The following is a 115,917-nucleotide window of genomic DNA, read 5'->3' as shown; positions in this document are numbered from 1 at the left end:
ATCTTTTAATAATGACGATCTTGACAAATATCTAAATTGAAGGTCAACCTTATGAACTTCTGCTAAATAAAAAAACAAAAGACAACTTCTCATACTTAATTTGACTGAGATTGAGATTGAGATTGAGGCAAGTTGAAAACTACTTTTCGAGTTTTGTAGGGTCAACTGAGTTGACATTGGTAACTCACTGTCACTCTCAGTTTCAAAAGAAAAAGACTTATCTCTCGTGTTATCTCACTGTCACACGAAAATTCGTATAAATATTCCGAATCTACCAATTCGTATAAATACCTCTCCGAACTCGTCTGTTACCTTGTTCAACACTCAAAACCTATGAGTCTTTTTCCTCTTTGAGCAATACACACAACCAATGTATCGTTTTCCTCTTTTTCCTCTTCTGGGCAGCATTGTAATGTAGTCAAGTTTCATTCTTTTACTTTTTGGTTTCTGGGAATTGTTTCAAACCTTCAATCTTTTTTTTTGTTCTTCTATGGATTTCAAGTTTCGTGCTGTCTACAACAGTTCACAACCACCGCCGTACCCTCCTTCCTCCGTCTTTCACGAGCGGTTACTGGAAGGTGAGAATCGGCAACCCATTTGCATGTTTCTGCAGAAAAAAGCAAACTTTTTGACTGTTTTTTTTCAGGGGCCGGTGGTTTTCCGATGATGAGTGCGGAAGAGGTGGAGAAGAAGCGGATATGTGAGGAGATGGCGCGGGCTCGGGCTCGCCGGCGGAAGTTGGAGGAGGAGTTGAGGAGGGAGCTGGTGTTTGAGAGAGAGATGGGAATCCCAGTTCATATGAGTTTGGAACCACCACCAAGGCCACAAACTCCTATTATGGACCATGCTGAAATCAAACAGAACACTAACCAAAATCAACTGCAGGTCAGTTTCTACTAGTACTTTCTAGTGTCATGTTTGTTAGGTTTTCATTTTTCTTTTCTGTTTCTTTATTACTGTTGCCTATTTGTCTTATTGAGTGCTTCCATGATGGTTGTATTATGTGGTCCCTAAGCTTCTGCTATGGTAGGAGGTCTTTCTAACTCATGTTTTTCTTGTTCTTATTTGGGGAAGGGTTGAAAAGTTAGAACATGAATGACTTCTGTATGATTGGGTTTTCCTTTAACTTAGTGCGGATCCCGGTTTGAGTCAACATGTCAAAATCTCACTTATGTGTTGGGATGTTTGACGCAAACCGAAAGCCAACACTTCATTGTCATGGGTATGCCCATTTAGCATCAATTGCTATGGGAATGGGACTTTCCCATTAAGCAGCAAGCTCTAAGCTCAATGATACTAAATGATGGAGAATTTATACGATTCAGAGTAGAAGAATCGGGGAAATAGCGGATCATCTTTTTTCCCGATTCTTCTACTATGAATCGTATTAGGAATGCACTTCGTGCTCCATGGATACCAAATGATGGGGAATTGATACGATTCAGAGTAGAAGAATCAGGGAAACAATGGATCGTCTTTTTCCCTGATTCTTCTACTCTGAATCGTAATCAGGAATGCACTTCATGCTCCATGGATTCTTCAAGAACAAGTTGGATCTAGCACTTTGAATCTTCAAAAACAAATAAGAAGGTGGAATTGTGGAAGAGGAGATGATGGAGATGGTAGAATATGCACCACAACCTCAAGGAAGAGAGGATTGATAAGCCTCTAGGTTATGAAGAGTCACAAGAATCCTAGTGTTCTTGATAATCTTCATGTGAATTCTCTAGAGAGAAACTTTGGAGGGAACACTCTACCTCACAAATCAAATTTCAATGATGACTTAAATGTTTAAATACAGGGGGAAACTATTTGCAATGCAGGATTTTCTTTCTCCCCCCATTAGCCCTTACGAAATTAATTTCCCAAAATCCAATCATTTGCAGATTTTAATTTCCCAAAACACATGGACGGCGTGGGGAGATAAAATGGTGGCCTGGTGGGGAAAACAGTGCTGTCCTAAATGCTGTTGGTAGAAACTCCGGTTTGAAAAGTTAAAACATGAATGTATACATAAGGAAAAAATGACTTATAGATGATTAGATTTTCCTTTAATTTAGCGCGGAGCCCTGTTTGAATCTCTCAAAATCTTACTTATCCGTTAATGTGTTGGGATGTTTGATGCAAATAGGAAACGAAACACTTCATTGCCATCAATATGCCCATTTAGCAGCAATTGCTATGGGGACGGCCTTTCCCATTTAATGGTTTTTTATGAGTAAGTTTAAATGCAGGGGGAAAAACAATTTGCAACGAAGGTTTTTCTCCCGCACTACCCGGCATTCTTTCAAAAACTAATTTCCATTTCAAAAATTAATTTCCAAAACTATCATTTCTGAAAATTAATTTCCCAAAACACATGTGCTGGTCAGGGAAAAACCGTGGTGCAAATAGCGATGGCATAAATGCAGTTGGTAAAAGCCCGACCCCTTTTTTGTTTGAAGTTGCACTTTTCCCACGCTAAAAGTGATTTTATGTTTGGTTTTATGGTTACAAGGGCTATTGGCTCCGTTTTTGTCGGCATCGAAGGCCATTATATGCGCGTATTTTCCAATTGATATATCGAACCTTTTGGACTTAAGCCCGTCCAAATGGTGGGCAACGCGGTTCCAGAAGGATATATAATTGATTAGGCAGTGTATAAGTCAATACTTAGGTTTCTCGTTATTTATTTTTACAATTGATTTTGCAAATCCTACCTATGATGGATATCATAAATTATGGACTTTAACAACTAGATATCACAATACTATTCTACCAAAATTAGTTTCTTATAATTATTCACTACTGTTAGGATTCAAAATAGACACAGATGGAAGGTCTATTCTATGAGGAAGAAACCTCCTGCGCAAGAAGAAGGGGCGCAGCCTGCGATGGCTGGATTGGGTGAGGCAAGGCCTGCGCCTGGGCCTACCCTTGGGTCGGTTGATATTGGGCTTGGGTTTGGTCCTACTTGACTCTATTAGTTTATTGCTTGGGTGTATCTGTTTTTATTATTTCAGTTAGGCCTGTTTGGGTTAGTCTTATTTGGTTATTAGAGTTGGACTAGTATAAATAAGAGCATTCTCATAAGGTTAAGATTTGTGATTTTATGATTGAAGTGTGTTGAGGGTTTATGCTTGGAAGAAGGTTTCCTTCTTGGTTATTTTCAGAATTAATTTCAGTTATCTTGATCTTATTCTTTCCTAATCTCGTCTCTTCTTTTCTCTGAAGTTAGTTATTCTCATCTCAGGAGCGAGTGAATCTGCGGCTGAACCCTAAATCGAACCTTGCAATTGAGGATACGGCGCAACCTCGTATCATAGACCCTGCTGAAATCAAACCAACTAATAACCAAGTAGAAGTTATCCCGCTGGTCAGTTTCTAGTGTTATGTCTGTTCACCTTTCATATTTTTTCTTGTTTATTTATTATCTTTGCCAAATTTGTCTTGTTAAGTGCTTCCGTGCTGGTTCTATTCATAGTTATCGATCGCACGCGATAGCGCCGTCGCGGACCCCTGCCACGATGGGATCGCGGTCGTGAAATTCCGCTATTCGCGGCCCCAATAGCGGCCTTCCCTTGTATGGGATTTCATTTTTGGGGGTCATCCACGACAGGCCGCGATCCGCGATTGACTACTATAGCTCTATTATGTGCTCCCTGATCAGAGGTCTTTCTGACTCAATTTTTTTTTGGGGGTGGGGGGAGAGGTGAAATGTTAAAGCATGATCATGGCTTATAATAAATCACTTTACTTTGAATTCAATTTTACCATAATCAGTTTTTCTGAAATAAATTTCACGCACAATCAATTCTGATAACATTGATGCAATTACACACTTAGTTATTCTCATTTCAGGAGCGAGTGAATCTGCGATGGAACCCCAAATCGAGCCTGGATGCTATTGAGGATATTCCACAACCTCGTATAATGAACCCTTCTGAAATCAAACCAACTAATAACTCAGATCAAGTTATCCCGCTGGTCAGTTTCTAGTGTTTTGTTTGTTAACCTTTCATATTTTTCGTTGTTTCTTTATTATCTTTCCCAAATTTGTCTTGTTAAGTGCTTCCGTGCTGGTTCTATTATGTGTTCGATCCCTGAGCTTCTGCTTCGGTTGGAGGTCTTTCTAACTCTTCTTTTAGGGGGGAGGGGTCAATTCCGATAATGCTGCTCAATGACACACTTAGTTATTCTTGTTTCAGGAGCGAGTGAATCAGCAGTTGAACCCCAAATTGAACCAGGTTGCAATTGAGGATATGCCACAACCTGGTATTATGGACCCTGCTGAAATCAAACCGGCTAGTCTCCAAGATGAACGTATCATGCGGGTCAGTTTCTCGTGTTGTTTGTTAACCCTTCATTTTTTTCCTGTTTCTTTATTAACTTTGCCAAATTTTTCTTGTTAAGTGCTTCTATACTGGTTGAGCTTTTGCCATGGTCGGAGGTCGTTCTAACTCATAATTTTTTTTCGGGGGGGGGGGGGGGGTGGGGGGGTGGGGGGAGAGGTGAAAAGCTAAAATATGAATGTGACTTATATGATAAATCAATTTACTTTTAATTCACTTCTACTATGATCAATTTTACGGAAATAAATTTCACGCACAATCAATTCTGATAATGTTGATGCAATTACACACTTAGTTAGTTATTCTTGTTTCAGGAGCGAGTGCATCTGCGGTTGGATCCGAAATCAAACCTGGTTCCAATTGAGGACATGCCACAACCTCGTTTTATGGACCCTGCTGAGATCAACCAATATGAAGTTATTCCGCCGGTCAGTTTCTAGTGTTATGTTAACCTTTCAAATTTTGTACCCTGTTTCTTTATTATCTGTTCCAAACTTGTCTTGTTAAGTCGCTTCTGTGCTGGTTCTATTATGTGTTTCCTGAGCTTCTGCCACGGTTGAGGTCTTTCTAACTTTTTTTTTGGGGGGGGTGTAGGGGGTGAAAAGTTAAAGCATGAATGTGACTTATAATAAATCAATTTACTTTTAATATAATCAATTTTACTGAAATAAATTTCACACACAATTCCAATAGGCACATTTTGCAGCAATTGCTGTGCGGAGGGGCCCAGCTAAAAGGGATTTCTATTGGTAAAAAATGCTCTGACTTGTCAATTAGTTATGACTTGAATGTGTATGCAAAAAATGACTTATTTAAGGAACCGAAGCAAAGTCTGTTTGTTGTTTTTATGTTTTCAAATTTTCTTTGATTAAGTTGCTTATACATTTTCTTCAAGCTTACCTTACTATAACTTCACTGGCAAGAAACAATGTTGTGTGATTTTTATATGTATATCTTTGGCCTTTGAGCATATGATAATTTGTTTGTATCAAACTGCAGGCTAAGCCAGATACTGATCTCTATGATGCAAAGCTAAAATATGAATGTGACTTATATGATAAATCAGTTTACTTTTAATTCACTTCTACTATGATCAATTTTACGGAAATAAATTTCACGCACAATCAATTCCGATAATGTTGATGCAATTACACACTTAGTTAGTTATTCTTGTTTCAGGAGCGAGTGCATCTGCGGTTGGATCCGAAATCAAACCTGGTTCCAATTGAGGACATGCCACAACCTCGTTTTATGGACCCTGCTGAGATCAACCAAGATGAAGTTATTCCGCCGGTCAGTTTCTAGTGTTATGTTAACCTTTCAAATTTTGTACCCTGTTTCTTTATTATCTGTTCCAAACTTGTCTTGTTAAGTCGCTTCTGTGCTGGTTCTATTATGTGTTTCCTGAGCTTCTGCCACGGTTGAGGTCTTTCTAACTTTTTTTTGGGGGGGTGTAGGGGGTGAAAAGTTAAAGCATGAATGTGACTTATAATAAATCAATTTACTTTTAATATAATCAATTTTACTGAAATAAATTTCACACACAATTCCAATAGGCACATTTTGCAGCAATTGCTGTGCGGAGGGGCCCAGCTAAAAGGGATTTCTATTGGTAAAAAATGCTCTGACTTGTCAATTAGTTATGACTTGAATGTGTATGCAAAAAATGACTTATTTAAGGAACCGAAGCAAAGTCTGTTTGTTGTTTTTATGTTTTCAAATTTTCTTTGATTAAGTTGCTTATACATTTTCTTCAAGCTTACCTTACTATAACTTCACTGGCAAGAAACAATGCTGTGTGATTTTTATATGTATATCTTATTGGCCTTTGAGCATATGATAATTTGTTTGTATCAAACTGCAGGCTAAGCCAGATACTGATCTCTATGATGCAAAGCGAAAAGCCGAGGCACCTGCTGTTAATGATTCCCAAATTTGTTTGATTCAAAAACCCAAGAAGGAGTGGGCATGCATGCTATGTAGAGTCACTGCTTCCGATGAGAACAGTTTGAATGTGCACCTAAATGGTAAGAAGCACAAGGCCAAGGAAGCTGCACTGGAAGCTGAGAAGATTATCAAGAGCTCATTTTCATTACTGTCACCAACGAAGAATGTGAAGTCGACTGAAACTATCAACACCACAACTTCAGGGTTGAATGCAAAAGCAGATATCAAGACACATCAAGCCTTGGGAGGGGAAGACTCGACTCAGCAAAATAACCTAGATGAAGTTATCGTGCAGGTTTCTACTGCTACTGTTATGTTTGTTAACCCTTCATTGTTTTTTTTTTCTTTCTGTTTCTTTATTATTTTTGCCAAAAGTGTTTCCATGCTGATGGTTTATGTGGCCCCCTGACTGTGTGTCTTTATCTGAGGTCTTCCTAACTTCTGTGTTTCTTTGCTTGTGGGGTGGGTGTTAAAAGTTAAAACATGATGGCATCTGTGAATAAAAAGACTTATTGCCATTGGTAGGCACATTTTGCAGCAATTACTGTGGGGATGGGTTCTTCATTTTAATGGCTTTTTTTAGGAAAAAGTCCAACACCCCCTTCTCTTATGCACTTCTTCCCTGGTAAAAGGGATTTCTATTGGTAAAAAATGCTGGCATTGTCAATTAGTTATGACTTGAATGTGTATGTGAAAAAATGACTTATTTAAGTAACCTAAGCAAAGTTTGTTTGTTGTTTTTATGCGGTCAAATTTTCTTTGATTAAGTTGCTTATCCTATTTGTTTGTCTAGCCATATACATTTTCTTCAAGCTTGCCTTACTATAACTTCACTGGCAAGAAACAATGTTGTGTGATTTCTATATGTATATCTTATTGGCCTTTGAGCATATGATAATTTGTTTGTATCAAACTGCAGGCTAAGCCAGACACTGATCTTTATGATGCAAAGCAAAAAGCCGAGGCACCTGCTGTTAATGATTCCCAAATTTTTTTGATTCAAAAACCCAAGAAGGAGTGGGGATGCATGCTATGTGGAGTCACTGCCTCCGATGAGAACAGTTTGAATGTGCACCTAAATGGTAAGAAGCACAAGGCCAAGGAAGCTGCACTGGAAGCTGAGAAGATTGTCAAGAGCACATTTTCATTACTGTCACCAACGAAGAATGTGAAGTCGACTGAAACTATCAACACCACAACTTCAGGGTTGAATGCAAAAGCAGATATCAAGACACATCAAGCCTTGGGAGGGAAAGACATGACACAGCAAAATAACCTAGATGAAGTTATCGTGCTGGTCAGTTTCTGCTGTTATGTTTGTTAACCCTTCATTGTTTTTTTTCCTGTTTCTTTATTACTTTTGCCGAAAAAAATTCCACGCTGATGGTTTATGTGGCCCCCTGACCGTGTGCCTTTATCTGAGGTCTTCCTAACTTCCCTGTTGCTTTGCTTGTGGGGTGGGTGTTAAAAGTTAAAACATGATGGCATCTGTGAAAAAAAAGACGTATTGCCATTGGTAGGCACATTTTGCAGCAATTACTGTGGCGATGAGTTCTACATTTTAATGGCTTTTTTTAGGAAAAGGTCCAACACCCCCTTTTCTTATGCACGTTTTCCCTGCTAAAAGGGATTTCTATTGGTAAAAAATTCTCTGACATTGTCAATTAGTTATGACTTGAATGTGTATGTGAAAAAATTACTTATTTAAGTAACCTGAGCAAAGTCTGTTTATTGTTTTAATGCTGTCAAATTTTCTTTCATTATGTTTCTAATCCTATTTGTTTGGCTAGCCGGTCTACATTTTCTTCAAGCTTGCCTTACTGTAACTTCACTGGAAATGAAACAATGTTGGGTGATTACTATATGTGTGTTATTGGCCTTTGAGCATATGATAATTTGTTTGAGTATCAAACTGCAGGCTAAGCCAGACACTGATCTTTATGATGCAAAGCGAAAAGCCGAAGCACCTGCTGTTAATGATTCCCAAATTTGTTTGATTAAAAAACCCAAGAAGGAGTGGGGATGCATGCTATGTGGAGTCACTGCCTTCGATGAGAACAGTTTGAATGTGCATCTAAATGGTAAGAAGCACAAGGCCAAGGAAGCTGCACTGGAAGCTGAGAAGATTGTCAAGAGCACATTTTCATTACTGTCACCACCGAAGAATTTGAAGTCGACTGATACTATCATCACCACAACTTCAGGGTTGAATGCAAAAGAAGATATCAAGACACATAAAGCCTCAGGAGAGGATGACATGACTCAGCAAAATAACCTAGATGAAGTTATCGTGCAGGTCCGTTTCTACTGTTATGTTTGTTAATCCTTCATTGTTTTTTTTTCTGTTTGTTTATTACTTTTGCCAAAAGTGTTTCCATGCTGATGGTTTATGTGGCCCATTGACCGTGTGTCTTTATCTGAGGTCTTCCTAACTTCTGTGTTTCTTTGCTTGTGGTGTGGGTCTTAAAAGTTAAAACATGATGGCATCTGTGAAAAAAATACTTATTGCCATTGGTAGGTGTTAGAAGTCCCACATTGGCTAGAGATGGTAGGTGGGTCTGTGCATTTATCCACGCTTCAAGCCCAAAGGGCTCTTACATGAGGGGGCGTGTTAGAATATAATATAAAACCATTCATGTGGCCCTTACCCAATAATTTAAGCTTTTGGTATAAGTGGTTAGCAATTACTGTGGGGATGTCATTTTAATGGCTTTTTTTAGGAAAAAGTCCAACACCCCCTTTCTCTTATGCACTTATTCCCATCTAAAAGGGATTTCTATTGGTAAAAGATGCTGACATTGTCAATTAGTTATACTTGAATGTGTATGCAAAAAGATGACTTATTTAAGTAACCTAAGCAAAGTCTGTTTGTTGTTTTTATGCAGTCAAATTTTCTTTGATTAAGTTGCTTATCCTATTTTTTTGTCTAGCCATATACATTTTCTTCAAGCTTGCCTTACTGTAACTTCACTGGCAATGAAACAATGTTGTGTGATTTATATATGTATATCTTATTGGCCTTTGAGCATATGATAATCTGTTAGTATCAATCTGCAGGTTAAGCCAGACACCGATCTTTATGATGCAAAGCGAAAAGCCGAAGCACCTGCTGTTAATGATTCCCAAATTTATTTGATTAAAAAACCCAAGAAGGAGTGGGGATGCATGCTATGTGGAGTCACTGCCTTCGATGAGAATAGTTTGAATGTGCACCTAAATGGTAAGAAGCACAAGGCCAAGGAAGCTGCACTGGAAGCTGAGAAGATTGTCAAGAGCACATTTTCATTACTGTCACCAACGAAGAATTTGAAGTCGACTGATACTATCATCACCACAACTTCAGGGTTGAATGCAAAAGAAGATATCAAGACACATCAAGCCTTGGGAGGGGAAGACATGACTCAGCAAAATAACCTAAATGAAGTTATCGTGCAGGTCAGTTTCTACTGTTATGTTTGTTAACCCTTCATTGATTTTTTTTTTTCTGTTTCTTTATTATTTTTGCCAAAAGTGTTTCCATGCTGATGGTTTATGTGGCCCCTTGACCGTGTGTCTTTATCTGAGGTCTTCCTAACTTCCGTGTTTCTTTGCTTGTGGGGTGGGTGTTAAAAGTTAAAACATGATGGCATCTTTGAATAAAAAGACTTATTGCCATTGGTAGGCACATTTTGCAGCAATTACTGTGGGGATGGGTTCTTCATTTTAATGACTTTTTTTAGGAAAAATTCCAACACCCCCTTCTCTTAGGCACTTCTTCCCTGGTAAAAGGGATTTCTATTGGTAAAAAATGCTGACATTGTCAATTAGTTATGACTTGAATGTGTATGTGAAAAAATGACTTATTTAAGTAACCTAAGCAAAGTCTGTTTGTTGTTTTTATGCGGTCAAATTTTCTTTGATTAAGTTGCTTATCCTATTTGTTTGGCTAGCCATATACATTTTCTTCAAGCTTGACTTTCTATAACTTCACAGGCAATGAAACAATGTTGGGTGATTACTATATGTATATCTTATTGGCCTTTGAGCATATGATAATTTGTTTGAGTATCAAACTGCAGGCTAAGCCAGACACTGATCTTTATGATGCAAAGCGAAAAGCCGAGGCTCCTGCTGTTAATGATTCCCAATTTGGTTTGATTAAAAAACCCAAGGAGTGGGGATGCATGCTATGTGGAGTCACTGCCCCCGATGAGAACAGTTTAAATTTGCACCTAAATGGTAAGAAGCACAAGACCAAGGAAGCTGCACTGGAAGCTGAGAAGATTGTCATGAGCACATTTTCATTACTGTCACTAACGAAGAATTTGAAGTCGACTGATACTATCATCACCACAACTTCAGGGTTGAATGCAAAAGAAGATATCAAGACACATCAAGCCTTGGGAGGGGAAGACATGACTCAGCAAAATGTTGATTCAAGTGCAGCTGAAGCTAACAAAGAGGAGCAGGTAGTACAGAAAAGCCAAAACATTGGTGTTTCTGAGATCAATGAAGTAACAACTGAGGAAGCTGATAAAACAAACGCGTTCGTAGGGAGGGAGATGAAGTTCTGGGGATGCAAGCTATGTGGAGTCACTGCCACCGATGCGAGCAGTTTGAATGCGCACCTGTTTGGTAGGAAGCACAAGGCCAGGGAAGCTGCACTGGGAGCTGAGAAGACCGTTAGGAGCACCACTTCATCACTGTCAGCGATGAAGAATGTCAAGTCAACTGAAACTATCATTAATACAACTTCAGGGTTGGATGCAAAAGCCTGGGGAGGGGAAGACGAGTCTCAGAAAAATGTTGATTCAAGTGCAGTGGATGCTAACAAAGAGGAGCAGGTAGTTCAGAAAAGCCAAAACATTGGTGTTTCTGAGATCAATGAAGTAACAACTGAAGAAGCTGGGAAAACAAACGCGTTGGTGGGGAGGAAGAGGGAGTTATGGTGTGACATTTGTGGAATTAGTGCTACCTCTCAACTTCAGATGGAAGACCACAAAAAAGGGAGCAAACATCGTAGACGAATGGAGCTCACATCCTATGCAGATAAATTTTTATGATCAGAATAAGTCCATCCAGTTGCTGGTTCAAGAGAAAGATAGAGCGAGTGAAGGACTATGAGCACATGCTAGGTGCTGCAAATACTGGACTTTAAAGAATTCTTCGATTGTGATACATTATTATCATATGTAGTATGTTGGCTCACCCCAACTTCATATGTCCTTGTTTGTTTAATTTAGTCCTCAGTGACTCTACCTTAGGAATGGTTTGGTTTCATTTCCATTGCACATGCTCATTACTCTCATGTGCATGCAAATGAGTGGGAACATAGGAACATGAGAATTGAAGTGGCGTTATTATTTTCTTATTTGAACTAAACTAAAGTTTCTGTTTTTTAGTTCCAATGACTGTCAAATCATGATTTATAGTATATTACTATATTATGATGTTGTTTGGTCTTATTTTGGAGAGAAAAGCTTTGTATTTTCCCCCTTTTGTTTACTTGTAACATTTTCTCAAGTTCAAGCAAGCAAAAGGATACTTCCTTAGGGGGGGAAAAGGAAGCAACAATCGATCTACTCTTCTAATTAATTTTCTTGCAAAGCTTGAAAGCCAGGTTCTCTCTATTGTTTGGTATTTGGATGTTAACATCAAGGAACTAGAAATAAACACACGTTATTGCACACTGGCATGAGAAGCCAGAAGTGACTAACCGAAAACTTGTCAGTAGAAAGTAGAAACTACAATTGGACAGGTTGGTATATGGAAAAAGGTTTAATCATCAAATTAGTCATTGTCTTTGTGTCGTCGTCTGAGGTAGGTTCCTGACCGGAAAAATTTGTGGAAAAGGTCCTCATGAATGGAAAACGTGTGGAGCAAGTCCTCGTCGGAGTCCGGAGCTCCGGCGAGTGATGAAATGACATGATGACTGGATAAATGATTATGACATGGCATTAAAAAAAAATTTTTTTTTTACAGATTGTATAATTAACATAATTAAACATATTTCTAATTCTAACCCAAATCTAATTAACAAATTTTAATTCTCCCCACACTAATCCTAATTCCCCCCAAATTACCCCAATTCCAAATTGCATCAACTCAGAAATTAGGGTTCATTTGTTCTTCCTATTCTTTTCCTTCCCAATCTATTTCTTCAAATCCAAACGGACCAACCAAACCCGCGTGTTACAAAGAAGCCGCAGAATTCCTCATCTCACAAGCTAGAATCTTAACCCTGAGCTTCAATAACTAAATCTGAGCTTCATTGAACCAAAGTTGAACCAAAGTTGAGCTTCATCTTCCAAAAGTTCCAGCTTTCATTAACCAAATCTGAGCCTTCATTGAACCAAAGTTCATGAGCTTCATTGTACCAATCGTGGTTGGTGGCGTAGGAGGGGCGAGATGCCGGACCCGTTGAACGGAGGGTCCTCCACGACAAGCTTAGAGGAAATAGGATCCGAGGATAACCTGTTCTCCATAAACCGTTGCCAGTGAGAGAAAGAGAGATCCTGGAGATAGAAAGGGACGAGATCGGGAAAGCCCAGATGGATGAAGAAAGGGACGAAATATGTGTGGATTTGATTTCTGTGATTTAATTTTTTGGGTTTGATTTGGGGATTTCTGGTGGTGGAGGCAGCTCAAGGGTGAGACTTTGGCTATGTTTGACATGTCATTTTAGCTAGCTTATAGCTTATTTGACTAGCTTAAAACTTATTTGACTAGCTTTCTTCAAAAGTGTTTGGTGAAGGAGCTTATTTCAGTAGCTTAAAGCTTTAAACTATAAGCTATCTCAGGTAGCTTATAGCTTAAAGCTTATAGCTTATTAAATTTATTCTCATTTTTATCCTTATTATTTTATTAAAATTCCACCATTACCCTTATATATTAATAAAAGCACCAAACATATTTTCCCTTCACACTTACGTATGCAGTTCTCGTCACCATTCCCGCCACACCGTTGTGCACCACATGTATTAAAAATATTATACTAAGATGATAAATAACTTGAGTTAATAAAAATATATAAAGTGATAATAATTTTAATATTAATATCATATATATATTAATGTGAAAATAAAGTAATGTTAAATACAAAAATAATTATACAAGTATGTCATTTTATGTCTTTTTACAATTTCAGCTTGTCTAACAGCTAGTTTTACCAAACACTTTTATTTCAATCACATAGCTTTTCAGCTTTCAGCTAGCTTATCAGCTTTCAGCTATCAGCTAGCTTATAAGCTTTCAGCTAGCTTTTCAGCTTTCAGCTAGCTTATCAACTAAACATGCCAAACATAGCATTTCTAAGGTTTAGATTCTGTGGTGATGGTGGCTCAGGGGTGGGACCTCTGGTAGTGAAAGAACATCTTTAATGAGAACACATATACCTAGAACTAGAACTGAGATAATACACTTTGGGTTGCACAGCGATTATTTTTCCTTTTGTTATCTTGATTAATTGGAGTGTTTGATTTTTATGAGGAATTTTTGGGTCTTCACTTCACGTTGGGTTGTTTACTTTTGGGATAGCTGTTTACACTTCTGGGTGGCCAGGAAGTTTGAGGCAGAGGATGAGGTTTGAAGATGGAGGAGAAGATGAAGTTTGGTGGAGAAGATGAAGTTTGGTAGGATGAGGTTCCGTATTGAATATGTTTAATTATGTGATCTGTAAATTATTATTTTTTAATTACTTTTTAAAAGTCATGTCATCATCAATTATCCAGTCATCATGTCACTTCATCACTCGCCGGTGCTCCGGGCTCCGGCGAGGACTTGCTCCACACGTTTTTCATTCATGAGGACCTTTTCCACAAATTTTTCCGATCAGGGACCTACCTCAGACGGCGACACAAAGACAGAGACTAATATGAGGATTAAGCCTATGGAAAAATTACTCACAAATCAAATCACAATCAATAGTTTTTTAATATCAAATATGGATTCAGGAATATTACCTGTAAAAATATGTGAATATGAATGTGAGTTTAGAATTTTAGATAATATAGTGCCCAAACATCTAACCACACTTTAAAATTCTTTATTTTATTAATTTTATAGTCAACTTATTGTTTTTGTTTTTGGAACGGTAGGAAATTTAATGGCTTGAGAGAGCTAAAGCTTACATCTAACCAAATTATTTCTACCTTACCTTGACTTGTATATTTTTGGTTTCACATGATCTAAATAAATTTCAAATATGTGGCGATGAAGACACAAAGCACACGATGAACGCTTTTGAGCAACAATCTTTCATGGCAATGTTGAAGTTGTACGTTGACATTGATCATGTGCATGAATATTGAGAGTGATTTTTAAGCTAATCTTTAATCACTGCTTATTCCTCCTTCCCCTGCAGTGATTGCATCTCTAATTTCATGCTAAATAGTAATTAATGTTCAATCAAAACTCAAAAGTAGTGATACAAACAGTTTATATGCCCTAATGTAGGAACTTACTGCTTTAAATTATATTGTTTATTCTTTTCTATTGGTGTAGCAAGTAGCAACCCCATTTTAGAATTCTTCTTCGCACTATAGATATACCTATTAGGAACACTCAAAATGAATAGATTAATTTCTTTTGATTAGGATGTTTGGTTTTTGGCAGAGGTGTGTTAACCTATGTTTTTTTTTAAATTGATTAATGTATTCTCACAGTTGATAGTTGTGAGACTAAACCCTCACAACACGTTCATCGCATCAAGGAGTAAGAGGCTAACCAATGAATTTATTTTATTCTCAAGAGTTGGGATTCAAACTCTTAACCACTTGTGTACAGAACAAATTTCATGTTAACCTATGTTTGAAAGCAAGCATGCTGTTCAAATGGCTAAAGCAGCATGCAATAGAAGTTAATCAATCATTATTTGGTGAAACCAACAATTTTATCTATGAAATTTAAATTCAAGCGGGTGTCTTTACATTAAATCCATAAATAAACATTGACATCCATTACTCTCTATCTAACCTGTTGTCAGTTGTCACCTTGTTGGTCACGTTATTCACTAGTTTCTTGGCAACTACTTCATAGTAGAACTACAACAAGGACCTTTATTCTGGTCAAGTAGATTATTCTCTCTACCTAGATTTCCTCCAAATGGCAGTCATATTAACACATAAATACAATAGAGTAATGATTGGTCATCACGGAGAATCTTATGTTATGCAATTTAAATATTGAGTAGGACCAATGCAGAGTTACTAGGTGGAAGTGGAACTAATGTATAGACATCATAGACAAAGCAACCAACCCCAGCACCAAGCCTTCAAAACTGGCCACAAAGAGGAACAAAACCTAAGGATCTAAACAAGTACAAAAAGATTCTGAATACATAATTGATTTTGAGGAAAAATAAGTTGATAGAAACATGCTATCAACCATAGAATCCAAATCCAATTTTGGACTAACTTGTGCAAAAGATAAATCAAGAAATACATGATTTCTGGTTATAAATTTTCCATTTCATCTAAAACATATATTGAGCATATCTATAAGGTATATTTTATCTTTACAAGATGAAACATAAAACTAGAATGGTTTTGGTGAACGAAGTACACTGCTAAAAGTCAAGGCAGATTCAGATTGACTACACATTTCAAAGTGGCAAACAAGGAGTTCAGCCTACTGTACTAGGATCAAACCCTCAATGCCACCTGGTCTTGCCATGAAATCTTTCTTTTCACTGCCCTACTTGGTCCATCCCCAATGTTCCTACAAACTGATAGCTTCACATCATTGAGTTGCTCTTCACTCACAACTCTTAGTGCACTTCTCTTTGGTTCCTCAATCCACAACGGCTCAGTGTTTCCCTGTAATTCCTCCTCTTCTCTCTGCACAGTAACAAAACAGATGGGAAGTATAAGTATACTAGAACCAAACATAAACAAGGACTCAACATGTAAACACGGCATGTGCAATTAATTACCGAAATCTGGTTCAGGTCGAAAAACGGAGCACTACTCTTTGTGGTTTGACTGGTTTCCTTCCCACTGTGAATCCTATCATGATTCAAGTCAAGCACAGGAGCAGAATTGTGAAAGGAAGCATCTTTTTTACTAGAATTCCTAGCATTTTGGTTTAAATCAAACACATGGCCAGACTTTTGCAATGTGTTTTCAACCCCACCATTGGAACTCCTTTCTTTTGGAGGATTCATATTAGAAGCAATGCGAGGGGGTCGCAAAGTAGATTCCTTCCTGTTGTAATTCCTTCCCTTTGGGATAGTTGGCGCTTGGATTTTGATCTTTTGCGGCTTTAGAACTTGTTGCTTTGGCTGAGGCTTGGGTAGAGGATGCTTTAGTAAGTATTGGTAACGTTGCCTCAAAAAACTGCAGTTCAAGAGAGATTGTGCTCAGCGTAAGTGCTACGGATAATAAATTAAATGAAGCTACTCACGTAAGCTTCTCAACATAATTGATTTCGGCATTCGAATCAATTCTAGAAGGATTTACAAACACATGAAAATTTAAAACCATTAGTATTCAGGGAAAGGACATTACCGAACGTCAGCAGAAAGTGTCAGCTTCTTCTGCTTGATAGCTGGCAATTTCCTTCTCATGGCCTCAGTTTCCTGAACATTACAAAATATAATGAGAAAAATTCTTCAAAAATCTCATGGATGAGATTGGCAAGATCTATTACAACAATTCAAACAAAACTAGCATGAAAGAAAATATAAAAGAGAAAACAACCTAATTTATAATCATAGACAAAACTAAACTAAGTGAACCCCGAGTCCCAACACAAAAGGAGACTAATTAAAAAATGGTCACCACTTAATTCCTAGGTTCAGGTTCTAGCTTATTTGAATCAGTTTTTTTCTCCTTGGAATCAATTCAGACACCCAGAAGCCCCTCACAAAATTTCTCCCAGAATTAGTTTTGGGTTTACAATCAAGTTCCAAACATGTATAAGTCTAAATTCATACTGAAAATATGATATCCAGCAAAATATACAACCCAAGAGGCTGAGATTAAAAACTATGTAATGGCTCCAAAAGCTTTGGAAAATGTAAAACAACATAAGAACACTCAGAAGGGCACAGACAGCTATGTGACTATTGTGTCATATGTATCACAATCAAACACTCCAAAATTTTATAGGAGGTAACCTAACAGAAGAAATTCTCAATAAAATCAAGAGATACAAAATAACACAAGGATCAACATGAAAACACACCATCCCATCAGATCAGAAAACAAAGATTCAATCAAAACAAACGACAATCATCCTAAATCAAAATCAACCAAAAGCCACAAAGACATCAAAGGAAGAAAAAAAACCAGATCCAGCGAAACCCACAAAGAAAAGTATCAATCTTTAAGAACTAGGGCAAGGCGTTACCCTATGCAGATCTTCATAGTCCTGCAAGAGACTCTGGTGCCTCAACATCGCCCTTCGATCCATAAACAGATCAGAAGGAGACTCCATGGAAACAACAACACCTTTCATCTTCTTCATCAGATCAAGGAAGAACACAAGAACCAACTACAAAAGGTGAAAAAGCAGATAGAGAGGAAGAAGAAAGAAGAAGAAGAAGAAGGTGGGGTGGAAGAGAAAACGTGAGAGAGAAAGAGAAAGAGAGAAAAAGGGTGTGTGTGAATGAATGAAGGGGTAAGAAAGAAGGTTCTTTGTGTTTTCTTTTCTGTGTGAAACTCTAACTCTGACCGAAGAGAAAGAAAGAAAGAAACCCAAAAAGCCCACATAACTCGGTGAAAAATTGGAAGACCAGTGATGAAGATTTGGATTTTTTGGGGTCTTGCAGAAGGGCAAATCGGTGAACATGGTTTCATGAGAGAGAGAGTTGTGAGGTGAGGTGAGGTGAGGTGGGTTTGGTTGGAGGACATTTCAACACATCTTCTTTTCTTCTTTCTTTCTTTTTTGTTTTTGTTTCTTCAAACATAAATTTTGGTCCAGCTGGGCCATTGATGAGAGAGAAAGAAAGAGGTTGTTGTTGTTTGTGTTCCATTTTCCTTCTTCTTTCATTGGATTTGCCATTTCCTGTGTAGAGAGAGAAAGAATGGGTCAGAGGGATATACATATACATAGAAAGAGAAAGATATTGTATTGAATTTCAAGGTAGATAGATAGATAGGTTAGGGGCTGGAAAAAAAAAAATAAAGGTAAAGGTTTCTGCTGCTATTCTATAGCAGTTGTTCTTTGGTTGCAACCTTATTTTTAGGCTTTGGAGGGTGGGTGGATTGAGTGTTTTGGACTTTGTTTGGGGTCATGCTCTTTGATGATGCCATGGTGGCCATTATGATGATGAATGATACACAGTTCACACTTTATTATATGCAAGGGGTCAATTGGTGATGAATTACCTGTATGCCCTTGTCATTGTTTGATGTGTGTGGTGCTTCTTTTTCTGCTTTTCACCCCATTGTCCTAGCTGGGTGGAGAAAGAAAACCAATATGACCTTTTCATGATGAAATTGAAGCAGGTAAAGTAAAGAACAAAATTTCCCATTTGACATTGCTTTTTGTGGAAAAGGACTCCTATAAAAATCCTCTTGCTATTAGTACTTCATAAAAAAAACTAATAAAAAATGCATTTAATATCTTGAAAAATATTTTATTTTGTAGTACTAATAAGTAGAAAGAAATTTATTTAATGTTTCCTCTATTTTCATGAATGGAATTGGAAAGAAGCCACCAAGACCTACTTTCAGGACTTTTATGTATGAACCTACCCAATAGTAGCCACTACTGCTCATTGAAAGCTCCACCACCACTACCCTTCACTTTTTGTTGTTAGCTTGGCGCAATACCACAGCCACAGATTTTAAGGTCTCTCCTAGCTATTTGTTGATTTCATTTCAACTAAAATGTTAAACAGTTTTTTTCTTTTGTTCCAAGAGGAAAAGTAGGAGACAGTAAATTTATTTGCATGTACTAATTTTTAATTTTACTAGCCATTCACTTTGCTGTTAAATATGCAGATTAATGACTCTCTCAGCCTCATGTGTGGGGAGTATCCACAAGCATGGTAAGAATTAAAAACAAATAACATATCACAGAGAAGTCACCTAAAGCAAGATTCTGCTGTGTGACCAGAGAGTGCTGCAGGCAGTGAAGGTAAAGTTGCTGGTGCCTGTTGATGTTGGAGTTTGTTTTCTAGCGTTTGCTACCACTTGTTGTCGGTGACTCTCTCTCTCTCTCTGTGTACGTGTGAGCATGTCAGAATGAGTAGCGCGTACCCGGTCCACTCTTTTTTCTTTGTCAACCCGGTCCACTTTTTTTCTTTGTCAATCGGTCCACTCTTCTTTTTTCTTTTTGCCGCTTTTGTGCTAATCTGGGCTTGGACCTCTCTTTTTTTTCTATTATCCTTCAAATTTGAAAAAAAAAAATTAGGGGTGTCAAAGCGGGTATGACTCACCAGGCCTACCTGCTAACCCATTAAAGTTGGGCAAGATCAGGTAGACAATTGCGACTCACGAACCCACCAACTCGGTTCCATAACCCGCTAATCCGCACGGGCTTCCGTCAAGCCAACTTACTTTACTTTTTTATAAACGTATTTTAAATGTATTATACATGGATTTTGTCTGGCTAACTCATGGACTGACCCGCCGGGTCTAGCTCCTCTAAAGTGAGTGGGGGTCAAGTAATCACTATTAATATTATGGGTGCCCATTATGGTGGACCTTTATTATATTGGTCCACCGGTGTACCATTGGTTTAATACCATTAGATCTAAGATTCCTATAATATTCTTTAAATGAATGGTTAAGATTGAATCAACAATAGAAGGATAAAACTGTAAATCAACCCCCTCCTTCAACAGATTTGTAGATCTACCTCTTTCTTTGCACCATTTGCTTCACCTTTCACACAGTTCTCTCACGCCTGGCCTTTCCCCCTTTCTTCTTTTCCACCTTTTTCTATTATTCTTCCACTGGGTCGATGCGCCTTCGAAGCTTGCTGGGTTGGGTTTCCATAAAACACAGCAGATCAAAGCGGATCTTGCTACCTCCGAAGCAGATCTAAGCTTATTGGGTTGCCATCGATCGAAGAACCAACCTTGGTTGTTGGGAAGAGAGAGTGGAGGGAGAGGGGGTTGGGTTTAGCGTTGATCTTACAGGGTTTGGCTTCCTCTTTCTCTCAATATCCCTCCTTCTCATTCCACAAATTTAACACTGCAAATATGATGTTGGTGTTACACTTTCAATGTTGTTCTTCACCCACCCCTTACCAATGAAAAGAAAAAAGTGAAATTAAAAAACACAAAATGTAAAATTAAATTGTATAAAGTAGAAAAAAAAAATACCAGTAGAAGATAAGAACGAAAATGAATGGCATTCCTGAAATTTCGGTGGGAAAATGGGAAATCAGAGTTTTGATTTTTTTTTTAGAGCAAAGGGGGAAAAGGAGAAAGATATAAAAGTTTTGATTCTTTTTCCACATTTGGTTGATTCATGCTGTGTCTTTGGTGTTTTTACTCTTTTAAAATTCTAACCATTTTTCATCTCTTTTCAATTTTTTTGTTTTGATGACTTCTTATTCAGTCATTATGATGATGGGGCAAGAAAGATGGGTATGGATGAATATGCAAGGCTTCTAAAGCTGAAGTCTGAATATTCAAAGCTAAACAAGCTAATACATGATTTATTGAATATTGATCCTGCAAGACCAGAGGTTTTTGTAGCTTTATCTGATTTATGGGAAAGGAAGGCTTTCTTGCAACTTCAAAAAAAAAAACGAGAGGAAAATCATAATTGAAAGGGCGAGGGAGGTTGAAGAAAGTGGAAGAGAGAAGGAGAGAGGAAGGTGCAGATTTAGATTGGTCTGGGAAGCAGGGAGAGAGTGTGAAGGAGAAGAATAGAAAGAGATAAAGCCTAAAATAACCCTTGTGCAAAGTCTGTAATGCCCCTGGTCCACCGGTGGACCAAAATGAAAACAGTCCACCCTAGTGGGCACCAAAATTATGAATATTTGGTTCAAAAAACATTATGAATATTTATTTTTCTCTTTAGTCTTTAGGAGTCAAATCCCTCAAGTAAACCCACTATTAAGCGAGACAAGTTGATTTTTCCAACCCGCATTCTCTGATGGGCCAACCCGCCCGATTCCTTTATGCGGGTTGAGTGACAAAACCCTACTATACATATACCATGCACCTGAGTACACGGGATCAAAACAAAGAAACTTGAGCTAAATTATTCTTGTCGAGAATCAATTTATTTGCAGCATCCTAGGTTCGAACCCTCATCTTCTCTCTGATAAACTAGACAGTAGACAGTTACTTACAACACAGCACACAACACACAACATGGCTTGTCCTCCGTGCCCGTTAGAACCTGCTATGCTTTTGGGTTCCCCCTCTTTTCCAAACGCCATTGCTTGGTCCGATGACAACCTCATCGCCGTCGCCTCCGGCCACCTTGTTACCATCCTGGTAGTAATTCTCTCCCTTCAACACAAATCAAATCAAACACACTTTTCACTTTGTTTTTTTCACTCTAACAAGGTTTTTGTTGTTTTTCAGAGACCAGACTTGCCTAATGGACCACGCGGCCTGATCAAAATCTCCCCACGCGAGCCCCTTCTAGTAGGGTTTGTCGAAAGAAAAGGTATTCAAAACTGAAATCACATTACTGTTTTGCTTCAATTGCTTTAAAGTAACTCTATGATCATGTGCATGCATGTGTTCTGTTTGAAATTTTAATGATTCATTCACTGAGTATTTATTCATAGACAAAGCCAAATGCTGCTGCTGCTGATACTAAATAACAGAATAGAGAAAACAACTGAAACTAATTAACTGTTTGTGAATGTGTATTCATTCACTGAGTATTAATGTTCTTTTTTCTACAAAATTACATGTATTTAGTTATAAATTAGTTTGATTTGAAAATCTTGAAATCTTACATTGTCAATTAGAATGATAAGAGTGCTTAAAAATGAGATAAACATGTATACAATATTATATATAAAAGGCATGAAAATATTTATTGATTTTTTTAACACACGGTGCAAATGGAAAAAAAATTTACTCAGCGACGCCCGCAAACCCGTATTGTCTGCATCCGCAACCGCAATTTAAAACCCTGCTCACTACTAACTGCCATCAGAATTCATGCCACTATCATGTAGTAATAAGCAACATTTATGAGTCCTGTGTTCATGATTAAATTATGTATGTTATAACTTTTAATGTCAAATGGGAGTTTGAGATTTTTCACTTGTTGGAACTGAGTTGAGCACAGATATACTCTCTGGATGCCTCCTGTCCACATCTTTATATCGGGATGATAAGCCTGTTGTCCAGTCAATATCATGGTCTCCACTTGGAATGGCTGCAAATTCAGGGTATGAGTTTTTCCTTTCTTGATTCAGTTCATTTGATGGTTTTTTAAGCCCCTTAAGAGTCTGGAAGCTCAATCTATTCCTAGAAGTTAACAGAGTCGTAGTTTTTTCTGGTATATGTTAAACTTCAAGCACTATTCCGGTTGGGTAATTTGTTTTCTTTTTCCAAAGTAGTGGATCTATGTTCTGGTTCCATAGTATTGTAGATAAAATTCACTGGAGTGCTGTGAAGTCATAGTTTGTTCATTCATGAGAAGTTAATGTTATTACTTTTTATGTATTAGGTGCCTGATAGCTGTTTGCACAAGCGAAGGACATGTGAAGGTTTACCGTCCGCCTTTTTGTGATTTTTGTGCTGAATGGATTGAGGTATGTGTAATAGAAGTGGTTAATCCTGCAGAATTGGATTTGATGGAATCCGTTATGTTTCTGCTCGAAAACAGACATGATGTTGAAATTGTAAAGAGGGCTATTAGAGTATGGAGTACTATAAGTATAATGTATAGTATACATGAATGTACTGGATCATAGCCTAAGCCATTTCTGTTATTATGTTAGAACTAGTTACAGTTACGCTTGACACCTCCTGCCTCACGTAGCATTCTCTATCTCTGTCTCCCTCTCTCTCACTCCCTCTATATATTAGAGCATGTAACTGTTCTGATTCAATTCAATGCAATCAGTTTCTACTTTCTCTCAATCTAATGGGGGCCATATTGTTTCAGTTTCAAAACAAAAAACGTAATTCAGAACTGGTGTAATTTGTAGCATCTGTGGAGTAAAAGAAAGGCAGTGTAGAAAAACATGTAAAAAAGAATGTCATTTTAAAAGTATTTCCCATTTATGGATTTGTTCAATATATTATAATGAAATGAAGAGTTTTTAATATTGCATGTGTACCTTGTTTCAACTATAATATGCTATTCTTTTCTTCAGGTTTTGGATATAACTGAAATGCTGTATGAATATTTTCAATGTACGGAGTTTCGAGGTACAGGGATTCATTCATTGGATCTTTCCGAAGTAAGTTATCTAATTCATCCATGTTCTTGATTGTTTTTTCCTTTTATAATTCTCCTTGGGGGTGAATTAGTATGGGAAAGATCATGCTCAGGATCCATTTGCTCTTTCCTTATTTATCAACTTCTGGCTCATCTGTTGGATGTCAGGAGAAAAGATATGATACACTACTAACCTGCAAAGTGCAAGCAACTGTCTTAAACAAGGGATATATATATAAAGTGTTATGAACTAGTGTTATGTTACTTACATGTAACTAATCTTATATGTATACCATATGTATACCAGCATCTGAATATGTATTGATTATTGTGCTAAAGTTTTGTCTCTTCCTTATAACAAGTAACTTTTGCCTCTGTTTTGTTCTATGTACAATCATTTATTGTATCTAAAGGTTTCAAGAATAGACTTATGTTGCCATCAAATAGGAGTGAGCATGGAAATTCTTTTTTTACCCCCTGAATAGATATGGAAGGATATAGATAAATGTGATGTAGTTTTTCTTATGTGTGTGTGAGACACTGCGCGTGTGTGTACTGTCATGAACCAATTATCCCAAAAGTTTAGGTTATTTGATGAAGACACATGAATGGTTTTAAACTGTATTTCTTACACACACACATCTACATAAAGTCAACAAAAACCCTTTGTTGTTTGTTTCTTATCTATAAAGTAACTACTTTACTTGGTGTAAAATATGTTTAAGAGGAGTGCTAGCAACACACTCACACACACACACTCCCTATGATTGGTCTATTTACAAAATAGTCAACATATTTCTTTCACTTATTAAAATTATGTGTTGACTTCCAATCACGTTGAAGTGTGTTGGGAGTGTGTTGCTAGCATTTCTCATATGTTTAATTATGGTTAAGCTCTACTTGTACGTGAAACATTTCTGTAGAATTTTCATCCTAATATCACTATTATTTGTGTTTTTTAATTTCTAGGTTCCTAACATAAGACCATGTCTGTTGAGAAATACGTCAGATCAAACAGATTTGACATCTAAACCTAATGGTAAAATGTCAAAGGAAATGCCTGAGAGCCAAATGCTGCCACTGATAAGTGCTGGTCAATATGCATCTCGTAGTGCAATGCTATGTGCGCTTGTTGTATCGTGGTCTCCCTTGCTGCGTACAGCATCCGAAATTTATCCCATTGCTAATACTCCTGCTTCTGTCAGTCTACTTGCTGTTGGGTCGAAGTTTGGCACCATTTCTTTATGGAGATTTTACGAACCAGATTGCTATACTATTGAGGACAGAAAAGCCCCAACTACTGGAAAGTTTGTTGGCCTTCTTCAGGCACACAACTCATTGGTCACATCAATAAGTTGGTTGTTGTTTGCTTTTGATTCTTCAAGTCCTCAAATTATATTAGTTTCTGGAAGCTCTGATGGGAGGTGAGTTAAATATTGTAATTAAATTGTGTTACATTGTACTCTGATTTCGTTATATCTTATTAAGCTACCATACGCAGTTCTGGAGTTATGCACCTTGCTTTGTTGTTTGAGCTTTATCTATATCATTGTAATGACAAGGGGAATGCTCTCAATAAGTTTCTGAGCGATGCTTTATCAGGGTTTAGAAGAGATATGGTTTCTCTCGCGATTTTTAAAAAATTTCATCAGTTTCTTGAGGAATATTTGGGGATTCAAGTTTGAGGAAGTTTTGTTAATGTACTCAGTGGACAGCACATAAAATTTTTTGAAGTTTTGAATGTCCAAGATGAAAATGAACTATAGGTTGCTGAGTATTTTTAATTAGGATAAAGTATTTATAGGGATTCAGGGATTCTGCTAATTATAAGTTTGTTGCTCTGAAACTTATAAGGATTGATCCTCAATTCTCTCATACTCCTGATTGGATTAACTTCGTATGATATTACTATTTACACATACTATCTGAGCTAAGCTGAAATATGTGTGCTTTTCAGTGTGAAGGTATGGTTAGGTGAAAATGACAAATTACTGAAGTCATCAGAAGTTGATCAAGCTTCATTCTTGTTATTGAAGGAGGTAATTCCTACTTATTTTCTGCATCTCTTTTTATTTATATATCTTTTTTGTGAATAATTTCTTCACGCAACTTTCAATTTCTAATTAGGTTATAACTGTCAATGCTATCCCAGTTTCTGTACTTTCAGTAACTGTGCATGCTCAGTACCCTTCCAAGATGCTTTTAGCCATAGGAAAAGGTTCTGGTTCGTTTGAAATATGGCTATGCGACGTATCTTCTCGGGTATTTGATAAGCTTGGCTCATATGATTCACATGATTGCATTGTAAGTTTATTCCCTCCCTTTTTTTGGATTAGCTGGCTTGCGGCATTTCTCTTTTGATTTCTGCATGTTTTACTTCCTTCAGATTACAGGTTTAGCCTGGGCATTTGGTGGAAGATTTCTGTACACCTGTAGCCAGGTTACTTTCTTTTCCATTTATAATTTGGCCGACTGTCTATCCATGTACCATTAAAATTTTAATTATGTGGACATATATTCTATTATCCATAGTTCCATACCAAGTTTCTTCATCAGTTGTATCTTATTTTATATGTTCCACCAGTTCCATTCTCTATTTCCACTTCCTACTTAATCAAACATGATTGGTTAATTTTTTTATCATGAATTATGGCTGGGTCCCTGCAGTTCCATTCTTGCTAGCAATAGCATGTTCGCAGTTCAGAGTGTCTTGATCTTTCTCATCTATAATGTTATAGTGAACTGATCTTTTTAAAACGATTTACAAAATTACTGTTTCCTCCTCTGAAGCTGAAGAGCGAAAGGAAATTAAATAAGTATTTAAGCTTCCTAAAATAGATGAATTTTCTTAATATTCTAAAACATGAAATTCTGAGGTGCCTTCTGGGTTTCAACTGTCTGATTTTCATTATGCAACAAAACTTTGTTATCCAGTATAAATTCTGTTTTTCTCAAGATTTTTAAAGCAAGGTTAGCTTATTAAAATAATCCTCGCTTGAAAGAAATGAAATATTTTCTCAATTGTATCATTTATACTCATTTACAAAGAGAGATACAAGCTATAGAAAAGGGAATTGATCTATCCTATGAATAGTGTAATATCAAAATTGATTTACATGATCAGAAATAAAATATGAAATGATGACACATGATAAAAAATAAAGTAGATAACAATAGTATTCACAACAACATCAAACACCTAAAATTGTAGTGCTTCTGATGTGTATTTAAATAGATGTATTCATGATTGATGAACGTTTGCTCCTATGTTGGAAGGATAACTTATTGCGTAGCTGGATTTTGCGCGAGAGTCGTTTAGATGAAGTATCCACCCATTCTGATTTGCCTCGTAGTAATGATTCAATCCGCGTATGTTACTACTATCCTTCGTGACTTCTATCTTGTTTTCAGTTTCATCTTTGTTTTTCTTACTAAATCAAATATGCATTATTTCCTTGCAGCCATCAAGAGATGCATTTGATTCATGTTTTGGTGTAGCTGTGTCCCATGGAAATCTTGTCATTGCAACTGTATGATATTTTACTTTCATTTCAATCTGCATTCAAGTATTGATCCTCATATGTTATGCCCCTTTTGTTTAATACACCAAAATTGAAGTGTTTTACTGAATCCAAATAGAGTCTTTGCCCACTTCGAAAAAGCAAATGGTCTTGACCTCTTGGCTTTCTGAAAACATCAAAAGAAACTATTGCACAATCCTTCATCAGAGTCAGAGATACCTTAATTCCTTGTCAATTTCATATTAAAATTTTAATTAAAAGAATCTTAGTATACTTGAATTTGAGTCTCTGTTGTCTTTAATCTGTTGAGTGAATCACAAATATTTATTCTCTACACTAACTTCCTATATCATCATTGCTTGTTTATTGCAGGTTCATTGCTTTGATGTTGAGAAATTAAATCGAATGTATGAAGGAAGGTATAAACATGATTTTCAAGTGACAATTTTTTCCCCTTCCTTTATGGGTTAAGATGTATTTTTTGGGGCAGGGAGGAGTTCAATGATAAATGTATATCAACCCAGATACCTTTTGGAAATATAATACATAATATAAAAAATTGAACTCATATCACTCCAGAACACTGTGTCATCGTTTCATTCATGTATTCAAATCCTATCTAGTGGGGAAATACTTGGTTGTTATTGTCACTTCTGGCCAAAGTAGCAAGAGAATGCCCAATTGTAGAAATCATGTATATTTACAATGGTTATGCTATTATATCTTGAAGGTTTAGACCAGAAACTATGCTCCTTAGCTAATATTTTACTTTCCTTTTATCCCTTAACTCTTACAAACTAGAGATTTCATGAAATAAAAAATTGACAAATGTGGAAATTTGACATTTTTCTTCAACTTTGGTCAGGATTCTGAAGGCAGCTATTGAATACTTTTGGATTGGTGGGCTACATGTGGATGTTTGGTTGAAATCTCCCTTCTCTTGCTACATTGAAAAAAGTTCCAGTTTTCTCGAGAAAAATTTAACTTATTGGGGGGCCAATATCATATGGTCTTTAAACCGATATCAATGTCTTGATAAGCCTCTAGTTCTTTGGGATATAATTGCAGCATTGTTGGGTTTCAAGGATAACAAGCCAAAATATGTAGAGAATTTACTGATTACGTGGCTCTCATTATCATTTCTTGGATCTCATGTGGACCTTCCTCTTGAAACTGTTTTATCACGTGTCTCTTCAAGCCTGTCAAACGTTCCTTCTCGACTGCTACACTTGCTCAATATAATATGTAGACGGGTGGTGTTAGCAGAGCTGGAAGCTGATCAAATAACTGGAATAAATAGCAAAATTCGAAACTTGGAAGGGGCATGCCCTGCCACTGAAAAGAAAATTACTACGTGGATAGAAATTCTTTTAAGCAGCGAAAGAGAGCTCCGAGAAAGGCTTGTGGGTTTAAGTTTTTCCGCTTTCCAAAATGGCTTGTCCTCCCCCCCTGAAGCAACTCCTTCCCAACCTGGCTGTTGGTATCCTGTTGGACTAGCACAGATGGAAAAATGGATTGCTTTAGATCAGGAACATGTACGAGAGCAGGTGAAATTCATTGCATCAAACGTTACTCATGAGAAAAGGTACTGCTCGCATGTATGTGTATATTTTAGATGATGTTCCTTTTTCCTATCGTGTTACTTTATAGTTATTTTATAGCTTTGTTTATGCACAAACTTCCTTGTCCTAGAATTGAGGCTAACCAGATGACAGATGTCAATCTGAGTAATATATATTTTCCGAAAAAGGGCGGAGAACCACTATCTGATTGTGGTGGAAACTGTACATGCTGCAATTCTTTTTTCCTTGTTTGTATAACTTGATGGAGAGACAGAGTATACTCAAAATGGAACAATAGCACAGTAGAAGATTACCAATATTTGTATCATGAAACAAAACGATGTCCTTTTTTAAAGCCATATTACTCATCAACCAGTATAGTGCTGCTCCTTCCCATTCATATTAAGGATAGCTCAAGTGGTAAGAGCTGGGGACATAAGGGTTGGGTGGGGTGAAGGGTCCCGGGTTTGAACCCGGATGAGGGATTAATTTACTAACATTTCTAACAACTAACATTTGCCTATCAAAAAAACATATACAGCAGTTTCTTTCTGTTTTAGTTACATATATTACCTGAACAATGAATACTCTGCCTTCCTTTTTTTCTGCTTATAATGAACAAAATTGTGGGTCCAGTCCAAGACTTAAAATATGCTAATTGCAATGTTGTGTATTTCTGCTAATAGCAGGTTTGTGACCTGTGGATACTCAGCAGTCGAGCCATGCAGTTATTGTTCAGCATCTGTTCTATTTGAGTCCCCCGAGTTTGGTTTTTGTCAAGGTGAAAATTGCAGCAGTGGCAATGTTAAACGTCACAGGTTATTGAGATGTTCTGTTTCCATGGAGATTTGCCCTAGTGCTCCCCTATGGTTTTGTGTATGTTGCCACAGGTTTGCATTTAGAGTGGCACCTGAACCACTTTTTAGAATGTCTTCATTTTGTCTAGATCTAGAGTCTTCAACTAAATCTTCCTCTCTAGTATCGTCAAGACCATTATGTCCCTTTTGTGGGATACTGCAACAAAGAAAACAGCCAGACTTTCTACTCTCTCCGGCACCTGTGTAAGAATATTTAGTAATTTGTTGTACTATAATGTAATTTTAAGAGGTTCTGATGCTTCTATGAATGGCTTCATCCTTCATGTATTTTAGTTTTTCCTCATCATATATGTTGTTCTATTTGTTACTGTTGTATGATAATAATTCTGATGAACTTGTACATGGTCTGGTTAGCATGCGTAAATTGTAATTACCGGCTAAAATTTACTGGTAAGCTAATTTTAATATAGAAGAAAACTGTTTGTCAATGAACCCGCTTGGATACTGGTAAAGAAGCTCTCTTTGGAGCTTATTCAATAGCATAATCTCCTCTTCAATTAAAAGTAGTGCTTGGATAATGAGCTTTTAACTTCTAAAATAGCTTGGAAGAGGGTTTATTTAGAAGTAAATTAATCTCAACATCTTTTATTTTTAGCTTTTTGGGGCCGCTTGTGCTGAAATATCATATTGACAAAGATGCCACCATAAAATTTTTGCAATTATCATCAATGTCCCATTTGCATCTCAATGGAACACAAGCAGATTGGAAAAGAAAGGGCTCTTCCTAATCCAGCACCATAAGCCCTAGTGTTGAACATAACTTTAGCATGTGAGGTCTCATGAGTCATGACTGATTGGATGTGTGTGGCTTCATTTGTTAGTTATAGTTTTAAAACCTCACTTTTTCAAATATTGAAGAAAATAACAAAGTGTATGGTAAAGCATGCTTGAGACTTTCCTTGCTTGATCATTGATCTCCATTTGAGTTTAAAAGTGTATGATAAGTATGAAAAAAAAATCTGCTTACTATTATTACTAATGGAATATGAGCTCCTCTATTACTTTTGGTCATGTTCAAGAACTTTTGAAGTGATGGATGAACCAACTTAACTGATAATTAACACATCCAGAGACTTTTGAAGGTATTCCTGTCATTCATAGATGACGATGCCTCTTCCAAAGGCGAATTTAAGGGTTCACTGATTATTCATCATCTAAGCGGCTACTCAAAATCCTCATGTCAATTATATCATAAAGTTTGACACTATGTTTCTTTGCGAAGAGTTAGAGAAGAGAGAGAGAGCTAACCATCCTTTTTAGTGGGAGAGAGAAGAAGCCGCAAAGGTTGCTCAACACATTTTTGCGTCTCTCCAAAATGAGAAAAGATGAAACTAACTGTGTTTTGTTTCTTTTTTTTGGCCAATTTTATCAATATATCGGTGGTTTGGAATTGCTAAAAATGTGTCTTCGAGCCGCTAGTAAATTTTTATAATTGTTCTTGTATGCAAAAAATAAATTTATCTCTTGTCTCTATATTTTCTTTTACTATCATATCAAATAACTTGAAAAATTCACTTTATTTCACACCTCTTTAACTCAACTCCTCTTCTTTCTTCTATCTTTCTTTTCTAAACCAAACAAAATATAAAGAATGACAGTCATTTGCTACTACATAAAATTTAGCAAATTAACTCCATTTATCATCTCTTTGTCTTACTCATTTTTTTCTTCTCTTTGTCTTTTCTAAACCAAACAAAGAATCTAAACCGGTCCTTCTCCGAGGCCGGTCCAGTGGCTACCTGATTTGTTGAATGGTGTGGTGTTGAATGTTGACGAAAGTATGAGAGGGAGTCCTAGCAGAGGTGGTTTTAGGGGCTGTTTCAAAGATAGTCCGAGCAAGTGGATGAGAGGTTTCTTTAGGGCTCTTCATGTCTCAAATATTCTTCATCTGGATATGCTTGATATTTTTCATGGCCTATCTCTAGCTTGGGATCGTGGTTTTGGAGTGGTGGATTGCCAACCTAACCCTTAGATGTTATTTCGCATGTGAAATATGCTGCTTCCCCTCGACATGCCTACGCCTCCCTCTTTCGAGATATTAAGGAGCTATTGGGCCGTGCTTGGAATGTGATGCTTCACCACACTTTGAGAGAAGACAACGCTTGTGCATATTTCCTGGCTAAACATGAAGCATTGCAAAATGAAGCCCTCGTGAGCCGTGGCTATTGATAACCCGCTTGAGGGAATCAACTTTCTGTTGTTGGTATCTGCGTTGGGCATCACCACCTTAAGGTTGTAGTCTGGACCCACCGTTTTTTTTAATGAAATCTACCTATCAATAGTTTATCTCCTTACGCATCTAGCCCAGGGTTTAATCCTAGAGTGATGTATATGAAAAAACATTTGTTGGAAGGCTTAACTGCACTTTTCGTCCCCCACGTTTACCTATTGTGCGATAATGGTCCCCAACAAAAATCATTAGCATAACGCGTCCCCAACGTTTAGCGCGTTTTGCACTTTTGGTCTTCCGTCCATTTCCATCCAAATTTTAACGGAATATTCCGTAAAAAATTTAATCATAAAATAAAATAAAATTTATCCATATACATTCATCACCTTCATATGAAAAATCCAGAAACATATATGAATCTTTATCTTCTTCATCACCGTGTTCATCATATTTTTTTTAACCAAGAAAAATAAACCATCTTCCTTACATTCTTTATGTTCTTCAACAAACAATTAAATCATATGAAAATCAGGATCAACCCCTCTCCCCAAACTTGGGAAATCTACCCACAAATATAATTAATCCTTTTCAAAACAATAACTAACCCACAAAATAAAAACTTATGCAATCTGGAAGATGGTTTTAACAAATTAGAGGGCGTAACTTGCAACAAAGCAGAGGGGCAATGTATCTATTTCCCCAAATTTGCCTGCCTCAAAAGGCTATCAAAGCTACAGAGGCTGAGAAAACAGCCCCTGGTGCCTTTTACTGTAAACGCTTGCTTAATGCCACAGGAGTAGTTGTGGTTCCTGGTTCTGGTTTCTAGATGAATAAATTTGTTGTCAATTCAACTAGTTGAATGTTGAATGCATGACCTGAAAGGATTTAAGTTTCTCAAAAAAAATAAAACCCCCAAAATGAAGAAAATCAAAAGAACAGATCAACTAACTCAAGAACATATCAGAAAAAATGAACTAAAACAACCCAAACCTCTACAATCGAAGCCCTTCCCTCCCCTCCACCATAGAACCCAGCCACCGATTTCCACCATGCTTCTACAGCCCATAAGAACCCACATCAGCCTCAGAGCCACCAAATCAGAAGAAGCCAGATCGGCCTCAGAGAAAAAGAACCCAGGTCGGCCTTAGTGCCACCATGCATAAGAACCCAGAACCTAGATCGGCCTCAGATCCACCATGCATAAGAAGAAGAAAGATAACAAGACCAGAAGACGAAGGGCGACAGTTTTGGAGCCTGGAACAAAGGGAGCGCGCCCTGGAGAGAGGAGGAGCGAGGTGTGTCGATGTGGGTTTTCGATCGGGCAAGGGCGGCGGATTATCTCATGTCTCTTGATCGATTGTGATATTTTTTTGGTACATCGGAAAGATAAATTGCATCCGTTAGGAATCGTTTCCTATACCTCTCCCTACCCAACCCATATGTCCCCAACTCCTACCACTTGAGGTATCCTACTAGGATTATCGACTGCGATATTGATATTGAAAGAAACTAAAAAGAAAAAAGAAAAAAGATATTGAAAGAAACAATACAATTGGTCCGTTCTATGAGTAATCTGCAATGAGGTTATGTTAACACCGCAATCCCAAGTCTTCAGTCTTCAATCTTTCATTCATTGTCTTTTCTTTGTCCAACACTTCGAAGTAAACAAAAAATCTTCATTATCTAACACCGCTTTCTCACTTCACCCCCAAAAATCCATCATCTCCTCCTTCGATCTCGAAACCCAAATTCGCGTGGAAGCCAATGGCGTCCACTGTTTCTCTCACTGGTCAATTATCAAACATCCACGGAGCAAGTGAAAGGAAAAAGCTTAGCCTTTTATCAACTTCTCTCTGTAAGTCTCCACCCCAGATTTAATTTTCATCTGGATTGCTTCTGAATTCATTGAAGTTTGAAACTTTATCTACTTTAGCATGTCATGTGGGAATTTGCCTTGGTTGAGTGTGATTCTCCAATTTCACAGGCATAGAATGAAATGCTTGTTTTTTTTTGGGTTGTTGTATTGAATTGTTGGTTTGGTGTATCCATAGGTCTATTTCTTATGTTTCTAAACCAGAAGAGTTTCACTTTGATTCTAGGTTTGACCAAATAAGTTTACTTTTCATGCTCCAGTAGCCACCACTATTAAAAAAAAGTATGAGACAAGTGCATGTTTAGAAACCCTTCTACAATTGATTCTAGAGTCAGAATCAATTATTGGGGGAGTAGTTTTTGGGTTTAAGAATTGGTAGAAGCTGATCTAAACATGCTAAAAATTACATGAGGTGAATATGATATATGCGTTTGATTGTCAACTTTAACTCATCATCACTAAATTGTAATAATTGGTTATGCTATCTAGGTAAACTAAACTCCAGTGCGAATGTAGTTGACATGAGGCCTTTATCCCAGCGTGGACATAAAAAAGTAGGGCGTGATCGATGTTTCCGAGTTTATGCCCTTTTTGGAGGAAAAAAGGAAAATAATGACGGTGATTCTAAGGTTTGTCAAGTTAACCTTCTTCTGGTTTCCATGTCACATGTGAAAAGACACAGGATTGCAAAATCTATTTTGTATCCATATTTCATATCTGTTTAGTGTTTACATATTCCATCCAATAAAGATTTTTGTACACTCAATGGGTGTAGACCACTAGAGAGATAGGAAGAGAAGAGAGAGATAGGTTTCAAAATTGCAATATTTAATATTGTTCCAAAAGACTTCTTTCCTGTATGCATCCTAGAGATTAATACATAGAAGCATTAGCAAAAACTTCATACTGTGTCACACTTACAACAACCCCTGTTTGAGAGTATTTCTGATGTGAAACATAGTCAGGACCTATAATTGTGGTATTGGTCCATGACAGATCTTCACTATGTGATATGCTGAAGTGAAAATGCTGCCATTGATGATGTGCCTCTTTGAGTTGGTATTTTAATTGATTGAAATATGTTATTTTTGTCATTCGTGAATTTTAACTCCTGGGTTTATTTCTATCTTCGGTATTTTCTCTGCTGCCAAAACATCTGATATGGGTTATTGATCTGGAACCTCAGGATATCAGCCTATCTATACTGAACCTATTTAATGATTGATCTTATCTGTTTGTTAAATTTGGTAATCAGCAAGTTGCATTCCCGAAATTTTAAACCATTCCATAAGTACAGAACTTTAAAAACTTAATAGAATTTTTAGATTTAACCAGACAGCTACTTAAAACCTTTCTTGGACAAAAAACTTAATATGTGTGCATACATGAAGTTTTAATCTTTAACTTCTACAATCTCTTAAACTTGTTAGGGAGTATTATGTTGTGTGTTTCTGATGTGACTTATAGTAGTATTCATAATTGATGGGTTTGTGCTATTGTGGATTGATTATAGACAGGAATGCTTGGAAACATGCAAAATCTTTACGAGACCGTGAAGAAGGCGCAGATGGTTGTCCAAGTTGAAGCAGTGCGAGTACAGAAAGAACTTGCTGCGTATAATTTTCTCACCAAACAATTATAGCTTTTCCTGTTCTTCCCAGTTGTACGAGTTATTAACTAGAGTTATTTGTCATTATTCTATTATGCAGAGCAGAGTTTGATGGTTACTGCGAGGATGAGTTAATTAAGGTATGATATTTGCTTGCTCTCGCATGCTCGGTGGTAGAAACCCTTACATGCTTTTGTTAGCAGATTTGTGAACTGGGACTTTATCTGCCCTTCAATTTTACTTTTGAATGTTGAAAGAACAGATTTCCATGTCCATCATCTTATGAACATATTATACTTTGTTAGATGGATGTGGCTCCTGTTGAGTGAGGGAATCACTTTAGAGGGTAAAGTAAGCGATCAGATCACAACAGTTGATTTAGAAATCAATTGTAGAGATTTAAGGAACATGATGATTTGTTATACAAGTGCAAGTATATGATCAAAATTACAACAGTTGATTTCTTAATCAATGGTCATGTCTTACTCTACTGTCTAAAGTGACTCTCACTTTAGAGGAGTCAATTCCTTGTTAGATGCTGTGTGACATTGAACAATTTGATGGTTGAGTTTTGTTTTACAGACGCTTGATAACTTCTTTCTTGTTCTACCTTTATCATCATCATGATGCGTTCTACATAATAGATACTTACAAGATAACCTAGAATAGGAGTTTTGATTTTATTTGTTAATTGTCTTTGATGAAGTTTATTTTTTACTTTGTTAGGTAACACTATCTGGGAATCAGCAACCTATAAGAACAATAATTACTGAGGCTGCTATGGAATTGGGACCAGAAGTGAGTGAGCAACTTAAGTGATTTTAAAACTCAATATACTTTTTTCTGTCAGATTATATCCACAGCATGCTGCATACATGATGACAATATGATGAAATAAGAGTAGATGTTCAAATGTGTAAAGATCCTATTTGTAAATTCTTTGTTATTTGCTGCATACATAAATAATTATCAAAAAAAAAATTAGGCTGAGAGACCCAAATTTAGAATGTGGATATGATTATTCTCTTGAATGAAAACATAACACAGGTTACACCTGTCTCAACTAGCAGCTGACTTGCCTAGTTCATGAAATTAATTACTCCATAAATTGTAGGAAATAGGAATGTTTATGAATGACAGATACGTTTCAATGTACCTAGGATGCTTTTGGGTAAACAGCTTAATTACATGCTTATGACAATAAGCACATGAGTTAATCTGTGCAACCTATGAAAATAAGCTCCAAATCATAAGCTATTTACATAAGTTCATCCAATCACTTACATAAGCGCTCATGCTATAAGCCTATAAGATAAACTCAAATAAGCTTTTCCAAACAGGACCTTAGAGTTAGGTGGAATAGCTAATAATGGTTACTTTAAATATGCTTTTTAATGTCCTTGATAAATTACAATCTATTACTAAACATCTTTTGGGTTGCAGAAACTTTCACTTTTAGTCACTGAGGCATACAAGGATGCACATCAGAAGAGTGTCCAGGTAAAAGTATTGCTTTTTCAAGAGAAAGAATGAAAATTTATATGCCCTTTTGGTTATTGATTTGGGAAAACATGTTCTTTCTTTTTTTTTCCAGGCCATGAAGGAAAGAATGAGTGGTCTTGCGCAGAGCTTGGGTATGCCGCCAGGGCTCGGTGAAGGGCTAAAATGATGACAATGAGCTGAACCTCAATTTTGCATCCGAATAACATGTCAGAAATGCTTTTATGTCCTTATGCTGTGATTTTGAATTTGTAATATTTTAATTCAGTTTATGACTTTATGTACCATCTAAACTGCCACTTCTTTTGTCCTTGCCCTGTTAATTTTATCTCAATTCGGCTGAGTTCGGATGAATTTTGGAAGAAAAATTGAGTTTAGTACTCAAATATTTAGCTCGTCTGAATGGGAGGTACCACACAGCAAGTGTAACTGCACCAACGTAATTTATCAAAAATTGAGTTTAGCACTCCAATATTTAGCCCGTCTCAATATTTTTTGCTACTTATTTTCCATTTGACCTTTTGTATTTTAATCCATGGCAATGATTAAAATACAAATTAATTTGATATCATGCACTTTTTTGTGTGTTTAAAATTTAGTTCAACCAACTGAATTAGTGTAGTGTTTCAGCATTTCATTTCGTAAGCCAGTGATATTCAGAGTTTAGATCTCATTTGAATTGAAAAAAGCTATTTAGTCGGTCCTTATATCTAAATACGCTCACTGTGAAGCGATGACTTCTTAGTGTAGGTAGTGGTTTGATGTTGATACTTGATATACTCACTAACGTGGTTTTATATATCTTAAGGACACACTTTGTGAGCAGGAAGTTATGATAATGTTATCATATCCTACTGTAATTTATTATTTGTTGCGCCATAATGATATGATTTCACAATCATATCTCTTATCGTATTCTTTCCATACTAGTGTTTTTTTAATCCGTGCGTTGCACGGGGAATATGTTTATTGTATTTGATACGTCGATCATATTTTAAGTTATAAAAAAATTTAAGATACTAAAAATGTAAGAAAAATCATAATGAAGCAGATGATAAACACATATTAATCATGAAAAAAAAAGAATGTGTCTATTATATTTGATACATCGATCAATATTTTAAATTATAAAAAAATTAACATACTAAAAATGTAAGAACAATTATAATAAAGCAGATGATAAATACATATTAATCATGGGAAAAAAAGAATGTGATAGTAGCACAAATTAGGGTTGTGAAAGATAAATCATAAAATATGACATCATTTTGTTTATTTGAAGTCATAAAATAGCAATATATCAGACTTTGTACAAAATTTACGAACCTTAAACGGACAAAAATAATTTTGCATAGATTTCAAATTAGCTATCATAGATTTGTTTTGGCAATAAATTTTAGGTGCAGAAATTTCTCCTCTCCATTTATAACTGAATGCATTCGGTTGGTATCCCATTTGATTTTATTTGAAATTTAACATAATATCAATCAATTAGTTTAGAATATAATGATTGTTTAAAAAAATATAATGATACTTTTTATATAAAACAAAATCTCACGTTACATATACATAAAGAAATCTCTAAAGTTGAAAAGAAGATTTTAATATTTTATGAAAAAGTTTCTCATATTTAAAATTTTTAAATTAGCCAACATAGATTGTTTTGGTAATAAATTTTTGGTGCAGAAATTTCTCCTCTCTATTTATAACTGAATGCATTCGGTTGGTATCTCATTTGATTTTATTTGTAATTTAACACAATATCAATCAATTAGTTTATAGTATAATGATTATTTAAAAAAAAATATAATGATACTTTTTATATAAAACAATATGTCACGTTACATATGCATAAAAAATCTCTAAAGTTAAAAAGAAGATTTTAAAATTTTCAGTGTAACACGTGTCAAAATAGGAGAAGGATTTACTTATACATAGGTGGCAACACCTTGAAACATCATTACAACAAACATTGATCTTTGCATGCTCTTTTTTGCCACCATTTATCAAGAAGTGTGGTCCTTTAGAGATGTATAGTAGCCACCAACTGTATTTAGAATAACACATTTTATACTATTCTTGGTGTAGAACTCATGCTCCATTTCTTGCAAATCCATCACATATCATCAATCATCGTCATGCTTCTTTGGTAGTTGGGAGCATCAATGTCTTTCTTTTACTCTACATCATTGGGAATGATCTTAAATTGTGCAAGATGATGCATCTGTTATAGAAAAAAAATACAAAACCAAATTGCAAACCAAGCAAGAGCTTACATTACACATGTGAGATGGACAAAACAGATTGAGAGGAACAATGAAATAATGTTTAGGTAGTGGAAAACAATTGAATTACCAAAAAAAAAGGTGAGCAGCAGACATGCAAGTCCATAAAACCCGGATAAGAGTTAATAATCTTTTTATACTAAGCAATCAGAATGTGTGAAGGCTATAATAAATTTCTTCCCTTACAGATTGGGATGAGAAGTGATGTCCATAGAGCTCAGCAAAGTCCCTATCCTCATTATATGAACTAAGAACTATTCATTCTGCCACCAATCTTATATCCTAACCCCATTCCACATCAGATCAAGAATTGCAGTAAAAAAATGGAGACGAAAAGGAGAATGAACCACATGCTGGAAAAGTTACTTATTTGATCAGATTCATAATTCTAAGATACAAAATCAACACAAATCAGTAGCTATAAATTTATCAGCAAGAAATGAGATAGCAAGAGCAAAGGCCATAAATTGGTGAATGAAAATAAGGAAATTTTATATGATTCATTCTCCTTACCCACATTCCCTTTCCATTCAGCTCATTAACTGCGTTAAGGCTTGCTTCCCACTAAGCAAAAGTTCAAGTATCAGTTATGAAGCCAAACTAAATGTAACTTATGAGTTATAAAGATGCAGCTATGAGTACAACTAATACCCATGGATGTGATAGGTATAAGGATGCAGTTCTCGGATCATAACCCCAAACATTCTTGAGCCAAATAAGAAACTGCCTGAAAATCAAATAGAATCAGACCTTTAGTTAAGCAAATTTAGAATTTTAACCCATGTACTAATTGAAAAAAAAGATTCCACTATTGAGATAGTGAAGCAAAATAAAAGAGACTATAGCTATGTCTAAAAGCGATTTACAATTGACAACAAAAAAAGCTATTAATTAATAAGAAAAATAGCAAATCTGGAATTGAAAACAATCATATGAATAAGTATCTTACCTAAATCTCATTTCTTTAACTGGGTCAAATTTGTTGGACGTCCCTTCTTCTGAAAGAGTTTCTCTGCCTTCATGATGCAGACATTGTAGATGAAGTTTTGGCAGCCAAAACTGAAAGACAATGATGCAATTAAATAAACTTGCAATGGGAAGGATAAAAGCATGTAAGTCTGCTATCAATTGGCCGATTAAGTACATTCAGAATAAGGGTTGCATAAGAGGTAGCATCACAACATTAGTTTATTTAAGAGATATGGAAGCATCACAGAAACCACCAACAAATACTAAAGCATATATGAAATTAAACAAAACAATCACAAAATAGGGAACAATGAACAAATTAAGAGAAAATTAAAGGCCATGGCTTTTAGGAATTGAATCAACACTACCAAATATAGTGCTCACTAATTAGGTCAATCAAATTCAACAACAAAAAATAACCTTTAGGAAGCGAAGCATAAACATTTATGTCAAACACTTACACAATTATCAACTTACACAATTATCAGCACCACATAAAGCAAGTTGCATACTCGAGTAATTTTCCTCATTTTTCCTCCATTCCAACCGGTTCACAGTAGAGACATGTAGGGGAGGAGATGATTGATGCAATATTAGTAAGGAGCAATTTACGTAAATCTTAGATAATTAAGGCAAATATTTTAAGATTTTAATATTTTATGAAAAAATTTCTCAGATTTAAAATTAAATTTAAAAAATTGGTTTCAAGATTTGTTATGGAAATAAATTTTAGGTGAAGAAAAAGTTTATTTTTAGAGTATTAATTAAATTTTATTTTTTATTTTTATTTAATTTTCGAATATTTATTTAATTAAGGATTTTATGAGTTTTTATTGTGATTTGGTAGTTTTTATTAATTAATTTTTAATGTATTTTTATTGAATTTTTAGTTTTTAAATATTTTAAAATTTTTAAATTTTATGAAAAAAAAATTCAGATATTAATAATCTATTTAAATTATGATGAAATAAATTTAGTAAGAAGTAATCTAGGTAAATCTTAGATAATTAGGACAAATCTTTTAAATCAAATCTAAAATTTAAAAAGGTACTAAATAAAGATAGATAAAAACTACAAAAAGCTAGCAAATCACAATAAAAACTCATAAAATCTTGAATTAATTAAAAATCTGAAAATTCAATAAAAATACCATAAAAATTAATTAATACTCTAAAAATAAATAATAAGATAAATTAAAATAAAATCATGAAATAAACAACCTAAATCCTAATCAAATCTAAAATCTAAAAAGGCACTAAATAAATATAGATAAAAACTATTAAAATATAGCAAATCATAAAAAAACTCATAAAATCTTGAATTAATTAAAAATCCGAAAATTCAATAAAAATAGGCTTAATTGCACTTTTGGTCCCTCAACTATGACCTTCCTGCGAAAATCATCCCTAAACTTCAAAATTAGCAAAACTCGTCCCTCAACTATACACACAGTTGCACTTTTGGTCTTCCGTTAGCATTCCGTCATAAATCTAACAGATTGCTGATGTGGTATTATTTAATAATATTTTAATTGAAAAATATTAATAACCCAGCCACCAAGCTCCTCCCTTTCCCATGGCCGCAAGCTTCACCATCTCATCACTGTCATTTTGGTTCGCCACGCAGATCTGGTTCAGGAGGTGGCGGAGGGTATAACCCAGAGCAGAACCAAGATGGAGAAGATGGGTTAAACCCTGCGTTAAATCATTAATATCTAATCCTCCTCCATGTTCATCTCCAATGAATCAACAACACAAATTATGGAATTTAAACAAGGTCAGAGTAAGGAAGGGAAAACAGTGTTGTACTTGGTCTTTGAGTACATGGATACCAATCTCAAGAAATTCATTCGCACTTTTCGTCAAACTGGACAAAATGTCCCACCCAAAACCGTCAAAAGCTTGATGTGCCAACTTTGTAAGGGCGTTGCTTTCTGCCATGGCCATGGAATCTTGCACAGGGACTTGAAGCCTCACAATCTCTTGATGGATCGAAAAACTAAAATGCTTAAAATAGCCTCCGAAAACCCAGATTTGGTAGGAGGAAGAAGGATTTGTTTGGTGGTGGTTGAGGGTGGTGTCGTGGTGGTTCGATTATGGCAGATCTAGTGGTGGTGGTGGTGAGAGAGAATAAAAACCTAGGAAATCAAAGAGCAGAACAGAGAAGAAGATAAAACAGAGAGCAGACTCTCAATCTGGTGGTGTCACGGTGGTTCTTGATCTGCTCGATCCCTCAGTCCCGGTTCTCGATCTGGTGGTGTCACGGTGGGGACAATCTGGTTGCATCTAGGTTCGGTGAGGGGAGCTCCGATTGAGGTAGTGGCGCCTTGGAAGGGTTTGATGGGTTTGGATGCATTTGAGTTAGGGATTTGAAAGGTTGAAGGAGGAAAGGTGTGACCTTCAAAGCATTTGGGATCAGAATGAAAAAGATGGAGGAGGACTGTGTTGATGGTGAAGACGGTGGAGACTTGATGGTGAACACGGTGGAGACTTGAAGCATAATAATAATAATAATAATAATAATAATAATAATAACCAACTTGTCAAACCCTGCTGTTATTTAATTAAAAAAACTTTTTTTTCAGTTAAAATAAAATTAATTAAGAAAGGCCATGTCATCATTTTCAGTTAGATTTCTGACGGAATGCTAACGGAAGACCAAAAGTGCAACTGTGTGTATAGTTGAGGGACGAGTTTTGCTAATTTTGAAGTTTAGGGACGATTTTTGCAGGAAGGCCATAGTTGGGGGACCAAAAGTGCAATTAAGCCATAAAAATACCATAAAAATTAATTAATACTCTAAAAATAAATCAAAAATAAATTAAGATAAAATCAAGAAATAAACAACCTAAATCCTAATCAAATCTAAAATTTAAAAATTTATTTTTTTTATGCGAATTAACCTGAGAATGACACGTGGAATTTTTTTAATGAGAATTAACGTGAGAATGACACGTCACTAAGAATTAACGTGAGAATGATACGTCACTAAATCAGCCTGATAGAAGTTCTTATTTTCTAATATATATTGATTGATTGATATTGATGTGTATAAGTTATCCTCAGGGGATGAGTTAACTTATGGTGACACAATGATATGGTAGCGGTTTTCTATCTATTATAATACTTAATCTCAAATGCAATTATTTCAATATTTTTTTATATAATTTATAATATGTTTATAAGTTCATTTATAAACATGTAAAAAATTTAATTTAATAGAGTACTACTTTTTAAAAAAAAATTAATTTTAAAAAATACAAATGAAAATTTGATGCATTTGTTAGTGTTTATATTATATCATATTATTATTTTGTCTTATCTCAAACACACGATAAGATATGAGTTTATCATCATCTTATCTTGCCCTTACCTAATTCTCTCATATCTCCACTCTTATCATATATTGACCACAAGTACTAAATAGAGAAACTAAAATTTGTCACATTAAATTCAACATAAATCCACACACACTCCATTAACGTTTTCCAAAATAAAACACACACTCCATTAACAAAAGAAAAAAAAATCGTGTTTTACTTATTTAGGTGTCAACATCAGATTGGCGCCAAGTTGTAGAAACCGTGGGTAATTTCGGTTAAACCGTTTCAACTCGCAGGACTAGCCACCGCCGGATTGGGGTCCACTAAGTCAACGACGGCGCACGCGGCATACGAATCTAGCACATGCCACCGTCTTCTTCTTCATCTTCTGATATCCACCATCACCCAAACCAAACCAAACAAACAAACCTAACATTTAACCCCAAATTCAAATTCCAATTCCAATTTCAATTTCAAAATTCACAGAACCTTCACTCCAATCTGAAACTCAACCATGTTAGAGCAGTTGCTGATTTTCACAAGAGGAGGATTGATCCTATGGAGTTGGGGAAACGCGTTGAAGGGATCACCGATCGACACGTTGATCCGATCCTGTCTTCTCGAGGAGCGATCCGGTGCGGCATCGTACACGCATGACTCCTACTCCCTCAAATGGACCTTCCACAATGATCTCGGCCTCGTCTTCGTCGCCGTCTACCAGCGCATTCTCCACCTCTTGTACGTCGACGACTTGCTCGCCGCCGTCAAGCGCGAATTCTCGCTGATCCACGATCCCAGCAAGAAAACGCTCTACCCAGATTTTGATGAGACTTTCCGGCAGCTCAAGATCGAAGCCGAGGCTCGCGCCGAGGATCTGAAGAAATCGTCGAATGCCGTTACCGCAATTGGCGGCAACAGGAAGCAGCAAGCCGCGAACAAGGCTGGGCACGACGGGAAGAAGGGCGGTGGTGGTGAATTGAAGAATGACGGTGAGGGGAAAAAGGGGCGTAAACTGGAGAATGGTGATTCTGTTGTTGTTGCTAACGATTCTAACATGAGGAAAAGTAGTGTGAATGGTAAAGAGAATGAGAGTTCCAATGTTGGGGCTTTTGATGTAAATAAGCTACAGAAACTTAGGTCAAAAGGTGGGGATGTGAAGAAGAAGAAGATAACAGATAGTGTTGTTTCCAAGGTAGAGCCAAAGAAGGTGGTTAAGAAAAACAGGGTTTGGGATGAGTCAACCCCGGAAACCAAGCTGGATTTTACGGATCAAGTTGGTGGGGGTGATGATGATGGGGATAGGAAAGTTGATTATTTGGCTAAGGAGCAAGGGGAGAGTATGATGGATAAAGAAGAGGTTCTTAGTAGTGATAGTGAGGAGGATGATGATGATGATGTTGATGTTGGGAAGAAGAGCAAGCCTGATGCTAAAAAGAAGGGTTGGTTTTCCTCCATGTTTCAGAGGTATGATTCCTGAACTGGTGAAGTTAGTCTTTATATCTAGAATGTGGTTGCATTGCTTAGATTTATGTTATGTTATGTTATGTAGTTTACCTTATAGTATGGAATTGATGCAGTGGTGCTTGAAGTCCTGTAAAATGATACAAAGCTGTACATTGAGATTGAATGTTCTACTTACTTTGTATGTTACGACTCTGTTGGTTGTTTCATTGTTTCCGTTCCATGAGATACCTTGACAATTGGATTGTTCTTATGAAGATTTGCTGCAGTCTGGTGATCGTAATAAAAATCATGGAATGGAGACTTCCATCCAAATTGGAGGGGAAGAAAAAGTGTCGTACTGGATGGAATGAGATAGAATTATGTCTTATTTCATTCCATCCTATTTTAAACAATCCAACAATGAAACATTTAAGGATTTCATTTATTCCATTCCTTTCTATAAGCCCAAACATAATCTTAAGTCCCCGTTTTCTAAAATCTAGAGATGATGTCTTGTTTCCATTTTCCTTTTGCTGGTATCTGCTGTGGTAAAGCTTAATTGTTGTGTTGTTTAGATGCAAATAACCATACACCTGCTACTTGAACTGCCTAATTCTAGAACTTTACTTTGATAACATAGCTTTCTTCTTTGTTTCATTTTTCATCTTTTCACTGAATTACTAATAAGAACACATCCTTGTACTCAGTATTGCTGGGAAGGCCAATTTGGAGAAGTCAGACTTGGAGCCAGCTTTGAAAGCTCTGAAGGATAGGCTCATGACTAAGAATGTGGTATGTATTTATCCTTAACAGCATCTAAATGGTTATCCATCAGCTACTTTTTGCTCTTATTTAGCTGGCTAACATTGTTTACATTTTGTGTCACTTGCAGGCTGAGGAAATAGCTGAGAAACTATGTGAGTCAGTGGCAGCAAGTCTTGAAGGAAAAAAACTGGCTTCATTTACAAGGATATCTTCAACAGTGCATGTTTGTCTCTACTTTTTGCCCTATTGACATTTGATGCTGGCTTTTTCTGTATATAAAGACTTTTGTATAGGGATCTCATGATTAAAAAAATCAATGCAGGCAGCAATGGAAGAAGCTCTTGTTCGTATTTTAACTCCTAGGCGTTCTATTGACATTTTGAGGGACATTCATGCAGCCAAAGAGCATAGGAAACCATATGTTGTTGTATTTGTTGGAGTTAATGGAGTTGGAAAATCCACTAATCTAGCCAAGGTGAAGGGAAATCATATTGCTTTTCCTATTTATTTAAGATTCCATCTGTTGGGTTGCCTTTTAACTGGAAGGAGGTATTCTATTTTGTGTGACTGTGTAGGTTGCTTACTGGCTTCAACAACACAATGTTAGTGTCATGATGGCTGCTTGTGATACATTTCGATCAGGAGCTGTTGAGCAGCTACGGACACATGCACGAAGACTTCAGGTTCATATTGATTTTACTGCTTAAAGCTTTGCACATAAATTCTTGCTTCACATCATTATCAGTTACTGGAAGCATATATCTTATATTTTCCCTTTTCAGATCCCTATCTTTGAGAAGGGCTATGAAAAGGATCCTGCGCTTGTGGCAAAAGAAGCAATTCAGGAAGCTTCACGCAATGGTTCAGATGTTGTTCTAGTTGATACAGCTGGTCGTATGCAGGTAATTATTGCAGTTATTGCTCTAGTCAAGAGTTTAATGAGTTTATGAGTGTATATATACTTGGTGACTCCTTTTATACAATATTAGTTTTCTAGTCTTAGCTGTTGGGGTAGTGATTCCGTACAATGAACCTTTTATTCAATATAACAGTTTTCTAGTCTTAGCTGTTAGGGTAAATAAATCCATACTGTGAACCTTGCATTTATTTTATGTATACCGGAATAGAGGATCATTTCTCATAGTAGATTGGTTGAATTTATTTGTTTATATTTGAATTTGGAAACTATTGATCTTGCTCGATGCATTTAGTCTGACATGTCACTGCTTGTTTTCAGGATAATGAACCATTGATGAGAGCACTGTCAAAGCTGATCTATCTTAACAATCCTGACCTGGTCTTATTTGTTGGAGAAGCACTGGTTGGTAATGATGCAGTTGATCAGCTTTCAAAGTTCAATCAGGTTCGGTTCTGTATATTTAATATTTTTGTCCAAAACAATTTTCCTTTTTGTTTTTTTGGTTGGATCCACAATCTTGCTTTTGTTTCTGTTTTTCTTATATACAGTTATTGAACCCTTCTGTTTCATTGCAGAAACTAGCCGACCTCTCAACATCTCTCACACCCAGATTGATAGATGGGATCTTGCTCACAAAGTTTGACACCATAGATGATAAGGTACGCAATTGCAAGCTCTAAAATTTCAAGTAAAACTTTGGCTGGGCATTTTGGTTTTCTTGATGAATATTTATGGTCTGCAAATGTTTCCTTTTATCAGGTTGGAGCTGCACTTTCAATGGTTTACATATCTGGAGCTCCAGTCATGTTTGTGGGTTGCGGACAGTCCTACACTGACCTCAAGAAACTCAACGTCAAGTCGATAGTGAAAACCCTCCTTAAATGAGGGAACATAGCATGTTTGGATTAGCTTCTCTTTTCTCATGATCAATTATTGAAGTGAGAAGCTACTCCTGGAAGTTTCTTCTGAGAATTGATTTTGATTTCAGAATCAATTGGAGAAGAATTTCCAAACATGCACATAGTGAAAATCCTTCTTATATTTGTCTTGCTTGCTAGGGGTTTTCACCTGCTACCTCTCATGAATGTTTGTGTGACAATTTGACTTGCTTATCCCTGTTGATCCCATTACTCTGTTGGCCAAACTATGTGACTTTGGGTTTGTCTTTGGAGGCAAATTTGGTTTGTTTATATTGTTTAGGCAAAATTATAATTCTATTTAGTAGTATAAGTTAATAGATATCTGTAAGCATGGTCGACAGTTTTACAAAATGAAAAACACAAGATCTATCATTACCTTTGCAGAGAAATGTTGGCAAATAGAAGTAATATGATATTTTTCTACGGTTAGATATGGAGATATGCGTTTCTCATCTTCATAACAAGATATACCTTCGGTTAACAAACGCTTATAATGGTACTATCAATCAAAGACCCAATAAGAATTGAATGTCCGGTCTCACTTTATTAATAATAATAACATGTGACACACAATTCAAAGTGCGTTCACCCTCAAAAAGTGATTGTTAGGCTTCTCACCACATAAGCAAATTTGTTATAAGTCATGTTTGATTTCAAAATCACTTCCAACAAGAAGTTATGGTATGTCGCTTTTGAACAAATATCCCCAAGTGTTTATGTATCAGTGCAACCAAATAAACACCCAGGCTGTATTTGAATACTCATTGCACATGTTCCATGACTTCCACATGTAGAAGAAAATATCTGCCTTTCCAAACCTTAGAACGTCAATATAAACACGTGCCAAATCCGAAACCTTTACATCAAAATCATTCCGACCGTAAAAAAAAAACATTTGCAATATAAATTAATAATTTATTTTAGGGTTAGTGGCTAGTAAGTCCCTGATTTTGTAACTGAGTTTGATTTTAGTCACTCGACGAAAAAATGACATTTAATGACCGTCATTTTTATAATTATTGGTTGTTTTTTACCGCTGCTAAACTTCACTTTTCCGCTGAATGACTAAACTCAAACTCGCTTATAAAATTAGGGACTAATTTGACCATTAACTCTTTCTTTTATTAATATAGTTCCTTACATTATTGTTCACGTTGGGAATAAAGAGACCAAACTAATAACCCTAAAGAAAATTCCAAACACAATCTGGCATATTTTGTCATGAACATTTACAAAGGCCTTCAAGGGCATTTAAAGGTGAGTCTGCGTAACACTAATCTAATTATCTCCCCCTTCACATAACTAACAAATGTCTTGATTTAGAGAATGTGGGGAACAAACTAAAATATTTCTTAAACCTTAAGGGCCTGTTTGGTGGTGAGTATAGGATATGATAGGATATGATATGTGAGCAGGATAGCAACATGATATGATAAGAGCAGGATAGACTCTTATCATATCCTGTGTTTGAGGTGCACATGATTAGGACAGGATATGATAAGGAAAAATGTTATATTTGAATAAAAGAATACATTAAAAAATTGATCATTCTATTAAATTTAATTTTTTTACATTTTCATGAATGAGTCTATATTTTAAAATAACTAAAATTAATTTAAATTTTATTAATTAGCCTATTTTATTGTTTTGAAGATAGCCTATATTTTAAATAAAATTATGCTACTAACCAATTGATTTTCACTTAGTTGTGACATGTGATAATTAACAATAAAAATTAACTAAATTAAGAATATTATTATTTAAAAAGTAATTTATATTTAAATTATAAATTATTATATAGGTAGATAAATAGTTTTAAATAATAGGAGATGAAAATAGAAAATTAGTCTATTACTATTAAAAAGTAATATTTGTAATCAATTGGTTTTCACTTAGTTGTAACACGTGATAAATAATAAAAATTAACTAAATAAAAAATATTATTATTTCAAAAATACTTTATTTTTAAATTATTATTAATTTTTAAATTATAGGAGATGAAAAATATAAAATTAGTCTATTACTATTAATACATCAATATTTGTAGTCTATTTTACTATTTATGAATAATAATTTTATTTATTTGTATTTTATTTAAATTAATATTTTTATATTTATTAATGAATATTATTTTAAATTATATCACATTAAAATAATTTAATTTGGAGTTAGGATACTGAAAGAAAATATATAACTGGTATCCTATCCTGTTCTATCCTAGCTCCCCCCTCAGGATAACTTTTACACATGATGGACATGATAGGATAGGAGACAGGATAGCGTTATCATATCTTGCTGGTGCAACAAACAACAGATAACAACATTATATGATTACTATCCTGTCCTATCCTATCCTGTCATGTGCACCAAACGGGCCCTAAAAGTTCAAAACAACTACAATAAGTGGAAATCATCAATCCTTAAAGGTCGCCCGAAACGTCAGGTCGCCAAAGACCACCCTTAATGAGATTGACTGCAAAGGGATGTCACCTCAAATTAATCTAACTCAAATCTTCCCCCACATCTACCCGTAATGAAGCCCAACCAGGCGACCATCGATCCAAGTAGCCTATTCCAGTCCATTTATGAAAGTGATTAATGCATTTCGTTAATGATCAACATAAAAACAAAATCTATAATCAGATTAGAGGGGATTTACTAGTAAGTATAAAAATAGACTTGTACAAGTAGTATTTCCCTACATATAAGGGTTAGTTAACCATTTTAAAATTTTCCCTTTAGTCTTAGAACGGCAAAATCAACGTTAATTATTCTTACTGTACATTATTAAAACTAAAAGTAAGCTCAAAAGTTCAATTGTTTTGACCTAGATGTGTCGCCCTCCACTAGCTGCCTCTACTTTGGAACGAAAAAACCCTTCAACCCCTCAAAAAATGAACAGGTATTTAATATAATAAATAAATAAAAGTTCCTTCAGAATAACCAATTAATGTGCCTTTTACATTTTTCTTACATGAATAGATAAAATTTAATATGCTCTTTCATATGAGATCTCATATTATGTAAAAAATTTAAATTACATAATCCTTAAAGATAACGAAAAGGTGAATTTTGGTGTTGGCCAGAACATTGCCAAGTGGCTTTAATACATATACATATACATACATATTGTTACTGAAATTCTATATATTCAGCTAAGTGTTGTGTTGTGTTCAGACAACCATTGCTTTGATTGCTTCTTCTTCTTCTTCTCTAAGACACTCATTGCTATTGAAACAAACAAAACAAGCATATCTCAATGGGTTCTTTAACTAGAGGCTTTTCAATGTTCATGATCATGTTCTCAATGTGGCTGCTGCTACTTTCCTTCTCCCAAGCTCTAGAGTTTGTGGTTGGAGGCAATGACAACTCATGGAAGGTTCCGGTTCGTTCACAAGATTCACTCAGCCAGTGGGCTCAGAGTAACCGATTCAGCATCGGTGATTCACTCAGTAATGATTTCCCACATCATTCTTCATTTTTCTAATTTTCTTTACTCTGTTTTCTTATGTGAAAATATCTTATTTGCTTTTATTTTATCTCATTCTTATGTTATTCTGTTCTTCACATACAAAATATAGCAGAGTTTTTTTTTGGTACATAAAAAAAACACATTCTTTCAACATATTATTTTTAGTGGAATTTAATTTATATGTGCTCATTGTGTAATTACATAGTCATTCAATTATATCTCTGGCATGTATTCTAATTTGAGTAATTGTTGTTTACTAGTGAACACTTAAATTCTTCTCTGAAAGATATAACATATAGACAGGTTAATTAATTTGTCAAAATACCTTTAAAAATTCTTGAATGTGAGAATTGTCAACTATATTAGTCTTCCTTTTGGTCAACTAATGTTCAATGATTTTTGAAGTAATGAAGTACCAACTTTATGATTCTTCACGATTGATATATTCAAAGACTTTTGAAGGTATTTACTTTTTTAGAGATAAAGGTGTCTGACATTGTATCTTTCGATAACGAATATGAGGATTCACTATTTTTTCTACAGATATTATTATTGTCCATTTCTTTAGTTGAAATTCATTTCCATTTCACTAAAATGTTAGTAATATACATTAAATTAAAACTGAGACCCACATAATGTAAACAACTCTACTTGAATATCAACCTAAATAAATTAGAGTTTATAGGAAGTGATTATGTTAGATTGCTATCATTAATTTCTCTTAGAAACATTAAAAAAAAACTCATGTTCTAACTTATAGTCTTGTACCACCTTGGATTAAGTTCTTAATGAAACTCCTTTTCTAATTTCTACTACTATTTGTACTCCGTTCAAATATGAATTGGTTAATGATTGCTTGTGTTTTGCAGTTTTTACATACGACAACGAAACAGAATCGGTGCACGTAGTGAATGAGGAGGACTATTTAAAGTGCAAGGTAGAGGGGGAAGACCATGAGGTATACTTGGAAGGGTATAACAAGGTGGTGTTTAACAGATCAGGATCACATCTCTTTATCAGTGGAAAAGATGATCACTGCAAGATGGGGTTGAAGCTTGCAGTGGTTGTCATGTCTCACAGACACCACACAGAAATATTGTCTAGTAACTCGGATCCGTCATCACTTTCACCATCACCTTCGCCGGCTCCTTCATCTTCATCTTCACCTACACCTTCACCTTCACCTGCAAGTAATGGTGTTGCTAGCATTTCAGGCAGTGGATTCATCATGTGGATGGGAGTTGCATTGGTGATGTTGTTCTTCTTATAGATACATGTTTTCTTCATAATCAATTCTGGCACCATGAGCTACTTACTCCCCAAAAGTTGGTTTTCATTTGAGTCTTTGTTACTATATGCTGTATTTGTGTGGTTACCAGGGAAAGTGCTTTTGTTTTTATTTCGCTTCATTTATGTCTTCTTTTGATGGGAAAGGGGTCTTGATTTTGCCCTTGAACTTGAAATCATATTTGGATTTGGGTGTATTATTTCGCATTAATTAAGTACCTATATCTATATGCATATTTTGTTCTGCACATGCAGACAGATGGATCTAATCCAGACTTTTTTGTAGTCTTCTTTGATTAAGATATATTAATTTTTTCAAGTTCAGCTATATAGAAGGAGGACTTACATGGGAAAAAGTCACGGAAGTTAGTTGGATTGTAGATATACCAAGATCAAATTTAGCTCAGATAGGCAATTTCAGAGAAAACCTAAATCAAGTTCTGATTTCATATAGATAGAAGAATATAGATACATGATTATATACATGGTTGATTCTCTAATTTCATATGTAGACACCAAATTAGTTAAGGCAATGTTGCCAAAAAGATTAAGAAATTAACAAGGGAACAATTAATGAACATGTTCATGTTCACAATTACAGAGAGAACATGAATCATTATCTTCTAAAGCAAACCTTCTTTGCAACAAGTTATATGTTGTGTGCATTCGTCCAACGTAAGCTCTTCATTCTTCAACAAAACACTGAAGCTTAAGGCGATGCCATATTAGATCAAAGAATCTCTAAAAACGGGCTATATCCACACTTCAAAAGTTATGCTGCAAAGTCACACAAGTTGAATACACTGAAAATCCAACTGAGACATAAGGTTTTCAGCACCATTTTTCATTAACATCTTGTTTGAGCACATTTGGATTCATAACTTGCAGCCAAGAGTCAAGGAGTGGTCTTTCTCATTCAAATAGTTCCCTTATCCATACCAAATACATCTCTCTATTCACCATTTTCTCACTTTCTCACCTCGCTCACCATATTTTCTTTTTGTTCAGAAATACTAGCAAACTGCCTACGAAATTGTTTACACGACACTTCCTCCAAACCTACGAGTCCAACCAAAACTGTCTCCTAACTTCACTTTCAATCTATTAGACAAGTTTTATATTAAAATCAATTAACCCCACTAAAAGCAATTGATGTCCTCCCACTCTCCCAGTATCACTCCACCACAAAGACCCTTTTTTAAAAAACCTCCTTACAATATAAAACTATATCAGTGTACCTCAAGCCTAAAATCTTTCCCCATAACCTCCATGTGGTTTACCAAGCAAGGCATTAATAAATTTCTCCAAATATCTAAGGCCTAGCCGTCCCTCTTCTTCTTCCCTACAAACAACATCCCCCAACTAACGCATGTTATCTTCTCATTTTGCTCCTCAACTTCCCCTAGCTCCCCCCTAAAAGTTCTCTTTGAATACAATGCAACTTCAGCTATCACATAGGATGAACTTTATAGAAAAAAGAAAAATAATAGTAAATAAGAGAATATCAATTTGGTCAAAGCACATGTAAAGTCTAAACGTGGAGTACTTAAAAATCCCTTAGTGTGTTTTGATGATAACAATGCACAAGTCCTATAAACAAGTACTTAGCATGGTGTTTTGAAATTTTAGGAATAAATCCCTAAGCACTACGAAGTCTATGGGAATAAGCAACTTCATCCTACCTAAGTAATGAAGATTTAGTCTTACATTGAAGAGCACTTCGTCTCATATTATATGTGAATATTTCATCTAAATGACATTCTGTCTGACTCAATCATGCACATCGTCCAAGGTTTATTTTTCTTACCATATACAACTCAAGACTTAGATAAAGTACAAGTCCTAGATTGATGGTGACCTCTATCATGGGATCTGAAAATAGGCTTTTGTCTTATTCACTTATGTTGGATGAAGAGCTTACTCATCTAGGTCAACTATAGACATTGCACAAAAATGGAAAGTCTCGTACAACACTTTCTAGAATGTTACACTTTGTACCTCCATTTTTGGCAAAGATCAAGCTAGAGCTGCATAGTGAAGATCTCATATATAGTACACAGGCGGCATAAAGCATTTGAAGCTTGAAGACCAAGAAGAGAAGACTTAACCCTAACTCTCCAATAGTCAAATTTTAACACGGAACTACATAAAAGGGTCTTGAAAAAAGTTTAAAGACTAGTTATTAAATTCTATTATTGCACATTATCTAGGAGTTTTTCATTTGCTCAAGTCTTTCACACTTTCATCTGTATTATTCTTTGTGTGTACTTCGAGATTAAACACTTAGGGAGAGCTCAAAGTAGACACTCACCTTACATTTGTAAAGGTCGTTGACCCTACTTGTAAAAAAAGAAATCTTTGAGAATACTTATAAAAAGAAAAAGTCTTGTAGAATGTTTGTTTGAGTTCATGAATAATCTTGGTAGAAGACCAAGAACTGTGCGTATCCCAAACATATAGGGTGGAACCAAGATAAAATCTTTGTTGCCTCTCTCATCTCATTGTTTTTTTTGGCTAAAAAACATTTTTGGCCCCTGATGTTTCAAGTTTGTGCAAATTCTGCCTCTACTCTATTTTTGTCGACGTTTCTACCCCTCATATTTTCAAACAGTGCACCATCTACCCCTCCGTCAGTCAGGCTTTTTCAGGAGAGGTTCCTGAGTGGATTGGAGAAATGAAGAGGAGTATATGAAGTTGATGATGATCAAGGAAATGATATAAATTAAATTTGCTTGATGTATATATCAATTATGTATGTAACTGAACTGGTTAAGTGCATGTTTTGCTGCTTACAGGTGTTGAGTATGAATCTCTCATGCCCCTTTTTCCAATTTCACTTATAATTTTCACGTGGCAGGTCAAAAAAATATTTAAAAAAAAAACTAAATCAGCTCATTCCGTTAGTTTTTTAACGTTTGACTGACGGAGGGGTAGACGGTGTACTGTTTGAAAACATGAGGGATATAAATATCGACAAAAATAGAGTAAGGGCAAAATTTGCACAAACTTAAAACATCAAGGGTCAAAAGTGCTTTTTATTTTTTTATTTTTTGAAAAGTCTCTCATCTGGACCCCCTCAGGGCCTCATCTCATTGTTATTTACTCATTTGTTATATTTCCGCTGCAACCCACATATAGAAGCTTTTATAGAAAAGATTTGAAAGAGAGTTTAAATTATTCGATTCAATTTGCAGAAAAAATTGAACAAAATTGAACGCTCCTTCTTATGTTACTTTTTGTTTTATTTTCAGCGGACTCAACTATTGAAGGAAAGATTTTGTCTGTCCCATTATTCACCATATTTAATAGAAGCTCTCATGTTACCAAAGAAAGGGAAGATATACCGAGTAATGATATATACACACCTCATTTTTTAAACACTTCATTTTCACTTTTTTTTATTTCTATCTCTCTTATCTTATCATCTATCACATCTCATATTTTCTCTCTCTTACTTTTTCTTTTCTTCCTATCTCACACCATTTCACCTCTCTACCTCAAAAGAGAGGTGTGGATAAAACATTACTCAAGATATACCCATAATCGTACAGTGAATAATCGTACAGTGAACTGAGTGAAGTAATGTTGCAAACATGTTACGCACTGCAAACATATCAAGCACTTCACTGTTTACCCACACCTCCTAATCTTGAATCCCGATCGATGTCAACTCAAAATTCCCAAGTAGACACTTAGCCACCGACACACTCTTCACAAATCATACTACATAATAGCTTATAATCTTGCTAGTTTATTCATAGAAATATTTATTTTAGTATAATTTAACTCATCAGCGTATAAGTTTACTAGTCTCTTTAGGAATAAGTTTGTTGGTAGATGCAAAAATCTTATTATGAACCAGACCCTAAAGTAGACAATTTTTTTTCAAAAAAAAAAAAAAGACTATTAGATTAAACTAGACTTTGAGAAATTCTAGATCACTAGAAAAAAAACCTATGACAAACTTAGACATTAAAATTATTAATTATTAAATAGGTTATAGATCAGACTTATTTACTAGTCTATAGCTCAACTCAACGGCTCAACCTATACGCCCACTATGTCAGCTTTATTTCGTGGAGTTATGATATATACACACCTCTTCACTTCTTTTCCACCTCCATTCTATTTATTTCTCTATTCTTTATCAATTAAATCACATATCACATCTTTACTTTATCTCTCATTTCTTCCTATCTCTTTCTTCTTTCACCTCTCCACACCTCAAAAGTGAGGTGTGAAGATATAATTATCCCTATTTTGTGTGTTAAGCAAACTCATTCCATTACAGTAGTACTAATAAATAAATTGATTGGAACCTGTAAATGTAATTGTCTCATCATGTATGTACAGTGACTTATTACTTTTTGATAAAAGAAAAAAAGATAATTGTTTCAATTTTCAACGTTATTTTTGTGATTTATAAGGATCAGGAATCCATCCTCTGCGTTGCGTTGCGTTGCGTTGCGTTGTTTCTCAGTCCGTGTCTGGTCTTAGCTGTTGCGCAAGTTGTCGTGCCGTGCTACTACAAACATGATCATGGACTTCGTGATTACGACACCGTATCTTGGAGACTGAGTTTTCCACCATCAATGACTTCTTCTTCTTCTTCTTCTTCTTCCTCTTCCGGTCTTCTTCTTCTTCACAACATCAACATCACCGCCTCTTTCTCTGCAAGGTCCCTCCCTTCCTTTTCATTTCATTGCTTCATTCAATCTTACTGTAATCGCTGAAATTTTTTCACTTTAACTCCACCGACACTTAACCCTTTTTTGTTTGGGGGAGAAATTTTAGGTGGGTCAATCTTCATGCTTGGTTAATTAGCACAAAACCCTTTATTTTGCTTTTCTTAGTCTAGTAGTTGATTACTGATAACTGGGTATATCGTGTTTTAAGGAAGGGGATATATTTTTTTTTTAGTATTATGTCATGTTGGTGGTGAGAGGGGGAGAGTTGGCAAAAGATGGAATATTTAGAGAATGGTGTTGCCAAACGGAAAGGGCCAGTTCAACTTAGAGTATTATTGGCTTTTGATTTTACAAACAATATCGAGATATTTTAGCAGTTTGGATTCCAAGATGAAAAAGAAGGAAGGTAATATAAGTAAAAAGTGGCAGCTTTAGGTTCATTTTGCGGGTACAATCAATCTATATTTGAAAGTATATATATATATATATATATATTCTATGTTTGGGTTTTAACACATGAAAAAATGTTAGCAGGAGCTTAAGTTTCTATATCTGTTTGATGGGGAAAAAATATTCTAGTAAGTAGTAATCCAAGCACGAAGAATGGGGTATTATTAATATCATTGTTCAGTCAGTGTATTGAACTTTGATCGGTTTGTCTGCAGGTTGTGCATATGTAGTCAACTGTTGATAGATGTTTGACAGCGGTCACAAATCAGAATACATGGGTGGCCAGAGGGAAACTTTTTTGAGGTATCCATTATATTTTCATTGCAAGGTTACAGTAGAGATATGAAGGGGAAGAGAGTAGTGGTAGTAACATTTGTTTTGATGTTCTTAGATCAGATTTTATTAGATAATGGATTTAAGTTATTGCAATTTCTAAAATTCCCTTTCAACTTCGGAATAAATTCAAGTTATTGTGAAGATATCTTGTGTTAATATGGTATGACCTTTTTTCAGAGGAAAGTGATATGTTTCTCTGCCATCTGTTCATTTATTTCTAGGTTGGATGACTTTGATCCTAGACTGTCTGCATCTTCTAATGCTGGAGTTATGAAATCTGGATTTGGTATTGATAAGTTAAGCCATGGTGGTCATGGAAGCAGCCCAACCTCTAGGTCTTTTAAAAGAGGAATGAGAAAGGGATCTGAAGGACTGAAGTCACTTGGTCGGTCACTTGGATTGGGGGTATCTAGGGCGGTGTTCCCGGAAGATCTTAAAGTGTCAGAAAAGAAGATATTTGATCCTCAAGACAAATTCTTGCTCTTATTGAACAAGTTTTTTGTTGTCTCATGCATTTTATCTGTGTCTGTGGATCCACTGTTTTTTTATCTCCCTGTTATCAATGATCGATTACACTGTCTTGGAATAGACCGAAAGTTGGCAACGATAGTTACCACCTTAAGGACAGTCATTGATGCTTTCTATCTTATACACATGGCTCTCCAATTCCGAACTGCTTATATTGCTCCGTCATCTCGTGTCTTTGGGCGGGGTGAGCTTGTGATAGATTCAGGACAGATAGCCAGGCGATACTTGCAGCGGTATTTCATCATTGATTTCCTGTCTGTGGTGCCGATACCTCAGGTTGAAAAGATTGTTGTCATCTTGAACCAATCTCCTCTTGTTTATGCTGCATTTAGAATTTTTTGATCTGTTTGAATTAACCGTATGTACAGCTCTGTTATCTTTCATTTTGGAATGCCATAAACTAATAACTTAGCTGCTATCCACTCATTGTTTCTTTTTGTGTTTGAGTCAAGAGTTAATTTGTGGATTCAACTAGTGGATGCTTGTTGGAAGTTTTTTTGTTTGTGTTTTTTATTGGGGGGAGGGGGGATAAAGGAAGATATCCTGTATATAGCAAAGCCGTGAAGAAATAGGCAAACACTGTCATCAATAAATAAATAAAAACTCTGCAATCCTGTTACAAATCTGATTTCTCTGGTTTGAAATTATTAAAGATGGGGATTCTCCAATAAATCTGTATAATTTTTTTTACGGATGTTTTTAACCTTTCTGATTTGCTACTTCTCTTCTCTTTTTCTTATCAAGTTCTCATGTTTTTAGATCCATTCTATTTGTTTGTAAGATATGCTATGTTCTATGGGATTCAAGTATAAATGTTAGTTTTTGGTGTGGATATGCCAAACACTTATTTTGGCAGAGGGAGCAGAAGTATTCAACCTGTTAATTCCATGTTGACTTCGAGTATATATAATATTTCTACTTCTGATATTCTATGGAAATTAGCAACTGCTTACGGCACATTCATTACAAATCCAAAGCACTTCTTTGTGAATGCTGAGTGGACAGAGTTCAACAGTTATTTGTATTTGTCCAGAGCTGACCTTTTCACAACTGCAACTTTTAGGAGTGTGTTATTATAAGACAACTTTTAATTTAACATTTGTTTGCCCTTTTCCATTCTTATTCTCAGATTGTGGTTTGGAGATTTCTTCAGACGTCAAAAAGTTCAGACGTACTAGCAACAAAGCGGGCCTTGTTTTTCGTTATCTTGCTTCAATATGTTCCTAGATTTCTTCGAATGGTACCATTGACTTCAGAACTTAAGAGAACAGCCGGTGTCTTTGCTGAAACTGCATGGGCAGGTGCAGCATATTATTTGCTGTTGTACATGCTTGCTAGTCATGTAAGTTTTTTTTTTGTTCTGATGTTTAATCTTGGTACTTCCATGTTCTATTTGAGGCTTTGAGCTTTATGGTGCATCAACTTTGCCAATAATTTATTGTGTCATTTCCCATCAATTATTATTTGCAGATAGTTGGTGCTTTTTGGTACTTGTTAGCTATTGAGCGCAATGACTCATGCTGGCAGAAAGCTTGCAGTGAGAATGGGTGCAACCAAAACTTCCTGTATTGTGGCAGTGAGCATGCAGACGGTTATACTGCCTGGCAGAATAGAAGTGAAGCTATTCTTAAGTCAAAGTGCTCTGCAGATGTTGATCCTCCACCTTTTGATTATGGAATTTTTGAACAAGCCCTGTCATCTGGTATAATTTCATCTAAAAAGTTCGTCTCCAAATACTGTTACTGTTTATGGTGGGGGCTCCAAAATTTGAGGTAATTAATTTTGTTTCCTTTGGACATTTTCGTCCTGCATTCTGTATTTCTGTAACAGCAATTAGAAAGATTGGAACATATATGTTCTGTCTGAATTCTGATAAAAGTATGTGCCTTGCAGGATTGATTATATTATTTCGATGTAGTTGCTTGTGAAGATAATGTATTGAATTTAAGCAAATTAGTTAGAAAAAAATGTGGGTCGTAGTTGTATGAGTAATGCACTGGGTAACTTGAACTCTATTAAGGTTGCAGCTCTTGGATGTTCTTTATAGGTTATATTAGTGTTATGTGCCTGTAGTAAAACTTACATAATTGGATCAACATGTTTTACAGCTTGGCAGATTTTTTTATGTGTTCGAAGTGGATTTGAAGTATAGTGGAAAAAAATCTGAATGTGTCTAAACCATTGTGAGAAATTATACGTTGTGGCTTGTAGTGACTAGCAATAGTTGGGCATTATGATACTCAGGGGCGGACCCACATTAGGCTGAGGGGGTTCAGATGAACCCCCTGAAAAAAGAGAAAACTCCACATACCCCCCTGTAATATTATTTTTTTGAACCCCCTGAAAATTTCAATTTGCACCAAAGACCCTTTCTCTCTCACTAACACACACACTTCTTACTCGGGCCCTCATCCTCTTGCTCTCGCTAGGTCAAGCGCACACACACACCAGCCACCACCACGGCACCACGCCGCTCAGCCACCAGTGCACCATCGGCCACCACCACAGCACCACCAGTGGATTACCAGTCCAGTGAGTCCACCACGCACCCTTGATTTTTGGTGAGTACCCATTTGCCATTTTCCCCAAATTTCCCCAAATTTGGAATCCGTTGTTTGATTCTCATAGCACAATTAGTTTCATCAAGCTTTTCTCATGTCATGATCTGTACCTCTATCTGAATTCCTCCCCCTGCTTTGGACATGGTTCATGGACGTTGTTGTGCTGTTTGCTTTGGCTTTGGGGTAGCGCTACAGTAGCATTTCAGCCCAGCCGTGAATTGGGGTTTGTTTCTTTTCCTCTGGTAGCAAGGATCCTGGCTCGTTAATACTCTCCTGCTGTAGCTACAAGTGTCTGCTTTTGCTCCTTGCCCGCAACTGCTATGTTCCTTTTCTTTTTCTTTTTTTTGAGTTTGTAGTAGTTGTAGTTGTCTGTAGTAGCTTTTTTCTCTTTTCTCTACTGTTCTGTGTTTGCTTTTCTATGCAAGGGGCCTCTTGAAATTTATTGGCCTTTTGCTTTGATTGTATCTTTCTCTTTTGTTGAAATAAACTCAGCTTTCTAAAAAAAACTAGTGAATTAGAAGTTTCATCAATTTGTTTGATTTTGATTTGGTGTTAAGATCAGAGGGAAATTGCAATTTCTGTTTTGTGCTTAGTGTTCACTTTCAATGGGAAATTGTTAAATAACTTGTGCTTAGTGTTCACTTTCAATTTCATAATTGGGGCTCTAAAAGCTAAAGTTCTCTCTGAAACTTAGGCTCTCCTACTCTTGATATTGGCCTTGTTTCGCTGCTGATGTACCTCAGAGGATTGCTAGAGACATGATTTTGATAGCAGCTAGTTGGATCAATTCTGATTACAAGGTTATTGGGTTTTGTAGTGACATAGGAAGTTAAAGGCTGGTAGGCTCATAAGTAGGCGTTCCTAAGCCTTGCATTTTCCTGTCTGTTCTTGCCTTTGTCTTTGTACTGTGTCCCTTGGACCTCTCTTTTCTTTTTCTTGTTCATGTTCCTTGTAATTACCACAGGTTGAGGTATCCCTAGTACCTCTATAGTACAAATTTGCTTACCAAAAAAAAAAAACTTTCAATTTCATTTGAAAAATGTGAACCCCCTGACCCCGGGGTCCTGGATCCGCCACTGATGATACTATATCCTCTTTGATTAGTATTGACCACCCTACATTAAACAACACTTTCTGGTCATTACCAGTTAATTATTTAATTTGATGTTAGTCAGATCAGGCTTCCACTGCCTCTCCAAATCATATGTTCAGATAAGATTATGGGGCTGCTCCTTTGGAGCTGAATACTAACTTGTTGCTTTGTTCTGTTAGGCAAGCCCTAATATTAATTTCTAAAGGTAGGTTACTAATCTTATCATTAATTGAATATAAGTAATGGGTCTAATTTGTTTAAGGACATCTATTAGTTTACTTTGGGGGTGGAGTTTGACATCTAGAGTATGTTTTTCTTCCTTTGAATCTTAAAGTTCAATATTTTCAAAGTTTAATATTGCACTGATTGTACCAAATGTAGTTTTATCTCAGAACTCCTTATTAAGGTGATAAGTAATAAGTCACGTCCTACATTTTTGTGCATGCTTCAATATTTGTTCTAAAGGTTGACCTTATTTTGTCTGATAAATTAGCATGGACCAGATTCATGATATGTATGATATTAACATATAATTGATAGCATATATGGTTAGCGTTAGCCACCTTCCTGTTACGAAGGTATGCAGTAGAAAGAGTTGCAAGGTTACTAAGGGAAGTCTACTGGCTGCGGAGGCTGAAAAGTGTGAGAAGAGCAGAGGGTGGTGTAAGCTATTTGCAGTTCTGCACACATGGCTAGGGAGGTGGGGGGTCCTTGGTGTTAGTTAGTGTATGAATTAATGAATGAGAGGAGGAGGGTAAGAGAGGTTTTGGAAGAATTTGAGTAGAAAATGGGGTGGAAGGTTTGCAAGGCACTCAAAGAACCTGTGGCATTGGTAGGTAACCCCCTCCTTTGTTAGTTAGTTACATAGTTAGTAGAATAGTTAGTTCGCTAGTTAGTTAGACTGAGTTAGTGAGTGAGTAGAGGCTATAAATTGGAGGGAGGGGGAATACGTAGGGTATCTGGATTGTAATCAAGGTCATTTGAGGAGAGTGCTGGTCTCTCGAATATCAATAACCATTGTAGTTCCATTGCTATTGCTGAATAATATCAGTTTATGTTCTTCTTCTATATGAATTCCTATAGGAATTTCTATGTTCTGGTTTTATATGATCTGTAATATTTCTTTTTGATGCTGATATCAGTTTAAGATCACTTCAGAGGAAACTTCTGGTTTTGTGAAATATTCCAGTTTCTATCAAATAGAATGTATTTTTTTTGGAGAGTTTGCTTCTTAATAGTTGGGATTTCAGCTAAACTATGTCCTATACATGTTTAAGATTTAGTCTGGATTCCGGAAGAAATAACTTATAGAGTATTCATCTGCCAATTCCTTTTTTTTGACTTTGCTGCAGTACACTTGGTCAGGGGCTTCAAACTAGCACCTACCCTTGGGAGGTTATCTTTTCAATAACACTAGCTATATTTGGCCTCATCCTTTTTGCACTTCTAATTGGCAACATGCAGGTACACTTCAAATTATTGAGCTTAAAACATTGTGAAATTAAGTTTGCTGGAAGTCTTGTTATTCTATTTGTCCAGAACATGTTGCAGTATCCATGGGCTTGTATTCGTTTGGGTCAAATGTGCTGGATACTTGAATAGTTGAAATACCCAATATTGATTTTCATGCTTATCAGCAATATATGATGATTTAAATAGATCGGAGTATTGCAATCATAGTGAGATTAAATGATTTTGAAGTGTTGTAATGGAGCTAGTCTTTTGATAGTAATCTAGTTACTATCTATTTTGTAAGGGTAGCAGTAGGTGGCATATTATCTTATTGGTGAAGATGAATGCTATTATTAATGCTAAATTTTCTTAGTATCTTTTCAGAACTGATAAACTCCATAATAGTATTCATGTCGAGAACCTGTATAGCATGGACCCACTATTATGCTGCTTTTGTCATCTACCAATTTTATTTCTTCCAACTTTTCTTTTCATTTTGGCTCATATCATATATTTCAAGATATTTTAATTTTTGAATCTTATATTATATGATGTTGTATGTTATATAAGTTTTTGTATGCGTTTGTGTGTGCATGTCCAGATTAGGATCCTCTCATGTGCAAATTCTCTCATGTTCCCTCATGTTGAAAGTTTGTGTGTATCTCTCTCTTCATAAACATTTGAAGGGTCCCAACTCCCACCTATACCTATTTAATGCATACATGTGAAGAAAGAAATATACACTAAGTTTCAACATGGGGAACATGAGAGGATCCTGATCCGTGTGTGTCCACAAATGTTTGTCATTGATACTGATGTTTCCATATCTTCCCATGATTACAGACATATCTTCAATCTCTTACCATTAGGCTCGAGGAAATGAGAGTCAAAAGGCGTGACTCGGAACAGTGGATGCATCATCGCTTACTCCCACCAGAGCTTAGAGAGCGTGTGAGACGATATGATCAATATAAGTGGTTGGCAACACGTGGTGTAGATGAAGACTGTTTAGTTCAGAGTCTACCAAAGGATCTTCGAAGAGATATTAAGCGTCATCTGTGTTTGGCTTTAGTGAGGAGGGTACGTTGTAAAGCACTTAATGCGTCTTTGTTTTCTTGTTTGATAGGAGGCCTATATGGATTCAGCTCGAAGCTCAATTTTCCACTTCTCATGTGTATGAGCTATCCATCACATACACAAACATACTCTTAAAAATTAGTGAAACACCAAGGCCCTCTATACTAAAAGGAGATAAGAAGAGGACCTAAAAATTATACATTAAAAGAATTAACATGTGATGACATTATATCAATTCCATATATGTGGTTTACCACTAAATATCACATCAAGTTATGTTTATTTGGTCCTTTTGCACGGTTATAATATTTGGTCCTTTGTCGATTTCACTGATTCTTGACGGTTGCTTTTCTAATTCCTGTGAACACTAATTATAGGTGCCTCTCCATGAGATATTTCAGACTTGATCTCTCTTGTAGGTTAACTTAGCAAATTGGTGTTTGAGCATCTGAATCTATTAATTCATCAATTGCTTTCAATTGATTTGTAGGTTCCGTTGTTTGAGAGCATGGATGAGAGACTGCTTGATGCCATATGTGAGAGACTTAAACCAAGTTTATTTACAGAGCATACTTACATTGTCCGGGAAGGAGATCCTGTTGATGAGATGCTTTTCATCATACGTGGTCGCCTTGAGAGTGTTACCACAGATGGTGGGAGGAGCGGATTCTTCAACCGTGGTTTTCTAAAAGAAGCTGATTTCTGTGGGGAGGAGCTTTTAACTTGGGCCCTGGACCCCAGATCTGGTTCTAATCTCCCAACTTCTACTCGAACAGTAAAGGCATTAACAGAGGTTGAGGCTTTTGCCTTAACTGCAGATGAGTTAAAATTTGTTGCGAGTCAGTTTAGGCGCCTTCACAGTAGACAGGTTCAACACACTTTCCGCTTTTACTCGCAACAATGGAGAACTTGGGCTGCGTGCTTTATCCAAGCTGCATGGCGTCGATATTGTAAAAAGAAAATTCTGAAGCTTCGTCAAAAGGAAGAAGCTGATGAGTCAGAAGGAACTCATGACAATGCTAGTGGCATTTCCTCCAGCCTGGGTGCGACCTTGTTAGCCTCAAAGTTTGCGGCACGCACACTTCGTGGTGTGCATCGCAATCGACTTGCTAAAACGGCAAGGGAGTTAGTAAAACTACAAAAACCCCCCGAGCCTGACTTTACAGCAGATGATGCTGACTAACATTTTCATGTGTAAACTACTCTCTTGAAATGCTTGTTTTCATTGTTTATTATGACTGAACTTGAAGATAGGTTGAAAGAAGTGTATTATACAATTATTCTGGTTGCAGTTTCCAGGATTTCAAGAGTTGTAATGACTCTGCTTCTCTTTCATTGTAAATTATAGTATTGTATTTGTATACTTAGACCAACTGACAGTCATATTAGGCTTGCAACTGATGGCATGTTTTCAATTTTATTATTGAAGTTATTGATTGGAAGAATCGAAGTCGGTCTTATTTGTCGACCAATGTGAGATTTACCAACTTCTTTTTCCTCAAAACAATTCTGACACACAAGATAAGCTTTTCTCTACCAAATAATGAGACTCCTCAAGGACACTGAGGGGGAGAGTGATATTAATAAGGGAAACAAGCGTGAATAAAAAGAGGACAAAATTCTGCTTCTTGTAAAATACATTTGATGCTGTGAACAAAAAATCAGAACTGCAAAACAACCTATACTTAGGAGACTAAATTTCTGGTTAAGCTTAAAACTGGAATCATGGGAGTAACTTAAAATTGACAAGGCTCAGTCAACTTTCACTGAGGAATATATCAGCCTTGTGAACCAGAAGCATGCATAGAAACCAATTGTACCAGTCAACACAAAGAAAGCATAAGAAAGAAGCAGCATGTATCCAAAATACAGGACCCCAGACACTGGCTTTGTGATCTCAAGTTTTGTAAAGAAGTAATAACCAGCATAGAGGAAAAGGTAAAGTGCAGAGGAACCTGAAGTCAGATATGACCTCCACCACCAAAGGTAGTCTTCACTGCACAGCTGGAAGTAGCAGAGAACAACGCTGATCTCAGCACAAGTGATAATGAGGATGATGAACACGATGAACAGAAAACCGAATAAATAATAGAATTGATGCAACCAGATTGATGTGAGAATGAAGAAAAGCTCAATAAAAACTGCACCAAATGGGAGAATGCCTCCTATCAGAATAGAGCAGACTGAGTTCATGTACCAAGCCTGCTCTGGGATCTGCCTAGCTATCTTGTTTGTCTTCACAGGATCCTCAATTGTTGGTTTTTTGAACCCGAGAAGTCCACCAACAAAAACCAGTGGAACTGAGATGCCAAACCACAAGAAAACAAGAGCAAACATGGTTCCAAATGGCACAGCCCCAGAAGATCTTTGACCCCAAATAAGAGCATTGAGCATAAAGAACACTGCAAAGGCTGTGGAAGGAAACATAAAAGCTGTTTTGAGACTGATTCTCTTCCATTCTGTTCCCTTAAACATCTTATAAAGCCTTGCTGAAGCATATCCAGCAAATAGTCCCATGAAAACCCAGAGCAAGAGCATTGCTGTCATCATTCCGCCTCTATTTGCCGGTGACAGGAATCCGAATGCAGCAAAGATCATGGTGACTAGAATCATTCCGAAAAACTGAACACCTGTTCCGACATATACGCAGAACAAGTCTGAGTTTGATGGAGGCCTAAAAACATCACCATGGACAAGCTTCCACCCTGTCTCTTCCTGTGCTTCTTCTTGTGTCTCTAGTTGATTGTACTGGGAGATATCGCGGTAAAGTGTCCTCAACATTATCATAGCCACCATGCCAGAAAGGAAAAGTACAATCATCAAAGAATTGACAATTGAAAACCAGTGAATCTGGTCATCAGGGGTTAGAAGATAGGTGTCCCAGCGATATGCCCACTTCACATCACTGGCCTACAAGGTGAAAATATCAGACAGTTATGAAAGAAATCAATGAAAAAAGCACAAAATCCAACTCTTATAGCATGTTTGGATCAACTTCTCTTTTCTCAGAATCAAAGCTACTCACATTAGTTGATTCTGGGTTTAGAATCGTTCCAAACATGCACTACTTTTGGTAACTAACCTCAAACTCTACATCATAGGTAAAAATGATTTCCTTCTCGTCTTCAACCTCTTGAGGAGATTCAGAGCTGGTGACTAGTTTTTTTGCATGGGGATCACAAGTAGTTAAACGGGTCTTCTCATCCCATTCACCTTCATATTCATGCTTTACACTGAATTCATAGAAGTAATTTCAATTATTAAACCATGAAATTGGAAATTCACAGCACAAAATGGCTTATACAATCAGGTGGAAAAGAATAACACAACCTGAATGGATGAACCTCGAATCCGACAATCCTTGACACCTCTGTCACTGGGTCTCTATGATACTTGACCACAAATGTCAAGTGATTGTGAATGAAATACTTTTGGTCTTTGTTCTGCCAACATTTGAATACAAAAGGTAAAAATCAATTCAAAACAGTGATTCATCCTATAAAGTAATGGTTCGCGCTAATATTGAAACTCCGAAGCTACTCATAAAAGTTTCTTCCGAGAATTGATTCTGGCATAATAAATTGTAGAAGGATTTCAAAACATGCGCAGTCACAAGCTTGTAGTTGTACTTACTCCAGAATACTGTCCTTTAAGACCAACAAGGAATCCATGCAGATACATCATGGAAGATTCTTGATCCGGCCTTCTTATAGGAACAACCAAAGGAAGATTGTCTAAAATCCTGCAGAAGTGCAAGGACACAATAAAACATATTTCAATGACATAATAGACACGGATTATAATTTCTCTCATGTTTTCTCTTGTTAAAATTTCTTGTTTATCTCTCTTCACATGTATGCATTAATTATGTGTATGTGGAAGTGGAACACCCTTTAAAAGTTCATAAAAAGAGAGATGGACACAAAAATCTCAACATGAGGGAAGATGAAAGAATTTTCACATGAGAGGATCTAAATCCAATAGGCAAAAAGTTGTATAAAACAAGACTTAAAGGCCATGATGCCTCACATCATCACTCTATACTCATCATTGATCTTTTCCTTGAACTCTTTGGCTGTTTTTGCAGTAAGAGTTATACGGCAAACAACATTGCACATCTGAGGTTCTCTCATTTTAAACTGCAAGAATAGGATTGTTTCAACATGTTAGTAACTAAACATGCTAAACCGAATGTATCAAGTGCTTGTGTGAAACTTGTGTAAGTAGTTTTTCAGTGTCAGAATTGATTCTGAGAAAAAATAAGTTTATGGAAACATGCTAGAAGTTGCCAAAAAATTAAACCAACCACAAAAGGAGAGTTCTCAATGCGGTCACCCCGGAGAACTTCCCCTAGATTTTCTGCACCGTCGACAATGCGATTTGGCTGACAATAAGGCAGTGAATAGTATGAGTAGGGAAGCTGTGTTTTTGTGGAAGTCAATTTGTTCACCTTCACTCTCAATGGATCCCCCTATCACAAATAAACACAAGATATAATATATAAATGTTAAGATTATCACCTATTCACCCGTTCATTGATTGAATATGGTGAATAAGAATGGCTTAAGAACGTAGAACATGCCTAAGAAATGGAAAAAAAAAATTGGTACTAGCATAGATAGAATGCAAGACATATATAGTTATGCAGAGGAAAACATGGGTTTTAACTCCCTCCATTGCTTTGCATTGCATAATGCAATCAGAATCATGGGATTTTCTCATTACTAATAATTAACTCACCTTAATATCACTCATATAAATCGGATCATATTACAGGGAATTTAAACTTTTCATACCCTCAGTAAATGAAAATGATCCAAAAGGTAAAAAGAAGAAGGATCAAGTAAACATATATAGACACACACGCATACACAAAATCACTAGTATCCTTATTGTGAAAGAGAAAACCATAAAACCATCACTGATCTGATCCGTGATTCAATGAGAAAAGGGATGACATTGAAATGGACGTTGAAAACAACACATTTTGAAGGAACACAAGAAATGAAATGAATGAATTACCTTCTGGAAATCCTCAGGTGCAACACCAGGGAGGTAAAAACAAGTAGCATGATGGGCAGTAAGAAGAATACATATACACAAAAAGATCCATGGTTCACGAACGAGAACCCCTCTCGCCATTGTTTTCCAAACAACACACAAACACTCTCCACTCCCTCTGTTTTTCTTCCCCTGTTTTTGCTCTGGTGTGAAGTTGTTTTATGACTCTGTTCATCAAAATACAAATTTTATTTTCATAAGAAGCTGTTGAGATAAAAAATAAAATGTGAGGATTTGCGTGACATTTGGATGATGATTTGAGGCATTCTTTGCCGTATAATCCATGAATGACTGATCAGATCACGTAGTTTTAACGTTGATTTCACAATTGTCTTTTCTCTAGTTTTTTTTTAATGTCGTTTGTCATTATATTGTATGAGATAACATAATTATCTACTAGGCGTCAAATTGGACACTTGTATCCTTTTTTATTGGCGTTAATCAAGGTATCTCCATAATCGATAGTAATGAGACTAATCCTTCACCTCACTGTTACTGTTAGTCACTAAGCGGTAGAAACCTGATTAATGAGTTCCTTCGCGCACTAAACAATAGTCATATTCATTGCATTAGTTGAATTTGTTTTTTTCACTTTAAAAAAAATGATTTTTTCATTTACCTGAGGTCATGGTAATTATTTTAAAAGAAATTATAAGTAATATTTTTTTGGATCCTTCATTTCCATACGCCATGTTAGTGCAAACACACCCCATCAATTTTAAGGACGAAGTTGCATCAGTTACTTCAATCGATGAATAATCATATAACAATCTTTGGCGCCATATAATCTTTTGTGACAATACTCAAATGTCACAAATATCATAACATTCTTAAATCAAATTTAGAAGAGCATTTGAGAAAGAAACACTAGGGACGACAAAAGTTTACAAGCAAAGGAAGTCTGTTTCAACACGTGATCCTCAGTTGTGGAGGCAGCATTCAGCTAACAGATTTGCCTGGTATGATGTGACCACATTTCTCTGAAGCACAAGCATACTTCAATAGCCGCCGTCTCCACCGCCACCGTTGCAGTATTACTACAAACCCCAAATATAACTGCAGAAGACATTCATGATGGATGATACAGCTCAAAGAGGAATAAACCCAGATATGGCAAGAAATAGAAATTTAGCTATCCTCTTGCACGGGTGATTCTAGCATTCTTACGGTCCGAGGAAGCATGAACTCAGCAAATATAGGAAAATGAGATGATGGATAAAAACCATCAATGTTATCATTCACCACTTCACATGAAACCGGAATCAGAGATCTCCCTCTGAAAAAGATCCAATCAATATGAAGATCCTGCGTTTGGCGATCCCAGCAGAGGCAGAGGGCTCTAAAGATCAACTTGAGGTACTCAAGGGTTCCTTGTTTTTCACCTAACAGCACGAGATAACACTCAGTAATCAAAACAGTAATATCATGCTCAGAATAACAGAGTAGAAGCACCAAAAATAGTACCCTTGAACCCATGATAAGTGCGGATTAGTGAAACATTTTTCCGCACACGAGAACTAGGCCATGCATCCCGCATATCTCCAACAACACCATGCTCTCTGCACTCAATCAGAGTAAACACACAAGTTACACTACTCTTGTAGTCTCATCACAGAATCCAACTTAATGAATAACAAAATATGTTCACCACGCACTACGGAAAATATGAATGTGAAAAATTCTATAATTGAGAACAACTAATAATTGGAAAGGTATGTAGTAAGAAACTACCTCGATCTTCCGAGAAGAAAGCGTCCAGTAGTTGATTCCTTTTGTGTGTTGAATCCTCCACAGTACACAACTGGCAGGCTAGGAGGTAAGGATGCAATGTGTTGCCATGTGAGTAAAGCACTTCTTCTACGGGCACGAGGACTGAATTCATCCATGTTTGTATTTACTATCTGAAACGAGAATCCTGGTAGCTCAACTCCTTTAAGTTGAAATGTGTGGACATCATGTCAAAGAAAAATGATTTTAAAGGTTGTGCAGCAAAGGTAAAAAAAAAACAGTTCGTAAACGATTGAAGCTATAATTTCTTTTCTAAATCATAAGGATATAGCCCATGTTGCAATGCAAGGAACTTCAGAACCCCATGACATGCTTCCAGGTACAGAGGGAGACTCGGACAACCAAAAGGTTCCACCTTCCAGAAGCTCTACCTTCATTAAAGTAAAATAAAAAATAAAAAATAAAAAATAAAAAACTGTGAACCACTTTGTTCTCCTACAGTCCTACTAGTTAAATAAGAAATTATAACAGATAATTCTGAAATAACCTCATACCTTTTCCTTATCATAGAATATAGTGCAATGCTCGTCAGAACTATCTTGTGGCCCTTTTCGAGATATGCCGAACTGATCATAACCTAGTATTTATTTTTATCAAAGTAGAAGAATCCGTTTAGAAATGGAGTAATATCAAGCACAAAAAGGGTTAAACTGAAATTGCTTGACAATAGTCCACTTATTTTAAGAGAGAAAAAAGTATTAAAGTGAAGTATTCACGATATCTCATGGGAACATGGGCTGGTGCCTCCTGCAAGTCCATGAAAACAGCACCCTTTCTAGTAACAAGATAGAAACTGACATCTTTACATAATATAGAACACTTTTTTTACATTGAGCAACAAGCGCTGCCACTGATTTTTTAAATTTAATAAAAAGACATTTTCTATGAGCACTTTATACTTCTATACAAAAAACTATCTGAGTTGTATTTGATCTTGCAAGCTCACCTAAACAAACAATATTTTCATGTGGTGGGAAGACAAGGATCACAGGTATCATTCTAGTAAAGAGCATTTGTTTTCCTCATTATAGCTAGTTTCTAGTTGCCATAAGGAGCTTATAAGTACAAATTGTAGAATTGGTGCTTGAAGACGTAGTTTCATGATAACGTTAAGGTCCGTCATAGACAAGACGTATGGTCTAGTCCTTTATCCTTAAAAGAATGGTTAATTCAATGCGAGTCAAGGTGGCCTAATAATGAATCTAAGTAGGCTCTGATACCATATTGGTAATTTGGACAAAGCCTAACTGAACCAGACTCACAGTTCCTCCGGAAAAAAATTAATAAAGTCAATCTAGTCTAGAGCTAGCCTTGGGTGTGAGGGGGGTGTTAAGGTGCCATATTTGACTATAGGCCAAATAAGTACTCATAAAGAGTTGGGAAGTCCTCACCTGTGAACTAGATTTTTAGAGTTAAGTTAGGCCTGGCCCAAATTCTCAAGATGGTAACAAAGCCTATCCTAGATTCGTTATTGGACTGCCCATGATTTTGAGAGTCAACCTAACCGATGGTTATTCCAAAAAAGAACAATTAATGAGGTCAATCTAGCATGTGACTATTCCACGAGAATTCAATGAAAGTGAATCTAGCCTCGAAGGTATCCATAGCAGGTGTAAAGGGCATTCGCGACAATATCGCGTCAGCAATTCTAGCTTGAGATGTCTGGCCTGAGCAATCCTCACCTTTATTTGGCTTTTGGGATAGAGCTACCTGACCCAAATTTCTATGAGTGTTGTCATATCTTGCTTAGGACTCCAAGTATCACTTTTTTAGCACTTTTAAAGTCAGCCTTGAACATCAATTCATATGTTCGTCAACAAAGGAAGCCAGTAATTTGAGCTAAAACTTTTCAACATGAGCATAAAACAAGCTAATTAAAGTGACTAAATAATGAAGAAAGCATAGTTACTAGAGATAAATGGTATCATTTCCCAAAACAAATACATAGGCATGCTTGCTCAAACCACTCCAACACAACTATTGGCCGAACAAACTGACATTTAAGATATTTTGATCGTTTTGTAATAAGTGAAATCTCAATAAAGTCCATAAAACTTCTTTTCAAGTTCCTTTTGTATATAAATTTGACAGCAGGGAGAGAATCTGCCTATTTATACTCTAGTTTCTCATTCTAGTTAGAATATTATTTTGCCTAACCTTCTTGACATTATTGAATGAACTACACACTCTTTACATAAGAACATATACATAGCGAGTATTAGTATTACTAAATATTTGAGCCGACCTTAACTCTAAAGTACTATGTGAAAATAAAAAGCACCTTCTAGACATATTTCTCTTCATAACCAATACCGTATGATATAAATCCTTTACCAAGGCCATGACTATGGCTTGCGGCACATACATTATCGAATAAGTTACAAATATGCTTGTGACCAACCAAACATGTAATGAATTTGAGAACTATAAACCAATCCTTTCTGAACCTAGAACCACATACTCAAAAAAATTGTTACCTGGCAAACCCTGCTGGAGAAAATCCAATTGAGCTTTGACTCCTGAATCCAGATGCAAATCAAAACAGTGTAAAGGATAAATAAAAGTGAATCAGAACAATCAATGAACAAGCTGGTAAAATGCCATCAATTTTTGTAAGGAAAAAACAGAAGCACCCAGATCAAACAATCCAAGGTGAGAGAACAAGAGAAGGGAAGGGTGGACAAGCAAGCTAAGAACACCATGATAGACAAGCAAAGCAAAAATCTTCAAATCAAACAATCAACACCCCACACCCCAAAAAAACGCATGTAAACAAAACAAGCAATCGCTTATTGAAAGCCAGCTTCACCAAATAGGATCCAGAATGATCCATCAAAACCCCAATCCCAAAAAAAAGCTAGCAAAGCAATCATTTTAGCAACCCCAGATGAAAATTAAGATCCACAAAGGAACACAGGCATTGGAGGAGCATCCAGAGAAATATAATACACGAAGAAGAAAAAGTGAAAACCTTGTTGGGTACAGAGGATGAAGGGAGAGTAACTGGTAATAACGCTAATACAAATGTCCCTTCTCTTCTCCCACGAATTAGGACTATCTGGTGGCTGATCATCATGGAGATTGAAAGTCATCACAGTCAAAGACACACTCATTTTCTTCAACCTGTAACAATCTCTCTATTTTCCCTTCTTCTTGTTCTCTCTACTACTTCATATCGATTCAAATGAATAAAATGAATGCTTCAGAAAACAACAAAACTGGAACAGGGTGGAATCTATCTCCCTTTGAATCCAATGCCAGACAGCTCAATAAAGGGTTTTTTTTTTCTTCTTTTTTCTTGTAGGTTGGTGTGAAAATCTGAAAGGAGAGAGAGAGAGAGAGAGAGAGAGAGAGAGAGAGGTTTGTGTTGTGTTTGGTGTCTGAACTGAAGTTAGCAAAGTCCAAGGTTAGCTAGCTCATGCTGATGCTCCATTAAAAAAAGCTCCATTCTATGAACTATGATGACAATTAAAATTAAGGAATCTAGTGTCTAGTGTCCTAGGGATTGACTGTGGTAAAAAAGTTTGGTGATTTGAATTAGGTCATTCAAACTTCACCATGATTGTTAGATTAAAAATTAATTAATACTAGTACTAGGTCCTTGTCAAAACAATATAATTAAGGATAAAATTTAGATGTTTTTTTGGGGGTGGTTTATGCTGTTAAGCAATAAAAAGCTCAACTACCATCAACTTTATTTGTGATAATTTCACTTTAACACAAAAATTGTGATAATTTCTCAACAACTCTTTTTTAATAATTCGTGTTATATTCTAATTGAATAACAGTAAAAACTGCACATGTTGAATTGTACTAATTAAGTATATGTAAATGCGCTTATCTAAAAAAAAAGTATATGTAAATGCAGTCGCATTAAATATTTAGTATGAGGAGTTAATTGTCATACTAGACTCAAACATAATTGTTTGAATGGAAGTCATATTTCGAGTAATACTTATTCTTATCATCTTATGTAACAAATTTGAATATTTAGTCTTAGGTTAGATTAATTCTTAAGGTGTCCATTAGGGTGGGCAAGTTTCAAACTGGTCCACCCATGGACCAGAGGGTAACTTTGTCTTTTCCCTTTCCCTTTACCATTTCCTCTTCCTGGCAGCCTATTTGTTCCTCCTCCCTGTACCTTTTCTCAATCGAAAAGCTCCACCACGACATCCTCATCATCCTCCTCCGGTTCAATTACTTCTGCGGCGGAGGGTGAACCGTGGTCGTTTCCGGGGGAGTCTGACGAGGCGACTGTGAAGTGCAGCGACGGGGAAGCGCCGAGGAGGTTGACGACGACGGTGTGCTGCGAGGATCGTCCCGGTCTGAACCGGGACCTGACGCAGGCCATCATTGTCTCTTCATGAATCACCTGCCACCAAATCTGCTGCTGGCGCCGTCATTCGCCATCATCGCTTCCATGACCGAGATCTAGGGTTTCACACCGCAGGCAGGAACAACCGGTCACATGGCGGCTGAGGCAGGTCCTCAGGGAAACCAACCTCGTCTTCGGCGATTTTCCCGGCGAGTACCGTGTCGGTGATTGAACCGTTTGTGCCGTTCAAGGACGTTCACAGCTCGGAGAAGATGAACCTGTTCGTGAGCAAGCTGAGCCTTAGGGATTGACTGTTGTAAAAAAAAAGCTCATGCTGATGCTCCATTAAAAAAAGCTCCAATCTATGAACTATGATGACAATAAAAATTAAGGAGTCTAGTGTCCTAGGGATTGACTGCTGTCAAAAAGTTTGGTGATTTGAATTAGGTCATTCAAACTTCACCATGATTGTTGGATTAAAAATTAATTAATACTAAATCCTTGTCAAGACAATTTAATTAAGGATTAAATTTAGATTTTTTTGGGGGTGGTTTCTACTGTTGAGCAATAAAAAGCTCAACTACCATCAACTTTATTTGTGATAATTTCTCTTTCAAAAAAAATTGTGATAATTTCTCGACAACTCTTTTTTAATAATGCGTGTTATATTCTAATAAAATAACAGTAAAAATTGCACATGTTGAATTGTAATAATTAAGTATATGTGAATGCAGCTGCATTGAATACTTGGTATGATGAGTTTTGACCGCTCTTAATTGTCATACTAGACTCAAACATAATTGTTTGAATGGAAGTCGTATTTGGAGTAATCACTTATTCTTATCTAACCAATTTGAATATTTAGTCTTAGGTTGAATTAATTCTTAATATATTGTTTTTGTTGTGATGTTTTATTGTTTGTTTATTAGTTTTAACATTCAAATACTATTTTTTTTGTCTTGACCAAAGTATCCCCACAGCCGACAGCCGTGAGACTAATCATTCGCCCCGCAATCAGCGCACGAAGCGGTACATTCAAATACTATTTTGACTATTAGATAGATACTCTGTTATCCAAAAAAAAAAAAAAGGATAGATACTCTGGCCCAAAGTTTGGTGTAGCGTTATTAATATCTCTTATTTTGGCTTGAACTGTTTGCAACCTTGCGGGACTTGAAAATACTTCAACTATTTATGCGTTGGCAACTAATCTCGTAATATTTTTTTTATGAAATTTCTTAAACAATGAAAGGAAATATACAAAGTTAAATGCTTAATATAAATTAAATAAATGAACATAGATAAGACTAGTGGTTTTTATTTAAATCAATAAGGTAAGTGGTTAAAATAAAGAAATACTCACAAAAACTAAGATAAAACTCCAACTTTGTTTTTACATTCAAGAATGTTGATTCTATCTCTTCACCGTAGAACCATTAAATGAAAAATGAAGGTTCTCTCTAGCTCTAGAAGAAGCCTTACTTCAATATTCTAACATATTTACAAATTTAACAAAAATTAACTTGGATAAAACACAGATTCCTTCTTGAAAGCTGTTGGATCTGTGATGATGACTTGCATAGATTTGGAAAGGGCTTCAGCATTATCTTTCAAGTCTGTGTTACAACCCCATACACGAACAAGTAGCCTTCTACATTTGGGAGATGAGGGTTTCAAATACGTCTTGTACCACTCTACAACATCATTCTTGCTTATGTTCCTCAATTCTTCTGCTTTCTTCTTTGACACATCAAAAATGTACCTTTTATCAAGAATCTGATTCCACAATCTATTGCTTTCATATGTGAGTGAAGGATCTTTCTCCAGCAGCTTTGCCATTAATCCACTTTTGTAATTCTCAAAGGAATCGTCATCAAGGCCATCCAACAATTCTTCCAGGCCATTTATGAAGTTATCAATTCTACCTTGTAAGTAAACTGGGTTGTACTCAGATGATTGAATGTGGAAACAAAATCCAAGAACACGGATTGTTACTCGTGAACTGCAATCAACAACATAACCAAGCTGCTCCTTTGTCCTCAGCTGATTAAAAAGTGGCTCCTTCACAATTTCCTCAACAAGATCAATCAAAGCTTTCAACTTCATTGACCTCATACCAAAATCTTGTTCAATTTGAAAATAGAGCTCAACCGCAGAGTTTTTGTCGAACTTGTTCTTCACACCAACATCTCTAACTAAATTGGCACTGGAGGGGAGGCAAACTATACGTCTAGCATGCCTCAACTTAATGAGGGGTGGATTAATATTTAGTGGAAAGTTTATCTTAAAGATATTGGATATGTTAATTGCTTCATCTTCTGATAGATTTCCATGACACAAGCCCTCAATGTATAACTGTGAGCGAAGCTCAGGGATAAATGCATTGAGATCGTCAAGAAACAAATCATTTAGACAATGCAACTTGTCATCAGCATCATAAAAGCTCTCGCACAAAATTTGCAATCTCAAATATGATGAATGGCTTAGAGGCTTCATGTTGGTATTCTTTAAAGCTCTCTTCATCACGTCTTCTTTTATTACTTTATATCTATCTTCAGTTGGCATAAAAGATCTAGTCACTGACAAAATTTTAGATAAGAGAACAGGAAGCTTCTCATTGAAACCAGAGACCTTCAGCTCAAGCATGTGATCACCAACATAAGAGATACGAGTTTCTAACTTGGCAACACTAGCCTGGTATATGATTTCATTCAACTCATCTTTAAGAAGGTGAATGAATAATTCAGACAATACACAACTCTTCACATTATCATATCTACTACCCTTCAAGTTAATTTGGAAATATGTATTAGAACGAGGAACTTTGAAAGTACTGTCCGGCTTGTACCAGAATTTTATCAATGCTTCATCAACTATACATCTAGGAGAAGTCAAATTTGCAGAATCATCCTCACCAGCTCGTATAGAAAAGTCACTTGGAATAAACTCATTCTTGGATGGAAGATGGAATGAGGCATCAATTTCTGGAGGGTTTCTCCATAACTTCATCAAATTTTGAGAAATATCTTCCTCAACATAACGTGAACCAAACCAAGTTTCATATTTGAAATCTTGTGATGATTTAAGAAACTTTGACACAACGTCAACCCTCATGTTTTCAGGAATGAAGAAACCAAGAACTTGTTGGAGCAACTGCTCATCCCATGTCTCATACATATAGTCACCATAAATGACATGCTCTGGTAGATACAAGAGCAAATTTTCTGCAAGCTCAGCAGCATAATCATCTTGAGGCTGCTCTTCTGCAAATCTGAATTTCATGTTTCCCATATTCTGAAGTTCCTTAAATATCCATTCTTGTGGAGAAACTTGACGCAACAACTTAAGGTATTGATAGACAAAGCCAATAATATCATACATCTTTTCTATACCAGAGTCAGTTAGGCATATGGATATGACAAACACATAGGCTATACTTGACCAATACATGCCATCATTCCCAATACCAGCAAATAGAGATGTAGCCCACCCTCTAGCTCTGAGAAAGAAAATCAAGCTTCCCCTGCCCTCATTCCTAAGGAGATAAGCTAAATAATCATCTGGTTTCTCTAGATAGTCTTGGTCTAAAGAAGGCAGGGTCCATGCTAAGGAAAGGATATTAATATCTTTGACGGCTTCTAGCCGATAAACTTTACCAGATTTCCACATAGGACCTTCCACAATGAACTCTGGGTTTACCTGAGGACCATTCTTGACAGTAGAAAACAGTTCCACAACCCAGCTCTCAAGCACATTCAGGGACTCTCCACCAATAACAACAAGCTTCATTAATCCAGCATGGTAATAATCCTCATAGAATTTCAATAATTTCTCCCGCAAATTAGTAATACTACCATTCTCCATTGCATCAACCAGGCTCTTTTTGTTCCCACAAGAGAATTTATTTAAAGGATGATTAAGTGCGGATGTATGACGCTGAAGTTGTTGAAGACGGCAGTGATCATATTGTAAAACCTTGTTAAATTCTGAATCTACTGCAAGTACTTCCCGCTCCATGGCCTCTATTTTTACAAGGGGTGAAATAAAGAACTGAGAAAATCTTCTCAAGGCACCCTTGAGATACTCTCGCTTCACTTCAAACTTGTAGCAAGTATGTTCAGCTTCTGTATGCCCATTTGATGAGCCACCATGCTTGGACAAATAGCTATCATACTCATTTTCATCTGGAAATTCTTCACTCCCCATGAAGAGCATGTGTTCTAAAAAATGTGCTAGTCCTTGTGCTTCATTCGGGTCAGAGAAGCTGCCAACTCCTACACACATAGCTGCTGCAGCCTTTTTGGTCTGAGTCTGAGCAGCAGCATCCTTGGCCTTGGCCCCTTCTTTTCCTTCAACTTCTACTTCACTTCCCTCTTCTTCTTCATTGTCTGTTGGAACAGGCTTGGGAGGGCCTTCTGGGTAAATCTCAGGATCATGAACGAGCAAAGCTTGAAGGCCGTTATGGAGTTGGATGAAGCGGTATAGACGACGGTCGTTTGGTGACTTGACAACCACGTCATCAGAAGAGAAAGTGATGGTTGGGGAACTCGGCATTCCCATAAGGCTAGCAGCAAGGGGTTTCTCTTTTTTTGCTTCCAGAGTGTAGTGTGGCTTTTGATTCCGGTGTGAGGGAAAGGAGGATATGATAATGAATAATAAAGATTGGTGTGCATTCAAAGAGTGTAGACTAAGAGATAGGAAGAGAATAGATAAACATGATAAGTGTAATATATGATGTGATCAGAAAGAAAAAGATAAAGAGAAAAAAGGTGTTCCAAAAGTGTCAAGTACTGTTTGACGGTTTATGATCAGTGCTGATAAAAATTGTACAAGGAAAAAAAGAGAGGATATGATAATATTATATTATTATAATATTTATAATTTGAATAGATTAATACTAATCGTCTTCTTAAATTGTTGTTGCATTTAGATAATATTTCAATCCTATCCTAGCATATCATTAAATTCCTTAGTTCCGTTTTAATACCAAAATTTCTGTTTTCAGTTAGTTCTATTATTATCAAATACCTTTTTGAAATAGTTACTCGATCAAAATTTTAAATGGGCAATCTATCCAATACCCATCTAAAAGTGAAGAGGTGTCATATTTTTTAATTTCATTTATCATGTTTTCTCCATAACAAACTTTTTTTTTTTGCTTTCATTTATCATGTTTTCTCTATAACAAACTTTTTAAAATTTACAAGATAATCTTTGTATGCTAAAAGATGAGCTATTGAATTAGGATATTTTTTATATAATGAAAAAAAAATTAATTTGAAACTCAAGATTAATATTTCAATTCCCACCAATAATTTTGAAAAAAACGAAATATTTAAAAACTATAAAAGAAAGATAATAAATTCAGTAATTCAAGTTGGAAAAACAATTTTACTTGTAATCCTTTTTTAAATATATCAAATATTTTATCTGGAAACTAAACGAGCTGAATTATGATCAAAACCAGAAAGACAAGACAAAAAGTCTTTTGTATTAAAAAAAGTTTGAATACACTTGATTATGCCTTAGCATTCCACCTTTTTCATCCTCCCTGCAAATAATTTATTGATATAACCAACAACCAGTCAACCACTTTGAACCAGAAAAACCACAAAGATGAATTTATCTCATTCTCTCATCTTTGTGCTTCATTCACACGATGTAACAATATTAAGAAGCATTTTTCAAAACCCATTCCACTAAAGTAGCAATGCCAAATCCTGTTCCTGATCGCTTCTTGTCATTCCACACAGGACCAGCCATGTCAATATGCATCCATTGAACCTTTTCATCAACAAACTGAAAAACCAAAATTGTTTTACAAACCCCAAACATGCATGCAAGTGCAACAGGATCTAGAGTACAAAATATAAAGCACAAAATCTCCATATTTACTAAGCAGCTATTTTTTCCTCCGCTATGTTTCTTTAAACTTAAACATGATTTGTATCCTGGTTTAGAACATACCTGCTTTAAGAAAAGAGCAGCAATAATAGCACCACCTTGTCTACCACCAGTGTTCACCATATCAGCTACTCCAGATTTCATGGTTTCCCAGTAACTTTCCTCTAATGGCAGCCTCCATAGTTTCTCCCCACTTGCTTCAGAAGCTTCAAGAACTTCTTTAGCCAGGTCATCACTGGGTGTAAACACACCTTCAAAGCAACAGTTAGCAACAGTAATCAGAAGAATTTTAACAGTGATATCTTTCAGTTCCAGCCTCTACCAGATCTTAGCTCCTCTCTTTCCCTCAAAAAATACAAATTTTAAATGCTATCAGAGCCAACTAAAATATCGAGCCATTATCTGATTCTCACAAGGAAATACTGTTTATATGGTCATCAAAAAGATCAAAGCTATGATATAATAGTATTTCGTTTATAAATTACCTGCAATTGAGGGGCCAAGAGCAACTACACAAGCCCCAGTTAAGGTAGCCAAGTCAACAATCTGTATAATGGTAAATCAACCCATTAGCTTTAATCTAAAACCATACCATAGACCCGACAAACAAGTTTTAAGCTTCCTCAGATTGATGCTAAAAAACCAAAATGAATGGACTATAGATTAGACAGTTGTAAATACTAAAAGCCCAAACTCAGCACTTATTCCACAAGTCTTTGTATGCAGAACTGAATCTGTCAATCATATCTAGATCTGTTATGACTTATGGGGAAAACACAGGGATAGAACAATGCAAATGCATAGCTGTATACCTTTTCCACACCTTGGTTACATGCATACACCAGAGCATCAGCCAGGGTAAGTCTACCCTCAGCATCAGTGTTGTTAACCTGCACAAGAAGTTAAGCCAACATCAAACCCTTGGCACGTGATATCAAATGCAAATACTCAACCAAAACAATGTCAAGTGCTACGCTGCCTACGCATGTTCTATTATATAGATCACATAAAGGTGAGAACTTAAAATTCACAGATTTTCAGTTGCATATATACATGAATTTATTAGCACAAGATAAAGCTATGATAGATTTACAGTACTGATACGCTGAAAATGATAATCCGAGTTACATCCCAAGACAACATAAATGATAACAGGGAAACTTTCTGTGGATACAAGTATACAAGAATACAACTGATGAATTTCTTTCAAACGTTCAAATAAAATATTACAAGAAACACCAATTACAATTTCATTACATAACATTGGACCTTATATTTTCTTCTTTCTTCAAAATGCAAAGATAGCAAAGGGTTGAAACAAAAACAAATTCTTTCAGGACTTTGTCAATACCACGTACAATAAGTTACATTTAATGTACAATTAAAAAATAAAAAAACCAATAAACCTCACCTCTATAGTCTTTCCATTTGAAGCTGTGACAACGTCTCCAGGCCTCATACCTGTTCCACTTATCATATTCTCACAAGCTGCAACTATAAAATGAACCTGCACATGCATAACTTTTTTAACTCGGCATAAGATGCATTTTTTTTTATTAGACCACAAAACTACACAATATTCAACAATAACTCTAAACAAATCATTCCAGTGGAAAGTTGCCACCAGAAGAGTTAAACGAAAATTCATATTCAATACATAGATAAATCCATGAATTGCCACATCCTACCCATCGCCAAATATCCCTAAGCAAAGTCTTGATGTTAACTATAATACTGAAAGGACAAAGATACTATGTCCAAGGATACAAAAATCGTGATGAATTATGCAAAGGGGAAAAATTCATGACCAGTGATATAAATGACTGACCTCCACCCCAAGAGGTTTGATTTGACCAAGAGCTTTAGCTGCGCCTAAAACAGCGGCTGAACCACCCATATCAAATTTCATGAGTTCAATTGAACAGCCAGGTCCAGTCTTGATGTTGTAGCCTCCACTATATGCGGATAACATAATAAAAAAAAGAAGTAAGAACAAAAATATACTGTTATATCAAAACATCAAAAGAAAAAGAAAATTCTGAACTACTAAATTTTCAAGAGTTAAAACTACATGTAATTTGAATGACATGATTGCTAATTGCCAATGCATGTGGAGATAAGACAATGAAGCAATCTACTTAGTATCTAATACGAAAGATATATCTATCAGTAATGACATCAACATTAAATTCATAACAAACAAAGCTAGAGTGCCAGAACCAACACCATGGTTAATACAGCATGGAAAATCAAATTTCAGATTGATCAATCTTACTGAGTTTTATATAAAATAATTTAATAAAAAAAGACAGTCTGATTAATTACCTATCGAAAGTCAAACCTTTCCCAACTAAAGCCAACTTGACATTTACAGGTCCAGTTGGAGGTTTGTAACGCAGATGTATAAAATGAGGAGGATTTGCTGAGGCTGCAGCAACACCAAGATAGGACCCCATTTTCAACTCCTTGCATTGCTCAGCATTTAAAATTGTAGCAGTGAAAACATCACTATAGGAAGAAGCAACCTTAGATGCCTCTTCAGCCAACCCCCCTGAGGTAAACAAATCATCAAGTACAAATCAATTTTCAGAAAAGCATATATAAGGCAAACTGAAATTCGTCAAGTGCCTACCCAACAACTGCAAGGTAGGAACAATATATCATATACAAATACAATTCAAAGTGTCATATGAACCTGGTGTGAGAACATTAGCAGGAGAATTCACAAGCTCCCTTCCAAAAATTATTCCAGAAGAAACATATCCTGCGTACTTAAGCTTCTTCTCCAATTCAGGTCCAGTTCCTAGACCAATAATGTCAACGGATCTAAGTGCTAGTTTCTTTGATTCTGACTTGTATCTATTATCTTCAAAGAATCCCAGCATAAGTCCTAGCACAATTCAAGCCGCAGCGTCAAGTTTAACCACAAAAATCACAAGCTCACACACATATACATGCATATACCAGACAATTATAATTTATCAAATCTATACCAGACGCAATTGCATAAGCACTGCTAAGCTTTGATTCTGCAGAAAGCCCATCAGACGAGGCAAGAACAACAGCAACACTGCTAGCTTGAGAAGACTTAGCAGCCGCGACAACAGCCTCACCAAGACCCTTAAAAGGTGCTGTAGAGGATCCAAGACCAATCAAGCTAACCCTCTTTGCTCCAAGTCCTGTAACTCTAAGCACCGTCGATTGGCCAGTTTTGCCAGAGAAATCCTCTTCAGCAGAAGCTTCAGCCAACAATCCACCCAGCTTAGAGTCAATCTTGTTCAGAATCACATTCTCAAACCTCAACTTTCCATCTCTAACCAAGTCTTTCTCCGCAACACCCACTGCCAGTATGTCCCCTTTCCATTCCGTGACATCAACATCCTTGGGAGTAAAAGAGATCTTCCAGGAATTTCCACAAACACAAAATAGGCAATATCAGCATCACACCAATAAACACAGACACAGTAAGACAGTAACACATTTCAAATCCAATCACGCATAGCAATGAAATCAACCATTGAAAACAACAAAGGGATCAAAATTGAACACATATAAGCATTGATCAAAACATGGGTATGCATGTAAGATTGATTTAGGATTTAGAATTTAGAATTCAGAATGAAGAGTTTTTGTTAGAGTTTGACCTTGTGGGTTTCGACGTTAGCGGGTTGGGTGAGGCCGAGGGTGACCCCGGTGAAAGCGCGAGTCATGAGCTCCGTCGGAGAGGAAATGGAAATGCGGCGAAGTGATGAGTGTTGTGAGAAACAGAGGAGACGAAGAGATTGAGGAAGAAGAAACAGTGATGGTCGCCATTTCGGTGTGGGAGGGTGTATCGTATTTATAGTGAACCTTCTCATCGGTTCATCCAAAAATGTTCAATGTGTATTGGCATGAATCACGTCTTGATTCGTGCGCTTCTTTTTTTTTTTTTTTTCTTTTTTTCCTTTCAGTTCAATTTTTTATGTGGGTTCGGCTAGTAAATGCATTTAATATATCAACTGACTTTATTTTAGTCATAAAAATAATAGTAGTAGTAGTTAGATGACATAATTAAAATATTATATTATTAAAATATTTATTTAATATAAAAATAATATAGTAGTTATTTGACTTAAAATATTATTTTTTACAAGGTATATGACTTATATGTATTTAATGTGTAAAATTTTATGGAAATATAAAATTCAGCAATAGTACTAGTTTTATATATTAACTTGATCCTTCTTAATAAATATAGATTTCGACATATTCTTAATAGAATTTATATTGAATAAATATTTTAAATATAAAATTCAATGAAGATAATAAGTAATATTTAACGTTATATTTAAGATTTATAATATTGAATCATTTTTTTGGAAATATTTTTTATAATTGTAGTGATTATGCACATTCAAAAATAGGTAAAAATATTTTATAAAATCTATCTATATCTATATATATAAGTAAAGCACACTTGAATCATTGCATTAAATACATTAGTAAAGATTGCATGTATTATAATGCATTAAGTAATAACAAATTATCTTTGTAATAAATATATTAAATAATAAGATTAAAAACTGAAAAAATAATGTATTGTCAAAAGCTATTTAACTACCTACATTAAATATTCACAAAAATATCTATATTAAATAATAATAGTTATAATTTTAAAAAATAACTTGAGTTGACAAATATTAAGAATTAAAATTAATTAACTATAAATAATATTTATAATTAATTATTTTAGATAAAATAGATTTAAAATTAAAGAAATATTTTTTATTAAATAATTATTGATAGTTAAAATTATCATAGAGTAATTTTTCTATTTAACTACATATATGATGATAAATAAATTAAATATATTAAAAACTAAGTTAATTAAATTAGGAGATATATATTAAATATGCTATGCATGTCATGTTAGTTATAAAAAATAATAGAATAATTTAACTGTCAAAATTGTTTAATTTTAAAATTTTTGGTCAATAGTAGTTATAATTTTGATTTAAAATATGTTTTCTAATAATATTTAATATGAGTTTAACAATAGACAAAATGTAGTATGCAATGAAGTATTTAATAAAGTTCTTAAATGAAATCATATTTGATATATCTACAATATTTCTTCATTGATAAAATATAACAATCATTCTTAACCAACTTTCACTTTTGCAGATTATTATGCTACACAAGTTTAAGAATCTTTTTTAACTAAGTCCTTATAATTTATTTGTGCTAACCACATGTATCATCTACTGAGAGAATCATGTTCTACTCAAGTATAGTGAAAGTTAAAGGTCTATCATAAAGTACATTCCTTAGGAACGGAATATCAGAGATCCAAAGAGTTTATAACCTCCGATTTGCCCCACCCCCTGCGCGCACGTACATGGGCTAGACTTCCAAAATTCTTTTCTTCCCTGACTTAGTTCCTGAGTAATCTTCTATATCTTTTTTAAGATTCTATACAAAAAAAAATTTAAATAAAGGGACAAGACATAAATTGTGTATATAAGATCTATTTTTATTCTAAAAGTTTTAGCTACTTTTGTTTAATTCAAATCATTCGAGATACTTTTAGAAGTAGATAAATTCATATAAATATATGCAATAAATTTGTGCCCAATAGGATTTGAACCTATAATTGACTTGAGCTTTGCATTTAACAAATTTAAAAAATTAAAATTAAAAACAAAATAATATTTATTAATAATTAATTTAGATAAAATACTTTTAAAATAAAAATTTTCTATATATATATATATATATATATCCATCTATATACATATGTAAAGCAGACTTGAAAAAATAACATTAAACATATAAAAAATAGTAAATTTATTTTGAGTTAAAAACATTAAATAAAAAAATTGAAAGCTAAAATAAAAAATACATCAACTTTATTATTCATTATATTAATTATTAATTGTTAAACTTTTCAATTTCTCATATTTAAAAGTAAATATTAAAATTTAAAAATTTTCAATTTCTCTTATTTAAAATGAAATATTTAAATTATTTAAATTTTAATTATTCATTACAACTTGAGGTGAATTTTTAAAAAATAATAATAATTGAAATTGACTACCTTACATTAATGACAATAATAGATTGTTAATAATAATTTCTTTATATTCTTTACATTATTGTTAATAATAATTATAAATCTTATTAGTTATTAATCATAAGTTGAGAAATTTTAAAAAAATAAAAAATAAAACTTATTACTATTTATTACTTATAAAAAAATATTTATTAATAATTAATATCGAAAAAATAGTTGAAAATTAAAAAAAAAATGTCTCTATAAGATATTATTACTTTACTACTATATCGAATGTGTATATTATTTGAAAAAATAAAATTAATATGATTTTTGATCTATTATATAGAAGTAAAAATAACTTGAGGAAGCATAACAGAGAAAAATAATTATAACAAAAGTTGAATAAATTTAAATTTACTAAATAATATTTTATGATACTAGAATTATAACTTATTATAATTTTTAAGTTAAAATTATTTCAAGTTCAAAAAAAAGTTAAAATTATTTTATTGTTGATAAAAAGTATAAAAAAAAATATGTTATTATAACTTATATTAAAACTTTAGGCTTAATTGCACTTTTGGTCCCCAAACTATAGCATTCCTGTGAAAATCGTCCCCAAACTTTAAAATTAGCAAAAAACGTCCCTAACGTTTACACCCGGTTGCAAAATTGGTTTTCCGTCCAATTCCATCCAATATTTAACGAATTCTGGGATAAAAATAAGAAAATAAAACAAAAACCTAAAAATTGATGAATGTTCATCTTCTTCAATCATCTTCATCACCATCTTCAACATAAAGCTGAAAAAATTCCAGAAAAAAAAAATCAATCTCCTCAAACCCAGTCACCATCAAACACCTTACATAAAAAAAAACCATCAAACACCTTACATAAAAAAGCAAATCATTTCCATTCTCCTTTCACTCAAAGAAATCACAGTACATTTTTAGGATTTGAGGTCAGATATGTGGGAATCTAGATCCAGCACCACAACCACCTTCTTCTTCGAAACCACTTCCTTCTTTCGCTAGAGCCATTTGCCACCACTTCCTCCTCTTCTTCAAAATCAAAATCTGGCAGTATCACCACCAAACGCGCCGCCACCACTACCTCTGGGTTCGCAGCGCCTCCTTTACGTGGATCTCCAGTCCACGAAGCGCCGCGCCATCACCACCTCTGTTGAAGCTCTTCAGTCACCGACCACCGCCGTCGCGTATCTACTCCTATGCCTTCTTCATCTCTACTCCAAACCAAACAAAAACAGGCAAAGAAAGAGAGTAGGATCGAGGGAGGAAGAGAGATGGAGATGGAGGATTCAAAGAGGAGCGGCGGTGGTGCTTCGGTGACGACGAGGAGCGACGGGGTGGTCTATGGCAGATTAAGATTTGGGTTCAATGGAGGTGGGTCAAAATTCCAGGTCAAAACCCCCACCTCCTCTTCTTTGGTGCATGTCAAAACCCCACCTCTAAACAATATTTTTGAATTTTTGGATTTGGGTGAGGGAAAAGGAGTATTGGCTTTTATTTCTGGAAATTTTTGTGCTTGAATTTAATATGGGTTTGTTGTTGGGAAGATTGTGAATTTGAGTTTGAGTTTTTGAATTTCTGGGTTTTTAATATGAAGATGATGAATGTTTCAGATACTAAATTTTTTAATTAATTTTTTGAGGAATATTCTGTTAAATATTTGATGGAATTGGACGGACAACCAATTTTGCAACCGGGTGTAAACGTTAGGGACGTTTTTTGCTAATTTTAAAGTTTGGGGATGATTTTCACAGGAAGGCCAAAGTTGGGAGACCAAAAGCGCAATTAAGCCAAAACCTTATTACTTGAAAAATAGAATAACATATGGGGACAATAATTGAGTATCAATGTTTACAACCGGATATATGATAAATCAGCACCTCTGCAATTGAAACCACAATAATAAACCTAAAAACAGAGAACCCAACTCTTTTTTTTTTATTTTTTATATTACAACCAAAGTTTTTAAAATTAATTTAATACTAATACAAAAGAAATTTAATTACACTGTAATAATTTTTATACTATATTAAAAAAAATAGTGTAAATAAACTCGTGCAACGCACGAGTATTATTTCTAGTAGTAGTAGTAGTATAGATTATATTAAGTTAATATATTGTTGAATATTTTTGTTTAAGTTAATTTTGCATTTAATAAATATACTTTTTGTTGCAAAGGAACAAATAATAAATAGTCTTTAATATTTTATATATATATAGATCTATTTTAATCTTGATCATTTATGATCAGATCTAACAGTTATGATTTATTTTTATATTCTCATATAAAAACATATTTTTCACAAGATACATCCTCTATTGATATACCATTACCATTGACGATCTAAGTGAAAATTAATTCACATCTATAAAATTTGATCCGATATGATTGACGCTCGCAACCATTTAGGACAATCATGAGAACAGAGCAATGCCAGCCAATTCTATACTCGTTCTACTGCTAGCAAACTGTTTCGGACAAGTTAAACCGGTAAATAAGCAAATACTCACCAATTTTTCCACTATAAAAAATGTCAAAAGTGAAACAAGGATCAACATGGGAAGCAGTGAAATTACAAGAGACCTGCCAATTGATATGTAATTACAACTGCATGATTTCTGAATGCTGAATTCAGCAAGGCTTAATTTCAAAGCCTATGCTCAGAAGCGTTCGAGCTGACTCCATTGCTTTCTCACCCCCAAGTTCCATGGCTTCCCCTGTTAGTTCACCTTCTGTGTCCACTGACCATTGAGTAGAAGCTTTCTGGTTTTGCAGCGAGTCGGGATTCTTTGACGGCAAATTATTCATGGCGGCAGGTGCAGCATCAGCCACAAAAGGAGCTCTTAGGGGACCATGTCGTTTCTTGGGCACAGGCATTTCATGGTCATGCACACCCTTGTATGTTATGATGACAGCATCTGAGTTATCTACAGCAGTCTCAATGTGCTTTCGGACAGGACATCCAGCAGAAGTGCATCTGTAGTAGTTTCTGTAAATGCAAGCAGTTTAGCGAAAGAGAAAAAACAGATTTCAATTTCAATGGCCAAATTAAAGAAAAAAAAGATAAGTCAACATAAACAACCTTTTAGCTAAAAGCTCTCTTAGCAACTATTTTATGACAGATATTCTAAACATAAAATAAGTAGACACAAGATGCACGGAATAAAAGTGCTTTAACCTTAATTACTGAATACAACTATGAGAATTGTTGACTTGTTCAAGTAAAGTTTGAACCTAAACCCAATAGGAAATTGTTTATGAAGCCCAGCAGTTAGGACTATAGTTAAAAATATGGATCGAGGGAATATTGTAAAAAAACTAGCTTGAGATGAGATATATGTCTCATTGCCTTTCTTTAAACTTCTTACAGGTAAATAAAAACAGTTTGTGACATTTTATATGGTTCTATAATTTTATTGGTTTTTCTTTAATTTCAAACTTCCATTGAATCCAAATACAACTCAACTAAACCTTCACCATCTTTATCTAAAGATATTGTCAACAAAAAAATATGAAATTCATGCCAAGTTGAAATTAAAAAGAAGGAATAGAAAGCAAGCAATATAAAAAGGCATTAACCTGGGATTTGGATTCCCCTTCACCATTTTCTGTCCATACTTGCGCCATCGGTATCCATCACCTGATATCCCCACGTCCCCTGCTGCATGTACAACAAACTTGGCTTTCTTTTCAGGTTTTACAGGAGAATCCAAGTTTGTTAAGTCACTTTTCTTCATTCTGGTTATCAAATTAAAGGAAAGAACATTAAATCTTTATATCCTACCACAATTAAAAAGAAAATGGGCTTATTGTGTAATTTCTTTTTATGAAGGATATAAACTAACAACCAAACTTGCCTTCGTTTTTGCTCTGGCTCATTTACATGTTCCTCCTTCAAAATAATTTGTCCATTATCACTGATATTTGACAAGGTTTGTCGTTTCTTATCACCACTCCAAGGTGCTTGTATATCTTTCGAAGAAATGGACAGATCAGAATCCTTCAGAACTCTGATAGGCTTCTTTGGAACACTATTCTCTACAGTAGGTTCATTTGAAGACACAAACTTGCTTTCCCTACTGGAATTAGTTTTCCGTGGGGGATCGTGACTGTGTTCACTTTTATAAACAATTTCTATCACATGACCTGAATGATCACAGCGTTCAATCTTTTTAACAGAACAGTCTGAATGAGAACACCTGTAATAGCTTCGAGAACCTGTAGGACTCTTTACTTGCTTTTGACCATACTTCCGCCAGTTGTATCCATCAGATGCTGATGTCCTTGCAACAGAAACAGCAGATAAGCTTTTACCACCAGAAGGAATTTTCTTGTCTACTTGTGCCTCATGTGTATTATTATTCATCCTCCTGGGAGTCATTTTTTGTTTACGGGAAGATTGAGTAACAGAATTTGTTGACAGTTCAGACAATGGCGTTGAGCACACAGACACCTGAAGCTGATATTCTGTCTGGGATGGAGGTGCCTGGACTGCTTCTCTTGCAATAATTTCCTTCTCAGGAGGTCCAGCTGTCTCCTGATTATGAAATGACCTACTTTAGTGTTAAAGAAACCAAATATATGTGGAACACACACAACATGCAACTTTCTGATGCTTAATTGTTCATACAAGAAAAGCAATCAAATGATTATTTGTTCAGTGTACCTAGGATTCCAACCCTGGCCTGGAGATGTTAACTATCACTATGAATTTAAGAAAATCACTTTTGTGGGTTCAGGGTTGCACTTTCAAATAATGTTTGCTAATCTAAACTTTTCATAAAACCATTTTATTTACACACACCCAAATTCAACCCATTATCAAAACGCATGTCGGCTGAATTGAGATTGGAAGCCAACTTATAAAATTAAGCATATAGGTTTCTCATCAAGGGCAAAGTACCCCAAAATCCAAAGCTGTGATGTGATGGGCTAAGAGCGGTTTACATCTCTAACACACCCCAGTCACCCTTGCATACACAAGCCCAAACAAAACATAGGTCCACAATAGTTGTACACTTGTACTAATGCACCATTCGATAGACGCTTCATCGGTGTATCATATACCGGAGTTAAAAATCAGAATTGTGCAGTGTAAACCACTAAGATAGGGAAAAAAAATCTAGGAATCTTCTAAAACATCATACAAGAGTTGCATAAAACTTGTAGTCTCAATTTTGGACTTCGCCTATTATTGGACGCAGCAAGCACCTTCCATAGGATTTTGGATTATTTTTTATGAATTTTATGAGTCTGGATTATCTAATCAGTATATTTATCAGTGCACTGTGCAAGTGTGATCTCTTTTTTCCTAAGCATCTACTTACATTTTCACTTGGGGAAAAAAATAGAAACAGGAGAACCGTGAAGTCTATTCCTGTAATAAGTTTCACAAGTCCTAACCCCCAGCTGGAATGATTTATTGAGTTAGCTTAGCATTAGCAATCATTTTAAAATTAAAATTCAGAAATTGATATTTACCTGTGTTGTTCTGAAACTGCACATTCAAAACCAAGGATCATCTATTAAACTCAGAAGGCTAATAGATGATCCTAAACATGGGGCTCTGACAAATCATCAAGCAAAACAAAGAAGAAAAATTCAAGCAGATGAACACAAACTGTAAAACAACAATTTACAATCATCCTTTCTATTTTGGGAAGTGCTACACAGGCCGAAACGAATTTCACGAACCAGTGTTACATATGACAATTAATCACCATTCAAATGGTTATTATTAATAAATAGAGATTTTATGTACTTGGTTTTACATTCGATTTCATACTGAACATCATTTCTCTTCTATTTTTTATCCCAATATGATTAAAGTTCTTATTGTAAATGCTCTCTAACCTTACTTTCGACATTGCCACTCGAGTTCAATGTAGCAGAGCTCCCCTGCAAATCTGTGACATCAAACACATACACACCAATCACAACAAAAAAAGAGAGTGAAAAAGGACAACACAGACTCATTGAAAATGGTCAAATACCAGCACTCTGATGACTCTGATGCTGCACGGCGGAAGATGGTACAGCAGCTAGGGTTACTAAATTGGACTCCACCGGAAGTTCATCAGAACTCCTTAACTCGCCGCCTTGCAACTCAGTGACAGCCAGCGATTCACCAACTCGTTCATCAACCTCTTCCATTTCTTCCTTCCCTTCTTCATCTACACGGCTTCCACCATCACCTTCTAAATCCTTTCTTCTCCGGTGAGGATGCTCTGGTGCTCCCGCTGTGACAGCATCAGAGCTGCGACGATGCTCAGCCATGGCGACAGTTAGAGAGTGAAAACGAAGTTTGTAGCGGTTTGTGAAAGCGACAGACGAATCTAGCTTGACGAAACGCAAGAGTTTCTGTGCGATGATGAGGTTGTTGCGCCGGGGTGTGACTTTGCGTTGACTCAACTCTTATCAGGTGCTCAACTCATTCACTCTTTCTTTTTCTTCTGCTGCTGTTCTCGTACAAGGCAACACACGCCGTCTGTTTTCTCCGTTAATTGGATTCGCGGTTCGGTTGACGCCGTCAGTGTTTTAACGTTGCTGGCTATTTGACTCACCACTGTGCTGTTGTTTTGCTTTTTCTTTTTCTTTTGCTTTTGGGACCATTGGTGAATTGAATCCTATGTGGACAAGTCTCTACCATTCTTTTCTTCAAATGGCTTATAAAAAATTCTCCCTAATAGGCATAAATATCTTTTACTTTCTTTTTTTTTTTTAAAAAAACATTAGGTGGGGAATGATGTATAAGTTCAAGGCAAGAAATACGGTTGGATTCAAAGAGCAATTATAAAAAACTAATATTTACCTTATCCAAGAGAGCTATTAGAGATTTGAACCTACGACTTATTAGGGGGAATTAGATTTCCCACCCCCTGTTTTAGAATTGCCACCCTAGCCTTTTTAAAAAAATGCCGGGACTACCCTCCGGGACTTAAACCTCCATACCAGTCCAGAGGTTGATGTTCTGGACTAGTCCGAGAGTTAAAAGTTCGGATTCTTTAGTTACAGTTAAAATAACATGATCGGTGTCGTGGCCGTCTTGGAGGACTTGCCTAACGAATTGTTGGGTTGAAATGTTTGGTTTGTAATTGTGGTGGTGGTTGAGATTGTAATTGATGAATATGCCTTTTGGTTTGGTCTTAACTTACTGCATTCTGCTGCTTGGTAAGAGTTATCCAGGACTTTAAGTTTCGAATCTATCCAGGACTTTAAGTTTCGGATCAATCCAGGACTTTAAGTTTCGGATCAATCCAGGACTATAAGTTTCGGACTGCTTCATAATTAAATTTACCACCCCCCCTTTTTTAGACGTCCGAGAGTTGAAAAACCGGATTAATATGAAACTTCAAGATTCGGATCTTTCAAACCAGATACTGTCACAAAGACAGAAACGTGAAAATGCAGTGACAATAATATGGGACAAACAGACCTCGTTACAATACTGAAGGAAAATATTCTTGCTAATAATATGGTTACAGACATGGTTACAACATTACAAACATGAATCATATTATCAATCTTCTGTTATGTATGTTAAATCAAAGTTGGTAATAACACGAGGACCAATCCAAACAGTGTGTTCAGCCATAAATGGGGGGTGGTTGAGGAGTTTATGCAGGCCATAATGGTGGTGAGGTAGGTGAAGCTATGGAGTAATGGTGCTGAAAAAGGTGGTAGAATCTGTCAGAGGTGTCCGGAAGTTGAAGTTTCATACTAATCCGAAGGATGAAGTTTCGTACTGATCCGAAGGTTGAAGTTTCGGACTAAAACACGGAGGGGCAATATTGGTTTTTCCCCACTTTTAAATGGGGTGGAAAATCTAAAACAGGGGTGGGAAATCTAATTCCCCTTATTAGGTACGAGGTCATTAACCACATTTATATTTGTCATTTTCCTACTTGCATTTAGTACTTTTCAAGCATTCCTTTATTTCAACTTACTTTTATTGTTTTTTTTTCCTTTATTTTTCATCCTTATTTTTTGAGCCATTATATTACATTTTAGTGTTTCCCTTAGATAATTAATTCTACTTTGTCTTCAACCTCGCTAAAAGCTTTCTGAAATATCTTAGAAAGTTGCGTTGAGAAACATAGATTCTTCTTCATGTAATCACTTGATTAGATCATCGTTACATTGATACTTTGATACTCTCAGCTGTCTCACACAACTACCCTAGATACGTGTTTATTTGAACCAATAAATTACTCAAACAATTAAATACAATATACAAATTTCTCTAGATTAGTTTACTTCATAAAAATATAGTAAATGTTGATTTTAGAATTTGAAAAAACATTTCTTAATAGGGGCAATTTTATGAGCCACATAAGCAAACTTTAACGATAATGACTAAAACATATAACAATTATATTTTTTAGAGATTAAAAATTAAAAAAGATATTTTTTTAGAGACAAAAACAAATATTTGTTATATTTCCATGGAAAAAAAAACATATTTAAGCCTTAATACTCTATTAACCTGGAGTTTCTTTAAAAAACCTGAAGTTTCCAAAAAAATAATTGAGTTAATTTGTTTCAATTAGTAAATTTTAGTGGTCCTGCGAGTCAAAGCTATAAAATGGCATACATTGGGATTCGGGACGAATATAGATCATGTGGGAATATTAGTGCTACCATCAAGTCAACAAAGTTCCCGTGTAACTGAATGTGAAGATGAATCTAGTCTAAAGCCTAACAGGGGTGGCAATATGGGTTGGCGGGCCGGGCTGGGCCCAACCCGCCACTAACCCGCCGAAATGCGGGTTGGGTTGGGCTAGCCCACATTTGGTATTTTGGTTCAAAGTCTCAACCCAACCCATATTTTGGCGGGAAAACGGGTTGGCGGGCTAGTCCACTTAAAAAATTTGGTGAAATAAAAAAAGATGTGCAATGAGAAATTTTAAGCAATCTTTCACATTTTATATGTTGACACATGAAAAAAGTAGAATTATACTTGTTCTTTATCTTTAAATGTTATGAGTTCAACTAGAAAGTCTCACCAATAGCAATACCAAAACAATATTTATCATGTATGGTTATTAAAAGTTGTAAAACTATAACCTCACTAGCAACTATCAAGTGTAAGTTTCAATAACCTTCATCAAATCATTGATAAATGTCATTTTTCTTTGATACACACTCATTTAATATTACTTAACATCACTAAATGTGTTTTACAATCATCAACAAGAGTTTACTTTAGCCAATAATAGTCGACCAACAATTATAAAATATAATGTCGAGTAGGCATGGAAGTTTTAGACAAAATATAACCTACGAATAAGAGCTGCAACTTATATAGGTGAATCCATAGAAGGTCATTGACTAGTTTTCAAAATAGTTTTTTTTTTTAGTTTAGGTTTGTCATATTATATGCGCACGTTACAATAATCTACTGAAAGAATAAAAATAGAAAAAAAATTAAAAAATTTCAAAAAAAAAAGTGAAAAATGGGTTGGCGGGCTAACCCAACCCAACCCGTCATTAACCCGCCAAAATACGGCTTGGGTTGGGTTGACCCACTTTTAAATTTGGGTTCAAAATCCCAACCCAACCCGTCAAAAAAGGTGGGCCAAACGGGCTGGCCCAGCGGGCCTAGCCCATTTTGCCACCCCCTAACCTACACAATAAGCTTTATTTTATTTGGTTTACTTTATAAATTATTTTATTAAACTAAATAAATTGAAGTTTAATAAAACTAATTTATATCTTAATCATATTTTATTTTTTCTACAAAAAGTTTAGGTGAGTTTGACTCCGGTCATCATCACAAAACAGAACATGCTTCAGGAACCACAAGCCGCTTATAAAAGCACTTATAAATTGCGCATGAACACAACTCTCACATAGAAAGCAAAAACCGAATATCCAACCTTCTAAGAGAAAGTGCATTGTCCTTATCACCAACCGAGTAAACAACATTTGTTGTATATCTTAATCAAATCTTAGAGTAAGAATCTTCATTAGATATTGATGTATAGGTTTATATATATAAAAGAAATTTCCTACTGTAACTCTAACGACATTAATCCACTTACCTATTTACGTAACCATCTTAATTTTAAATTCAAATTATTTTAACCTTCAATACAAATAAATCACTTCACCTTTAACTCAAATTCATTTATAAAATCTCTTATATTCATAGCAAAATTTATAGCTCGTAGTTTCATCCCATAGTTGATTTCAGAATTAGAATCGATTGTGAAAAGAAACAATCACACCCAAAAATGGACTCTCACAACAGAATAATGTGAAACCCAACTTGCTCTGAATAGTTAACCTTAACAGTATTGTGAGAGTCCATTGTTTATCATCTTTACCCGCTCGTAAAGGATAACAAATATAAATGAATAATTATATCTTCACACCTCAAAAGAGGTGAAGAAGAGAGAGATAGGAAGAAAGAAGAGAGAAAGGAAAGATGTGATATGTGATTTGATTGATAAAGAAGAGAGAAATAGATAGAAAATAAAGGTGGAAAAGGAGTGGAGATGTGTGTATGTATCATAACCAGGGGCGGACCCACGTTGACTTTAGGGGGTTCGGGTTCAGTTGAACCCCCTGAAAAAAAAAAATTTCCTACTTACCCCCCTAGAGTGATTTTTTTTGAACCCCCTGAAATTTGAAAATTGCACCCAGGTCCCAGTCAAGGAGTCAATACTCAGTTACTCATTCCTCACTCCTCTCTCTCTCTCTCTTCCTCACGCACTCACTCCTCTCTCTCTCTTCCTCACGCACTCACTCTCTCATCTCACGGTCTCAACTCTCCTTCACTCACGAATCACGGCAGCCACAGCCCACCAACGCCACCAGTCCACCACCATCGCCCACCGGCAGCCGCCCAAAGCACCACCACTCTCTCTCTCTGCTGCTGTTGAAGACTTGAAGCTTGAAGGTTAGTTAGAAATTGAAAACCCCAAATTGAAAAAATCCCAAATTAAAAACCTAAACCCCCAAATTGAAAACCCCAAATTGAAAAACCCCAACATTTTTTATCAAATCATTGTGCTGTTGTTGAAGCAATCTGAAAGTTAGCATAAGCTTGTGTGGGAGAGTAAAAGGATTTCAGATTTTCAGTGCTCATTGTATGATTGGATTGTAGAGTGCCGTGAGGATACTATGCTCTTGAATTGTAGATTTGTAGCCTTGTTGTTAACTTGTTATTTTGGCTGGAGAAAGATTGAGGATTGCAGAGTGCTCATTATTGGGTGCGTTTTTTTTTAGGATACTGTGCTCATTGGGTGCGTTTTTTTTGGGCCATTATTGCAGTGCCTATGACAGTTTTGGGGCTTTGACACAATGATAATACAATGGCTTTTACAATGATTCTGAGCTTATTGTTCAACGATCGCGTAGAGGACAACTATGATTTGTATAATTTCTGATGTATAAGCATATTACAATTGTTTTTAATTATATTTTTATCGATGTGCTCATTTGAAAAATTTGACCCCCCTGACCCCGAGTCCTGGATCCGCCACTGATCATAACTCGAAACAACAAACAAAAACATGTAACATGATATCTAAAGTGGTCAAACTAAAGTTATGCAAATAGAATAAAACCTCTTTTGGAATATCTCATTTCATCTTATCAAGCTAATGAGTTTATGTATGCTATGCACACATGCATCAGAAATAAATACTACCTGTTAGCAACATAAGAAGAAAATGTGCGCTATAACCATTAACCACAGCCATAACATCATTTTAATTTTTAGGACCAATGTCCTTCAGGGCACAGATATGCTCTTCTCCCATTGCAGACATGACAGAAACCACAAGATCTTTCCCTTCATTAAATCCATCTTTAATCTGTAACACAAAAGCATGCAAGAAATAAATTTACATAGCAGAGAGTACATATGCAGCCTTAGATCATAACTAAACAACAAAACACATTAAGCAAGGAAAGCAATTTCACAATGGTTTCAACAAGATACCTGAGCAAGCAGTGTCTCATCAGTGGGAAGCTTCAGATCATCCTTGGTACCTCCATTGTCAGTCAACAGACTCACCTAAAAGAAACGCTTGAATTAGTTAAGATTGGTTTGCTACTCTAAGAAAATATCAGCATTATATGTCTGCTCTTCTTGCTACGGACGAGTTTGTTTTTCATTACAAGTTGGGGTCTCAATTTCTATTGTTTTTTTAAATAAACCAAGTTATATTTGTTCAAGTTGAGACTAGAGAAAAATGCACCCTATGCCATTTTATCTTGAATTATGTACCAAAAACATCTTATCTTGAATTGAGAACTTGCCAGAAGACTATTGTTAATTCGTTATCTTTTAAAGCAACCTTCCACAAGGAATAATCTCAGTTTTCAGGATAAGGTGTCCTCAGCAGACAAAAAAGAAAGTAACACCCCCCAACAATGTAGTTTATATACTAATTTCTAATTTTCTAATTTTCATTTTACAAGCCTTAATACATTGCCTTCCATGACACTTCTAGTGTTGGAAGTAAGAGAAAACTTACAAAACCATCTTCAGAGATATCAATCAGCTGATAATCAGTGCGATTCACGTGTGGAACCTGCAAGAAGAGCAAGAGCAATGATGAGTGAGAAATGCATAGCAAGTAAACATTGCATACATAAATCAATACACAGTTGCATTACATCACAGTTGTGGGATGAAGGAACAATATCTTCAAGCTTTCTCCCATTGAAAACATCAATGGCGACAAAGTGGCACTTTGCATGTCCATGCTTGCCTGTTTTTGATGTGGAAACTTCAACAACCTGTCCAGATAAGTCAAGAAACAAACGTCACCAAAATCACAGATTATTATAACAAACAAATAACACAACAAAAGTGCCCTTGTTGTCAAGGAAATGACACTCTTCATCAGCATAAATATGTATGATTAGGAGTGAAACTGTAACAGGCTAAGTGCAAGTTTGGAAACCCTTCTACAACTGATTCTGAAACCAAAACCAATTCCAGGAAGAAGCTTATATCAGCAGCTTCGGGGTTTCAAATTGTATCATGATGAAAGAGAAGCTTATCAAAACATGATATAAGCAAGTTTTATTCTTTTGTGCTACATGGGGTATCAAATTGCTGATTAGCCATTGAATTTATGAATACACAATAACATATATGTAGAAGAAATAGAATACTTACTAGAGGTACAACATCCATAATTTTGCATTATAAAATTGAAAAACACAGTTGTACTAGTTTCAACAGCACTCATCTATCTCTTTTGATTTTCTTCCTTATATCACCTAATCCTCCCTATTATTATGCTATGCAGCATGCATAATCTCATTAACTGAGAGTCTGCAACCTATAAGCATAGTAGCATACAACAAACTTTAATAAACTGTTCAACACAGCAAAAAATCCAGAAAATATCAAACTAGGCGTGGGGGGAATTGAAGAAAAACCTTGCAAGGCCTGGACCTGATGACGATGTAGCCATTTTTGCGAATGGTACCAGCTTGCATAGGATAAGTCTTGGAGGCTCCGGAATCCGCATGAGAATCGAACTGGTGCTCTTCGTCAGACATGTTGGAATTCGTTGATGCTTCTCTTCTCTTCTCTTCTCCCTCTGTGTCTCTTCTCTACCCACAACAAACAAAATCAAGGGCACTCTTTGGTAGCCGCTTTTAAAAGTGTGTACTATTTTCTCTTTATAATAAACTTCAAATCCTAACTCAAACCCTTTTCAAATTTCGAGCTCATCACACGAAGAAGCAGTTTTTAACGACTTATCAGCTAAATCTTTAAATACTGAGATAGAATTATTAACTGATTTATCTTAAAAATTCTAAAACATATCAAACTCAAATTCCTACTTATAAAATAATTATTTATCATCTAAGATTTATCATAATTTTTCTTAAAGTTTTCCCTTTTCTCCTTTTTAATCTCCAAAGAATATTTTAAGATATAGTTTAAATTTATCTATTCAAAAAAAAAATTAATTAAATAATATAATTTTTTTTTATCAACAACCTAATAAATTATGATTATGTTCAGATGTCAAATCAAAACTAATCCAAGATTTATCTCTTTTTAATTTCTATCAATATCTTCTAATTTAAAATGCAATGTATTTTGCCTTAATTTTGAGTTAAAGGCTGACATCTCTAAATATAATTCAAATATTACTAAATTATCTTCAAAAATAAATATTAATAATAATATTCTGAATTACTAGTTGCAAGGTTTATTTTTAAAAATTAAATCTATCACTATCTCTTAATTCAAAATCATACTTAGTTAAAGTCTGAGCAAGAAACTTATCTTTTCAAAAAGAAACTTATCTTTTCAAAAAGAAATTGACACATCTGAAATTAATCCAAATAATTATAGATTAATTTCTAAAACTGAAAAATATTCTGAACCTATATTTTCAAAAAAAAAAATGAAATTTAATTTAATTTGATTAAAAACTAATTTATTTGTATCTCACTTTTTTTAAATGATATCTTATCTCTTAATTTTGTTTTGAAAGCTGAAACATATATTTTATTAAAACAACCTGAAGAGTACAAACAAAAGAGAGGAGTACCAAGAATCCCCCTCTATCTTTTCAAAAAAAAAACCCCTCTATGAAGTTAAAAAAAATATCCCCCTCTATGGCCAAATTTTTTTTTTCATCGGAAAGATAAATTGCTCCCGCCAGGAATCGATACCTGGACCTCCCCCACCCAACCCATATGTCCTCGAGCTCCTACCACTTGAACTATCCTACGGGGACGGCCAAAAACTTTGAATGTGAGTCTCATTAAAATCTTACTAAAAAAATTCATTGAGATAAAAATTTAGTGAAAGAAAAAGACTATCCACAAACTCAAAGACAAAAAAAACCAAAGTTTGAAGAAAGCCCCATCCTACCACCCAAGACAAAACCACCTAAACAAAGCCACCTCTCTCCAATCCAACATTACATGACAAAGAATTAAGCAGAACAATCATCTCCCCTTTTGATACATGTGACGCACCTAAGCCTTGATTTCATAAGAGAATTGTCACTCCAAAAAATCATCCAACAAAGCCAATTATGCAGCACAAAACAAATTCATTGCAGCACCTAAATTAAGATACCCCACATAGCAGCACCATATATAATTATGCAGCACCCAACAATTATCCCAACCATAATTCAAGTAAAAAAGAAACCATCCATATCTACGTTTTAGGCCTGCAAAAAGAAACTCATTCACGATTCCAAACCCACTAAAAGCCTTCATCCATGGATTATCAAGCAACACATACACTAGCTGACCAGATTAACACCTTGCCACCCATGAAATCATCCCAAACCTTATGCCCACACAAAATAAGCATCACACGTAACCAAGCTCCAGCATTGATTTCATTAGTGTTGGGGACTCAAATTTGGTTTTCGTCTCGTCCTAAAATTTCATGGTTTTTCATCCCTTAACTTATAATAGATCAGTCTCATGCCTTAAATTGTTTTAAGTAGACAACATTTGTTTGAACACGGATTTATCTTTTCTAAAGTTAGAGAGTTACTTTAAAATGCAAAATATGTAACATAATCATTAATATTAATTATCAAACTTTTTGAAAAGTGAATAATTACTTTACCATATACAGTTTAGATAAGCTGAAGCCTTTAAACAAAACCTTAAAGTAGCTTATTTTCATTTCATCCCACCTGAGTGATTTGAACTCCAAATAAAGATGGCCCCGTTTAGAAACACAATTTGATTAAGCGTTTATGGTCATAAGCGCTTATGACATAAGCTCTTATACATAATCTATTTTAAAATTTTTATTGAAATAAATTGAAAATAAGCTATATATAAGCATAAGTTCTTTTACATAAGCTATATGATAGCTTATGAAAATAAGCTCAAAATAGCTTATGCAGACCATAAGCTGTTTGTATAAGCTCTCCCAAACACTGACATAAGAACTTATGCTATCAGATAAGCTTAAATAATCTCTTCCAAACAGGGTCATGGCAGCTGGAATTAATGTTGTAAGAATTTCTTTAAAAAATTGAACCACCACGAGGGAAACGGGATGCAAAGAAAGCAATAATAAAAGGAAAAGCTGAGACAAGATGAGACATAATAATTGCCAAAGGATAGTAGATGAGTGGCCAATACTCAATAGCACTGAAGTCAAAACTGATCAGACACGCACCACGGAAGGCACACACTTGTTCTTCTTGTTAATTGAAAAACCAGATTAGTTTGATTCCAATGGCCGGGAGCTCTTCTTCTTCTGCTGCTACTATGGCTCATCCTCCTCCTCCTCCTCCTACAAAGTATGATGTGTTTTTGAGCTTCCGAGGGGAAGACACGCGCAAGAACTTCATGAGTCATCTTTATGCTGGACTTGACAGGAAAAAAATCAATGCCTTCATAGATGACAGATCACTAGAGACAGGTGATGAGATCTCACCTGAACTCTGCAAAGCAATTGAAGCATCAATGATTTACGTCATCATTTTCTCCAAAGACTATGCTTCTTCCAAGTGGTGTTTGGATGAACTTGTGAAGATTATGGAATGCAAGAAGAAATATGAAAGGGTTGTGATACCTATTTTCTACTACGTGGAACCAGCAACTGTTAGGCATCAGAAAGAGACTTATGCAGATGCGGTTGTGAAGCATCAAAACCGGCTAGTACCAAAGGAAGTAATACAGAGATGGAAGGAAGCTCTAACCGAAGCTGCTGGAATCTCTGGCTGGGATTCAAACGCCGCCAGGTGACTACTTTTTTAGTTAATTCCACCGTTAGTCTGCATGTGTTTTTCTTAATCATCTGATCTAATCAATTTATAAATGTTTCGTTTTTAAAAATGTTGTGGTCTTTATTTTACAAATCAAAAGCAACAAATATGACACTACTATGTTTCCCTACTGTTGCTACGTAATGACCCCAAATTAATGTTGTTCCTTTCATATGTTCCAGAACAGAATTCGACTTTGTTGATGATATTGTAGAAGATATTTTAAAAAAATTGGATCGTTTTATCTCAAGTTATAGTGATAATAAAGGAATGGTTGGAATTGATGAGCATATTTCACAAATCCAGTCCTTCTCACAACTTGAGCCAGAAGCTGTTCGGATCATAGGAATTTGGGGCATGGGAGGAATAGGTAAAACTACACTGGCCCGGGCACTCACTACAAAAAACTTGTCATATAGTGACTGCAGAAAGCCGTAGGTAAAGGGTAAAAAACCGTCGCTATTGTTCGAAAAACTTTTACCGACGGAAAAAATTTTCGTGGTTTTTATTTCGTTGTACCCACGGTTTTGGTTCCGTCGGTATAGCTTATAGTGACGGTAATCCTGCCTTAAGTTTAGCTCAACATGATATACCTACGGTTTTGTTTCCATCGGTATAGGTATTCATGACAATTTACGGTTGCACTATACCCACGGAAATATTGCCGACGCTGTAACATTTTTGTGACGGAGAGTCGTCGTTGGTAGTACTTTAACTTATACCAACGACAATATTTCTGTCAGTATAGGTTTTAATTGTTTTTTTTTAATAGCTACGAATTTAATATCATTGCTATTGGATTTAATGACAGTAGTAAATACTAACAAATGAAGATTTTAATTACACATTATAAATTACAATTGTCAACATTACTCGATTATTATGGGTTCTAAGAACTTTTTTACTAATATAAGTTAAATATCCCTTAATTGTTTTAAAGGATAAAAGCACCTATACACATTCAGCTCACATAAAAAAGTGATTTTGCAAAACAAGGGTCGTTTGCGTTTTCAGAAGAAGAAGGCTTTTGTGTTCTCAATGTCCTTTTGCGTTTCAGAGAGAGTAAAGGCTTTTTTTCTCCTATAATTTTAGTCTTTTATGATTATTTTATGATAAAAATAACCTTTGCAAAAAAATAAGCCCTTAATTGTGAAATTTTTGGCGGGCAAATTTTAGCTACGGCATACAAAAGCGTTGGTTTATAATACTTATAGCCACGGTAAGTCAAATTCCGTTGGTATACGATATCTATTCTCACCCTATTTATATCTATCACTATATCCTATAGCGACGAAATTATATCTGTAGATATATGTAATCTATACCCACAGATTTTATACTCGTCCCTAAAACATATAGTAACAAAATAAAATATTGGTTGGTATATGATGCTTTTACCCATGGTTGAAGTTTTGTCACTAAATGAATTAGTTACAGTAATAATCATCCGTAGGTATATCCTACCTATAGCCACGGTTAATAAGGAGTCTGTTGGTAAATAACACTTATACATACGCTTTTTAATGCTGTCACTAAAGCTGTCCGTTGGTATATGGCAATTTTTTTGTAGTGACTGTATGACAAACATGGGAACCAATTCAGTTCCACGTTGGTTGAAAATGCTCAACAAGAAATAGACACAAATGGAACATACAGTCTACGTCAAAAGTACTTATCAAAGCTTGGTTTTTCAGATGAAAGGGTCAAACGGGCAAAGGTTCTTCTTATTCTTGATGACGTGAAAACTTCAAGTCAAATTCAAGAATTGATTGGAGGGCATGGAAACTTTGGCCAGGGAAGTAGAATCATTGTGACTAGTAGAGACCTGCAGGTGCTTAAGAATGTTGAAGCGGATGAAATATATCAAGTCAACGAGATGAGTTACCAAGACTCTCTACGACTCTTCACATTGAGGGCCTTTAAACCAAACACTCCCGTGGAAGGTTATGCAGACTTGGTAGAAGAGGTATTAAAATATGCTAAAGGGGTTCCATTAGCTCTCCAAGTCTTAGGCTCGCTGCTTTATGATAAAAAAAGGGAAGTATGGGAAAGTCTACTACAAAAGCTGCGAAAACTTCCCAATCGTCAAATTATCGATGTGTTGAAATTAAGTTATGATGGGCTGGATGATGAAGAGAAGGACATATTTCTTGACATTGCTTGCTTCTATGTAGGCCGGGTTGAGGATGCAGTAGTGGATTTCATAGATGCTTGTGGTTTCTCTGCTAAAGTTGGAATGGATGTTCTCAAAGATAGGTGCCTTATATCTATTTGGGATTATCGAGTCGTGGTGCATGATCTAATACAGGAAATGGGAAAAGATATTGTTCATCAACAATGTGCCAATGATCCTGGAAAACGTAGTCGTTTATGGGACTATGAAGATATTTACAATGTTTTAAAAAATAACAAGGTATATTCTCACGCATCTCAACAACTCACATAGTCTCATGGATTTACTTCTCACACACTACAAAGTACTTAGCGGTTATTAAATTTCTTGCAACTAACTGCACATTCTTTCATGTTTATTTATCTATAATTCCTTGCTTTTACTTTTAGGGCACGGATGCAATCCAATGTATATTCCTCGACATGAGCACGAAAACTGTTGTTCAACTACATCCTGAGACTTTTAAAAGCATGCCTAATCTGAGAATGTTTTGTTTGGATAGTCGTGATATTCAACCAAAAGTGACCCTTTCTGCATTTCTTGAAAGTCTTCCAGATGGTTTAAAATTGCTTCATTGGGTTGGGTTTCCTCAAAGATCCTTGCCGCTTTGTCCTGAAAATCTTGTTGAACTTAAAATGCGTCATAGCAAGCTTGAACAACTTTGGGAGGATGATCAGGTAGTTCAAATTTTATGTTGTGTTCCTTTATATTTTAGGTATGAATTGCAGTATAAATTGAGGAACTAACAACATACTAAGAAAACACAAACTTGTCTGAGACATGTGAAATCACACCGTCTTAAGAATGATTTATTTACTTAGAGAAAAATCCCCTTAGAACAAGACGAGAATTCCCTTTATAAACCAGTAAAGCCATCAAATATGAAGGGAAAAATGAAAAATAAGTGATATGCTAAGTGATGTGATAGAAAATGCAGATAGATGAAAAGAAAAATGAGTAAAATGAGATTGAGAAGAAAATGAGTGTGTATATATTAAAACTACTTACAAATATCATAAGCCATACATAGCTTAGCCTTTACGAGCAAAATTACCTAGATAGCAAAGCTTCTAGATAATAAATAATTTTTTTTCATATATATACAAATAATTTATTTTCGATTGAATATATATAATAGATAAAATGACATGAAATAAAATAAAGAGAGAAAATAGAGGGAGTAATTACCAAGGATAGTTTAGGAATTAAACATGAGTAATTTACAAAGTCAGTTAAAAGTCAATAAAAGTATTATTGAGAATTTAATTTTGCACACTTTATAAAGCTTAAGGAGTTAAATACACATTTTTAAAACTTCAGGGACTATTTTGCTTTTTTAACTAGCTTATAACATGAATATAGGGTTAAGTTTACCTGCTTTTTTTTTTTCTCCTAATCATTTACTACTTTTTACATCAGGAATTACCGAATTTGAAAAGGCTTGATCTTGGGGGTTCTAAGCAGTTGGTTCGAATACCAGACCTTTCAAAGTTCCCAAATATTGAAGATATAGTTCTTAGTGGTTGTGCAAGCTTAATTGAAGTTTACTCATCAAGTTTCCTCAGCAAACTCAAATGTTTAAAGTTAAGGAGGTGTGTTGAGCTTACAAGTTTAAATGTTCCTAGCAATATTCTATCGAGATCTTCTGGACTAGTGGAGCTCTCTAACTGTCGCAAGCTAAAAACGTTGTCAATCAACAGAACCAAGGTGGTTGAATCGCATTTTGATGGATCTTCCTATGAGTCTTGTTGTTTGATGCTCCATAATTGTGAATCGCTTACAAGCCTTCGAATCGACCTTTGTCGGTCAAAATTGCTGCAAAAACTTTGTCTGAGTGGTTGCTCAAATTTACAAACTTTTCCTGAAATTGAGGACACAGTTGAAAACTTAGTCGTGCTTCTCTTAGACGAAATAGCTATACAAGAACTACCTTCATCCTTGCATCGCTTTGTGGGGCTTCAAGAATTGAGCTTGCGTAATTGCTCAAGGCTTGAGATTATTCCTTGTTCCATTGGAAGACTCACCAAACTCCGCAGCTTAGACCTTACCGGTTGTGAATCACTTGAAACATTTCCAAGTAGCATTTTCAAATTAAAGTTGACAGAACTCGATTTGGATGGTTGCTCAAAGCTAAAGACATTCCCAAAAATCTTGGAGCCTGCAGAAAGTTTTGCTGACATTAACTTACCATATACAGCAATTAAAGAACTGCCTTCATCTTTGGACTTCTTGGTGGGTCTTCAAACCTTGTGTCTGTATGGGTGTCGTAATCTGGAGTCACTTCCAAACAGCATTTGCAATCTAAAGCTTCTATCTAAGCTTGACTGTTCAGGTTGTCGCAACTTAACAGAAATCCCAAATGACATTGGCCGCTTGTCATCATTAAGGAACTTGCAACTGCATCGTACCAAAATTGTGAACTTCCCAGAGAGCATTGGTCATCTTTCAAGCTTGGAATCACTTAATGCAAGTTATACCGGAATTGTGAACCTTCCAGAGAGTATTGCTCATCTTTCAAGCTTGAACTCACTTAATGTAAGTTATTCCGAAATTGTGAACCTTCCAGAGAGCATGGGTCATCTTTCAAGCTTGAAATCACTTAATGTAAGTTATACTGGAGTTGTGAACCTTCCAGAGAGTATTGCTCATCTTTCAACCTTGAAATCACTTAATGTCAGTGGTTGCAGAAAGCTTGAATGTATCCCAAAACTTCCACCATTTCTGAAATGGTTATTGGCATTTGATTGCCCATCCATTACAAGAGTGATTTCAAATTCAACGTTCAAACACCCTTCAGATTCCAAAGAAGGTACCTTCCAATTTCATTTCACCAGTAATGAAGATCAGGATCCAAGTGCTTGTAGTGATGTTGTGGCCGATGCAAGGCTTAAGGTCATAGAGGATGCATATAGATTTGTGTACTATTGCTTTCCAGGGAGTGCAGTTCCATATTGGTTCCCTTATCGATGCGAGGGAGATTCAGTAACTGTGGATAAAGATTCTCTAAATTGGTGCAATGATAACAGGCTCATCGGTTTTGCTATGTGTTTCGTTTTGCAACATAAAAATACAGGATCTGGTTCTTTAAAATGCAGCATAATAGTTAAATCTGATGGGTGCACATTCACCCTTCCCCAAGAAGATCAGCTAAGAGACTCTTTCTCTTGCAGTGCTGCACAAGTGGGACAGAGAGATCACACATTCCTATGGAAATATTACTTAACGGACTCTGTCGACGAAGGGATCTTTCACGCCTCCAGCTTCACTTTTAAGATCCCTATTCCGAGCTATCATGAACCAAGTTATGAGGTGAAAGAGTGTGGAATATGCCCCCTTTATACCTCCATCATATCAGAGAAGCGAAAACCCCCCGAAAACCCGTTAAGAAGAAGAAGAAGGTCGTCTCCCTTCGTCGTTGTTCAGATCTGAAGCCAAACTTCGCATTCCTCCTTCGCTGTTCACATCTGAAGTCAATACTATAAAACCTTGGCTGATCAAAGAAAAAGAAATAATAATAATTACTATAAAACGGCTAAGGTGCTTCTATCTTCGGTTACAGAGAATACACAATACTAGGCCTCTGTATAAGATGAAACAATAATGGAACCCCTGGTTGAGGGAAAATTTGGACTGCTATGCTATTCTAATACTAGTACTACACAAGTATTTACAAACTATGTCTATCTCCCGTCAAAAGAAGCACACTAAGAGCAGCTGGAATATGTCTCTGACTTGATTACCCGAGTATTGTAAGAGCCACATAGTCCACACTTGTGATACAAACTGACTTGATAGACAAGAAATTTACAACAACAAAAAAAAATTTAGCTGGCCAGCTAAAATGCCAGAATGCTCTTTCATAAAATCCACATTTGTTTTTGTAGTGAAAAGTAACATGAACGAGATACCAAAGTATTCACCTGATTGCAGTTCCTGTACTCTTCAGGAAGCTCCTCAGCAGCCAATAAGGCATCAAACATACCAAAGTAAACCTACATAGATAGAGAAAAACAACTAAATATGCCATATCGTGCAAATTTTCAAGCATTTCTATTTCCATCTCAACGCCGCACCAGAAATAGTCATACCCCAATACGCTACTCAAAGAAACCCCGGACAAAATGGTTGACAATGAGTCCTACATGTGCAATCCCAACCGATGGTAGTGAAAAAAATTGGCTCTTTAGTTATATGTGGTAAGTAACTCATACCCCATATCATACAAGGTATTGAAATTTGACATGAATATTCTAATTACATCCTTCATCTTTTCAATGAAACTTTTAATAAAAGGGAGTGTGTTTCCTCTTACACTCCTTAGTTATCTCAAATTCTTAATTCAGAAACAGCAGCAACATATGCATTACTTTGTTAAAATCGTTAGGTTTATGTTTTTCAAGTTTTACTTTGTTTAAAACTAAGAAAGAATTTTTATATTTGACTAACCTATTTGAAAATATCAAAACAGAAATTGAGCAAATAATCTATCCGAGTATTTGCCGTGTGTTGGTGAAACCCAACCTACTCCACTACAATGCCAACATCATATCATATCTTTTGACAAAAGAAAAAATATCACTATCAACATCTCTCTCTTGTTATTTCCTCTCCTTTTTCTTCAACTTTAACGTTTTTTCCACACGAATAATGTTTAATCTATATCTCATGACTCTTTAGTGCATATTACCTACATCAAACATAGATAATAGAATTGGAGTATCAACATGCATAAAATAACATAAAATCTGTTGTAATTTAATGGGAAGAGCTATGTAAAGGATAACATGTGTATGAAAAATGTATACAAAAGTAACACATCAGAGAATATAGAAGAGTCTAGGCAGAGACAGAAGTAAGTACAATCAAAAGAAAAATTAAACCAGTGCAGACTGCAGACAACTGCAAAATGAGTGTGGTACATGATGTGATAAAAAGAGAGAAAAGAAGAGAAAAATGTTGTGTTTGAGGAGTGTCTAACTGTTTGAGTGTCTACGTATCACTATTGCAATCAAAATGATGATTTGGATATTCATTTGGAAAGGAAACAGTCAAGATCAAGGTGACTTAAGGGGCAGTCTTCCCATTAATGTTGTTCTATTAACTCAAGAAAGCCCCATTAGCCTTTCTCAAGTGACCTTGTTCCCAAAATATGTCAAGATTACATCAAAATAGAGAGAAACAAGGCCACATTCAACTCTCTCATTCCTCTAGAGTTTCAAGTTTCAAAACTAAACTAAAAAAGGGCATTTACTTTTTTATACAGTAAGATTAAAAAAGGAGTGGCTGAAGTCAATTCAAAGAGCAAGTTCTGGTGTATATTCATCAAAGCTTTCTTCATCTACCAGAAGGAAAGAAAACAAGAACACATCCACAATAAAAACAGAATTCAAGAACTTAACTGCTCTACATTTTCTCCAAGGTTACATGAGAAGCTCTCAAGTAATGTGGGGGGAAAAATCAAAAAGTTAAATTAAATTAAACAACCTCTATTCCTTTTCATGATGTCCTTCATGCTTTCTAAATGCTAACTAGTTGTTGCAGGTTCAATATCCTTCAGAAGTCCAACTATTTGCTGCATGGTTGGTCGTTTGAAGGGGAGATCAGCAGTGCACAGATAACCAATCTTGAGGGCCTCTTCCATTTGTTCATCCGGTCCTGTATCGCGAATTTTGGGATCAATAGCTCTTGAAGTTTGGTTCTTCCTCACTAGCCCTCTGACCCAACTAACCAAGGTTTCTTCTTTATCATCATGGTAATCATCTTCAACTGGCTTCTTTCCAGTAAGTAGTTCAAAGAGAACAACTCCAAAACAGTACACATCAGATTTTGTTGTTGGGGTATCAAAGTCTGGCTGAGTAAACTCCGGCGGATCATAACCGGGCGAGCCGCGCGCAATCTCTTCATCTAAGCCACTTCCAAAGATCTTGGCCAGCCCAAAATCAGACAACCTCGGCTCCAAGTCATAGTCCAAGTAAACACTGCTAGCTTTAACAGCTCTGTGAATGATTGGAGGTGAACATCCATGATGCAAGAATGCCAATGCTCGCGCGGTGCCGAGGGCAATCTTGTGCCGAAAACTCCAGGTTGTGAGTAACCCTTCAGAGCCAGCATTTTGAATCCCATTATTGTCAGGTTCTTCCCATGTGTCAGTGCTCCAGTCATCTGTGCTGTGCAGAACCCCAAGTGGCAAGTCATAAAGCAGGTTTTGCAAGTTCCCATTCTCCATGTAATCATATATGGCAATTCTCTGATCCCCAGCTAAGCAATATCCAGTTAGAAGAACAAGATTTGGGTGCTTGATTCTACCAAGAAACTCAAGCTCTCTTGCAGCTTCTTCATCTGTCAATGTAGACCCAACAACTAGCACTTTAACTGCTACATGAATACCTCCAGGCAGAAAGCCTCTATAGACTGGCCCAAATTTTCCTTCAGCTAATAGGGTACCGCGGTCAAAATTAGAAGTTGCAGATAAGAGGTCTGCAAATGTGATATTCAACAATGGCTTCTCAAATATCACTACTGGGACTGATGTTGCTTGCTTAACATCAGCCACCCAAGTTGTTGAATCAGTTTGGAAGGAAAAAGGACCTGAAATGTTCTGTTCTTCTTTGTATGAAGTTTGTTTAACTTCCCACTTTTTTGTTCTCCTTCTGCAACCAAATGCTAGGAGCAAAAGTCCAGCAAGGAGGCAAATCATGGACAAGCTCAATACCAGAGCCAGCTTCATTCCCTTGTGTCCAGTGGCTCTTCTTTTGAAAAGAGTCGGGTTCGCAGCGATTGGGCAATCGTTCTCTATGCCAATGAATGCTGTTTGCAGGATATCGGGTTTGATTCCTGAAGCACAGAGGGTTAAGTTGTTATAAGAGAAGTTGTATTTCTCCATCCACAGGATTTTATTCAACACAGATTGAGGGACTGTTCCACTCAAATTGTTGTGTGAAAGGTCAAGAACTTGGAGGTGTTTATTCCCCAGTGAGGGAATTTTCCCATCAAGATGATTCATAGAAAGAACAAGTGCACTCAAATTACTGAGTTGTGAGATTTCATCAGGAATGTGACCAAAAAGACTAGTATTGGACAGGTTCAGATATTCCAGTCCTGGAAGCATTTCAATCTGTGGGAATTTCTGACTGGAAAATCTATTGTGTGCAAGATTCAGGTGCTTTAGATTCAGGGACTCACTCAAATTCTGGAAAACCTCCCCACTAAGTTGATTCTCTGACAAATCCAGATAAATTAAATGAGACCAATTGTAATCAGAGTTGAACTGTACCTGAGGAATGTGACCTTGAAACTGGTTTCTGCAAAGGTCCATGACCTCAACCTTTTCCAGCAACACCCCCATGAGAGAACCCTGAAATGAATTGCCTGATATGTTGAGGCTCACAATGGACTTCAACCCAGAAAAATCTGAACCCCTTCCATAGATATAATTCCCAGCAAGATTCAAGGCCCTAAGCTTAGGAAATGCAACACCAAAACCATCAGGGAGTGTTCCATTCAGCTGATTTGATGAAAGATCAATTGAAACAAGAGACTGGCACTTGAGAATCCCAGAAGGTATGCTTTGATCAAACCTGTTGTGGTCAAGTTTCAGGACCTGAAGACTCACAAGAGAGCTCAAAGCTTCAGGAATCTCCTCAGAGAAATTGTTGCTGGACAAGTCAAAGTCTTGTAGCAAACCAAAGTTCCCAATGTTGCTAGTCAATGCACCAGAAATCTGATTGGAAGAGAGGTTGAGCCTCTTGAGAGAGGTTAAACTCCAGAAATCTGAAGGCAAACCAGTGATTCTGTTGCAGCTGAGATCCAAATTTTGAAGCCTGCTGAGCTTCCCTATGGTGTTATCAGGAATAGGACCTGAAAGGCCCATACCAGGAAGCACCAAGTCAACAACATGCTCTTTATTGGCATCACAGAACACCCCTTGCCATGAACAAACAGAAGAAGAAAAGTTGTAGCCTTGAGAGGAGTTTGTTACACCCATCTTCCTCAAGAACTCAGACACAAAAAACTCATCAGTGTTTGGTTGTTGGGACACCAAGTGCTTGAATAAAAGTGTCAAAACCAGAACAGATCCAAACACTCCCAAACCCATAGAAATGATGCAGAACAACAACCCCAAACCAAAACCTCCACCAAATGCCCCTCTCAGAACTTCAAAACCAATATCATGGATGATGATAATGATGATGGGTTGTTTTTCACTCTACAAGAACCAATGCTGTTGTAGTTTTGTGCATTCTGAATCTCACTAAAACATGAAAACCTCAAAGGGGACCAATTTTCTACTGCAAATGATAGCATAGAAGGACACAGCACAAGACAAGTACACACCAGAAAGAGTAAAACAAGGACCAAACACAAGCTTCAAAAAATACTAGTGGTGCTTTTTAAGAAAAAAAAATTCACTAGATGTGATTCAAAGGTTGTGGACTATAACAAGAGAATGTGAGCATGCCTTGTCTGGATTCATTAGCCAACAAAGAGAAGGGTAAATAAAGAAACAACACAGATGCAAGCAGGAAGCTATTGTCTCTGTCTAGACACTAAGATTGTGGAAAAGTTGTGAAGCTTTTACTTGTGTGTTGCAGAACTTTTTGTGTAGAAAGAAAGAAAGAAACTGATTTTTCAAGAGGGGTTTTTTTGTTTTTCCTCTTCAAATGAGACACGCAGAGCAAAACATGCAGAGAGGTGTGGACCAGGAAGGAGAAGTGGATGGAAATGTGAAGTGGAGTGAAGTGAAGTGGGATTTGAGGTTCATAAATGTGAAGGAAGTGAGTTGAGATGAGATATTGTTAAGGATGACGGTTGGTGGTTGTGAACATATGTAAGATGTGCTGTGTTGGTGTGGATTCAATGATTCTTCATTGAGTGTGTTTATCACAACCATTTTCTAGGTCCTTGGAAAAGTGGGGGAGAAAAGTCACCCTTATCATTTCATTCTTCTTTTTTTTCCTCTACATATGAACCTACTTAGGATTTTGCTATCATCCATATGGGATTTAGCTTCTTCTTAACACTCGATTAACACTGTTGTTATTTAACTTAAAAACTATTTTTTTAGCTTCTCCCTCTAATTGATTTTAAGACTGATTGACTTTCATAATATTATCCTAGGACGAATCTGGATATTTTTACACTCAAAAAAAAAACTCTGCATTTCCACATAATTTTATTTTTATCTATTTCATTATTTCCTATCTTATCACATGTCAAATTTTATATTTTCTTTCTCTTCTATTCATATTTATCTTTTTCCTTGGGGTGTTATTGGTTTTGCCCTTGTTCTTTTTTGGGTTTGTTTGTGTGGGTGTTTGGGGCTTTTTTCTCTTTTGCGGTGTTTATTTGTCCTATGCTGTTTTCTCTTTGCTTGAGAGTCTCAAGCTTTCTACTATTTTAATATATATTATTGAGCTTTCTAAAAAAAAAAAAATTTATCTTTTTCCTCCAGCTTTTTCTACCTCAAAATGAGATGTGAATAAAACACTTTTTATAAAGATGCTATAAGTTATACCTTATTAGTGACATAATGCATGATATACACCTTCCGAAACTACTTAATTTAATTTTACTTTATGTGCAACTAATTGTTGCCTTGCCTATTTAATGAATGACATACAGCTATTT

At 35.7% G+C, this 115,917-nt stretch overlaps 15 protein-coding genes and 1 long non-coding RNA gene across 23 annotated transcripts; 8 read left to right on the top strand and 8 right to left on the bottom strand.

Moving 5' to 3' along the window:
• The first annotated feature begins 247 nt into the window (after positions 1-247).
• On the top strand, positions 248-11,543 carry LOC130714371 (uncharacterized). Of its 4 annotated transcripts, XM_057564271.1 has the most exons (13): positions 248-372; positions 503-578; positions 647-885; positions 3,218-3,355; positions 3,841-3,966; positions 4,188-4,313; positions 4,646-4,759; positions 5,511-5,624; positions 6,196-6,573; positions 7,198-7,575; positions 8,197-8,574; positions 9,336-9,713; positions 10,337-11,543. In XM_057564271.1, exons 3-13 carry the CDS (start codon positions 664-666, stop codon positions 11,318-11,320), a joined length of 3,336 nt encoding a protein of 1,111 aa, XP_057420254.1. In that variant the 5' UTR covers positions 248-372; positions 503-578; positions 647-663; the 3' UTR covers positions 11,321-11,543. The 4 variants fall into 4 exon arrangements, with proteins under 4 accessions (XP_057420254.1, XP_057420253.1, XP_057420252.1 ...); XM_057564270.1 differs by having other exon boundaries at positions 249-578; positions 3,233-3,355; XM_057564269.1 differs by having other exon boundaries at positions 249-578.
• A 4,102-nt stretch (positions 11,544-15,645) lies between these two features.
• On the bottom strand, positions 15,646-18,452 carry LOC130712238 (uncharacterized). Its single transcript, XM_057562070.1, has 5 exons — positions 18,434-18,452; positions 17,607-18,263; positions 16,763-16,833; positions 16,189-16,591; positions 15,646-16,093 (listed from the first exon to the last, which is right to left on the bottom strand). The coding sequence occupies exons 2-5, from the start codon at positions 17,721-17,723 to the stop codon at positions 15,899-15,901; spliced, it is 786 nt and encodes a 261-aa protein (XP_057418053.1). The 5' UTR covers positions 17,724-18,263; positions 18,434-18,452; the 3' UTR covers positions 15,646-15,898.
• Positions 18,453-21,426: 2,974 nt separating this feature from the next.
• LOC130712569 (uncharacterized) lies at positions 21,427-29,890 on the top strand. Of its 2 annotated transcripts, none has more exons than XM_057562398.1 (14): positions 21,427-21,660; positions 21,751-21,835; positions 22,472-22,574; positions 22,856-22,940; positions 23,508-23,594; positions 24,542-24,996; positions 25,530-25,611; positions 25,700-25,876; positions 25,959-26,012; positions 26,849-26,941; positions 27,034-27,102; positions 27,466-27,512; positions 27,959-28,678; positions 29,345-29,890. In XM_057562398.1, the coding sequence occupies exons 1-14, from the start codon at positions 21,535-21,537 to the stop codon at positions 29,718-29,720; spliced, it is 2,559 nt and encodes an 852-aa protein (XP_057418381.1). In that variant the 5' UTR covers positions 21,427-21,534; the 3' UTR covers positions 29,721-29,890. The 2 variants fall into 2 exon arrangements, with proteins under 2 accessions (XP_057418381.1, XP_057418380.1); XM_057562397.1 differs by having other exon boundaries at positions 29,342-29,890.
• Positions 29,891-33,302: 3,412 nt separating this feature from the next.
• LOC130715090 (nucleoid-associated protein At4g30620, chloroplastic-like) lies at positions 33,303-37,157 on the top strand. Its single transcript, XM_057565129.1, has 7 exons — positions 33,303-33,558; positions 34,066-34,205; positions 35,090-35,190; positions 35,286-35,325; positions 35,912-35,983; positions 36,629-36,685; positions 36,780-37,157. The coding sequence occupies exons 1-7, from the start codon at positions 33,468-33,470 to the stop codon at positions 36,852-36,854; spliced, it is 576 nt and encodes a 191-aa protein (XP_057421112.1). The 5' UTR covers positions 33,303-33,467; the 3' UTR covers positions 36,855-37,157.
• A 6,356-nt stretch (positions 37,158-43,513) lies between these two features.
• On the top strand, positions 43,514-47,578 carry LOC130711693 (uncharacterized). Its single transcript, XM_057561407.1, has 9 exons — positions 43,514-44,725; positions 45,412-45,496; positions 45,597-45,692; positions 45,792-45,944; positions 46,045-46,152; positions 46,252-46,371; positions 46,707-46,832; positions 46,964-47,047; positions 47,148-47,578. The coding sequence occupies exons 1-9, from the start codon at positions 43,776-43,778 to the stop codon at positions 47,271-47,273; spliced, it is 1,848 nt and encodes a 615-aa protein (XP_057417390.1). The 5' UTR covers positions 43,514-43,775; the 3' UTR covers positions 47,274-47,578.
• Positions 47,579-50,453: 2,875 nt separating this feature from the next.
• LOC130714050 (early nodulin-16-like) lies at positions 50,454-52,355 on the top strand. Its single transcript, XM_057563905.1, has 2 exons — positions 50,454-50,760; positions 51,650-52,355. The coding sequence occupies exons 1-2, from the start codon at positions 50,568-50,570 to the stop codon at positions 52,048-52,050; spliced, it is 594 nt and encodes a 197-aa protein (XP_057419888.1). The 5' UTR covers positions 50,454-50,567; the 3' UTR covers positions 52,051-52,355.
• A 4,152-nt stretch (positions 52,356-56,507) lies between these two features.
• On the top strand, positions 56,508-65,697 carry LOC130713907 (probable cyclic nucleotide-gated ion channel 5). Of its 2 annotated transcripts, none has more exons than XM_057563736.1 (8): positions 56,508-56,745; positions 57,421-57,508; positions 57,763-58,345; positions 59,199-59,411; positions 59,540-59,841; positions 63,076-63,187; positions 64,019-64,255; positions 64,743-65,697. In XM_057563736.1, the coding sequence occupies exons 2-8, from the start codon at positions 57,450-57,452 to the stop codon at positions 65,433-65,435; spliced, it is 2,199 nt and encodes a 732-aa protein (XP_057419719.1). In that variant the 5' UTR covers positions 56,508-56,745; positions 57,421-57,449; the 3' UTR covers positions 65,436-65,697. The 2 variants fall into 2 exon arrangements, with proteins under 2 accessions (XP_057419719.1, XP_057419720.1); XM_057563737.1 differs by lacking the exon at positions 56,508-56,745 and adding an exon at positions 56,777-56,861.
• Positions 65,698-65,861: 164 nt separating this feature from the next.
• Positions 65,862-69,510, bottom strand: LOC130713910 (transmembrane 9 superfamily member 10-like). The gene is made up of 7 exons (XM_057563738.1): positions 69,275-69,510; positions 68,559-68,723; positions 68,282-68,391; positions 67,886-67,994; positions 67,583-67,695; positions 67,335-67,485; positions 65,862-67,162 (listed from the first exon to the last, which is right to left on the bottom strand). The coding sequence occupies exons 1-7, from the start codon at positions 69,392-69,394 to the stop codon at positions 66,005-66,007; spliced, it is 1,926 nt and encodes a 641-aa protein (XP_057419721.1). The 5' UTR covers positions 69,395-69,510; the 3' UTR covers positions 65,862-66,004.
• A 542-nt stretch (positions 69,511-70,052) lies between these two features.
• On the bottom strand, positions 70,053-74,519 carry LOC130713791 (uncharacterized). 2 transcript variants are annotated; one of them, XM_057563594.1, is made up of 7 exons: positions 74,073-74,519; positions 73,579-73,620; positions 71,596-71,678; positions 71,371-71,468; positions 71,045-71,257; positions 70,778-70,872; positions 70,053-70,695 (listed from the first exon to the last, which is right to left on the bottom strand). In XM_057563594.1, exons 1-7 carry the CDS (start codon positions 74,212-74,214, stop codon positions 70,442-70,444), a joined length of 927 nt encoding a protein of 308 aa, XP_057419577.1. In that variant the 5' UTR covers positions 74,215-74,519; the 3' UTR covers positions 70,053-70,441. The 2 variants fall into 2 exon arrangements, with proteins under 2 accessions (XP_057419577.1, XP_057419576.1); XM_057563593.1 differs by having other exon boundaries at positions 71,045-71,259; positions 71,371-71,472; positions 74,073-74,516.
• A 2,259-nt stretch (positions 74,520-76,778) lies between these two features.
• On the bottom strand, positions 76,779-80,780 carry LOC130710995 (nardilysin-like). The gene has a single exon (XM_057560416.1). It carries the CDS (start codon positions 79,974-79,976, stop codon positions 76,935-76,937), a length of 3,042 nt encoding a protein of 1,013 aa, XP_057416399.1. The 5' UTR covers positions 79,977-80,780; the 3' UTR covers positions 76,779-76,934.
• Positions 80,781-80,886: 106 nt separating this feature from the next.
• On the bottom strand, positions 80,887-85,192 carry LOC130710996 (leucine aminopeptidase 1-like). The gene is made up of 10 exons (XM_057560417.1): positions 84,965-85,192; positions 84,314-84,719; positions 84,016-84,210; positions 83,646-83,871; positions 83,149-83,275; positions 82,732-82,827; positions 82,133-82,210; positions 81,806-81,866; positions 81,384-81,571; positions 80,887-81,215 (listed from the first exon to the last, which is right to left on the bottom strand). The coding sequence occupies exons 1-10, from the start codon at positions 85,175-85,177 to the stop codon at positions 81,087-81,089; spliced, it is 1,719 nt and encodes a 572-aa protein (XP_057416400.1). The 5' UTR covers positions 85,178-85,192; the 3' UTR covers positions 80,887-81,086.
• A 4,650-nt stretch (positions 85,193-89,842) lies between these two features.
• Positions 89,843-93,861, bottom strand: LOC130713684 (probable WRKY transcription factor 32). Its single transcript, XM_057563478.1, has 5 exons — positions 93,378-93,861; positions 93,238-93,290; positions 91,242-91,921; positions 90,964-91,122; positions 89,843-90,373 (listed from the first exon to the last, which is right to left on the bottom strand). The coding sequence occupies exons 1-5, from the start codon at positions 93,658-93,660 to the stop codon at positions 90,016-90,018; spliced, it is 1,533 nt and encodes a 510-aa protein (XP_057419461.1). The 5' UTR covers positions 93,661-93,861; the 3' UTR covers positions 89,843-90,015.
• A 4,187-nt stretch (positions 93,862-98,048) lies between these two features.
• Positions 98,049-98,837, top strand: LOC130715022 (uncharacterized). Its single transcript, XR_009011542.1, has 2 exons — positions 98,049-98,287; positions 98,662-98,837. It is a non-coding gene; the product is annotated as an uncharacterized LOC130715022 (long non-coding RNA).
• Positions 98,838-98,946: 109 nt separating this feature from the next.
• Positions 98,947-101,086, bottom strand: LOC130715021 (eukaryotic translation initiation factor 5A-2-like). Its single transcript, XM_057565016.1, has 5 exons — positions 100,789-101,086; positions 100,015-100,137; positions 99,873-99,929; positions 99,335-99,409; positions 98,947-99,206 (listed from the first exon to the last, which is right to left on the bottom strand). The coding sequence occupies exons 1-5, from the start codon at positions 100,909-100,911 to the stop codon at positions 99,102-99,104; spliced, it is 483 nt and encodes a 160-aa protein (XP_057420999.1). The 5' UTR covers positions 100,912-101,086; the 3' UTR covers positions 98,947-99,101.
• Positions 101,087-103,372: 2,286 nt separating this feature from the next.
• On the top strand, positions 103,373-109,924 carry LOC130715385 (disease resistance protein RPV1-like). Of its 2 annotated transcripts, none has more exons than XM_057565480.1 (5): positions 103,373-104,093; positions 104,300-104,487; positions 105,812-106,530; positions 106,680-106,967; positions 107,710-109,924. In XM_057565480.1, exons 1-5 carry the CDS (start codon positions 103,585-103,587, stop codon positions 109,717-109,719), a joined length of 3,714 nt encoding a protein of 1,237 aa, XP_057421463.1. In that variant the 5' UTR covers positions 103,373-103,584; the 3' UTR covers positions 109,720-109,924. The 2 variants fall into 2 exon arrangements, with proteins under 2 accessions (XP_057421463.1, XP_057421464.1); XM_057565481.1 differs by having other exon boundaries at positions 103,967-104,093; positions 104,305-104,487.
• A 1,598-nt stretch (positions 109,925-111,522) lies between these two features.
• LOC130715387 (probable LRR receptor-like serine/threonine-protein kinase At2g24230) lies at positions 111,523-115,270 on the bottom strand. Its single transcript, XM_057565482.1, has one exon. The coding sequence runs from the start codon at positions 114,383-114,385 to the stop codon at positions 111,815-111,817; it is 2,571 nt and encodes an 856-aa protein (XP_057421465.1). The 5' UTR covers positions 114,386-115,270; the 3' UTR covers positions 111,523-111,814.
• Positions 115,271-115,917: the final 647 nt, after the last annotated feature.

This window comes from Lotus japonicus, chromosome 4 (genome assembly GCF_012489685.1).
Source record: "Lotus japonicus ecotype B-129 chromosome 4, LjGifu_v1.2".
NCBI classification, from domain to species: domain Eukaryota; kingdom Viridiplantae; phylum Streptophyta; class Magnoliopsida; order Fabales; family Fabaceae; genus Lotus; species Lotus japonicus.
Note: the sequence above shows the minus strand (reverse complement) of the source record. Positions and strands in the feature narration are given on the sequence as shown.

What these genes read in the sequence shown, in the direction of transcription:
- LOC130712238 (XM_057562070.1), bottom strand. Translation starts at nt 17,723, where the DNA reads ATGAAGAAGATGAAAGGTGTTGTTGTTTCCATGGAGTCTCCTTCTGAT. An exon ending in ACTATGAAGATCTGCATAGG is followed by an intron (nt 16,834 to 17,606) that starts GTAACGCCTTGC and finishes TGTAATGTTCAG; the next exon opens with GAAACTGAGGCCATGAGAAG. An exon ending in TCGACCTGAACCAGATTTCG is followed by an intron (nt 16,094 to 16,188) that starts GTAATTAATTGC and finishes GTTACTGTGCAG; the next exon opens with AGAGAAGAGGAGGAATTACA.
- LOC130712569 (XM_057562397.1), top strand. Translation starts at nt 21,535, where the DNA reads ATGGCTTGTCCTCCGTGCCCGTTAGAACCTGCTATGCTTTTGGGTTCC. An exon ending in AGGGTTTGTCGAAAGAAAAG is followed by an intron (nt 21,836 to 22,471) that starts GTATTCAAAACT and finishes AGTTGAGCACAG; the next exon opens with ATATACTCTCTGGATGCCTC. An exon ending in GAAATCTTGTCATTGCAACT is followed by an intron (nt 27,103 to 27,465) that starts GTATGATATTTT and finishes TGTTTATTGCAG; the next exon opens with GTTCATTGCTTTGATGTTGA.
- LOC130713684 (XM_057563478.1), bottom strand. Translation starts at nt 93,660, where the DNA reads ATGGCTGAGCATCGTCGCAGCTCTGATGCTGTCACAGCGGGAGCACCA. An exon ending in TCAGAGTCATCAGAGTGCTG is followed by an intron (nt 93,291 to 93,377) that starts GTATTTGACCAT and finishes TTGATGTCACAG; the next exon opens with ATTTGCAGGGGAGCTCTGCT. An exon ending in GAGCCAGAGCAAAAACGAAG is followed by an intron (nt 91,123 to 91,241) that starts GCAAGTTTGGTT and finishes TTTGATAACCAG; the next exon opens with AATGAAGAAAAGTGACTTAA.
- LOC130713791 (XM_057563593.1), bottom strand. Translation starts at nt 74,214, where the DNA reads ATGAGTGTGTCTTTGACTGTGATGACTTTCAATCTCCATGATGATCAG. An exon ending in CATCCTCTGTACCCAACAAG is followed by an intron (nt 73,621 to 74,072) that starts GTTTTCACTTTT and finishes ATCTGGATTCAG; the next exon opens with GAGTCAAAGCTCAATTGGAT. An exon ending in TATTCTATGATAAGGAAAAG is followed by an intron (nt 71,473 to 71,595) that starts GTATGAGGTTAT and finishes ACTTTAATGAAG; the next exon opens with GTAGAGCTTCTGGAAGGTGG.
- LOC130715090 (XM_057565129.1), top strand. Translation starts at nt 33,468, where the DNA reads ATGGCGTCCACTGTTTCTCTCACTGGTCAATTATCAAACATCCACGGA. An exon ending in GTACAGAAAGAACTTGCTGC is followed by an intron (nt 35,191 to 35,285) that starts GTATAATTTTCT and finishes TCTATTATGCAG; the next exon opens with AGCAGAGTTTGATGGTTACT. An exon ending in GCGAGGATGAGTTAATTAAG is followed by an intron (nt 35,326 to 35,911) that starts GTATGATATTTG and finishes TTACTTTGTTAG; the next exon opens with GTAACACTATCTGGGAATCA.
- LOC130713907 (XM_057563736.1), top strand. Translation starts at nt 57,450, where the DNA reads ATGTTTGACAGCGGTCACAAATCAGAATACATGGGTGGCCAGAGGGAA. An exon ending in TTCTAATTGGCAACATGCAG is followed by an intron (nt 63,188 to 64,018) that starts GTACACTTCAAA and finishes CCATGATTACAG; the next exon opens with ACATATCTTCAATCTCTTAC. An exon ending in GTTTGGCTTTAGTGAGGAGG is followed by an intron (nt 64,256 to 64,742) that starts GTACGTTGTAAA and finishes ATTGATTTGTAG; the next exon opens with GTTCCGTTGTTTGAGAGCAT.
- LOC130711693 (XM_057561407.1), top strand. Translation starts at nt 43,776, where the DNA reads ATGTTAGAGCAGTTGCTGATTTTCACAAGAGGAGGATTGATCCTATGG. An exon ending in CACATGCACGAAGACTTCAG is followed by an intron (nt 46,153 to 46,251) that starts GTTCATATTGAT and finishes TTCCCTTTTCAG; the next exon opens with ATCCCTATCTTTGAGAAGGG. An exon ending in ATACAGCTGGTCGTATGCAG is followed by an intron (nt 46,372 to 46,706) that starts GTAATTATTGCA and finishes GCTTGTTTTCAG; the next exon opens with GATAATGAACCATTGATGAG.
- LOC130710995 (XM_057560416.1), bottom strand. Translation starts at nt 79,976, where the DNA reads ATGGGAATGCCGAGTTCCCCAACCATCACTTTCTCTTCTGATGACGTG.
- LOC130715385 (XM_057565480.1), top strand. Translation starts at nt 103,585, where the DNA reads ATGGCCGGGAGCTCTTCTTCTTCTGCTGCTACTATGGCTCATCCTCCT. An exon ending in TTGGGGCATGGGAGGAATAG is followed by an intron (nt 104,488 to 105,811) that starts GTAAAACTACAC and finishes TTGGTTTTTCAG; the next exon opens with ATGAAAGGGTCAAACGGGCA. An exon ending in AACTTTGGGAGGATGATCAG is followed by an intron (nt 106,968 to 107,709) that starts GTAGTTCAAATT and finishes TTTTTACATCAG; the next exon opens with GAATTACCGAATTTGAAAAG.
- LOC130714371 (XM_057564269.1), top strand. Translation starts at nt 491, where the DNA reads ATGGATTTCAAGTTTCGTGCTGTCTACAACAGTTCACAACCACCGCCG. An exon ending in AAGATGAACGTATCATGCGG is followed by an intron (nt 4,314 to 4,645) that starts GTCAGTTTCTCG and finishes TTCTTGTTTCAG; the next exon opens with GAGCGAGTGCATCTGCGGTT. An exon ending in AATATGAAGTTATTCCGCCG is followed by an intron (nt 4,760 to 5,510) that starts GTCAGTTTCTAG and finishes TTCTTGTTTCAG; the next exon opens with GAGCGAGTGCATCTGCGGTT.
- LOC130715021 (XM_057565016.1), bottom strand. Translation starts at nt 100,911, where the DNA reads ATGTCTGACGAAGAGCACCAGTTCGATTCTCATGCGGATTCCGGAGCC. An exon ending in CTTCATCCCACAACTGTGAT is followed by an intron (nt 99,930 to 100,014) that starts GTAATGCAACTG and finishes CTCTTCTTGCAG; the next exon opens with GTTCCACACGTGAATCGCAC. An exon ending in ATGAGACACTGCTTGCTCAG is followed by an intron (nt 99,207 to 99,334) that starts GTATCTTGTTGA and finishes TTTGTGTTACAG; the next exon opens with ATTAAAGATGGATTTAATGA.
- LOC130713910 (XM_057563738.1), bottom strand. Translation starts at nt 69,394, where the DNA reads ATGGCGAGAGGGGTTCTCGTTCGTGAACCATGGATCTTTTTGTGTATA. An exon ending in GATGAGTATAGAGTGATGAT is followed by an intron (nt 67,995 to 68,281) that starts GTGAGGCATCAT and finishes GCACTTCTGCAG; the next exon opens with GATTTTAGACAATCTTCCTT. An exon ending in CCTATGATGTAGAGTTTGAG is followed by an intron (nt 67,163 to 67,334) that starts GTTAGTTACCAA and finishes TTCACCTTGTAG; the next exon opens with GCCAGTGATGTGAAGTGGGC.
- LOC130710996 (XM_057560417.1), bottom strand. Translation starts at nt 85,177, where the DNA reads ATGAGAAGGTTCACTATAAATACGATACACCCTCCCACACCGAAATGG. An exon ending in TGCTTATGCAATTGCGTCTG is followed by an intron (nt 84,211 to 84,313) that starts GTATAGATTTGA and finishes GAATTGTGCTAG; the next exon opens with GACTTATGCTGGGATTCTTT. An exon ending in AAAGGTTTGACTTTCGATAG is followed by an intron (nt 83,276 to 83,645) that starts GTAATTAATCAG and finishes ATCCGCATATAG; the next exon opens with TGGAGGCTACAACATCAAGA.
- LOC130715387 (XM_057565482.1), bottom strand. Translation starts at nt 114,385, where the DNA reads ATGGGTTTGGGAGTGTTTGGATCTGTTCTGGTTTTGACACTTTTATTC.
- LOC130714050 (XM_057563905.1), top strand. Translation starts at nt 50,568, where the DNA reads ATGGGTTCTTTAACTAGAGGCTTTTCAATGTTCATGATCATGTTCTCA. An exon ending in CAGCATCGGTGATTCACTCA is followed by an intron (nt 50,761 to 51,649) that starts GTAATGATTTCC and finishes TGTGTTTTGCAG; the next exon opens with TTTTTACATACGACAACGAA.